Below are 111,683 nucleotides of genomic sequence, written 5' to 3' on the forward strand. Positions count from 1 at the left end.
GACAGCTATATACATATGATACAGTACACGCAGGACAGCTATATACATATGATACAGTACACACAGGACAGCTATATACATATGATACAGTACACACAGGACAGCTATATACATATGATACAGTACACACAGGACAGCTATGTACATATGATACAGTACACACAGGACAGCTATATACATATGGTACAGTACACACAGGACAGCTATATACATATGATACAGTACACACAGGACAGCTATGTACATATGATACAGTACACACAGGACAGCTATATACATATGATACAGTACACACAGGACAGCTATATACATATGATACAGTACACACAGGACAGCTATATACATATGGTACAGTACACACAGGACAGCTATATACATATGATACAGTACACACAGGACAGCTATATACATATGAAACAGTACACACAGGACAGCTATATACATATGATACAGTACACACAGGACAGCTATATACATATGATACAGTACACACAGGACAGCTATATACATATGGTACAGTACACACAGGACAGCTATATACATATGGTACAGTACACACAGGACAGCTATATACATATGGTACAGTACACACAGGACAGCTATATACATATGATACAGTACACACAGGACAGCTATATACATATTGTACAGTACACACAGGACAGCTATATACATATGATACAGTACACACAGGACAGCTATATACATATGATACAGTACACACAGGACAGCTATATACATATGGTACAATACACACAGGACAGCTATATACATATGATACAGTACACACAGGACAGCTATATACATATTGTACAGTACACACAGGACAGCTATATACATATGATACAGTACACACAGGACAGCTATATACATATGATACAGTACACACAGGACAGCTATATACATATGGTACAGTACACACAGGACAGCTATATACATATGATACAGTACACACAGGACAGCTATATACATATTGTACAGTACACACAGGACAGCTATATACATATGATACAGTACACACAGGACAGCTATATACATATGATACAGTACACACAGGACAGCTATACACACTCCTCAGTCCAATGTGCATACTTCACTGTTCTCTCACAAGTTGGGACTTTCCCTCCCCGCTCCTTCTGCTCCTCCATTGGTTCTCACAACCCTTCCTTGTCTCTGATTGGCTGTCCGGGCTGTGATTTCTCTTCTTGCACACTTCCTTGTTGTAAATTCCCAGTCTTGACAGAAAGTTTGTGGAGGCTGAAGAGGATACAAGGAGACATTATACTGTATGGGGGCCACAAGGAGACATTATACTGTGTGGGGGCCACAAGGAGACATTATACTGTATGGAGGATACAAGGAGACATTATACTGTGTGGGGGCCACAAGGAGACAATATACTGTATGGAGGATACAAGGAGACATTATACTGTGTGGGGGCCACAAGGAGACATTATACCGTATGGGGGCCACAAGGAGACATTATACTGTGTGGGGGCATTATACTGTGTGGGGGCCACAAGGAGACATTATACTGTATGGGGGCCACAAGGAGACATTATACTGTATGGAGGATACAAGGTGACATTATACTGTATGGGGGCCACAAGAGACATTATACTGTATGGGGGCCACAAGAGACATTATACTGTATGGAGGATACAAGGAGACATTATACTGTGTGGGGGCCACAAGGAGACATTATACTGTATGGAGGATACAAGGAGACATTATACTGTGTGGGGGCCACAAGGAGACATTATACCGTATGGGGGCCACAAGGAGACATTATACTGTGTGGGGGCATTATACTGTGTGGGGGCCACAAGGAGACATTATACTGTATGGGGGCCACAAGGAGACATTATACTGTATGGAGGATACAAGGTGACATTATACTGTATGGGGGCCACAAGGAGACGTTATACTGTATGGGGGCCACAAGGAGACATTATACTGTATAGGGGCCATAAGGAGACATTATACTGTATGGGGGCCACAAGGAGACATTTTACTGTATAGGGGCCACAAGGAGACATTTTACTGTATGGGGGGCACAAGGAGATATTATACTGTGTGAGGGCCACATGGAGACATTATACTGTATGGGGGCCACAAGGAGACATTATACTGTATGGAGGATACAAGGAGACATTATACTGTATGGAGGATACAAGGAGACATTGTACTGTATGGAGGATACAAGGAGACATTATACCGTATGGGGGCCACAAGGAGACATTTTACTGTATGGAGGATACAAGGAGACATTATACCGTATGGGGGCCACAAGGAGACATTTTACTGTATAGGGGCCACAAGGAGACATTATACCGTATGGGGGCCACAAGGAGACATTATACTGTATGGAGGATACAAGGAGACATTATACCGTATGGGGGCCACAAGGAGACATTTTACTGTATAGGGGCCACAAGGAGACATTATACCGTATGGGGGCCACAAGGAGACATACTGTGTGGGGGCATTATACTGTGTGGGGGCCACAAGGAGACATTATACTGTATGGGGGCCACAAGGAGACATTATACTGTATGGAGGATACAAGATGACATTATACTGTATGGGGGCCACAAAGAGACATTATACTGTATAGGGGCCACAAGGAGACATTTTACTGTGTAGGGGCCACAAGGAGACATTATACTGTGTGGGGGCAACAAGGAGACATTATACTGTGTGGGGGCCACAAGGAGACATTATACTGTATGGAGGATACAAGGAGACATTATACTGTGTGGGGGCCACAAGAAGACATTTTACTGTATAGGGGCCACAATGAGACATTTTACTGTGTGAGGGCCACAAGGAGACATTGTACTGTGTAGGGGCCACAAGGAGACATTATACTGTGTGGGGGCCACAAGGAGACATTATACTGTATGGGGGCCACAAGGAGACATTGTACTGTGTGAGGGCCACAAGGAGACATTGTACTGTGTAGGGGCCACAAGGAGACATATTGTGTGGGGGCCACAAGGAGACATTATACTGTATGGGGGCCACAAGGAGACATTGTACTGTGTGAGGGCCACAAGGAGACATTGTACTGTGTAGGGGCCACAAGGAGACATTATACTGTGTGGGGGCCACAAGGAGACATTATACTGTATGGGGGCCACAAGGAGACATTATACTGTGTGGGGGCCACAAGGAGACATTGTACTGTGTAGGGGCCACAAGGAGACATTATACTGTGTGGGGGCCACAAGGAGACATTATACTGTATGGGGGCCACAAGGAGACATTATACTGTATGGAGGATACAAGATGACATTATACTGTATGGGGGCCACAAAGAGACATTATACTGTATAGGGGCCACAAGGAGACATTTTACTGTGTAGGGGCCACAAGGAGACATTATACTGTGTGGGGGCCACAAGGAGACATTATACTGTGTGGGGGCCACAAGGAGACATTATACTGTATGGAGGATACAAGGAGACATTATACTGTGTGGGGGCCACAAGAAGACATTTTACTGTATAGGGGCCACAATGAGACATTTTACTGTGTGAGGGCCACAAGGAGACATTGTACTGTGTAGGGGCCACAAGGAGACATTATACTGTGTGGGGGCCACAAGGAGACATTATACTGTATGGGGGCCACAAGGAGACATTGTACTGTGTGAGGGCCACAAGGAGACATTGTACTGTGTAGGGGCCACAAGGAGACATATTGTGTGGGGGCCACAAGGAGACATTATACTGTATGGGGGCCACAAGGAGACATTGTACTGTGTGAGGGCCACAAGGAGACATTGTACTGTGTAGGGGCCACAAGGAGACATTATACTGTGTGGGGGCCACAAGGAGACATTATACTGTGTGGGGGCCACAAGGAGACATTGTACTGTGTAGGGGCCACAAGGAGACATTATACTGTGTGGGGGCCACAAGGAGACATTATACTGTATGGGGGCCACAAGGAGACATTATACTGTATGGAGGATACAAGATGACATTATACTGTATGGGGGCCACAAAGAGACATTATACTGTATAGGGGCCACAAGGAGACATTTTACTGTGTAGGGGCCACAAGGAGACATTATACTGTGTGGGGGCCACAAGGAGACATTATACTGTGTGGGGGCCACAAGGAGACATTATACTGTATGGAGGATACAAGGAGACATTATACTGTGTGGGGGCCACAAGGAGACATTATACTGTATGGGGGCCACAAGGAGACATTATACTGTGTGGGGGCCACAAGGAGACAATATACTGTATGGAGGATACAAGGAGACATTATACTGTGTGGGGGCCACAAGGAGACATTATACTGTATGGAGGATACAAGCAGACATTATACTGTGTGGGGGCCACAAGGAGACCTTATACTGTATGGGGGCCACAAGGAGACATTATACTGTATGGGGGCCACAAGGAGACATTATACTGTGTGGGGGCCACAAGGAGACATTGAGCTGTGTAGGGGCCACAAGGAGACATTATACTGTGTGGGGGCCACAAGGAGACATTATACTGTATGGGGGCCACAAGGAGACATTATACTGTGTGGGGGCCACAAGGAGACATTATACTGTATGGGGGCCACAAGGAGACATTGTACTGTGTGGGGGCCACAAGGAGACATTGTACTGTGTGGGGGCCACAAGGAGACATTGTACTGTGTGGGGCTTCTACTGATGGGACTCCTGACAGGTATATTCCCCATCTCCTTCTATTGGGTAGAGATGAAGAGCCCTGGGCAGGGGCTGCTGATGGGCCTCAGCGGATCTAGGCAGGAGGAGAGGAGCACTATCTTTCCCCTCCTCGGACAGCGGCAGGACCAGGAGAACTCCCCGAGATCTGCATGGCCTCCCTCACTTGCTGCTGGGTGGCCATTTCCTGACTTTGGTGGCAGGGTTAGGGTGAAATAGGAGCGAGGAGGATGCGGCGCTGCGGGGACAGAACATGTGGCCCCTGTGCTGACAGATACCTGGCTCCAGACTCCGAGGTCCCCAGTGCTCCCAGCGCTGTCCTCCCAGGCTCAGTGGGAGTTGTGTGGACTCCAGGATGCGATGCTGCAGCAGGTCCTGGGCTTGGAGTCACTTTGGGGGATGGGGTCTTGGGGAAATACTATGTAATGTATGCAGGCCATGGACGTATTAGGAGTGGTCCGCACACTGCGACCGCTCCTATGATGTCATTAAATACCGCGGTTATTAGGAAACGGTATCGCCATTTCTTATACAGCGGTATACCGCAGACACCGGTATAGCGCTCTACCCTAGTGTAACGTGAAAACTTGTGGAAAAGTTCAAGGGGTATGAATACTGGGGTATGAATACTGGGGTATGAATACTGGGGTATGAATACTTGCACTGTAGATAGATCATAGAGATATATGATAGAGAGACTGACGGATAATGTATAGAAAAATACACAGATATGAGAGAGATGATAGATAGGAGTTAGATGTCGCCTCTCTCGCAGCACAGTTGTCACCAGCATCTGACAGAATGCCTCAGCCTCTGGACAGTGACGTCATCCACCCTGTCCCTGACGTTCCTGCTTTCAGGTGACAGCTGGAGTACGGCGGCTGACAGGGGCCATACTTCCTGCATTCGCCCGTCCTGCGTGCTGATGTGCTCCCAGTAGTAGGCGCTGTGAACACGCATTAGTGCTGCTTGGTAACGTCAGCGCTGCCAGCGTGGAGACCCGGGGCAGAGCGGAGCAGGAAAGGGAAGGCGGAAGTGCTGACAGGAGGACACTGCTCTGAGGAGGAGGAATACGGCGACCTAGGCGGAGAGGAGAAGCCGACATGGAGAGACACGGAGCCTTCCCTCAGGTGTGTGTACATGTGTGTGCTGTGTGTGTGTACATGTGTGTGCTGTGTGTGTACATGTGTGTGCTGTGTGTGTGTGCGGCTGACATTGACAGACCCCGGTGGTCACTGCTGCCGAATCTGAAGCCATTTCTCAGTCGTGTGGAATATTAGTGACAGTCGTGACATGTTGTGACATCGGGATGAGTCAGGAGAATCCCCATTCCCTGTCTGAGCCGGTGTTGTCAGCTTGATACCAGTCTGCAATCACAGACTACAGGCTGCCATAAAACAGCAGCCTGGATTCTGCTCAGGAGGCTGTGGGTTCTTCCATCTGTAAAACTAACCAGCAAGGTGGGCATCTAAGGGGGCGTCTGACCACACCGGCATCTTGGGGAGCTTGACACGTAAAGTGGGTGTCCGGGTCAGAAAACCGTGGCTGCTTCTATTCTCAGAACAGCGACACCACACAACCAATTGGATTTATCAAAACTGAAGTAAAGTAGAACTGGCTTAGTTGCCCATAGCAACCAATCAGATTCCTCCTTTTATTTTCCAAAGGAGCTGTTAAAGGGCTTCTACCACCAGAAATACTGTTATGTAGCTGACTGATATAGCGATGCGCCAATGTCAGCACTACATAACAGTATGTTTCTAACGTTAGTCCCTGCAGCCGTTTTGGTAAAATAAGTACTTTTATTATATGCTAATGAGCCTCTAGGTGCTATGTGGGCGTAAAATCAGCACCTAGAGGCTCCGTCCACTCACCCATTATCCCGCCCAGGTCCCCTGTTCTGCCCGCCCAGCTCCTCTTGATTAATGCCACTGTTCCCTGCATCGTTGGCGAAATCCCGCGCCTGCGCCGTTCACTTCTGTCTTCGGCGCAGGCGCAGTGAGTGAAGGCCGCTCTCCTGATGCCGGCTTCCTCACTGTGACGTAATCAGCGCAGGCGCAGTGAGGAATCTGGCACCAGGAGCGCTTCATTCACTCACTGCGCCTTCGCCGAAGACAGAAGTGAATGGCGCAGGCGCGGGATTTTGTCAACGATGCGGTGGACCGTGCCATCAATCAAGAGGAGCGGGGCGGGCAGAACACTGGACCTGGGCGGGATAATGGGTGAGTGGACGGAGCCTCTAGGTGCTGATTTTACGCCCACATAGCACCTAGAGGCTCATTGGCATATAATAAAAGTGCTTTTTTTTACCAAAACGGGTGCAGGGACTAATGTTAGAAACATACTGTTATGTAGTGCTGACATTAGCGCATCGCTATATCAGTCAGCTACATAACGGTATTTCTGGTGGTAGAAGCCCTTTAAAAATGAAAGGTGGGATCTGATTGGTTGCTATGGGCAACTAAGCCAGTTCTACTTTAGGCTACTTTCACACTGGCTTTTTGGTTTCCGTTTGTGAGATCCATTCAAGGATCTCACAAGCGGTCCAAAACGGATCAGTTTTGCCCTTAAAGGGAACCTGTCACCGGGATTTTGTGTATAGAGCTGAGGACATGGGCTGCTAGATGGCCGCTAGCACATCCGCAATACCCAGTCCCCATAGCTCTGTGTGCTTTTATTGTGTCAAAAAACCGATTTGATACATATGCAAATTAACCTGAGATGAGTCCTGTCCCTGACTCATCTCAGGTTCATTTGCATATGTATCACATTTTTGACACAATAAAAGCACACAGAGCTATGGGGACTGGGTATTGCGGATGTGCTAGCGGCTATCTAGCAACCTATGCCCTCAGCTCTATACACAAAATCCCGGTGACAGGTTCCCTTTAATGCATTCTGAATGGATAAGGATCCGCTCAGGATGCATCAGTTTGCCTCCGTTCCGTCTCCATTCCGCTTTGGAGGCCGACACCAAAACGCTGCTTGCAGTGTTTTGGTGTCCGTCTGATGAAACTGAGCCAAACGGATCCGTCCTGACACACAATGAAAGTCAATGGGGACGGATCCGTTTTCACTGACACAATATGGCACAATAGAAAACGGATCCATCCCCCATTGACTTTCAATGGTGTACAAGACGGATCCGTCATGGCTATAGAAGACATAATACAACCGGATCGGTTCTGAACAGATGCATGCGGTCGTATTATCTGAACGGATGTGTTTGTGTAGATCCATGACGGATCCGCACCAAACGCGAGTGTTAAAGTAGCCTAACACCAGTTTTGAAAAAATCTCCCCCATAATCTTCAAATAAAAGTATTCCATGATGAAACAGAATCTGCCTCCACCCCCACACAGAACCAGGAGCACACAACTGATCAGGACAAAGCAGCAGCGTAAGAACCGGTAAACAGAACCCAAAAAGGGGGAATATGAGTCAAAGAAATGAAACGATATAGACCACAGCAGCACCGAAGAACCCCAGCGCCGTTTCCTCCATCCCCCCTGCGGTGTCGCTATTCTTGGCTTTTTTTTAGTTGCATGTATACGACGCCATGTAGTATTGAGCCTTGCGTGTATAGGTATTCCAAGAACAGCGCCACACCTGTCCAGAGGTTGTATGTGGTATTGCAGCCCAGTGCCCTTCACTTTAATGGAGCTTAGCTGCAATATTAGGCAGGACCCATGGACGGTGTGGCGCTGTTTCTGGAAGAAAGCCTCCCTGCTTTTTGGACGACTCGTTTAAAGGGGTTGTCCAGTATTTGTGTAATGAATGTCTTATCCTAAGTCATCATTGTCTGCTCGGTGGGGGTCCGAGACCTGACACCCCCTCTGATCAGCTGTTTGCAGAGGCCGTCGCTCTCCAGTTAGCACTGCAGCTGCCTCACAGGTCACCATGCACATGCCGTACATTGTACAGCGCCTGCGCTTGGTATTGCAGCTCTGCCCCATTCACTTGAATAGGACCAAGCTGCGCCTACAGCGCTCCAGACTAAAAATAATAAACAGGAGCCTTTGGCTCCTAAACTGAAAAGTTTAGGAGCCAAATTGAATATATATAATTATAATAAATAAAAAAAAGACTTGGAGAAGATGAGACGCAGGTCACAGTAATGAGCCAGCACTACATATTAGGGGTGTCACCATAACAACATTTTGATTCGGTTTCGATACCATAAAAAAAGTATTGCAATACTTGATACCATTCGATACCATTTTATGGAACGTCCGGCCCATAATAAAACAGTCCTATCCTATTTTTTGGGGGGACAAGGTGACACGGTTATTTTTTTTTCTTTTACGACATTCACCACATAGGAGATATATATTATTTTAATAGTTTAGACTTTTCGGACGTGGCGATCTGTAATATGTTTATAAATAAAATTGGGAAAGGGGGCGATTTATACTTAATATTTTGGTGTTTGTGATTCTTTAAACTTTTTATTTTTTTTACTTTACACTTTTTATTTACTAACTTAGGGGGTACAACCCTGGTCCTATTCCCTCTACTAGAGCTCTATTAGGATAAATAGGACCTCACACTCCCTGCTGCCTGTATACCGCCACGACCAACTTCACCCGCACCTACTGTGTCCTTCTCCCGTCCCATGTAGATTGTAAGCCCTCACGGGCAGGGCCCTCTCTCCTTCTGTACCAGTTTGTAACTCGTCTTGTTTATGATTAGTGCAATTGTATTATGTATGTACCCCCCTTATCATATGTACAGCGCTATGGAATGAATGGCGCTTTAATAATAATAATAGTACACACAGCAGCAGGGAGCGTACCATGGCAGTCATGTATGGCTTCAGTAGCGTCCTGGCTGCCATGGTAACCGATCGGGGCTCCGATCACAACTGCCACTGAGGAGGAGGGGAGGGGACCCTGTGGCCACTGCCACCAATGACTTTAATACTTGGGGGGGGTGTCATACTGCGCTACCTTTAATATTGGGATTTTAGGGGGGGGGAGCACTGCGCCACCAATGATGTTAACTCACCCATTAAGTCAAATAAGTGAAGCGGGTACTGGCTGCAGAATCACATAGCCGGCACCCGACATCTATGAGCGATAGCTGCGACCCGCATTGGTGGCGTAGTGGCCACAGCCCCTCCATTCCTCTTCTCCTCTGTCTTTTCATTGATGGAAGCAGCACAGGGGGAGGGAGAGACTGCTTCCTTCTCCCCTGTGCTGCTGAGCGAACGCCTGCGCTGGGGCAAGGAATTATCTGCTCCCATTCCCCGCAGCAATATTCAGCTACAGCCCGGCAGACCTGTCGCAAATGACGACAAGGCTAAAAAGTCTTGTCGCCATCTTCAAATTTAAAGGCGCATTGGGGACCATTTTGGTCGCCATCTGGAGCGCTGGCCTAGGCCATGTGATTTCTCTTGATTTAGTGTTGATAGGGTTAATGACCACTTCCCTTTTCTTAGCTGTTGCTCAGTGGTCATCACTTCTACCCTTTATAATCTCACCCCACCCTTCTGACTATGCGGTTGATAGCTTCATTTGGGTTTGGCTGAGCTGGTGTGGGATCCTCTCTGGTGTTCCTGCTCGTCCGTCACTACAGAAGTTAGGGTACTTTCACACTAGCGTTTTTCTTTTCCGGCATTGAGTTCTGTCCTAGGGGCTCTATACCGGAAAAGAACTGATCAGTTTTATCCTAATGCATTCAGAATGGAGAGCAATCCGTACAGGATGCATCAGGATGTCTTCAGTTCAGTCTTTTTGACTGATCAGGCTTTTCAGAAAACCGTAGCATGTTGTATTTTTTACCTCCGGCCAAAAATCCTGAACACTTTGACTGAACGCCGGATCCGACCTTTTTCCCATTGACTTGCATTAACGCCGGATCCGGCGCCGTGTGTTCCGTCAAACCGGATCCGGCTTTTGCATGTTCAACCCGAATAATGTGAAAAAAGTCCATAAATGGCGGATCCGTTTTTTCCAATGCATTTTTTCATTGTGATCAAAATCCTGATCCGGATTCAAATGTAATGCGTTTTCACACGTTTTTCCGGCTCCGGCGGGCAGTTCCGGTGACGGAATTGAACGCCGGATTTAAACAACGCTAGTGTGAAAGTAGCCTAATCCATTCAGGATGTCTTCAGTTCAGTCTTTTTGACTGATCAGGACAAAGATAAAACCGCAGCATGCTACGGTTTTATCTCCAGACCAAAAAACTGAACACTTGCATTTTTTCCCATAGGAATGTATAAGTGCCGGATCCGGTATTCAAAATACCGGAATGCCGGATCCATCCTTCCGGTCCGCATGACACCGGAAAGATGGATCCGGCATTTCAATGCATTTGTAAGACGGATCAGGATCCTGATCAGTCTTAAAAATGCCATCAGTTGGCATACGTTTTGCCGAATCCGGCAGGCAGTTCCATCGACAGAAATGTTCGCCGGATCACTATGCCGCAAGTGTGAATGTAGCCTTAAAGGGGTTCTGCAGTTTGTTTAAACTGATGATCTATCTTCTGGATAGATCATCAGCATCTGATCGGCGGGGTCCGACACCCGGGACCCCCGCCGATCAGCTGTTTGAGAAGGCAGCGGCGCTCCAGGAACGCTGTGGCCTTCTCACTGTTTACCACTGGCCCACTGACGTCACGACTAGTATCAACTGGTCTGGGCGCGGCTAAGCTCCATTCAAGTGAACAGAGCTTAGCTGCGCCCAGGCCAGTTGATACTAGTATTGATGTCACTGGGCCTGCAGTAAACAGTGAGAAGGCCGCGGCGCTCCTGGAGCGCCGCTGCCTTCTCAAACAGCTGACGGACCCCCGCCAATCAGATGCTGATGATCTATCCAGAGGACAGATCATCAGTTTAAACAAACTGCAGAACCCCTTTAAGTGTCATGTTTGTTTGTATTTGTTATATTCCCTGTTGTTGTATCTGGGCCTGAGACAGAGACTTCCATTCGTCCATCTGGAGAGAAATGGGTTGTCTCTGGTCCTATACCTATTCCAGGGCCTTATAGGTAAATCAGGGCCTAGGTATCCTGTTTATGAATATTCCTACCTTCGAGGTCTATTCATATTGATAGATAGTAAGGGCCTGGATTAGGCTGGGTTCACACTTGAGCGTATTTGATATGCGCGTTTAACGCGCGTTTTTGTCCATAGTCAACGCGCGTATTACGCGCGTTTGTGTGATTGACAGAAGTGTCCTATGGCCGCAAACGCGCGACAAAACGCCCCAAAGAAGCTCAAGAACTTTTTTTGAGCGTAGGGCGTTTTACAGCGCGTCTGAACGCGCTGTAAAACGCTCAAGTGTGAACCCAGCCTTAGGGTTGTCTAGGAGGTGACCTGTTTCTTCCCTAGTTTCCAGGCCCAGTTACTGATCCCCTTCCCTCCTGTGTTCAGTGTGGAGTTTCCCCCCACACTGATCGTGACATTATCTACCGCCATTTTGTTCAGGTCAGTGCAGCTATGGATCCGATGTCTGTACTGGTTGAACAGCTGCAGGGACTGTCTTTGGAGGTAGCTGACCTCCGCGCGACAATCTTACGAATTCAGAGACCACAGGCGGCAGGTTTAGATGGTGGGTACCAGGCCTGCCCTGCACCTAAGGTTGCCCTTCTGGACTGATTTTCTGGGGGTAGTGACAATTCCATTTGGTTCAGGGAATTGTGTATATTATACTTTAAGCTGCGTCCATACTCTTCTGGGGATGAGTGGGTATGATCATTTCTTTGCTTAAGGCCTCATGCACACGACCGTTGTTTTATTCCGTGTCCGTTGCGCCATTTTTTGTGATTTTCTGCGGACCCATTGATTTTCAATGGGTCCGTTGAAAACTCGGCTAATGCACCGTTTGCCGTCCGTGATCCGTGGTTCCAGTCCGTCAAAAAAATATAACCTCTCCTATTATTTTCACGGAAAACGGTTTGCGGACCCATTCAAGTCAATGGGACTGCTAAAAAACGCGGAGGCACACAAGATCCGCGTCCGCACGCCCGTTTTTTTCCTATCATTTGCATGGCAAACCTGTCTTAGACTTTTTTTTACATTCCTTTATGTCTGGTGGTCCTCCAAAAATAAAGGAAGACACACTGAAATGGAAATGGATCAAAGAACAGAACCCCGTTTTGCGGACCGATAAAAACAACTGTCGTGTGCATGAGGCCTAAGGATGATGCACAGTCTTAGGCTTTTTCTCTGCCGACCGGATCACCGTCCCTCCAGTCGGTAGATTCATTTTTTTAGAGCCTTGGGTCTTATTTATGATGACCCGGATCGGATCTCTTAGGCTGAGACCAAGTTGCGTGGTTTACAGCAGGGCGAACACTCCGCGGAAATCTATTGCTCTGAATTTAGAAGATGGGCTACGGATACAGAGTGGAATGATCCTGCTCTCCATAGCCAGTTCTGTCAGGGTCTATCTGAGAGGCTGCAGGACGCGTTGGCCTTTCATGAAAAACCTGAGTCATTGGAAGCAGCCATGTCCCTTGCTGCACGTCTGGATAGACGCTTGAGGGGGAGATCTAAGGGTCCTCACCCTCAGGACGTACTGTCCAATAAGGGTACTGCTTCCTTTGACACTTATGGTAAAGAGACATATGTGGTTACGCCTTGTGAGGAGCCTATGCAGTTGGGGGGAGCTACTCCTGGGACTGCTGGTAAGAGCTCTGGTCATATGAATGGAGTTTGTTTCTGTTGTGGAAAGAAGGGACATTTAGTGAATATTTGTCTGTACATTCGGTGTCATGGTGTAAACAAAAAAAAACAAAAAACGCTTAATCCCCAAATTACTATTGGTGGTGTGGGTGGGGAGCAAGAAAACGTACTTTTGTCATTTACTGGTAGTACCCGATTTCTCCTGTCTTCCGAGGTGGCGCTAGAGTCCAAAACTGTGGAAATCAAGGTATTTATCGACAGTGGGGCTGGTTTGTTTGCATTCATGGGTTGACTACTAGTGCACTAGAGAAAAGCATTTCTGTCTTTGCAATTGATTCTGCACCTCTTACCCAAAAATGCCTGTCGCAGGTGGTAAATGACATTCATTTAGGAGTGGGTGATTTCCATCAGGAATCTATCTCCTGTTATGTGTTGGAGGGTCTGCCTGCTCCGTTGGGTTTGGGCTTACCATGGTTAAGCAAACATAACCCTACCATCGACTGGCAAGCGAGACAGATTCTCGATTGGAGTGATTTTTGCATGGACAACTGTCTTAATGCGTCTTTCTCTGTGGTCACCACTAAAGCTGTACGATTGTTCATTTCCAAATTTTCTGATGTGTTTTCTGAGAGTGGTAACCAGGAGTTACCCCCGCATCGGGAGTATGATTGTCCCGTCAATCTTATTCCTGGAGCTAAACTGCCTAAATCTCGGTTGTATAATCTTTCGGAGCCCGAAAGAAAGTCTATGTGAGAGTATATCACCGAGAGCTTGGCGAAGGGTCATATCAGACCATCCAAATCCCCAGTGGCTGCTGGGTTGTTCTTTGAAAAAAAAAAAAAAAAAGATGGTACCCTTAGACCATGTTTGGACTTCCGTGAGCTCAACTGTATTTCCGTCCGTGATCCTTACCCCCTTCCTATTGATTCCGGATTTGTTTAGTCAGATTGTCGGTGCCAAGGTGTCCTCTAAATTGGATCTGAGGGGGGCTTATAATCTGGTAAGGATCAGGGAGGGGGATGAGTGGAAGACCGTATTTAACACCCCTGAGGGTCATTTTGAAAACCTGGTCATGCCCTTTGGGTTAAACAACGCTCCAGCGGTTTTTCAACACTTGGGGGGTTTGTTGTTGTATATCTGGATGACATACTAATTTATTCTCCAGATATGGAGACTCATAAGGATCATGTGAGACAGGTGTTACAGATCCTAAGAGAGAATAAATTGTATGCGGAGATGGAAAAATGTGTTTTTGCTGTTCAGGAAGTGCAATTTCTGGGTTGCCTGCTCTCACCCTCACGTTTTCGTATGGATCCCGAGAAAGTCAGTGCGGTGTTGGACTGGGATCGACCCGAAAATCTGAAAGCGCTTTATCCGTTTTTTGGGATTTACCAACTACTACCATAAATTCATCTTGAACTATTCAACTGTGGTTAAACCTTTAACAGACATGACTAGGAAGGGGGTCGATTTCTCTGTTTGGTCTGAGGTGGCATTACAAGCCCTTTCTGCTGTGAAGGAATGTTTTTGCTTCAGCCCCTATTCTGGTGCAACCGGACGTGTCACAACCATTCATTGTAGGGGTGGGAGCAGTTTTGTCGCAAGGTCCTTCACCTAGTAAATGGCGCCCATGTGCTTTTTTTCTCTAAAAAACTTTTGACTGCTGAAAGAAATTATGATGTGCTGTAATTGGGAATTGCTTGACATTGAGTTGGCTTTTGAAGAATGGCGCCATTGGTTGGAAAGAGCAATTCATCCTATTACGTTAATTACTGATCACAAATATATGGCTTACCTTAAGTCTGCTAAACGACTGAATCCAAGTCAGGCCCGATGGTCGCTGTTTTTCACCAGATTTAACTTCATTGTCACCTACCGCCCTGGGGTTAAGAACGCCAAGGCGGATTCTTTGGCGCGCAGCTTTCCTGGGGGGGAGGGAGGTAGTTCTAAAGATCCTAGTCCTATTTTGTCTGAAGGGGTAGTCATATCTGCCCTATATCCTGATCTTGAGGCTAAGGTGTTGGAGGCCCAAGAGGATGCACCGGACTCTTCTCCTCCAGGGAACTAGTTTGTTCCTTCAGACTTGTGTCATAAGGTATTTGAGGAACATCACTGTACTGTATTGGCTGGACACCCTGGGAGTAGATCCACTGGGGATCTCATCTCGCACAGATTTTGGTGGCCGGGGCTGCGTAAGTGTGTTGAGAACTATGTGTCAGCCTGTTGTACCTGTGCTCGTGCTAAGGTGACACATTTTCGGCCTTCTGGATCTCTTCTTCCGTTACCCATCCCGTCCAGACCTTGGACGCGTTTGTCCATGGACTTTATCACGGATTTACCGAATTCTTTGGGAAAAACCACGATCCTGATGGTAGTTGATCGGTTTAGCGAAATGTCGCATTTTATAGCGTTGCCGGCTCTACCTAATGCCAAGACTTTTGCACAGGTGTTTGTCGATAACATCATGAAACTACATGGCATTCCCTCTGATGTGGTGCCTGATAGAGGGACTCAATTTGTTTCCAGATTCTGGAAAGCGTTCTGTACTTTTCTTCGGCTTTTCATCCTCGGTCAAACAGACAGACGGAGCACACCAATCGGAATCTGGAGACTTACTTGAGATGTTTTGTTTCGGAGAACCAGGAGCAGTGGTCTTCATTCTTGTTGTTAGCTGAGTTTGCCATTAATAACCGTAGACAGGAGTCCACTGATAAGTCGCCGTTTTTTGGTGCATATGGATTCCACCCACAGTTTGGCACATTTTATGGTTCTAAAACTTACGGTATTCCTGAGGAGGAACGATTTTCCTCTTATTTGTCTTCGATTTGGCGGAAAATTCAAAATAACCTGAAAAAGATGGGCAACAGGTATAAGTGTGTGGCTGACAGGAAACGTATGAGTGGTACGGACCTTAGAGTGGGTGATTCTGTGTGGCTGTCACAAGAAACATTAAGCTTAAGGTACCTTCTTGGAAGTTGTGCCCAAGATTTATTGGTCCATATAAGATCACTGCCATTGTTAACCCTGTAGCCTTCCGTCTTGAACTTCCTTAGGCTTTCAAAATTCATAATGTATTTCATAAGTCGTTGTTGAAGAATTGTGTCGAACCTGTTGAGCCATCCTCCTTGCCTCCCGCTCCTGTCATGGTGGACCGTAATTTAGAATTTCAAATCGGCAGGATTGTGGACTACCTAGTTCTCTGTAGATCCCTCCAGTATCTTGTCCACTGGAAGGGTTACGGAGGAGACAATGTGGGTTCCAGCAGCTAATGTTAATGCAAATCATCTGGTGAAGGCCTTTCACAGAGCCCATCCTGATAAGGTCGGTCTTGGGTGCCCGGAGGTGACCTGTAGAAGGGGGGGGGTACTTTCACGGTCCCTCAGATGTCAGGAAATCAAGGAGATTGGCTGAGCGTGGAGGAATCTAACAGCCTCCTTGATTTCTCTTGATTCAGTGTCGATGGGGTTAATGACCACTTCCCTTTTCTCAGCTGTTTCTCAGTGGTCATCACTTCTACCCTTTATAGTCTCACCCCACCCTTCTGACTATGCGGTTGATAGCTTCATTTAGGTTTGGCTGAGCTGGTGTTATATCCTCTCTGGTGTTCCTGCTCATCTGTCTCTACAGAAGTTAAGTGTCATGTTTGTTTGTATTTGTTATATTCCCTGTTGTTGTATCTGGGCCTGAGACAGAGACTTCCATTCGTCCATCTGGGGAGGAATGGGTTGTCTCTGGTCCTATACCTATTCCAGGGCCTTATAGGTAAATCAGGGCCTAGGTATCCTGCTTATGAATATTCCTACCTTCAAGGTCTGTTCATATTGATAGGTATGTGTTCAGTGTGGAGTCGCCCCCCCCCCCCCCCCCCCCATTGATCGTGACAACACTGGTCTAGGAAGTGGCTGCAAACAGCTGATCGGTGGTGTTGGGTGGGGAGGGGGGGGGGGGTCAGACTGATACCGATCAGATATTGATGACCTATCATGAGGCTAACAAATTTTTTACAAGAAAAGTAAAATTAAAGGGGTTCTCTGGCCATATTACCTAAGCAGTAGTTTGCACTAACCAGGGTGTATTTGATTTAAATCAAAATTATTTAAATCACGATTTAAATCACGATTTAAATCACTAGTCAGTAAGGCTTGATTTAAATCATAGTTTTCTACATAAAGACTAATTCTTGCTGGTATAATTTATAATATGCAAGTAGATGAAGATTTAAAGAGGACCTTTCACCGATTCTTACCCTATGAACTAACTATACAGATAGGTAGAGCGGCACCCGGGGATCTCACTGCACTTACTATTATCCCCGGGCGCCGCTCCGTTCTGCCTCTATGCCCTCCGGTATCTCCGCTCACTAAGTTATAGTAGGCGGAGATACCAGTCCCTAAGTTATGGTAGGCGGAGTCTGCCCTAGCGCTGGCCAATCGCAGCGCAGAGCTCACAGCCTGGGAGGTTATTTTCTCCCAGGCTGTGAGCTCTGCAGTGCGATTGGCCAGCGCTAGGGCAGACTCCGCCTACCATAACTTAGGGAACGGAGATACCGGAGGGCATAGCAGGAGAACGGAGCGGCGCCCGGGGATAATAGTAAGTGCAGAGAGATCCCCGGGTGCCGCTCTACATGTCTGTATAGTTAGTTCATAGGGTAAGAATCGGTGAAAGGTCCTCTTTAAACAACTTTTCATATTAGTTTGATTAGGTTGATTCTGCATTTATAGGTTTGCAGAAGTTAGGATTAAGGTATTTTTCTCAACTCTGTTCATGTTATAACATTTTTGCTGTGAAGAGGCAAAAATGTCACATTTCAGTTTTGAGAACTGCAAAAGTAAACCAAGCATATGTGATAATATCTTGTAGGCAGAGAAACTGCCCAATAATCTTACAAAAACCTCTGGAAGAGCATGATATTGTGAATGGATTATTGGAATTTATTTACCAAAAAAATTACACATATAGAAACATAGAAACATAGAATGTGTCGGCAGATAAGAACCATTTGGCCCATCTAGTCTGCCCAATATACTGAATACTATGGATAGCCCCTGGCCCTATCTTATATGAAGGATGGCCTTATGCCTATCCCATGCATGCTTAATCTCCTTCACTGTATTTTTAGCTACCACTTCTGCAGGAAGGCTATTCCATGCATCCACTACTCTCTCAGTAAAGTAATACTTCCTGATATTACTGTTAAACCTTTGCCCTTCTAATTTAAAACTATGTCCTCTTGTAGCAGTTTTTCTTCTTATAAATATTCTCTCCTCTTTTACCTTGTTGATTCCCTTTATGTATTTAGCAGTTTCTATCATATCCCCTCTGCCTCGTCTTTCTTCCAAGCTATACATGTTAAGGTCCTTTAATCTTCCCTGGTAAGTTTTATCCTGCAATCCATGTACCAGTTTAGTAGCTCTTCTCTGAACTCTCTCCAAAGTATCAATATCCTTCTGGAGATATGGTCTCCAGTACTGAGCACAATACTCCAAATGAGGTCTCACTAGTGCTCTGTAGAGCGGCATGAGCACCTCCCTCTTTCTACTAGTAATGCCTCTCCCTATACACCCAAGCATTCTGCTAGCATTTCCTGCTGCTCCATGACATTGTCTGCCTACCTTGAAATAATGACCCCTAAATCCCTTTCCTCAGATACTGAGGTTAGGACTCTATCACTGGTTTTATATTCTGCTCTTGGGTTTTTACGCCCCAGGTGCATTATTTTGCACTTATCAACATTACATTTTAGTTGCCAGATTTTTGACCATTCCTCTAGTTTTCCTAAATCCTTTTCCATTTGGTGTATCCCTCCAGGAACATCAACCCTGTTACAAATCTTTGTGTCATCAGCAAAAAGACACACCTTACCATCGAGGGCTTCTGAAATATATATTAAACAATATGGGTCCCAGAACAGATCCCTGAGGTACCCCACTGGTAACAAGACCTTGGTCTGAATATACTCCATTGACTACAACCCTCTGTTGTCTGTCTCTCAGCCACTGCCTAATCCATTCAACAATATGGGAGTCTACGTACAGCCTTATTCTACATAATTAAAAAATGAATCTTTATTTCATGATGGAATAACCTTTGGATGGTAATATATTTTCCTCAAAAAGCATTTTATATAAAAAAAAATCCGATTTAAATCAAAAAAATCAGTTTCTGGGTCCGCCTGTGAGATCTGTTTCAAGGCTCTCACAAGCGGCCCAAAACGGATCAGTTCAGCCCCAATGCATTCTGAATGAATAAGAATCCGCTCAGAATGCATCAGTTTGGCTCCGTTCCGTCTCCATTCCGCTCTGGAGGAGGACACCAAAACGCTGCTTGCAGCGTTTTGGTGTCCGCCTGGCGACACCCAACGGATACGTCCTGACAATGTAAGTTAATGGGGAAGGATCTGTTTACATTGACACAATATGGTGCAATTGTAAACGGATCCGTACCCCATTGACTTTCAATGTAAGTCAGGACTGTAAGTCAGGACTTATTTTTTTTTTACAGAGTTATGCAGACGGATCCGTTCTGAACGGATACCAGCGTTAGCATTATAGGTGCGGATCCGTCTGTGCAGATACCAGACAGATCCGCACCTAAACGCAGGTGTGAAAGTAGCCTAAGACTGATTTACTATTAGTCAGGTTGATTTGGAGATATTGAAGGTGGGCTACTTTTTCGCGGGCCACCCTGTATATACTGGGTGCACTGTAAAGGGGCATTAATATATACTTAGTGCACTGTGGGGGGCATTTATATATACTGAGGTAACTGGGGGGCATATATACTGAGGGCACTGTGGGGGGCACATATATACTGGGGCACTGTGGGGGGTATATTATATATACTGGGGGCATATTTTATATACTGAGGGCACTGTGGGGAGTGTATATATATAATATACACTTGGGGCATATTATATATACTGACTGCGCTGTGGGGGTATTAATATATACTGAGGGAACTGTGGGGGGGCATTTATATATTCTGTGGGGACTGGGAACTTAAAGAGGCCCTGGAAAAGAAATGAAAGAGGCCCCATGTTGTAGGTGAGTCCAAATTGACAGAAGGTGGGCAACATAAGTAGAAAGAGACAACAGAAGTAGGTGGGACCAGCAATACTGTAGTGCGATGCCATAGTGTAGCACAAAATACTGCTCTATCATCAGGGCGGTGATACAGTTGAATTCAGGAGGGCACCTGAGGCTGCTGGCCAGATGCATAAGTACCTGATGTACCTAGCATTATTAATGCTGAGAGCATCAGGGCGTCATGTACCTAGTCAGTGGTCGTGAGGAGGGCTTTGGTGGCCCCCTGGGCATCGGCCTGTGGGGAAATTTCCCTGTAGGGTGTATGGCCAGTCTGCCCCTGGTGGGGGGCATATTATATATACTGAGGGAACTGTGGGGGGCATATTATATATATACTGAGGGAACTGTGTGGGGCATATTATATATACTGAGGGAACTGTGGGGGGCATATTATATACAGTACAGACCAAAAGTTTGGACACACCTTCTCATTCAAAGAGTTTTCCTTATTTTCAGGACTATGAAGGCATCAAAACTATGAATTAACACGTGGAATTATATACATAACAAACAAGTGTGAAACAACTGAAAATATGTCATATTCTAGGTTCTTCAAAGTAGCCACCTTTTGCTTTGATTACTGCTTTGCACACTCTTGGCATTCTCTTGATGAGCTTCAAGAGGTAGTCCCCTGAAATGGTCTTCCAACAGTCTTGAAGGAGTTCCCAGAGATGATTAGCACTTGTTGGCCCTTTTGCCTTCACTCTGCGGTCCAGCTCACCCCAAACCATCTCGATTGGGTTCAGGTCCGGTGACTGTGGAGGCCAGGTCATCTGGCGCAGCAACCCATCACTCTCCTTCATGGTCAAATAGCCCTTACTTTCAAAGTTTTCCCACTTTTTCGGCTGACTGACTGACCTTCGTTTCTTAAAGTAATGATGGCCACTCGTTTTTCTTTACTTAGCTGCTATTTTCTTGCCATAATACAAATTCTAACAGTCTATTCAGTAGGACTATCAGCTGTGTATCCACCTGACTTCTCCTCAACGCAACTGATGGTCCCAACCCCATTTATAAGGCAAGAAATCCCACTTATTAAACCTGACAGGGCACACCTGTGAAGTGAAGACCATTTCAGGGGACTACCTCTTGAAGCTCATCAGAGAATGCCAAGAGTGTGCAAAGCAGTAATCAAAGCAAAAGGTGGCTACTTTGAAGAACCTAGAATATGACATATTTTCAGTTGTTTCACACTTGTTTGTTATGTATATAATTCCACATGTGTTAATTCATAGTTTTGATGCCTTCAGGGTGAATCTACAATTTTCATAGTCATGAAAATAAAGAAAACTCTTTGAATGAGAAGGTGTGTCCAAACTTTTGGTCTGTACTGTATACTAAGGGCACTGTGGGGGTTGGCTTAAAAAATAGTGAAGGGGATGCAGCATTACACTGATTTCTGGGACCCCCAACAAATCATAAAGTGATGGCATCTCTTATGGACATGTCATCGCTATAAGGATAGGGAAACCTCTAATCCAAATGTCTGTGAACATTTACTCTGTAATTAGATCCAGGCAGGGGTGAACCAGTACGGCCGGCCTAACGTCCCTGCACCTGCTGGTCTGGAAACACCCAAGCTATTGATTGTAATGTTCAGTAATGCTGCTCACCTCCCAGCTTCCCATTGTTTGACATGGTCGCCTTCTTCTTCTCTGTTCTACGTGGAGAGCGGTGACATTTCATGTGGAGTAATATGACCTGGTGTTGAAGATGAGCAGCCACAGGAGCTGTGCTGGATCCATTTTCAAGCCAGTACTTGGAGAATCATGATGGACCCTGTTGAGTTTACTGGGATCTGTCAGGGTTCTGTTACTTGCAGTCAAAAATACCTCCGGGCCAGATAATTACCGGCTCACCTGTATGACAACCAAATGTCTATGTAGTCCAGCAAGCCACTAAGATAAGGAACAGTCTGCATGGCGGGGGATTTTTTTGGGGGGTTTGTCTGATTTCTTTATTTTTGATAATTTTTTTTGCCCGAAAAAGTAGCACTTGCCCTTTTAATCCTCCACCGATCCAGCACGCGTGTTACGGCACACATCCCTGTCTTGTAGTCAGAATTGTCAGGATCTCCATGTCCCCTCTGTATGCTGGATAATGTTGAACTGGGATGGGACATGTAAAAGGGATATTAATTATTGATTTTTGGGTAATCTCAATAATTAATCATAAATAGGCGTGAGTTGTTTATTGATGACTCCGCCTATTTATACCTTAAAGGGATTCTGTCACCTCTTTTTACCCTATAGAGATGCGGAAATGTACGGCTAGATTGCCGCTAGCATGTCCGCATCTCTGTAGGGTAAAAAGAGGTGACAGAATCCCTTTAAAAGAAACTAACTCTGTTGCACTTACACTTTTTCCCTGAACTACGTGCGTTATTTTACTACTGCGGCGGCGACTACTACAATAAATGTCTATACGCTGTACTTTGTATAAAAAAAGGAATTTATTAAAACAATTACACGTCTACAGTCTATTATTGCTATAATTATATATATTTATATCAATGGACATATAAATATATATACTTATAATCGCACACAGTAATACATTAACAAAACAATACTAACAGCACTATAATAATACGCCTAAATACTCTAGCACATAATACAATATAATACACAATTCCACCCCAAACTCTACCTAAAAATACACTTAAACTCACACACACGTTATATCAGCAGCAGCCCACCCAACCTGGCTATGTATTGACCCTACGCATAAAGGGGTATTATGGCCAATGCAGGGGTAGATGGTAGGAGGCAGGGCAACTAATGCAGGGCAGGGAGTATGGACAATGCCTTCAGTGGGCCTGCAGGGGTTAACTCCGCAATGGAGCTGTACGGTCCATCCTCCCTTTCTTCCTGCTATGGGGCCTGAGCGCTGCCTACGCTCTCCTTCAAGATCGGGCTGCACGGGGTAAATATGGTAGGGGAGGGTACAGGGAATATCGTTGGTGGTATAGGAAATAGGGTGGCAGAGCAGGGGTTAATGATACTTAGCCAGGAATGCTCATTGTCCAGGGGTTAATTCCCGCTCAAGTGCATTGTGAGCCAGGGGGAGACCACGGAGTGGGAGTAATAGCAAGCGCTTCACTCCCGCTCCGTGGTCACGTGACACAAACTAATCCTCAATGCAAAAAAAAAAATTGTGTCAAATTACTCGATTTCATTGATTACGCGTTGCAGCCCTAGTACACTGGTGTTCTACCATAAAAATATTAGTTTATATTTGCCTCTTTTTTGGGGGCATACAGGGTTTTGGCTTTGCTTATAGGACCATGTTTTATAATATATGCCCCCTCTTTTTTTTTTTTTTTTTTTTTAAGCCGTCTCCCCAGCCAGTGGTACCTGTCAAAAAATCCAAACTTGCCCTACCACTCCAGCTCCTGGACTGTCTTCACTGGACTTCCAAACAGTCCTCTTCCTGCCTGTACGGGATCGCATGCACTGCTGCAGTCAATGACTGGCCTCAGCAGTGACATGTCCCCAAGGATCAGAACATGACCCCGCAGTGACGTTCCCCGTTGAGACCAGTTATCTGCTGTCCATGCAGGAAGTTAACAGGATGGGGACAGGAAGTCCTTCGAAGGAACCCAGATATTGGACAAGGCGGCAGGGAGCGATTAATATGGATTTCTCCATGGGTCGGGGGGGGGGGGGGGGGGGTTAGGATTTAAAAAAAGAAAAGCATGGACAGGGTGCCATCGGGCGTGGAGAGGCACAACTGGTAATAAGGTGATACGATTGCCAGGCCAGCTGAACAAAGCCAATAAGAATCGTTCATAGGTCGTACAGAGTTTTCTAGTATTGTTGACGTAGCCTTAGGGGAGGTCATTAACAGAAGATCGATGGGGGTCCGATTCCCAGCATCCCCCGCATATCAGCTGCTTTCAGCACTAGGCACTGGTACTACACAGCTTCGTACACTGCAGTAACCAGTCCCGGCCACTACACAAGTTTCCAAGCTGTGACTGGTTTCTGAAAACAGCTGATCGGCGGGGGTGCCGGGAGGTGGACCCCCCCCCATACCTGATATTGATTGCCTATCCTATCGATAAGTAAGTACTACAAAACCTCTTTAAATATAATATACCCTGTGCATGCTACTTGCTGGCGTTGTACTTAAAGGGGTTCTGCAGTTCTTCCTCTGACCCCCGCCAATCAGATGATCTATCCAGAAAATACACACAAACAATTGACGTGCAGCGAATTTCAAAATAAGGTCAATTTCAACGTGGAAACTTTCCGCACCGCGTACATGACATTTTGAAAATCTCATTTTGCCGGGTACTGTAATACACTTCGGATTTTCAACACGAAAGTCAGCACGGAAAATCCGTGTATAAGGGCTCATGCACACTGCCGGTATTGCGGCCCACAAACAGCGGGTTTTCAATATACAGGCACTGGCTGTGTGCGCAATGCATCGCGGATGCAGACCCATTCCCTTGAATACGGTGCGAAGGCTGGCAGTGGAAAGCAAAAGAAGCACTACGGAGCGCTTCCGTGGCATTTCGGCCCATGCCTCCGCACTGAAACAAATAGAACATGTTCTATTATTTTTTATTTTATTTTATTTTTTAACGGTGCGGACGGATCACCGACCCATTCAAGTTGAATTGGTCTCTCCACCTGCGCCAGCAAAACGGACGACGCACATGAGCCCTAATATCCTCCTTCTAGTCCTTTCCTAATGTGCCAGTTCAGTCTGCCATGCTGACGGATCACTTGTACGGACCTTCTGACAGATGATTGATCTGCTGCATACCGGACGATACTTACCTCAGGTGTACGGCAGGAATGTGAGCCGCAGAGGTACAGCTGTGCCCGTGATGCCCGTCACTGCTGTGCAATGCTTCATGTACATATGGTAATTCTTTTCTCTAGAGCCCATGCCAACATCAGTAACATAAGTAGGGAATACACCTTGGCAGTGAGACTACATTTTCACAGTTACTTGGACAGCATCCAAGTGCCAGCCCCAGCATAGCGGGCATAGCATTCCTCACCAGCCACACTGTTAGGCCCCTTTCACACGAGCGAGTATTCCGCGCGGGGGCAATGCCTGATGCGAACGCATTGCGCCCGCACGTACGTAATCCGAGCCCATTTATTTCAATGGGTCTGTGTACATGAGCGTTGGTTTTCATGCATCACTTGTTCTATATTCTGCGATTTTCACACAACGCCGGCCCCATAGAAGTGAATGGGGCTGTGTGAAAATCGCAAGCAAGTGCGGATGCGGTGCGATTTTCACGCATGGTTTCTAAGAGATGTTGTTTGTAAACAGTTTTTTATCACGCAAGTGAAAAACGCAGCAAAACGCATTGCACCAGTGCGGAAAAAAATTAACAACTGATCGCAGACAAAACTGACTGAACTTGCTTGCAAAATCGCGCATATTTCACTGAATGCATCCGCAACACATCCAGTCCTAATCCGCTCATGCTTGTCTGCAAGAGGCCTTATAGTCAGGTATAACCTGACATTATCATTTGCACCCGACTGCGGGTGCTCTGCGTTTTTTCGGTACTTTTCCCGGCTGTAAACATTATCGGCACATTGTAGACCCGAATAGAACAGATCGACCGCTTCCTCTTCCTTCTTCAGACCGGCTGTGCTCCCTGCTCTGCGGTTCCTATAATCTGCCTTTTACCTGAATTATTCATCTTTTCCTCGTCTGTATGTAGGTCACTGTATTTTCCACTTTTTACAATACCTATGCGGCAGTTTTGTGCGGAGGTATTGTAAGGATAAGCTTGTGGGTGTAGCAGAGCTGAGTGTGTACTTGGCAACCCAGTGTGATGTGTGTCTTAGGCCTCATGACTGTATGTGTTTTACGGTCCGCAAATAGTGGATCCGCAAAATTCGGATTTTTGCGGAACAGACGGTTGCGGAAAGCACACGGATCATCCACGTGCCTTTTGCATCTGTATGTCCGTTTACCACAGACCCGTTGAAGTCAGTGGGTCTGCAAAAAATGATGGTAAGTTTAGTTGCACAGGATGGTAATAATCTGGGCACAATGTAGGCGCCTGCCCTGCCGCTCCCAAGTGGTGAGCAACTCATAAAAATCCCTGTGTAACAAACTATTGTCTCACGGGCGTTTAAAAAGTTGTGAAAAGGGATCTTGCGACTTTTTTGTGCCAAAAACTGGTGTAGTGATCTTTGTAAATGACCCCCACTGTGTACATGAGTTAAGGAAAATCTCTAACTTTGCAGGTAGTACAGGTACTATATTTTCTGCATGAGAATCTGCACGTAATCTGTACTGTGTGTACATACCCTTGACGCAGGTACATGTTTACAAACAGAATTTCCTTACGGTTTTTGTGTAGATTTCTCTGCGTTTCTGCACCCAAATCTGCTAGTGTTATTTGCGGATTTATGCATTTCATTGCAAAGGGTGAAATCCGCACAAAAAATGCGCCAATTTTGTGCATTTTTTCCACGTGGATTCCTGGGAAAACCACAGCATAGTACAATACCAGCAAAATGTATGAGATTACACTAATCTCATGTACACTTTGTGGATTTTTTCTGTGCACTACTTTTTTGCGGTGCGGAGGCACGGACAGAAAACCCACGGAAACGCTCTGTACTGCTTCCGTTAGCTTCCGATCTGTGCCTCCGTTCCGCACCACACCTCACCGTATCTTCCAGATTGCGGACCCATTATCCGCGGATCCATGTCCAGCGCTCGGCTGTTTCTTTGAAGACTCGTCTGAAGGCAGTGTGAAGATTATATGTGCAAATACTACGCCTGGCTTTATAAATAGAGTGGTAAAGTGTATGGAAAGTCTTGGAAGGGGTGTATATCTCACCCAGATTCCTCAACTGGGTGAGGTAAGTAAAATCCAGAAAAGTTAAAGTGGTTTTAGATAGGTGTAGATTGCTGAGACAGGTTTGTTTAAAATTTCAAGGGCTGGATTTTATTTGGACTGGGAAGGTAGGTTTGGTAGTGGGACCTCCCCTGTCCACCCCCATTCCAGGGCAGGTTTTCCCCTAGCCTGAGGGATCCCCAGGTGTAGCCAGCTGGGATCATTAGGGGAAAATAAAAACACATCCCAGATAGTGTTGAGCGAACTTCTGTTTTAAGTTCGGCGTCTAAAGTTCGGCTTCCGGTTAGCGGAGAATCCCGATATGGATTCCGAATTCCGTTGTGGTCCGTGGTAGCGGAATCAATAATTGGCCATTATTGATTCCGCTACCACGGACCACAACGGAATTCGGAATCCATATCGGGATTCTCCGCTAACCGGAAGCCGAACTTTAGACGCCGAACTTAAAACAGAAGTTCGCTCAACACTAATCCCAGGCTATCAGTCTGGGAGACTTATGCCTGGAAGAAGTCTAGGAAGCTGGCTGCCTAGCTGGCTAGAGACGCCGGAGTCTCTGTGTGTGACCTGCGCTCAGTAGGTGAGCTAGAAACAAATCTGTATTAGTTAGAGCCCAGGCGGGCAGTAGTTTATTTTGTTTGGCTTTTGTTTTGTGGTGCTAGAACTTCACAGTCACTAGTGAACTATAACTGGGGTTGCCTGTAAACTGCCGGAGTGTCATAAAATAAAGCATCAATTTGGACTTTAATTCTGTTGTCTGCAAACGAATCTGTCACCGCCGCCCTGCTTGAGAGAGCAACCCGTCACAGGGCTCTGACAACGCCGACAAGTGGTGCTGAGCGGCGCGTGTAAGGGTCTGATTACTGTGTCAGCACCTCCTGATGATGCTGCCTACATCTTCTACATGTTTGGGTGCTACAGAGACCTTCTTCAACGTGATCAAAAATCCGAACAGTCGCTGCATCTCTCATTATATAATCTTGGAATTCTCCCACTTTCAGTGTGGACGGATAACCCTGTAGAACTGCGGGGAAGCGTTAGTCCTATAGATTTGAAGGAAGCGTTTTCCTATACAGGTTTATGGGCGGTGGGGTGGGTTTGGACACTGAAAGAGGTCAGTGTGGGCGCATTTCTGCTTGCGTATTACAGATGGAAGTCCTATCCTGACTAGGGTTGGGCGATATACCGGTATCACCATATATATCGCTGTTTCCTGATTACCGTGGTATTTTGTGACGTCATCAAAGCGGTCGTGTGCGCTGACCGCTTCTAAATCTGCGTCTGCCCGCCCCCCCTGCACCTTGCATAGCGCTGAGAAGTACAAACACATTCCACAACTTCCACTCGCTCCTGGCTCCTTCTTGCTCCGCCTCCCTTAGTCAAGTCTCCAGACTCCACCCACCATCTGACGTCACCCACCCGTGCCGGTTCTATGTGGCGAACTCTGTGTGAGTACTGGGTGTCTCTGGAGATACTTTTCCTGCGGCTGCCTCGCTAGTGTGTTCTGATGACAAAATTACAAACGTACTACTTCCCGCAGCGGGCCGCCCCCGGCTCTCCCTGCTCCTTGCTCCAATATTCAAATCTCCGCCCACCGACATCTGATGTCAGAATCGGAGCACACAAGCGAGGCAGCCGCGGGAAAAGTATATCGTAAAGTATTATTGTATATATGGTGGCCTGTGGCCACAAGACTTTATTATAACATCTCCTTGTGGCCCCCGCCCCCTGCAGTGTAACGTCTCCTTGTGGCCCCCGCCCCCTGCAGTGTAACCTCTCCTTGTGGCCCCCCATACAGTATAACCTCTCCTTGTGGCCCCCCATACAGTATAACCTCTCCTTGTGGCCCCCCATACAGTATAACCTCTCCTTGTGGCCCCCCATACAGTATAACCTCTCCTTGTGGCCCCCCATACAGTATAACCTCTTCTTGTGGCCCCCCATACAGTGTAACGGCTCCTTGTGGCTGCCCCCATACAGTGTAACGTCTCCTTGTGGCTGCCCCCATACAGTGTAACGTCTCCTTGTGGCTGCCCCCATACAGTGTAACGGCTCCTTGTATTTTTTTTCTTTTAAACGGGTATTTATCGTGATATATATCGTTATTGCGATAAAAAATTTTATATCGTTATCGTCTAATATTTTTGATATCGCCCAACCCTAATCCTGACTGGCGGTCTGATCACCTAAACCAGGGATCAGCAACCTTCGGCACTCCGGCTGCTGTGAGACTACAACTCCTAGCATGCGCTCTTACTCATCTGTTGTACCTCCCCTAGAAGTGAAAAGGGGATTCTGAGAGTAGTAGTTTCAGTGGCGGAGTGCTGGAGGTTGCTGATCCCTCTAAACCAGGCATGCTCAACCTGCGGCCCTCCAGCTGTTGCAAAACTGCAACTCCCAGCATGCCCGAACAGCCTACAGCTATCAGCCTACAGCAGGGCATTGTGGGAGTTGTAGTTTCAATGGCGGAGTGCTGGAGGTTGCTGATCCCTCTAAACTATCTGCTCCCTCAAGACGCACAATGCTGTATTTACAGTCCTCTATGTGCTCCTTGCTCCTGATATTGATGATATGTCCTTAGGATAGGCTATTGATATCTGATCAGTGAGGGTCCGACACCCGGCACCACCACCAATCAGCTGTTCAGCGCTGGAACAAGCACTGTGAACACTGGAACAGGAAGCACAGCTCCGTTCAGAGTGTAGTGGTCATGCTGGGTTACTGCAGTCTATCTCCCATTCACTTCAATGGTAACTGATCTGCAGTAACCCAGCACGGCCACTACACTTTTAATGGAGCTGTGCTTCCTGTTCCATTCAAGAGGTAGTTTCTGCATCGGCGGTTGCAAGGAACAGTTGATTGTGGGGGTCCCGGGCGACAGACCCTCACTGATCAGATATTGAGGGCCTATAATGAGGATAAGTCAACTGTATCGGTAGCCTGGAAAACCCCTTTAATATCAGCTACTGTATGAATTTGTTTATTGGAGATCTGAGGTAATCTGAATCCACCTCCTGTCTTTTCAGAGGCTCAGGCTTTACACTGCAGCTCCTCAGGTTCACCATTCAGTGCATTGTTTTATAGCCATGAGATTGTAGAAACCTGTTCTAGCAGTGGTAGCTTTCATGTACTGGGAGCACAGAGGGCAGAGTACATCACGATTACATGAGATCTTGTCCCTTAGCTCAGTGTCAAAGGAAGGCGATTAAAGGCTTCATAATATATTGGTATAATTGTCAGCGAATTCTGTAATATTCACGTGTGCAAAGCCGTATACCTCAGGTATTGTAGAATCAGATGGTGGGTAAATGGTGACTACTTCCTAGATCCTCTGTGTACTGAGGGCGTGCGGCTCCGCTAAGAAGAGAGTATTGTTTGTTAGCCACCTCATAAGGATGTTATTTCCTTGTCCAGCTCCTTGTGAAAGACCGAGTCGTGTCAAAGGGAAGGCCTTAAAGGGAACCTGTCACCAGGATTTTGTGCATAGAGCTGGGGACATGGGCTGCTAGATGGCCACTAGCACATCCGCAATACCCAGTCCCCATAGCTCTGTGTGCTTTTATTGTGTTAAAAAACAGTTTTGATCCATATGCAAATGACCTGATATGAGTCCTGTATCCGGAGATGAGTCCAGCGGAAAGGAGCCCAGCACCGCCCCGCGTCCCCCGAATCTCCTCCTTGCTGGCTGACGTCACAGAGCTGGAGAGCCGAAATCTCGCGATGCGCGAGCTAGCGCATGCGCAGTGTCGGCATCTTGTTCATTCCCTGTACTGGCATCGGCACAGGGAACGAACTACGCATGCGCTAGCTCGCGCATCGCGAGATTATGGGGCTCTGTCGCAGATTATGTCAGACTGGACAAAAAAGCCTAAGGCTTCGTTCACATCACCGTTCTGGCTTTCCGTTCTCCTGCTCCGTCTAGGAGCAGGAGAACGGAAAGGACGGAAAAGGCACATAACTGACGCCAAACTGAGTCAAACGGAGCCCTTAGGACCCCATAGATTATAATGGGGTCCGTTATGTTTCCTCTCAGAAGATGATTTTTAAGCGGAGACAAAACTCCTGCATGCAGGACTTTTGTCTCCGCTTAAAAATCATCTTCATAGACTTTTTTTTTCAAGGAGTAAAATGGTCTGAACTGGCGTCTATGACGCTTGTACAGGCGTTATTGCGACCTCTGTTCACTTGTGCACTGGTAAACAGTCCGTGTATCAGGTGTAATGTGGATATGAAGTTTTATTCTGCCATATTCTGTTCTAAAAAGTGCCCAGGAGGCGGAGTTTCAGCGTGGCATGCACTCTGTAGTGACTGCTGTAGCATCCAACCAGAATACATCTACAGCTGTCACTGTGAGCAGAGGGGAGGGGCAGTGAAGCAGCTCAACACAGAGAGCACTTTACAGTCAAGCTCCGCCTCCTGGGCACTTGCTGGAGCAGAATTTGGCAGAATAAAAGTTCATATTCACACTTGCTTAGTGCTGTCAGCAGTTTAGCATGGTCAAAACTTCTGACAGAGTCCCTTTAACATAGTGGTTTCTGTGTAGAATGGGAGGCCCTGCCCTGCTTCCACCTATGGAAAGTGGCCAACCTGAAATTGGACACCCCTCTCTTCTGCCATATACATTAATGGAAAATGGTAGTGGGTGAAATCCAAAGCTAAATCTGTGCATGGCTCTTCATATTAATGTAGAGTCTGATCCTTGCCTTAAAGGGGTTGTACCATGAAAAATATTCTACAGTTTTTAAACCAGCACCTGGATCTGAATACTTTTTGTAATGGCATGTAATTAAAAATTTACTGTAACCACTGAGCTATTCAATAAAATCTATCTGTATAGCGCCACCTGCTGTTTGTTTTTTATTTTTATTTCTTTGTCCAGCTCGCTGAGATGGCCGCACATGCTCAGTTTCATCTTTTAACTGCCTCCTGAGCTGTGATAGGGAGAGCTGAGACACGCCCCCTGAGCTGTGATAGGGAGAGCTGAGACACGCCCCCTTAGATGCAGCAGAAAAGACACTCCCCTTGAGTTGCCAGCTTGGTATATATCTAGCAAAGCAAGGAATGGGGATATCTTTGGATCCATGTGAGGTACAGGGCTGGTTTTCATGTACTATATAATGTCTGATTTTCATTTTTTGCAGTAGTCATGGGAGAACCCCTTTAAGGCCCCTTCACACGGCCCGATGCGGAGGAACTACTAGGGAACTAAATGTTTTTGCTTGATGTGAGCGGAGAGGAGAGCTACATTCACATGCAGCAATCGCCTCCTTATGGGTGAAAGCAGACACTACTGCGATCACTTGTCCTCCTACAGAGGCTACTCCTACTCATGGGCAGTAGATCCCTATTTAGACCCCATTTACACGTCCGCAATTCCGTTTCCGCATTTTGTGGAACGGAATTGTGGACCCATTCATTTCTATGGGGCCGCACGATGTGCGGCCCCGCTTCGGAAATGCGGACCCGCACTTCCGGGTTCGCATTTCCGATCCCGAAAAAAATAGAACATATCCTATTCTTGTCCGCAATTACGGACAAGAATAGGCATATTCTATAGGTGCCGGCGATGTGCGGTCCACAAAATGCGGAAACGCACATTGCCGGTGTCCGCGTTTTCGGGTTCCGCAAAACACGTTACGGACGTGAGAATGGACCCTTACACAGAACAATCTGCTGCCCAGAAACAGTGAATTTGGATACCATATCAGCCATGCTTTCACCCCATGAACAGCCTTGCTCGTTCATCAGGCGATCAGTGGCACCTGTACACAAGGCAATTATCAGGAACGAGCTGTCCTACGGACCTTCATTCCCGTTTATCTGTCCACGTAAAGGGGCTTATGCACATGGCAGGCGAGCCTTGTGCTGACGCCTGTATATTCACGGTCATACAATGTCTCTTCGGCTCTATATGCATGGGGATATTCTTCCCTAAAAGCTTCTATGGACAAAACTACACACACAGAGTCCGATGGGACATACCGCAGTCTTTTTGTCTGTTGAATGTGTAAAGAAGCCGATCGATGAAAATTGGACATGCAGAGTTACAGTAGAGTTTCATGGACCTCCTCGGCAGCCATGTTCATGAGTAAGCCCACACACGGGGGAACCTTTCTGCCCTGGATTTGATGTAAATTTGTAGCATACCCGTATGTTATATGCAGGTTCGCTGAGGATCCTGACAATACCAAACAGTGTATCAGCCATTAGTGTAACGGGTGCAGGAACGCCTGGGGGAAGCGGAGACATTATCAGTATATTACATAAGTGATGTTATCAGTGATATATGTATACATTTATTTACTTGTTTTATTACTCCTCATGGACTATGGTCCACGTGCCGTGTGTATTATTAGGGAAAGCCCATTTAGTTTATCATGTACCATGCATCAGACTTTTCTGCTCGGGTTCTGTTCTCATAATTTCCTGACACTGGACATTGTCCCCTCTGTAAGTAGCCGAGTTAGAGCCCTTATATAATGCTGGATTCAGGAGCTGCGCGGGTGTTTGTACTATTTGTCATTGAAGAAACTCTACTGTATATGGAGACTTATTTTTCGTGCAATGCTTCATGGGAAAAAAGTATGCAAATTAGCTCATACCAACTAAACATGAGAGGCCCATCGGTGGACAGCACAGTTTTGGGGGTTTTGCGGCAGTCGCGCACGTCCGCTGTTGCTCCATTCAACTCTATGGGACTTCTGTATAGCCAAGTACTTGGCTTTCTCCGGCACTCCCATTGAGGGCCAGCACACTCCATTCATATGGGAAATGGGGCCCCCAGCTTGTCCCCTATCCTGTGGATTGGAGACAAGTATGTTTTGTGGGACAACCCCTTTATGATCCTTCAGGAATGGCAAATCCTAGAAAATTGCTATCAGCACCAAATCTTTTCTATTGAAAAAAAATAAAAAATTAAATATATATATATATATATATATATATATATATATAAGAAAATAATGGCGGCACTGGAAAAAACACTAGGAGGGTGCTATGTCCAGGGATGTAGCAGCTTACCCCGTCAATTAGAGATGAAAAAACGGACAGCACTCCAGGTAAAAGCTAGTGGTGTTTATTCACCCATGTGGATGGCAACGTTTCAGCTCATACAAGAGCCTTTTATTATTATTATTATTATTATTATAATAATAAAAAAAAAATAAAAAAATATATATATATATACAGTACAGACCAAAAGTTTGGACATACCTTCTCATTCAAAGAGTTTTCTTTATTTTCATGACTATGAAGGCATCCAAACTATGAATTAACACATGTGGTATTATATACATAACAAACAAGTGTGAAACAACTGAAAATATGTCATATTCTAGGTTCTTCAAAGTAGCCACCTTTTGCTTTGATTACTGCTTTGCACACTCTTGGCATTCTCTTGATGAGCTTCAAGAGGTAGTCCCCTGAAATGGTCTTCCAACAGTCTTGAAGGAGTTCCCAGAGATACTTAGCACTTGTTGGCCCTTTTGCCTTCACTCTGCGGTCCAGCTCACCCCAAACCATCTCGATTGGGTTCAGGTCCGGTGACAGTGGAGGCCAGGTCATCTGGCACAGCACCCCATCACTCTCCTTCATGGTCAAATAGACCTTACTTTCAAAGTTTTCCCAATTTTTCGGCTGACTGACTGACCTTCATTTCTTAAAGTAATGATGGCCACTAGTTTTTCTTTACTAAGCTGCTTTTTTCTTGCCATAATACAAATTCTAACAGTCTATTCAGTAGGACTATCAGCTGTGTAGCCACCTTACTTCTCCTCAACGCAACTGATGGTCCCAACCCCATTTATAAGGCAAGAAATCCCACTTATTAAACCTGACAGGGCACACCTGTGAAGTGAAAACCATTTCAGGGGACTACCTCTTGAAGCTCATCAAGAGAATGCCAAGAGTGTGCAAAGCAGTAATCAAAGCAAAAGGTGGCTACTTTGAAGAACCTAGAATATGACATATTTTCAGTTGTTTCACACTTGTTTGTTATGTATATAATTCCACATGTGTTAATTCATAGTTTTGATGCCTTCAGTGTGAATCTACAATTTTCATAGTCATGAAAATAAAGAAAACTCTTTGAATGAGAAGGTGTGTCCAAACTTTTGGTCTGTACTGTATATATATATATATATATATATATATATATTTATTTTATTTTTTTGTTACAAATGATCTTTTATCACTATTATCCTTTTGTAGATGGTGGACGCAACGTTGGCAGAAATGGGGAAGAATCTTAATGAAGCAATGAAGATGCTGGAAGATGGACAAAAGTGGGTATAAATATCAGTGTTTTAAGGGTGGCAGCTTATATGACCCCTGAACTTGAACTCTGGGGGCAGGGCAGTGGTGGCTGACAATACCTGATGTCTGGACTTATTAGGGGCATCATATGGAGGCTACATGACAAGTGTCCTTAAACCGCCCTGCAGGGCAGTAGAGTTCTTGTGGAGCTGTGTACTATACACAATGTACAGTAGACAGATGGAAGAGGGGTTGTGCGGTAAGCACCTCCAGGGCGCAGGTAGTCACCAGACTAGTGAAGTACTACTTTCTGAAGTACTACTGAACTAGTATATCGTACCAGACTGAGGAATCCCTCAACCTGTTCCACAGGTTTCTCTTACATGACTTGCATACCTATTTAACGAACCACATTTCTTTGAAGTTATTTAGGTCAGGTAACTATTATAACATGAATTACTTGGGAAGTGACATGTAAAGCTGGCCATATGCATTAGATGTATGTCGGCCAAACCCATCGGCTTGACTATCTAAAGTTTATGGGAGCCTCCTGAATCTCAATATTTTAGATCTTTTTGTTCTTCAAACATAAGTAAGAGGTGCCTGGCAGTGGCTCTGTTCTATTATATTAAGAACACATGGACACTGGGCCAAGCTGAGCAGAGTATGGGTGTGCGGGTCAGGAGGGAGAGCTATTAGCTGAATAAGCATTCCCTTGCATACGGCCAAGACTTTTTAGGATAAGGTGTAAGGGTCGACCACATTGTGAATACTCGCCCCCTTTCTTGCTGCTGGCCTTTAATGCATTTTATCATGTCACAAATAGGTTAACAGAAGACGAGAGAGATTCCAAGAAATACACAAGGAAAGATATACCAGGACCACTTCAAGGAAGGTGGGTAGTGACGTGCCTTACTGGCAGTGTTGTGTACAGTAGTGTCCTATTACTGTATTTGTATTGTAGATAAGACTTTTAATTGGCATGAGTTTTCTCTCATCGTCATCAAACGTTTCACGACTTCCGTGTCGCATTCTACATCTGTTTCCCCTCCTTCCCACCAGCTATGCTTACAATACCAGGTGGGCCTCTTTCAGATTTGCTTGCAATTGAAAGATTTTTTGGTAGAATGTGTCTTAAAAAATTATAAACTTTATAACCCTAAGGGTATTTGCACACCTGCCTTAAGGTATCCAGCAGGCTGTTCCGTGTACCGCCAGACCCCACAGACTAGAAATGGATCCAGCAGGGATTTGCCCGGTTTCTGGCATGAACACCAGGTTTCGGTCAGACAAAAACTGGTGCATTTGCCCTTTTTTTCAGGCCAAAACCCTGTATCTAGCCAAGCTGGATCCGGTGAACTCCGGCAGGCTGTTCCTCTGACAGATACTCTTACCGTAGGTGTGAAACTAGCCTAACCCTATATAGGGCTGGTTTCACAAAAATACTGTGGCACGCAAATATCATGCTCTATAGACATTAATATGCTGTACAGTTGCTGATCTTGGCTGACTAGTAAAAGCCAGAACCAGCGTCTGAGATAACGCACAGCGTGGCCCATCAAGCCGTAACAGAAAACCAGCATTGTGCCGACAGCTCTGACCACCTCAATAAACATCGAACATCTGTCATGCCTTATCCTTTTGACAGATGTTGAGTGACATATTGGACTGAGCTGCCAAGAAACAAAAGTAAAAAAGGGAAGTCGCATTGCTAGGATTGTTAGATGGCTGACGCTACTAAACGGTGGTGTTGCTGATGCTTGGTTTCTTTGATCACATAGCCAATGTACTTAAAGGGGTTATTACATGGGTCCAGAGAGCTCCCATATTGATTGCAAAGCTATGTTTATTTCAAGCTGGAAACTCAGGGGCGTGTGTCCTTTCTGCTGCAGCTCTCTTCCTATCACAGCACAGAAGGCATGTCCTTTCCCGAGGTGGGGGGGGTCCTTTCTGCTGCAGTTCTCTCCCAGTAAGGCTGAGTTCACACTTCAATTATTTGGTCAATTATTTCAGTCAGTTGTTGTGAGCTAAAACCAGGTGTGGGTCAAAAACACTGAATAAGTGAAAATCAAATCCTTACACCTGATCTCTGAGTAGGCTTCGCTACTGGTTTTGGCTCACAATAACTGATGATGTGAACTCGGCCTCACTATATCACAACTTCGAAAAGTAGATACGGTTGATGGCAGTTGAAGGATGGCACTGAGCGTCCACCCCTGTAGCTGAACGTGCACGTTATTATACACATTAAACATGGGGGGGGGGGGCAAAGTTATAATGAAGAGAGTATCTCAAAATTGGAGATTTTGTAACAGAAAGTAAATTACAAAAAAAGTGTTTCCTGCTGAATAATATTAAAATGACATTTAATGTTGGCACAACCCGTTGGATCTGCAGTGATCATATCTGTCCCACATGTCTATTGTGATTGCACCTGCATATCTGCACCCTTTTGTAATCGGCATGTATATTGGTTGACATGTAAGGGATGGAGCGAGCAGGGGAATCTTTTGACATGCCATCTATGTGACCTGATTGGGACTGTAGTTAAAAGTGTCCACCATGCCTCAGTTTGATTTTTGATGAAGGGACTCGATGTTATAAAGCAGCAACTACCAGGGAAAGCCAAGTAGAAGATATTTTAGTAAAGCACATGCATATTCCTTTCTTATAAATAGTATCTTTCCAGAAAGTGGAATTTCCATCAACCAAGCCAAGGCTTTACATAAATTCATATAAAATTGCACCCTACCAAAATATCTAATCATCAGCTTCTGGTAAGAGGTTGCTGCAAGCTGCTATGTAACCATAATCTCATGTGACTGTTCAGACCCAGAGGACGAGTAAAACCAGCAACGAAATGTTTACTTACAAAAAGCAGAAGAAAAAAGAAAGTAATTGGCCCGTATAAGCAGCTCCGTTTGTCACATTCAAATAAACTAGTAGATAAAATATTTCATACACTGAATGGTGTTTAACATGAAGGCTGTATTCTCTTTCTCAACCATTTTTTGCTCTTATAGACCTAAAATAAAGCAACTTTGCAAATGATCTTACATTTCCTACCAGGTCTGTATGTCACCATGGTAACAGACTACAGACCCTGTGTAGTCTATGCCTGCACTCATACTTATTAATCATATCTGTCCTATACATTTTAGCCTTATTTTATAGTTTCGGGGATTGAAGACACAACAGAAAGGAGAGAGATGGGGATTGGGGGCTTATGTTGCAAAGGGGAGGAAATACTCAAAATCTACAGGTGGTTTACAACATCAAATGGTGCTTTACATATCACATGACGGTTAGGGCTCATGCACACGAACGTGTGTGGGCCTTGCCCACATTTAGGCCGCAAACAGTGAGTCCACAGTATATATGGGGCACTGGCGCTTTGCGCTCTGCAAGATACAGAGCAGAGGCACCGAGCAGGAGTCTACGGAAGAACTACAGAGCGCTTCCGTGGGATTTCGGTCCGTGTCTCTGCACAGCGGAAAAGTAGAATATGTTCTATTTTTTTGCATTGCAGGCTGGATCTTGTGGATCATGGACCCATTCAAGTGAATGGGTCTGCAAACAGCGACACATGGTATTTGCGGTCCTCAGCCCGGGCATGGGGCGCACATGTTCGTGTACATGAGCCCTTACTCTTTAGAAGGAAACATCCGAAATGTACCTTCTTTCTGACATGTCATTACATGTTTCAGATGCTCTAACACTCATCCTTTAATATTTCTTAGATTTTTTTTATTTATTTTTTTCATGCATCAAGATCATGCATTGCCTCACCATCTAAGGCTACTTTCACACTAGCGTTCGGGTGTCCGCTCGTGCGCTCCGTTTGAAGGGGCTCACGAGCGGGCCTGAAAGCATCCGTCTGGCCCTAATGCATTCTCAGTCGAGGCGGATCCACTGAGAATGCATCCGCCTGCCAGCGCTCAGCCTCCGCTCCGCTCAGTGAGCGGACACCTGATCGCTGCTTGCAGCGTTCGGGTGTCCGCCTGGCCGTGCGGAGGCGAGCGGATCCGTCCAGACTTATAATGGAAGTCAATGGGGACGGATCCGCTTGAAGATGACACCATATGGCTCAATCTTCAAGCGGATCCGTTCCCCATTGACTTTCAATGTAAAGTCTGAACGGATCCGCTCAGGCTACTTTCTGACTTAGAAAATTTTCTAAGTAATAATGCAGACGGATCCGTTCTGAACGGATGCAAACGTCTGCATTATCGGAGCGGATCCGTCTGATGAAACATCAGACGGATCCGCTCCGAACGCTAGTGTGAAAGTAGCCTTATATGCACATCTGTTAAAGAGTTCATCATATCTATATGCATGAATGAGTCCAGTAATACACGCCGCATATATTAAAAGTAACTGGTACTTTCACTTTGTGCTGGTCATCTAATAACCCTTGTTTATAAACTAATGAGAGGTCATAAACACTTATTTAAGCCACATCCTTCCTTATCAGTAAGATAGGAACTGAGCTGTAATGCGTGTTTATAATGTCAGAGAGTAGAGATAAGGAGCCTGTCCGCTCTCCAACTGATGGAAAATACAGAAAATCCACAGGCTGCTACTACAGTATCTCAGCTATGTACACAAAGGTGTACATAGCCTTTAAATAAGTGTTTATGACCTCTTAGTAATTTAGAGATAAGGGTTATTAGATGACCGGCACAAAGTGAAAGTAGGATGCAAACAGCTAGAAAAACGGTTAACCCTTTGTGACAGAGAGGCTCAATATTTTTTTTTTTAAAGACCAATTGAAAAAAAAGATTTTTAGCTCAAAATAAGTACAATGCAATAATAATAATTAAAAAAATTGCCACCCACAGGTGTACATAGCCTTTAAGTCTGCTGTTTTCTCTTCCTGGAAGAACACATAGCATAAATGAAGGGATGTTGCAAAAATTCATGTGTTTTTTTTTTTATGCTTTTTTTTTTCTGCTGCACCAAAAAAGCAGCACAGCCACAACGTGTTGCAGCACGCTTAGGTGGTTTTCCCATTTAATTGTTAAAAATGTCTTACTATAAATAATACTTCCTAAAGAATACTAATCTGATCTCTTGGTTCAACTAGTCTACATACTTTCATGGTGTATAACGTGCATTGGTAACACAAACTCTTCTTATTCGTTAGTATCCTAACACTGGGAAGTAGGTGTTAAAAGGAATATCATATTACACATAGCACTGCTGTCACCCTATTGTGTTCTTGGCATCAGAGCCCTCCGCCAACTAAAGCCGGGTCATTTCTAATGGATCAGTGGTTTCCTATTGTTTTAAATATAATAAGTCAATATCAAAAAGTTTATTTTTTCCTCCTGTGGATCTGATCCTTGTGTAATGTCTACAGAAAATGCTGACTGGTTGTCTGATTTATCATCTATTGGGTAGATGTCCTTTATTGCATACTTTTTGATTTTATTTTGTCTCATATTTAAATTAAAACTTGAGAACTGCATTGAGAAATCCTCCCCATGTGTCCCAGGAGCTAAGCCATGTTCTCCCTCCTCCTTCTCACTGTCCTGTGTCTGTAAGACAACTGGCTGGAGCAGGAGCTTCTACCCTCTGCCTTGTCTGTACCCACTAGATTTGATCACCGGGTTATAATGAATATATAGTTCTGAGAGCAGCCCAAACAATTCAATGTACTAAACACAGCAATAATATTATTATTATTTATTATTAAAGCGCCATTCATTCCATAGCGCTGTACATGTGATAAGCGGTGCACATACATAATACAGACAATTGCACTAATCATAAACGAGACGAGTTACAAACTGGTACAGAAGGAGAGAGGGCCCTGCCCGGGAGGGCTTACAGTCTACATGGGACGGGAGAAGGACACAGTAGGTGCGGGTGAAGTTGGTCATGGCGGTATAGAGGCAGCAGGGTCACTGGTTGTAGGCTAGTCTGAAGAGGTGGGTTTTCAGGTTTCTTTTGAAGGATTCCAATGTAGGTGAGAGTCTGATTAGCTGATGCATACGGAACGGATTAGCACCAAACACATGTGCATATATAAACATGAAAGAGTCTTTATTTAACATACATTAATTTAACATGTATAAAAATATACTTTGTAAAATCAGCAGCAAGGAAGGGGGAAACCTTCAGTGAGGTCTGTAGTAAGACAAAGACATAATTAAGCCATACCCCTTAGAGTACTTTCACATTAGCGTTTTTGTTTTCCGGTATTGAGTTCCATCCTAGAGGCTCAATACCGGAAAAAAACTGATCAGTTTTATCCTAATACATTCTGCATGGAGAGCAATCCGTTCAGGATGCATCAGTTCAGTCCCTCTTACGTTTTTTGGCCGGAGAAGATACCGCAGCATGCTCCAGTTTTCTCTCCGGCCAAAAATCCTGAACACTTGCCGGAATGCCAGATCCGGCAAAACTGATCCGTTCTTTCCGTCTGCGCATGCGCAGACCATTAAATCTGTGGAAAAAAAATAAATACCGGATCCGTTTTTCCGGATGACAACCGGAAAGACGGATCCGGTATTGCAATGCATTTGTGAGACGGATCCGCATCCGGATCCGTCTCACAAATGCATCCGTTTGCGTGAGTGTGAAGGTACCCTTAACCAACTACCAGTCAAAGATGGGAAATTAACCGTAGGTTCCTTCAGGATTTCTACTAGACTGTCTCATGATTGTGCAGGTAAGGCCTCATGCACACAACGCAAACTGCAGATCCGCAAAATATGGATGCCAGCCGTGTGCCATCCGGATATTTTTGCGTACCCACCGACATCAGTGGGTCCAAAGACCGCATTTTGTGAACTAGAATAGGATATGTACTATACAGGTGAAACTTGAAAAATTAGAATATCGTGCAAAGTTCATTTATTTCAGTAATGCAACTTAAAAGGTGAAACTAACATATGAGAGACTCATTACATGCAAAGCGAGATATTTCTAGCCTTTATTTGTTATAATTTGGATGATTATGGCTTACAGCTTATGAAACCCCAAAGTCACAATTTTGAGGTCCCCTTTGCTCAGGGGATATGGATTAATTAGCTGACTAGAGTGTGACACTTTGAACCTAGAATATTGAACCTTTTCACAAAATTCTAATTTTAAGCTGCATTAATGCAATTCCTTTTTTTTTGGCATTACTGAGATAAATGGACTTTTGCACGATATTCTAATTTTTTTCGAGTTTCACCTGTATTTTGCGAAACAATACACATGGCAACGTTTCGGCTGATACACAGCCTTTGTCAAACCTATTCACATTGTGTTACATACATATATTTATAGTAAAAACAAGTGCGCCACCCCCATCCAGATTATCCAATTGCAGGCAATGGTACAGACTAGCCAATGAGAACATGGCAATTGATGTTTTGCTCTACATTTGGTGCACAGCAATTACAGACGACATGTGACGATGGGTGTGACCTATAGGACGATTGGTGGGCACTCAGGTGAGACATATAGGTAAATTAGGCTATGTAAATACGCATTCTCATTGGTCAGCCGGTACCATTGCCTGCAATTGGATAATCTGGATGGGGGTGGCGCACTTGTTTTTACTATAAATATATGTATGTAACACAATGTGAATAGGCTTGACAAAGGCTGTGTATCAGCCGAAACGTTGCCATGTGTATTGTTGCTTTGAAGTCCAAATAAAAGTCGATGTGGGATGCTGCTGATACCGTCTGCATTTATCTATATACTCCGGCCATTGGATCCAAGGCCATTGGTGAGGCTGTTGCATCTATTTGGATACATCAACAAGGACCGAGTGGTGCTGCTTCTATACTTTGTTTATTATTATCCTCAGGACAGGTCATCAACATCTGATCGGTGGGGGTCTGACTCCTGGTCACCCTGCCAATCTACTGTTTGAAGGGGCTGTGACACTCAGCTGCAATACCAAGCACAGCCACTATGCAATGTATAGCGCTGTCCTTGGTAAGCTGTGAGGAGGCCAGAGTACCACGGCCTCTTCAAACAGCAGATCAGGGGGCTGCCAAGAATCTGACCCTGAGGATAGGCCATTAGTATCAAAACCTGGGACAGTGTCTTATCCTTATAGTAATTAGAGCTCCATTCATTTGATACAGATAAGCCCCCATATGGTGAAAAATAAAAAAATTATGCAATCTTTTTCTCTGGTCCAGTCCTCCTGCCACTGCATGTTTAGAAATTGTGGCATTGATTTGCAGGCATATAGCATGTACTTCTGCAGCCAGTCACTATCCTCATGCAGCGTCAGGAAGACTGGACCAGCAGCACAGAGCATGGTGCTGGAGAAAGTGCTAAGGATAGCATAATTATTTTTATTTTACACTATTGGGGAGCTTGTCTGAGATTTTTAATCATCTTGGACAACCCTTTTAAATGAGAAATATTGCTTCCAGAATCTGCCACTAGGGGGAGCCTGCTACATATGATGTATACATTATCCTTTATCCCACAACAAGTATTTACACAACATGTAATATCAGAAGGTGGAGGGTTCTAGTTCTACCTTTGTGGACCCCCAGCGATTCCGAGAATGGTGTGGTATTATTTATGTTGGTCGCCCATTCCAATCACTCCTAAGGGACTGACAGTCGAAAGTCACCTTTACATGGCACCTCTAGTAAATAACATCTTCTTATTTTGTATCCCGTTTCAGTGGTCAGAACATGGTGAGCATTCTCCAGCTGGTGCAGACCCTTATGAATGAAGATGAAGAAGAGGAGTCGCAATCAATTCGGTAAGCATCATCATTATATCATGAATGAGAATTTTATGATCAAAAACTTTGGTTTAGCGGCCATCTTGGTTCCATGTCTATAACAGATTATTCGAGGCGTTAGTGTAATAATAACCAATAATGATGATAATTGACAGATATCACTTGGGTACTGGTCAGGACTCAATATAGGTCTGTCAAGTTTTTTTTTTTTTCTCTGCTGCAAATCTGCAATATTTTTTTAATTAATTTTTTATTATAGAAAACCTGGCTGTATTTATTTTTGCAGTAATATCTAGTTAAAGGGGTTGTCAAAGTTATTTTTATTGATGACCTATCCTCGGGATAGCTCATCAATAACAGATCAGCGGGGATCCGACACCCGCCAATCAGTTGGTTGTAGAGAAGGCGCACACCGTGCCAGCGCAGCCTTCCCTTCATTGTTCACCTGCTTGCCGTTACAAGAAGCCGGCCCATTCGCTTCAATGGAACGGCTCTTTAGCTTAGGTGTAATTACACCTGCTCACCGCTGCTGATGCGACAGCGAGCAGGTACACAATGAAGAGAAGGCATCGCTGGCACGACGAGTGCTTTCTTTTCAACCAGCTGATACTGATGACTTATCCTGTAGATAGACTATCAATGAAAATAACATGGACAACCCCTTTAAGGCCTAATGCACACAACCATATCCATTTTGCAGTCTGCAAACCGCAGATCCACAAAATACGGATACCAGATGTCTGGATGCCGCAATTTTCTCACTCCCTTCATTAGAACTGCCTATTCTTGTCTGCAAAATGTTGTAGAATTTGCCACACGGATGCAGACAGCACATGGATTTGCTGACCCATAGAGATGAATTGCTTGGCGTACAATCCGCAAAAAATGCAAATCGGACATGGTCGTGTGCACGAGACCTAAAGGGAATCTGTCGCCATGAAAATGCAGTGCAGTCTGCAAGCAGAAGGTTATAGTGTAGGAGGAGATGAGCAGACTGATATATAGTTTTATGAGAAAAGAGTCCGTAAAACTGTTTTTACGCCTAGGAGTCATGTGGGTGGTGCCATACTGATTGACGGCTAACTGGGGAAGGCTGTCAGTCACTGTGTAGGACCGCCCACATGACTCCTAAGCATTAAAAGGCATGAAACTATATATCAATCTGCCCGATTACATGCTGCCTGCATTTTAATGGTGACAGGTTTCCTTTAACGTGTTAGTATTACATGGCGGCTATTCAAATAGTTAGTTGTCCTCCTTGGATGGTGGGGGTCCTTCCAAACTTTTGTTTTAGCTCATAGAGGTGTTTTTTGCCGTAGTAAACAGTCAGACTTTGGGGAAGTGAAACGGGCAACATGATTGGTTGCCATGGGCAATTGCCCCACGTTTCATTTACACTAGTTTTGATAAATCTCCCCCAAAATGTTTGACAAATAATGACGAACGGTGTGCACAGAAATCACTTCATCTTCCCCTATAATTTAAAGGGGTATACATTTATTGTATGTCTACGGGGCACATCTTGGACCAGTGCCTATCTCCAGAATAGGGGTCTTCGCACCCCCTTCCCACCCGTTGAAGCAGCCACTACTAATGGAGAGGTCGTCATCATCATGACCAAGCTTGCTTCTGGAGATATATGCAGGTCCTGGGAATATGCCATAAATGTCTAATATGAGCATACCAATTTTGTATCCGGTTCTGTGGCTGCTCGTCTGATTCCAGCACACACACAGTGCTCTTCTTTTAGCATGTTCTGCCGCCCGAGTGTTCAGATGGCATAGAAGTGCTTTGTAATCCCATCCATTATTCGATTTATGTGTCAGATTTGCAAGGCTTATCCGCCACTCTGGTCCTCGTGGGCCTGGAATAGGTCAATGTAGTAATGATATATTTGCTGAAGCTCAGAAATGTCAGTCATCAGGGCCGAGTCAGTGACTCCTCTCCCCATCTCTTATCGCCTCTGCTATTATTGTATCAGCCAGGTTATAAAAGGAATGTCACGCTTCAAGTTGGGGCCTTTGACTCACGGGCTTTGCTAGCTTTATACGCATGATGTCGTTTATAAGCTTGTTAACTATTCAGCTTTTAATATATGTGCCTGTGATTTAATATTTTTTTTAGTAGGATTCAGAATGTTGGGGAACAGGGTCACATGGCGCTGCTGGGACATAGTCTGGCAGCCTACATCTCTGTACTGGACAAAGACAGACTCCGAAAATTGACCACAAGGATTCTTTCTGACACTACTGTCTGGCTTTGTAGACTGTTCAGGTACTGTTATTATTTAGGTCATTTATGTACATGATTAGTCCACTGACATATTAGACCATAAGGGGTGTATTTTGAGGTCCGCAAAACACTGATCCGCAAAAAAAAAAACAAAAAAACGGATGACATCCATATTGCATCCGTTTTTTTGCGGATCCATTGTAACATTGCCTGTTCTTGTTCGCAAAACGGAGAAGAATAGGACATGCGGACATACAGAAACAGAATGTACACTGAGAAATTTCCTTTTTTTTTTTTGCGGACCCATTGAAGTGAATGGTTCCGCATATGGACCTGTAAAAAAAGGAACGGAAATAGGTGTGCATGAGCATAGCGCAAGTAATGATTTGAACCTGACACACTGCTGTGCCATTAGTCATACCCCACATCTAGGCTAAGTCTCTGTTCACACGTAGTGTCATAGCTTCTGTTTCTAATGGATGGCTATTATGCATTAGTTTGAAAACATACCTGGGAATCCCAACAGACCCTTCCATTGACTTGACTTTAATGGGCTTATTTGGGGTTCCAGTACTTTTGACAGCAAGAATAGTGCTGCACACTGTGCTGTTCTTGCCCTAACACAAGTGTGCACAGACTAACGCACACGAACGTATTTTAATTCCATGTCACGTTTTTGCGGACCATATACAGAACCATTCATTTCAACGGGTCCGCAAAAAAAACTGAAGATACTGTGCATTCCATTTCCGTTCCGCTAAAAAATAGAACATGTCCTATTATTGTCCGCATTACGGACAAGGATAGTTCTGTTCTATTAGGGGCCAGCTGTTCCGTTACGCAAAATACAGAATGCACACGGATGTCATCCGTATTTTTTGCGGATCCTTTTTTTGCGGACCGCAAAATACATATGGTCATGTGCAAGAGGCCTAATATAGTTATTTGACTTGATGTTGTATAAGGCTAGAGCTCCAATTTGAATTTCATTCGCAAAATGATCATGATCAAATCCTGAGTTATTGTGACCTCAAAGGGGATGTCCAGCATTTCAAAAGTATGGCTGCTCTCTTCCCAACACAGCAACACACCTGTCCACAGGATGATTGTGGTATTACAGCTCAACCCCATTTAGTTCAATAGAGTAGAGCTACAGTACTGGGTACAACCCACGGACAGGTGTGGCACTGTTTCTCAAAGAAGGCAGCCATGGTTTCCTACTACCGGACAACTCCTAAGGAATCCAGAATGTGCATACCCGTCGAGGGATGGCATGAACACATACATACAAAAGAAGTCTGATTGCCTTTAGTTGTTGTAGATAATTCATGGATCAGGTTGGAGGTATCCGGTTATATTGTTTTACAGGTTTGAAAATGGTTCTGCTTATTATCATGAGGATGATCGGGAGGGGTTGCTGAAAGTTTGCAGACTCGTCATCCACTCCCGCTATGATGACTACACTACAGAGGGATTCAATGTTCTCTATAACAAGCAGCCTGTTATCTACACAAGTGGGGCTGCAAGACCTGGGCTCGGCCAGTACCTCTGTAACCAGGTAAGTGGATAAGGTCACAGATACTTAAAAGGGCATTTATCGGCATTTATCATGTAGAGAAAGTTAATACAAGGCACTTACTAATGTATTGTGATTGTCCATATTGCTTCCTTTGCTGGCTGGATTCATTTTTCCATCACATTATACACTGCTCGTTTCCATGGCTACAACCACCTTGTAATCCAGCAGCGGTGGCTGTGCTTGCACACTATAGGAAAAAGTGCTGGACGATGTGTACTCTCCTTGGTCCCAGCCCCCTGAGAGGCCAGAGCTATTTGCTATATTGTACAATCACGACCACCTCTACTGCATTGCAGGGTGGTTGAAACCATGGAAACGAGCAGTGTATAATGTGATGGAAAAATGAATTAAGCCAGCAAAGGAAGCAATATGGACAATCCCAATACACTAGTAAGGGCCTTGTATTAACTTTCTTTACATAATAAATGCCATTTGCTGAAGTGAGACAACCCTTTTAAGTTAGATTGCCCATCCTTATCTGCAACTGCATTCACTGGTATGTAGGATTTCAAGCTGAAATATCCCAGCATCCATTACTCGTTTAGGTTGTTTACAAAGCTTACCTGGATATTTGGGGGAAAGGATGGGGGGGGGGGGAATCTAGTCATTACAAAATAATTGTGCAATGATCTTAAAGGGGTTATGTGCAAAACTGATCAGAACCACCCATACCGACACTGCTCTCTGCTTCAGCAATAATGTCACAACACAGGGGAATGTGACTGCTGCAGCCATTCACAGGCTGCAGCAGGTCAACTTGGCAGCTAGTAATTGGCTGGAGTGGTCACATGCCCCTGTGTCAAGAAGTCCCCTCTGCACCAGAAAACAGTGGAGAATCAAACAGCGTCAGTATGGGAGGGTGGGGGATCCGTGATGGGAGTATTGCTTTTTAAAAAAAAAAAAATTAACAGCGCCCCGATCAGGTATAAACATAGGTGGTCATTTATTAAGACTGAGGTGTTTTAGACGCCGGTCTTAATAACCCCTATATCCAGCGGTGGATCCACCTGAATTATGAAGAGGTGCCGGCCTCTACATAACTCCAGCGTATCCATATCCAGTCTAAATGTAAGCCGGCTTTCTTACATTGAGACCATTTTCTAAGCCTAAAACAGGCGTAGAAAATGGTAAATGGGACGGGTCTGCCAGCCCGTCCACTTCCCTGCCCACACCACGTCCAGTTTTTTAGACCTGGCGGGTACGGGGAAAACCCATTCTGGTAGGAAATCTGCTCCCCCAGAATGCAGTGAAGTACAGGATGCTGGCGGTTGGCAACTGCCTCCTATGTGTACATTGTCCTTGATGACAGCATGATTGTAGGTTGGGCTAAACTAAACCAGGGATCAGCAACTTTTGGCACTACAGCTGCTGTGAAACTACAACTCCCAGCATGCACACTTACTCAGCTATTCTTGTAACTCCTACAGAAGTGAAAGGAGGATTCTGGGAGTTGTAGTTTTAGAACTGCTGGAGGTTGCTGATCCCTGACCTAAATACAAACAATGCCGCAGCATGTGTGAAGGGCTTCATATGACCTGTGAACACCGGCTGCTATAAATTTGGCGTGTTGTAGATGACACTATGAGTGTCACATATAAACCACTGGTTATTCAGTCACTAATGTATTTCTTGTCATTTTGCAGCTCGGCCTTCCGTTGTCCTGCTTGCGTCGTGTGCCTTGTAATACAATGTTTGGGTCCCAGCATCAAATGGTAATCTGTTCTTCTCAATATCGTTGCGCTCTCTTTTGATTGTAGTCCATGATTTGTTTGTTAATCCCTTAGGTACTTTAACCTAGAGCAAGGATCAGCAACCTCCGGCACTCCAGGTGTTCTGAAACTGCCAGAATGCTCCATCCACAACAGGAGCGCACGGCGTCATTGGTTGTTATTGATAGCAACCAATGACGCCATGCGCTTTTGCTGTCAGCGGGATGCCATGCTGGGAGACCACGGACCGCTAACGTGCGTGTTCCACGGCCATGTGCATTCAGCCTTAGAAGAACAGCCGAGCATGTTTGCGTGCTGGGAGTTGCAGTTTTAAAGCAGCTGGAGTGCAGAAGGTTGCGGATTCCTGACCTAGAGAATGGCACAAGAGCCTCCATTTAAAAACTATAGAACACCGGGGAATCGGTAAGATGGGTGAATAATGACTACTTTTTCCGAGATGCAGGAATATATACGGTTCACTCCATCTTTGGGCTATTCGGAGTGATTTTAACAGGAGCCACCATTTGAACAGTGGCAGATACTTGTATAATGTGTCAGGAAAGTGTCCTGTGACCTTACAGTGCGGGTTAAAGTCCACGATACAGGCTTGCAGCCCAAGATCCTGAACAGCTGACCAAACCAAGCATAATGGGCAAAATGGATATTGCATAACCTTTGCCATGATCAAGCTGCAGTATTCAGCTATGCTTGGCCTTATGTCGAGTCTCTACACGGCAGAGATTTTACCTCCAGAGATTTACCGTCCAACAACATAGTGGGAGATTTATCCTCTCCCTTTACACCTGAAAAGTGGTGTTAAAAAGTCACAGGTGCGACTTTTTAAAAAATTGTCACATCTCCCCTTTTATGCCGTCCTCACTCAAAGGGAGTGTGACAGGGTTGCAGTGACAAATTTATCTTCCTTTACGCCATTTTACTGGCGTAAATGAAGACCGAAATCTACGGCAACTCTGAGCTGTCGTAGATTTCTGGTTAGGCGCACGGATTGCAGGGGGATGTGCCCAATTTAGGACTAGGCGTACGTCTCATCGTAAATTAGGAGCATCGTCCTGCAGTGCAGGGGATATCAAGACCGGCTCAGAAAGCGACAGTCTATATTAATCTCTCCCATAATGTCAAAGGGGTAAATAATTGAATTGCCTATGATACTGTAGATTTAGGTATAGTTTGAAGTAAATCTGTTCATATGTAAGAGTTGGTAGCAGTTTGGATATTGCTGCAAACATATCAAGAAAGGAATGGTTGTAATGTCTTTATCGTAATGTATTATATGTATTGTTTCTTGATTTTCTTTTATGTCTCTGTTATTCCAGGATGTGGCCGCACTGGATCGTCAGTTGAAAGAGGACCAAGAATCTGGAAAGCTACCTCTCCTATTGGTGGCTAATGCCGGTGTGTTGACTTCAGTCTTCGTCCACGTTTTGTAACGATGTTGTGTTACTTGCTAATAATAATCAGTAAATAGATGCTACTACTTTAATTAGGTAGGAAAAATGGAAGCAAATCCGCAACTTATGCAAGTTAGGCAGCTTGGATCCCTGCAGTCCGTCTTTGTGGCAGTGGTAAAGCCTCGCGCGGTGACCTGGGTATCACTCAATCTTGCAGACCTTTTGTGAATGGAAGAAGTAGTCATGCAGCGAATGTGCCTATTCTGTGGAATGCAATGTGCATTAGGTTTTCTGCAGCGATGACTGGAGTGACATGACATTAGCTCATGGAGTATCTCTTAAAGGGGTTATACCGCATTAGAAGAATATGACTGCATTCTTCCTTAAACACGGACACACTCGTCTGTGGGTTGTCTGGTTGTGTACCCCGGCTGATTGAAGTGAATTTTGCTGAGCTGCAATACCACACACAGCCCATGGACTGGTGCGTTGCTGTTTATGGACAAAAGTGGCCATGTTTTCCTAAAGCTGTGCAATCTCTTTAATCTTGAAATGAGTGTATAATTTCTACAGTTTTTCATCCCTTTTACAGGAACCCCTGGCGCAGGACACACAGACAAACTGGCAAGACTAAAGGAGCTGTGCCACCAGTATAATATTTGGCTACACGTGGAAGGGTATGTCACGTCCTTATTCTTCTATTCCATTTTATCCAGTGCCACTGGCTGAAGATACTTGAAAACCGTTTTGGTGCAAATCTTATCTGCTTCTAGCAGGCATAGATTTCATTTCCTGTAGCTGTTTTTTCCGTTTTATTTTAATGTGTATGGTCAATGATTTTTAAGTCATTTTGTGATATACTTTACTAAGAAAACATGTGTACTCTTGTAAAATGTCCTCTTAGGGGTACTTTTACACTAGCGTTTTTCTTTTCCAGCACTGAGTTCCGTCATAGGGGCTCAATACCAGAAAAGAACTGATCAGTTTCATCCCCATGCATTCTGAATGGAGAGAAATCCGTTCAGGATGCATCAGGATATCATCAGTTCAGTCACTGAACTGCGTTTTGGACGGAGGAAATACAGCAGCAGTATTCTCTCCGTCCAACATTGCAGATCAGTTGCCGGAATGCCGGATCCGGCATTAATTTACATTGAAATGTATTAGTGCCGGATCCGGCATTAAAAATACGGATGACAGATCCATTCTTGCAATGCATTTGTGAGATGGATCCGTCTAAAAATGCTGTCCGTTTGCATGCAGATTGCCGGATCTGGCACTCAGTTCCGGCGACTGAACTGCTTGCTGGATCACTCTACCGCAAGTGTGAAAGTAGCCTTAAAAGACTCTAACTGAATATTGCTAAGGAGGATGTGTCTTCAGCATTTACTGTATGCTGAGGACTGAAAAACTACCAGATGCAGAGGGAGGATTCTCAGCCTGCCTCTTCTGTTCTTGTCCCAGCCGCTGCCTCTCTAAATAATAAAGAACCTATTTTACAAAGTATTTTACTACCTTTATTACTAAGAGTGCCTGCCTGTTTGATCTGTTGCCAGCACTGATCGTTGGCAACCCGCTCCTCTCTGTCTTCCCAGCACAACCTAACTAACCAGGGATGTGCTGGGAAGTCAGAGAGGAACGGTCAGTAAGTGTACTGTATTCCTGTGAGTAGCAATTTACTGCCAGCGCTGATTGCTGGCAGCCTCATTCCTCTCTATCTTTCCAGTGCCTCCTTGGTTAGTTAGCAAGGCGCTGGAAAGATAGAGAGGAGCAGGGCTGCCAGCAATTAGTGCTGACAGCAGATCAGAAAGGCCCGCACTCTTAGTAATAAAGCTAGTAAAATATGTCCGATGTATGTAGAGAGGAGAGGAGAGGCAGGCTGAGAATCCTACCTCTGCATCTTATAGTTAGTCTTCTTGAGTGTTCAGTACATGTTGAAGACAGATGCTCCTTAGCAATGTTCAGTTAAAGTGTTGCTAAGGAGACACTTTACAAGCATTTTTTTAATAAAAGTACACATTTTCTTAATAAAGTATATTGCAAAATCACAGTCATTGTTCCTACAGGTAAAAAAAACTTACTTAGACTGGGTTAAGACACTAATCGCTGCAGGACACAACCAGTCCCTAATAGCATATGATGGAGACTGCACAGATGCAAAACCTCTGGGACCCACATGTATCTCGACAATGGGGCCCCATCTTGCAGCCTCAGTGATTAGATGCCTAGTCGCCCTTTGGTTCTCTCCATTAAATTCGGAAAATAGTCGTGCATGCTTACTTAGCTAATTTCTAAACTCCCTTAGGCTACTTTCACACTATCGTTTTAGTTTTAGCCCCTATGACGGATCTCAATATCGAAAAAAAACGCTTCAGTTTTGTCCCCATTCATTGTCAATGGGGACAAAACTGAACAGAATGGAATGCTCCAAAATGCATTCCGTTCCGTTTAGTTGCGTTCCCATACCGGAGAGCAAACCGCAACATGGTATAGTTTGCTTTCCGTCCTGGGATGCGGAGCAAGACTGATCCAGCATGACCCCCAATGCAAGTCAATGGGGACGGATCCGTTTTCTCTGATACAATCTGACACAATGGAAAACGGATCCATCCTCTGTTGACTTTCAATGGAGTTAATGACTGATCCGTCTTGGCTATGTTAAAGATAATACAACCGAATCCGTTCATAACGGATGCAGACGGTTGTATTATCAGTAACGGAAGCGTTTTTGCTGAACCCCGACGTATCCAGTAAAATCGCTAGTGTGAAAGTAGCCTAAGAAGTGAATGCAGAGAGCATGCACTGCAGCTACATGATGGGACTGCAGTTCTTGAGATAGAACCTCTAGGACCTGCACCTATCAGACATGTACAGTATATCTTGTGGATATGCACTAAATGACCTGATAGGAATACCCCTTTAAGTACCTTAGGGGAATCAGGCAGCAGGCTTACCTTGCCAAAATGGAGATTACCTGACAGCACAAAACTTCCCAGAAAACAGAATCACAGATAACAATATGATTGTAATCACTGATGTCCTACATCCCTTGGTGTCTAATTGGTAATGAGATTTCCAGTGGTTTTCCTGATGCTGAAAGTGCAGAATAATAACAAGCAGACTATAGTGCAATGAATATTTTTTCCCCTCCAGTTTAATATGGAAAAGCAAAATGTTCCTTACAAGTACAGAATCACTTGCTGCAAAAACCATGAAATATTTACTGTGTAAAGATTACAGTCTGGCTGCCAGAAAGCAATAAATATTTGATTGACCTAAAGCTATTTTCTTTTCCTTTACAGAGTAAACTTGGCGACCTTGGCATTGGGCTATGTCAGTGCGTCTGTGCTGGTAAGTTCTTCCAGCTCCGCAAATTTACAGTATAACATATGTAATAAAGAAGAGCAGACTGCTCAGTATATAAGACGTAAGTCTACCGCCTGTTAGGCGCTTGTACCGCCTGTGATTTTCCCGGGTACACAAGGAACATATGGCGCAGTGTGCCACTGTGTGGTGAACTGTCAGGAGGTTACAAATCTATTATAAGCATATTCATGAAAATGACTAAGATGTACCTGTCAGCTCTAATGACGGGTCTGGTTCACTGAATACTGCAGTCCTCATGAAATAATAAAACAGGAGCGTTTTTTCTTAAAACTTAGCATTGTGGCATTTTATTCCTCCTGGAAATGTACACATAGAACTGGGTGTTGCCTGTACAGTCTGACACTGTATGGGCTGAGATTGTCCGACTGTGTATTGATACAACTTAGTGACCTGGGGAATTGTCACACCCAGTTTATTCCCTCTATTCCAGGGGGAATAACAGGAGAATGGCACAACCAGAATTTTACTAGAAGACGTTCCACGATTGTTATATCATGGGGAATGCAGGTATCGGCAATGTAAGCAGAGAAGGTTGGAAGCCTTTGTGTCCCTAGGACACAAGACGGCAGCAATCAGGTGACTGCTTCCTTGGGCTGTTCATGTCTTCTTAACCTCAGCACAGGAGCAGAACACAACTGGATTCACTCTGTATCTGCAGATACCGGTGATTCTGCTGCCTGTATCTGTGCATCCGCTGAACATGTCCGATTACCTTTCAGGAACAGCGCAAGGAATTCCCCTTCAGATGGGTGCCAGAGCTGTGTCTAATGATGATGCAGCATGTCAGCGCTTTGTGGGAGAAAGTATCCCTTCATGGGCTGTGCTTGAGATTTGCCAGCTCTTTCAGGAGGCTGGGAGGTCTCATTTTTTTCAGGGACCGTCCTGGATGTTCTGGAAGAGTTGGCAAAAATAGTTAAACTGCTGATAGCATTGGGTAGGGTCTGGGGAGAGCAGTACAAACATATCTTTCAATCCCTCTCATCTGCACTGGGTGGTCTTCTGGTTTGATGCTACAGCTGTCAATCAGAGCAGAAGGTAATGACTGTGAAGCAGCTAAACTCAGAGAGCCCTTCACACTAAAGCTCTGCCCCAGTGCACTTAAGGAGCAGAATCTGGCAGAATAAAAGTTCATATTCACACTACTCCTGATAATAAAAGTTCCACAAAAGGTACATTTTTACTACCCTTCCCAGCACCTACCCAGTGCTTTCAGCAGTTTAACTGCTGACAGACTCCAGAATGTTGGCGCATTTATCATCTTAAAGGGCATCTGTCAGCAGATTTGTACCTATGACACTGGCTGACCTGTTACATGTGCACTTGGCAGCTGAAGACATCTGTGTTGGTCCCATGTTCATATGTGTCCGCATTGCTGAGAAAAATTATGTTTTAATATATGCAAATGAGCCACTGGGGCATTGCTGTTAATCCTAGAGGCTCTGCTCTCTCTGCAACTGCAGTGTCCTCTCCACTTTGACAGGGCCAGGCAGTGTAAAGGTCATCACACCTGGCCCTGTTAATCAAAGTGAAGAGGGCGCAGCAGTTGCAGAGAGAGCTGAGCCTCTAGGTATAATGGTAACGCCCCCGTTGCTCCTACAGATTTGCATATATTAAAACGTCACTTTTCTCAGCAATGTGGACACATATGAACATGGGACCAACACAGATGCCTTTAGCTGCCAAGTGCACATGTAACAGGTCAGCCACTTTCATATGTACAAAGGGTGCAATGTTATCACTATGTAAAATTACATTATCACTTACACAAAGATTTTATTAGTTAATTCCTATTTTTTTTATTTGTGCACCAGGCTGCAACTAAGTGCGACAGTATGACATTGACCCTAGGACCATGGTTGGGCCTTCCAGCTGTCCCTGCTGTTACCCTGTACCGACATGAGGATCCTTCCCTGGTAAGATACTTATGGAATATTTAACAAGCATTCTTCACAATGTCACAATTATTGTGCACTAATTACTTACCTTCTTGGTTACTTTTGAAGATCATGCAGAGAGCAGGGTTCAATGCATTTTCTGTCTAGCTCTACTTTATACACTATGGGGCACATTTATTAAGACCAGCATTTTACACGGCAGTCTTAATAAGCCCCTGCGCTGGCGGTGGATCCGCTGAAGTAATGTAGAGGCGCCAGTGATTCTAAATGTTTCCACCGCCGATTCTATATGTAAGACAGCTTCCTTGCGGTCTTACATTTAGACCATTTTCTAAGCCTAAGCCGGGCATAGAAAATTATGAATGAGACGGGCCTCCCAGGCCACCCCCTTCCCTGCCAATGCCACGCCTACTGTTTTCGACCTGGTGTGAGCGTGGAAGAAGTTGCAGATTCTGCCGCAACATGGTGTGTGACGGAATCTGCGCCAGATATAGACCACAAAAGTGGCGTATATCTATTCGTAAATGACCCCCTATATGTATGAATATCATTAATATCTGTTTTACTTTCCATAAAGGGTCCATTCACACGTCCGCAATTTCGTTCCGCATTTTGCGGAACGGAATTGCGGACCTATACATTTCTATGGGGCAGCACGATGTGCTGCCCGGATCCGGAATTGCGGATCCGCACTTCCGAAAAAAATAGAACATGTCCTATTCTTGTCCGCAATTGCGGACAAGAAAAGGCATTTTCTATCAGAATTCCGGCGATGTGCGGTCCGCAAAATGCGGAACGCACATCGCCGATGTCCGTGTTTTGCGGATCCACAAATCCGTAAAACACACACGGATGTGTGAATGGACCCTAAAGTTAATTTTGCATATCATTTTTGACTTATACAAACGATTTGGGGTCATACATTATAGGCGGTAAACATTATGGGGGAGATTTATCAAAACTGGTATAAAGGAAAACTGGCTTAGTTTATTAGCTGATTGGTTGCTATGGAGAACTAAGCCAGTTTTCCTTTACACCAGTTTTGATAAATCTCCCCCTATAAATGCTTTCAGTAAAAGTTGCCAGTTCTATTAGGACTATAAAATATTTTTTTTAAATTTCCTCGTGGCTTCTTATTAGTCCCTCGCCGCTGGACTCACAACAAGCCAGCCTGTGGAGAAGCTTCGGGCTCTGCCACTTTGGCTGTCTCTGCAGTATCTCGGCCACAATGGGATTGTGGAGCGGATAAAGCATGCATCTCAACTGGTATGTACATAGTCACTTCTCACATGCTTCATGGGTTTATAGGAATACTTAGAAGTGTGATTTTCACGTGCAGTTTGATGCTGTTTTACAGTATACTGCTGTTTTAGGCTACTTTCACACTAGCTTTTTAGTTTTCCGGTATTGAGATCCGTCATAGGGGCTCAATACCGGAAAAAAACGCTTCCGTTTTGTCCCCATTCATCGTCAATGGGGACAAAACTGAACTGAACAGAATGGAGTGCTCCAAAATGCATTCTGCTACGTTTAGTTGCGTTCCCAGACCGGAGAGAAAACCGCAACATGTAGTTTGCTTTCCGTCCTCCATTGACTTTCAATGGTGTTCATGACTGATCCGTCTTGGGTATGTTACAGATAATACAACCGGATCTGTTCATAACGGATGCAGACGGTTGTATTATCAGTAACAGAAGCGTTTTTGCTGAACCCTGCCGGATCCAGCAAAAACGCTAGTGTGAAAGTAGCCTTAGATATGACACTGATATCTCTTATCTGTAGCTTTTTTTCTCACATTCTGTTTAATAGATAAGTTTGCACAGATGTTATACTTCCTATCTCCAGTTGCAGTTTCTTAGCCAAGCCTCCCGCTCAGTACCGAACACAGTATTCTAAAGGCTACGTTCACACACAGTGAAAAGAAACATCCATTAAATTTTATGGCCATTCTGCATCCATTTTCTGGTCACTTGTCCATTTATAATGTTAAATGGCTGTTTTGCATCCCTTTAAAAAAAAAAAAAAAAGGATGACTCTTTGTTTTTATTTTTTTGGAATGCCCCAAGCCCAGTATATACCCACAGTGCCCCCAATAAAATAAGTCACCATATTGCCCCTAGTATCTATAATGGCCCCCCTGTAGTGCCATTAGTGTCTATAATGCCCCCTATAGTGGCCCCAGTGTGTGTGTGTGTGTGTGTGTGTATATATATGTGTGTATATATATATATATATATATATATATATATATATATATATATATATATATATATATATATATATATATAAAAAATCATCCAGTATAAATATTGCCCCTAATAGTGCCCTCCATTCTGCTGGGTCCAAAAAACAACACCTCACCTCTTCCACTTCTATTGGTTCTGTAAACTGCCATGTATGTGACGGCTGTTTTTCCCGTTCGTGTGAATGTAGCAGTAGCACAGCCTAGTATCGATAAAAGGCAAATCCTGGTATTGTATCGATACCGGGACAAAAGTATTGATTGGGTATCGAAAATTCTATGCCCGAAACAACCCTAGTTACCAGCTAGGGGACAATTCAGATTGTGCAGGGACACATTCCAACTGGTAACACCTATCTGTACCTTTATCCATAAACTAGGAGGAATAATGGAAGAATGGCACAGCACACAGAATAAAGTTAAACATAAATGTTCCAGAATTGTAATTTCATATGAAATACAAATATTAATTTAAACAGAGGTGTCAGAAGTGGTGACAGGAGCTCTTTAACACAGTTGATACTTAAAGGGGTTTTCCAAGACTTTATGACCTCTAATCTGGATAGGTCATCAGTATCTGATCGGTGGGACCCCCGCTGATCAGCTGTTTAAGAAGGCACTGTGCAGCGGCCTTCTCAGGCTTTTCCTAGGCCAGTGATGACACGTTCATGTGTCACGTGGCCTAGGAGTAGGTCAGCCTAATAGAAGTAAATGGGGCAGAGCGCGCGATACCACTATTCAGTGTACTTGGTAAGCATGGATAAGGCCACAGATCTCATAGGAGCACCAGTGCCTACTCAAACAGCTGATCAGCGGGGGTCCCGGGTGTCAAATCACCACTGATCGGATACTGAGGACCTATCCTGAGGATGGGTGATCAGTTATAAAATCTTGGAAAACCATTTTAATTTCTGCTGCAGCTCTTTGAATACTAGTTGACAGTCCCATAGTTTTCAGGTACGTTCACTTCTTATCCCTGGATACGGTGATGTCACTAGAGTCTATGAAACCACAATTCTCATGTAGAGGTCACTGTCTGAACTCCCTCCTTAGTTACTCACTTGTTTGTGTATGAAGAATGGCAATGGACTATTATATTCAGCCATTATAGAGGGGAAGAGGGGGGCTTTGATTTTCCTTGACTTTGTAATATACAAAAAAGTTGTAAATGTCATTCCAACATCTCCAGCATCATAGAGAAGCAGGTCGGCAAGGACTGCACTTCATACTGGAGGTATTATGCCAGTGAATATAAATAGATGCCAGCCTCAAGGTGCCCCTCGTGGAAGCTGTTCATTGCTTTGTGAATCAGTAGCTGGCACTACACTAACTGAAAAAATAACTACCCAGGGTTTTCTTTTTACCCACTGACTGTAACGTCATTGTCCACTTTACTATAGATGGCCTATCCTCATTTACAGGCCATCAATATCTGATCAGCGGGGGTCTGACACTTTGCTGATCAGTTCTTGTCAGGGATGGACTGGGACAATAAAGTGGCCCTGGACTTCAGCCAGACCGGCCCACTTTATTTTTCCCAAACACACTAAAAAAAAAACATAAGTAAAAACATATAGCATAAGATGTTATATACGGTATGTATCATCCACAGATTCCCCATAACGGTGCCATCCACAGATCCCCCTCCATAACGGTGCCATCCACAGATCCCCTTCCATAACGGTGCCATCCACAGATCCCCCTCCATAACAGTGTCATCCACAGATCCCCCTCCATAATGGTGCCATCCACAGATCCCCTCCATAAGTGTCATCCACAGATCCCCCTCCATAACAGTGTCATCCACAGATCCCCCTCCATAATGGTGCCATCCACAGATCCCCCCCATAAGTGTCATCCACAGACCCCCCCCCCCCCATAAGTGTCATCCACATGACAGACCCCCCCCCATAACAGTGCCATCCACGGATCCCCCTCCCTATAACAGTGCCGTCATCCATAGATCCCCCTCCCCGCCACTCACAGTAGTATACATTAATAAATCGGTATCCTGCAGGCTGCAGACAGTAACTTTAATTTTAACACAGCGCTCATCTCTTTACTACCTTACATTCAGCTCCCGCCTCCAGCCTCCAGTAACAAGTGCGGGCGGCAGCGCTCACTCACTGACGTCACGCGCCTGCGCCGCCTAGTGGGAGGAGCAGGCGTGTGACGTCAGTGAGTGAGCGCCGCCCCCACACTGCCTGCTGTTACTGGAGCTGAGTCAGTGTAAGATAGTAAAGAGATGAGCGCTTATTTTAAAGTTAACACACTGACAGCAAAAAAATTAAAATGGCTCGGGACCGGCCGGGCCCCCCCGGGGTCCGGGCCCCTTACTGGGGTATCGGCTTTACCCCCCTGATGGCGGCCCTGGCCGGCCCATAATTCGATCGGCCCACCGGGATTCTCCCGGTACTCCCGATGGCCAGTCCATCGCTGGTTCTTGTAGAGTAGCTCCAGTGCCAGAACTACACAGCTCCATCCATTGTGTAGTGGACAGAGGTGGTAACTGCAGCGCTGCTTCTATTCATGTCAATGGGAACAGCACTGGAACAACACAATGGGCGGACCTGTGTATTTCCGGGGCTGCAACTGCTCTAAAACAACTGATCAGTGGGGGTGCAGGGTGTTGGACCCCGCTGATCAGATATTAATGGACTATAATAAGGATAGGGCATTAGTAGTAAAGGATCGGACAGCCCATTAAAAGTGAAAATTCCAGTCTCTCCTTAGCCAGGGGTGTTGGGAGTCCGACTCCCACCATGTCATATTGATGGCCTAAGGATTGCCAATTTTTTTTTATTTCATTTACGCTTTTAACACCCACAGAAGCGTCCAGCAAGTCCATTTCATTAGAGTAACAAAGTAATAGAATCCCGGACATATCTGAGCCTGCAAATTACAACCTTCCGAATGACTATTTGCATTTATTACTGTTCTCACAATTTCTGATGCCCTTAAAACCTGGCATCAAGAGACCTCGACATAGAGCCCTGTAGAAAGTCATTTCATCAAATCATAGCAGATGAGAATCAAGCTGATGTTTGATGGTCTTCATTGTCATTGTGTGCCGGTAGCGTGACATCGGCCAGCACGGCACATGGACATGAACGTCGGTCTTCTCTTCTCATAGTGCCTTGAAGGCCGGATCTGGATTTGCTGAGAGGTCTGAATAATCTCCTGGCTGGTACAATGTTACCTCTGCAGCTAGCAGGATGGTTGATCTCCTTGCCCTGTTAGTAAAGGTAGGCTAGATTCATAGATACTATGAGGTACATTAATACTAGGTCACTTTTTTCATTTTTTCTTTTTGAACATTAACGGAGACATCCATAGGAGGAAAACGGAGCTGATCTGGGTCTGCTAAAACCTTGCAGCTCTCTCTTATGCCCAGAGAACACCTTACGATCACATTAGATGCCGGTCAGCATTATTGCCGGTCATGGTAATTAGCCGCAGGTCTCTGCTGTTTGGAACAGCAGAGACCTGCCGGCCATGATGCCCGCTGCACATGCTAGCGGGCGCCATGTTTACACATCGCTCCAGCGCCGTACATGTACTGCGCTGGTAGCAAAAGGGTTAAGGAGTTAAACACAAAATTATAGTTTATATAGTGATATAAAAATAGGCTTTCTCTGGCTTGGTGTGTTGTTGAGCATGTGGCTGATTTCTACATCTTGTTACGACCCTCAGCCTGGAGCTAAATGGAATGAACTGCAGTCTGAGAATCGGTCAGTTATATACAGAAATCCTCACACGTTTCTTTCTTTAACAGAGTCAAAGACTGCTGGAAGACCTAAAGGATGTAACCTCCATCAAAACTTCGGTACAGTATTGTCACTGATTTCTCCATTACCTTCTGGTGCATAAGCATGCTTTCCATAACTTGCTCTGAAGAAGGCTAATAATGCTGAGGCGGCTTCACACCATAGTTGTCCACTGGGGGAAGACGGGATTGATTTTCATGTCTGCGCCCGCTTATTCCATATTTCAGATTAATTTGTGTGTTGTGTGGATGTGTGCATGTAAACCTCTTATATGTGTAGAAGGGATTCTCATGAAGACAATCCCTGTCCATACGGACATCAAACAGGAGGCCCTAAGTTTGGGACCCCACTCTGTAAGCCAGAACAGAGGGCTGCTGTGTCCAAGTGGTCCTTATTCTTTCGGACTCGAGCAGTCCCTGTATTACAGCAGCAACCGTTCACCCGAGTGGCCGCCATGTAAGGCTACTTTCACACTTGCAACAGAGTGATCTGGCAAGCAGTTCCGTCGCGGGAACTGCCTGCCGGATCGGGCCAAACGTATGCCAACTGATGGCATTTGTAAGACTGATCAGGATCCTGATCAGTCTTAAAAATGCCTGATCAGTCAGAAAAATGCATTTAAATGCCGGCATTTATTTTTTTCCCCTATCTTTCGGTCTGCATATGCGCAGACTGGAAGGGCAGATCCGGCACTAATACATTCCTATGGAAAAAAATTACGGATCCGCCATTCAGGCAAGTCTTTAGTTTTTTGGGCTGGAGATAAAACCGTAGCATGCTACGGTTTTCTCTTTTGCCTGATCAGTCAAAATGACTGAACTGAAGACATCCTGATGCATCCTGAACGGATTACTCTCCATTCAGAATGCATGGGGAAAAACTGATCAGTTCTTTTCCAGTATTGAGCCCTTTTGACGGAACTCAATGCCGGAAAAGAATAACGCTAGTGTGAAAGTACCCTAATACCTGTCTGGCCGTTCCCCCCCAGCTGTTTGCCGGGGGTGCTGAGAGTGGTATCTGCAATTTGAAAGGGATGAGACCACCCTTTTAAACGTATTCTTACTAATTCTGTATCTCCAGAACTGTCTACTCCCCTCCTGTATGTGCTTGAAGACTTCTTTTCTAGATCTGCCTTTCAGATTGGTTCCCTCCGTGTTTTACTTCTTTTCTCCACTCGTCTCCTCTGTTAGTTATGCACGTGAACTCTGAATATGTAAATCAGTATACATGATCCGTTTTATTTTAGGTTGAACCTGATGGAAACTCACCAGTAGTTGTATTCAAATTCTTTTATGATGGCTCTGGATCAGGTTTGTAACCCATGTTTCCTATTGCTAATCTTACCATAAATTGAAAAATGAGCACAGGCTTGTTGTGTTGGTTGTTGCTGGCACACTTGTACGATTTTCCAAAACTGTAAAGCTTGTGTGGCAGGTAACACTGGGAACCCCACTATTCACTAGTATGGAGGTAGGAGCGGCACTAGTAGTGGATGCACTGGTGAGGAGACCCCCCCCCCCCCCCCACACTTGTGATTATGTGGGTCTAATCTATCCTATAGAAATATACATTTTACCTAGCAACCCCAACAATTTGCACAAAATGCTTAGATACATGTGTCACACAGTTTTTGCAGATATTTGATACCACTATGCTACATGTGATATGCTGGAATCAAAAAATAATCCAGATTTTCTTATGTTCTTTTTGCCAGTTATATTTATGTGTATTATTGCTGACTGTAACCATAAAATGTTCTTGGCCTTGTAGGTTGCCCCATAAACTTGAACACCATCGAAAGGGAGAGCGATGCAATGAATCAATGGGTAAGACACACCTCTGTCTATTGTACTAATGCTAGGATCGGAGACCACTATTTATGTGCTATAGTATGTGCTATACTGTATATTTGCTCTGTGTTGTATTTCTATTTTTTTGCTATGTGACAAGATTTCCTATGGTTCTCTTTAGCTCGGTGAACAACTGGCCGCCCTTATTCCATCTTGTGCTGTGGACACAGTGGAACTGGAAGATGAAGGAGTATGTGTACGCTTCAACCCAATGATGACCTCTGCAGGTTGGTTTTTCATGGTTTTATTAGATATCACTATGGTAGTCTGCTGTATCTATGGGAAATGAATTTCCTAAAACATTTCACTGCATCGGGACATAATTGAGGAGTCTTTGGAGTTACAGACTAGGTTTTTTTTACCAACATTTTAGCGTTTTTGTATAGCTAGAATTTACAAAAAAGTTGATTCATTTTCTAAATACATTTCATTATTTGTCTTGTACTGAACTACACTGTGTATTATAGTCCAGAGCTGTATCACAGTTCTGCTGGTTGCTTTAGGAAACAGTTTACATGTTGTATGACAGACAGACACCTTGACGAGTAAGCGACGCTCTTCTAATGTGTTGTGAACAGTGATGGCCAGTTTGCCGGTTCGCCCGCGAACACATGTGGGCTGCCATCTTAACTCACCAGTCCGGCGAGGCACTGGTAAGGGCTTACCTTTGCCTCGCCGGACTTGTGAGTTAAGATAGCAGCCCACATGTGTTTGCGGGCAAACTGGCCATCACTGGTTGTGAATATGACACTGAACTATTTCCGTGTAGGCTTCAGGCAACACTGGGGGATTTCTATTATACGTTTGCATGCAGCTCTGGACTATCATACAAGCTGTAACTCTGGATACGCAATATAGTACATATCCACAAAGTTACTTTACTATATATGTGGGTAATTCTATATGGTAGCCATTAAATGGTGTCCAAAGGTGACCAAGCAATTTAAAGGGAGTTTTTTGTTTTGTTTTGAACAATCATCTTATACTTTGGGGTCGACAATATTTTCTTAATTTTTCCACTTTTGTTTTGCGGACTGAAGCCATACTTATCACAGTGCCTGACCTAGTCCATGTACGTGATGAATATGTCACACATATATATATAATATATATTGTATTGCGTATTTCCAAACCACAGTGAAGTTTGTTGATTAGTCTCTGTTCAGACTGTGCATCCACGCTGTGTATGTGATATGTGTCATACTGCATGCTTCCAAACCACCATAGTGACTGTTAAGTCCCAGTTCACACAGGGTATTGCAGTTGGATAATATCGCAAAAAATAAATAAATTCCATAATGTATTTCCTCTACAAACAGGTGGTGGTTTGGAAACATGCAGCAGGATACATATCACATACACAGAGCGGATGCATAGTCCGAACAGGGACTAAGCAACAATTATCCTTGTGACTTGGAAACGCACAGTTTAATATAGTGTGGATGCACAGTCTGAATAGAGATTAAGCAACAACCTTCATTGTGGTTTGGAAGTACGCATTACAATATATATTATATATATGGTGTGGATGCACAGTCTGAATAGAGACTAAGTAATAATCATCATTGTGATTTGGATATGTAGAAACCTATATACTATACACATAGTGTGGATGTAGTCTGAACAGAGACGAAGCAACAACTATCATTGTGGCTTGGGAGCACGTGGTACGATATTTTGTGGATGCACAGTCTGAATAGAGACTAAGTAGTGACCGCAGTTTTTTGATGTGCGAGCGTTTGCCCCACAATACGTTTTAATAATAAAAAAAATATTATTTAGCCTAGATTGGACCAGGATCATAAGATCAATGGGGGTTTATCTATTTATTTGTTCATATTTTTGTTATCTTTCAGACAGTTATCTGTTGTATATTTTTTTAATAAACAAGGGTTCGGTGGAGTGCTGATACATTTCTGTATATTTCACTTTTTTTGCTATGTTTTTCATAGTTAATAGACTCGTATAATCACTCAGAAGCTGGAAACCACTTCATTATCTACGTAGTCATCATATTAACCCAAAACTAAATGTATTACATGCTCTTCATGACTACAGTGAAAATTCCCTGCCTGCACTATCGTTGTCACATGGCTTAGTCACTGCGCTCTCGGTATTGCTCATGGACAGTGCTGAATATCAGCTTGACCTTCTCAAGATGTTGTTCAAACATTTCCACGTGAGCATGCTGGCAGATCTACAAACCTCAGGTCACTATGACTTACTGAACATGAGAGCATTCATAATACTGATGAATATACTTAGTGTGAAGTATCCAGTAATGCCTGTGCACGGGCTCAGATAGTGGCATACTGTATGGGTTACAGGTAAATCCTTAGGGTGCGATTAAACATGTGGCATGAACCACAGGTACCGCACCACGGTTACTGCTAATTGCCGGACTGCAGCCATGCTTCAAGTGGCAAGTTCAGGAGCAGCCTGGTAATGAGCGGTAACTGCAGGACAGTACCCACAGGTCATACCGAAAAATAGGTTGTGCCGCGAACAATATTTTACATTTTTCAAACCAGCACCTGGATCTGAATAGTTTTGTAATTGCATGTAATAAAAAATGTAGTATAGCCACTGAGATATTCAATAAAATGTATGTGTATAGCGCCACCTGCTGTTTGTTCTTTTCCTTATTTCTTGTCCACCTCACTAAGGTGGTCGCATCCGCTCAGTTTAAATCTTCAGCTGTCACCAGCCATATCTTCTGTTAGAAGCTGTGGCAGTTACAGGGAGATCTCTGGATCCATGTGAGGTACAGGGCTGGTTCTAGCTTTATTAGAAAGAGGTCGTCATGTACCATATGATGTCTGATTTTCATTTTTTACATCAGTCATAACGCTTTTAAATAGTTCTAGGTACAACAGTTGAAGATGTTGATCAGCTGGTGGAATGTGTAAAGGTGAAAATCCCCATCATCCACAACACCCTGCAGCTGAAAGAAGAGTTCAGACTAGAGGTGGAAAGACTAGCTGGACTGACGTACGTGGTTGACTACAGCTGGGCTGGACTTGGTGTGCTAAGGTATTGAACATTTGTTACCTGTTCTAGTGATCAGTGGGATCCCAGCAATTAGAAGTGTATCTTTTTTATTTATTTTTTAAAGCATTTTTCCAACATTTTGATATTGATGGCCTATCCTCAGGATAAGTGGGGGTCTGACTCTCGGAACCCAAGAGCACCCCACTGATTTGGGTGCTTGTCTGTATTAAATGAATAAAGCTCCAATCACTATAAAGATATAGTAAAGGGGTGTCCAATATGTCCAAAGGGGGTGTGAAATATGAGACAAAATAGAATCAAAAGAAAGTAGGAAATGAAGAGCTTCTATCCAAAATATGTTAACTCCCCCGCGGACTCCCCACAGTTTACCAAGCCCAGCGACGTACATCGGTTAGCGGCAGTGCTTGGCATCACAGCTCCGCTCCATTAACTTGAATGGGACTGGGCTGAGCTGTGACCAATATACGTGGTGTCACTGGCCTAGGGAGAGGCTGCGGTGTGGACTTTTCATGCAGCTGATTGGCAGGGGTTCCGGGAATGTAATATTATATTGCAGGTTATAGTTAGATTTCTGGAGAAGGGTCGTTGATCCAGGGAGTTATTCTGACTGCCTGATTGGAGTCGGGAAGGAATTTTTCCCCAATATGAAGAAAATTGGTGTCTACACCTCATGGGGGGTTTTTGCCTTCCTCTGGATAAAGATTGCAGGATAACAGGCTGAACTGGATGTTTTTACATCAGCCTTTCATGCTATATTGCCTATCCTATGAATAGGTGATAAATGTTATACGTGGAAACCCCCTCTGAAGACAGGAAGGGTCTATAAAACATTCCTTTGCCCTCCCTACACTGCGCCCAAGCAGAGCGCTGGCAGCACCATGCTCGCTTCCCTGCCTTTTCTTCATTCAGCAGCAATTAACCTTCTTGTTGACAGAATCCAATAGAAAATAGATGGACCAGCTGAGCATAATACCTCTGGAAAGAATGGAAGTGTAACCCTTGCACTGTTGCAGTCCTAGTAGGCGGACTAGAGCCTTTTCTCCCTTCTTTCTAGTCAGTGGATTGAAAATCGGCGTCATTTTCGTTCTTTTTCCACTCCCAAGGTATGATCATGTAAGTGAGGAACTGGATGGCAGCAGACGAGAAGCAGAACTTGAAAAGATTAATGTGTCCCTGCTGAAGAAGCTCAATGAAGTGGAGTCCGATCTCGCCTTCTCTTCCGGTATTGATTATGTGTCTTAGTGCAGAAACCAATGTGTTTGCCTTCCCAAAATAACACGCCATAAATTTTACTCATTACGTTAACCTGGCGTTTTCCAGTCACTAAAACACTGCAATAAATCATTAAAGGGTTTCCTTTCAGGAAGGGACCGTTCCTTCTGAATAACTGCCTGCTCATCAGTGCAGGTGAAGAGCTACATTTACATGGAGCCATCATCTCCACTGTTTGGGGGACGAGCAGTGGCTACTGCTATCACTTGTCCTCATACAGAGTCATTGTTTCTGGGCAGCAGATCGCTGTTCACACAGAAAAATCGACTACCCGAAAACTATGATTTAATTTGCTGTGTGACGGATCATTTCACCCGATGATTGAGCATTTTGCTTGTTCATCGGGTGATCGGTGGCACATTTACACAGGCAGATTATGGGGAACGAGAATTTGTAGTAACGTTCATACCCAATAATCTGCCCGACAATTGTGCAGTGTAAATCTGCCATTAGGTTAATAGCTGCAAGTATGCATTTTAACCCTTTGTGACCTATTCATTTCTCTGTATAGCTGAATATCTGGTCAAATGAATTCCCTTATTTTTTTATAGACATACCACTAAGAATATTTTCAGAGCTTGTATTGATTGTAGGTCTACTCAGTACCATATTGCACTTATTACTGGAAATCCTGTCTGTATAACAGGCTCGTTGCTGGATTGTAAATTCATGTCTTCCTTTGGTTGTAGGTCCAGAGTTTGGAGCTGAGAAAAACTGTGTTTATATTGGAATGGCGACAGAAGATGTGGATGTCTCTGAGCTGGTAGAGACCATTGCAGTCATGGGCCGAGAGATTGAAGAAAACTCAAAGGTATAAAAATAATATTAAAGGGTAATCTGTAGGGATGAGCGCACCCAACGTTTTCGGGTTCGACGTTCATGGCTGGGGAGGAATTCCTTTATGGATTCTGATAGACTTCTATTATGACGGAATGCAAAACGGAAACCTTTAAAGAGGCATTCCGTCATAATAGAAGTCTATGGGCCGCATAACGGATCTGTCCCATTTCCGTTATGCAGGAGAGGACTCCCCTGCATAATGGAAACGTTTTTCAGCCCATGCAGGATGAAAAACCAAGTCCTGTCCTGCATTACGGAAACTAGACGGATCCTATATGCTGCCCATAGACTTCTATTATGACGGAATGCAAAACGGAATGCTATGGGCAGCATATAGGATCCGTCTGGTTTCCGTAATACAGGACTTGGTTTTTCATCCTGCATGGGCTGAAAAACGTTTCCATTATGCAGGGGAGTCCTCTCCTGCATAACGGAAATGGGACAGATCCGTTATGCGGCCCATAGACTTCTATTATGACGGAATGCCTCTTTAAAGGTTTCCGTTTTGCATTCCGTCATAGAATTCCATCGTATTCTGTGCTAACGAAATTCATGACTGAATTCCTCCACCACCCAAACCTGAAAACGACGGGTCTGCTCATCCCTAGTTATCTGCTTTGTACATATAAAAACAGCAGCAAATGCTCTGAAATAAAAAATGCTACAGCCCCTTTTCTTCTGCACAGCGGGCTCCAGGGAACTGCAGCCAGCCTCATTCACTTGAGTGTTGCGCTAAAGTTCAGCGCTGCAGCCCCCTCATTCTCAGGATCAGTAGAGGTCCTGTGGATCTGAACCCATATCCTAGGATGGAAATATCCCTTTAAATGCTTCTCATGTTCTTACTTTCAGTAACCTGAGGTTTTCCTTACCATTTACGCCCAAAGGGATATAAAAAATTCTAGTAATACAAAATTTGGCTGGCTCACAGTAATTTGCATCAACTTTTACTAATATGTAAAATATATTTCACATTCACATAAAACATAGGATCATTCACATAAAAACCTTTTATGAGGCAAAAATCTACTCAATTGAATGTCAACTTTATATACTGTCCCTTTAAATGCGGAGCTCACACATATAAAAAATTTAAATATACAAAACAGCAGCTTCTATATAACTTGTTCGTTCTGGGCGTGTGATTAGTAGTATTACTTAGGATGTCATTCTATCGGCTTTATCGTACCCTCTCCTGTTGATATATTCGTAGTACGTTCTGTTATTTAGTTAGATTGTGTCCATATTGCGGGGTCAGTAGTTGTATTCGTTTGCGCTTAGCTTAAAATACAAGCGCCTATGTTTGTAGTGCGCTCCGTTATATGATTACATTGTGTCCATATTAAAAATTGTGCAGCTTCCTGCAAAATCTGTGCGCATTTTATTTTCAGGGTAACGAGAGCAGGGCCTTACATTTTCACTCATGTTAATTGGCATTTATTTGTGCAGCTCCTTGAGAATATGACTGAAGTAGTCAGGAAAGGCATTCTGGAAGCCGAGGTACAGCTGCAGAGGGCCAATGAGGAACGCCTTTTGGAGGAGGTAAGATTAAGGTTGTTGTGTTGTATGGCCCTTGTCTACTACAGTACATGCGTTACACTAGTGACCTCTACTGGATGCTTTGTTGTTTGCAGGGAGTCTTACGGCAGATCCCTCTAGTTGGTTCCGTTCTTAACTGGCTTTCTCCTGTTCAAGCAACACCAAAGGGCAGAACATTCAATTTAACAGCAGGTAAGACTACTTTCACACTGGCGTTTTGGATTTCCGTTTGTGGGATCCGTTTCAGGGCTCTCACACGCGGTCCAAAACGGATCAGTTTTGCCCTAGTGCATTCTGAATGGATAAGGATCCGCTCAGAATGCATCAGTTTGCCTCCGTTCTGCCTCCATTCCGCTCTGGAGGCGGACACCAAAACGCTGCTTAAGATTATGAGGCATATCTCCTGGTATTTCATTGAAACCTCCCACCAATTTTCAGGACATTGCGGCAGTGGTTCTAATCTACACATACCGTAATACCCATAATACACAAAAATCTGGGGATTGCTCATAAGCAGCAGACTACACACTGACCTTTATCACTTACAATCAGTGCTGAGAAGATAAGTGTCATTGGTTATAGTCTGTTGCAGGGAGCAAGTGACACAGGGGCATATTGATGATGGTGGCCCAATCTGGAGTCTCTGATTCCTCACTTTTCTCATAATGTGACATGTCAGAGTCTAACTAAAACTAGTAAAACTCTTCTGATCTGAGGCCCATTGGGTAAATGGGCCCACTGCTACCTTACAGCTTTCTGCTGGTTGTTAGATTGCATGTAAGGGACTGAGCCAATGAAATTCCGAGCCTGATTGTAAGAAACACATTATAGGTGTGCTCTATTACAAGCTATTAAGGAGCAAGGGGCCCTGTGTAATCTATATCCACACCCGATTCAGATTTCCCTGGGTTGACCACAGACATTTTTGGTTTAGACTATCAGCCCTCATTACAGAGGTTTTCTGGGACCCATCTACTTTCCTTTATGAATCCTAACTTGCCTGGAGACGAATGTTTCAACCATACTTTCCATCCTAAAGTTGCATTGATTGTCCGCTCTGGAACCCTCTCCACCAGGTTTCTGGTCTGATCCATGTCACTTCCACAACCCAGGATGGGAAAGGTGCTGAGGAGCCGGCCAGAAGCACCTGATCTGTGCTTCCACCAGTGAGAAAATTAGTTCTGGCCATGTCCACTGCACCCCCGTCCTCTTGGGCTGTGAAAGTGACATGCCCACCTATAGACCAGACTGCAATATATATATTTTGATTGATGGACGTGATGTTGGCAGATGTAGGGTTTCCAAAGAGACACGTCACATGACTGGTCTCCACAGGCCAATCTATGCAACTTTGAGACAGTAAGTCTGGAAACTTTCTTCTGCAGGTAAGTTATGATTAATTAAGGTAGGTTGATGGGTGCCGCTGGATCAAACAAAAACCCTTTTAACACTGTAAAAAGGCATGAATTTAAGTCCTATGTAAAATGTCTGTCTTCTTGTCTTGTTCTTTAGGATCATTAGAATCAACAGAAATAACGTATGCGTCCAAGGCACAGGACACTGGACCAAGTCCTCCCCCGACGCCAAGCCTGGGACATGCAAAGAGACATCCAGGTACCACACAGAGACGTGTTTTAACTGATGTGCTGTCCTGTTATGAAATGCCTCCGTCTTCCCAACATATTGTTACTTGAATACTCCAGCGAGGGTCCAATACAAAATAAGGCAACAAGCTTTGTGTAGTCCAGTGTGTCCACCATAGGAGCTCACAGAATTAAAGGGGTTGTCCCGTGAAACATATGGTTTATAGTTAAGTCCAGCCCAATATTATAAACTGTTTCTATCCAACAGCCTTTCTGTGTCCACCTTAGTCAATGTGCAGAAGTGGACACGCATGCTCAGTTTTGCTTCTCTTTCTCTCTTCTCCTTCGTGTATGTGAGGGATCCCAGGAGTGACTATTTCTGAAGCTGCAGTGTCTCCTCTGTTTCTCAGAGGAGATGCTGAGCAAGTGCAATTACAGCAATGTAGTTTCACTCTTTTTATCATGTGTTGTATGTGTCCACCTTAGCACATTAACAGAGACGGACACAAAAAGACTGTTTAATAGAAACCGCAGGTGGCGCTATATTAACATTATTCTTGGATAGAAGCATTGTATAGGGGATAGACGCATTTATTAAGTGCAAATACAAAAAATGCTTATACTTTTGGACTGAATTTAACACCACCCCATGTGAATGGAGAGGCAAGTGATGGCATGTCGCAGTGCGACACCATAGAATATATCACATGACGTGAATATATAGGGTACGACACACGTAGCGTAGTTGTCCCCTATATGTCGCACAACATATTTTATAATGCTAGTCTATGGAGTTGCACTGCGACACAACAGTTGCACAAAAATCCATCTTGAATTGGTTTTTTGCAACGTGTTGCAGCATGTTGCATGTCGCAGCGCAACACCATAGACTAGCATTATAAAATATGTCACACAACATTACTGCAACAAATAGTCGCGCGAGAAATGTCGTCGTGTAGCCCTAGCCTAAATCTTTTATTCTCAGCATGTTCTGTGACTTTGACAGGTCAAAAGTTGTTCAAAAGACTGTCCAGAAACTCTGATGCGATGAGTGAGACAAGTTCGATAAGTCACCTGGAAGAAGTGGAGAACCTTGAGGCCTCCCCGACGCCAGAACCACAGCCCGGCCAACCTACTGAACCCCCTGCCCCATCTGTGGAGTCTCACAGTGAGGAATCCCATGAGGCTGAAGCACTGGACACTAAGACAGTGGAGTCTGAGAGTCTAAGATAAAGGCGAGTGTTCTATGATTAACACTCGACCCGACATGAACTCTTTGTAGATGTAAGAGATTTCAAATGTGAACAGTGCCACGCAATCGTACAGTAGCGATACTGTACTAGATTATTAACTTGTCTGCACAAATAATCAAAATGAAAACAAAAGCTTTTTTTTTTCTCAGTAGGGAGAGGTCACAGTCATAAAACTACTGTTTTTACCAATGGTAACTTGAGTTTACTGCACTTCTTGTAATTTCAAGAGTTTGATTTTCTAATCCAGCCTTTTATTTTATAATGATCTTTTTAGTCTTGGCGTTTATTTTTACTGTTTGTCTTCAAAGGAAGCCCTCTGAATGTAAATGTCAGAAAAAGACATCTCACCCATAGATGTGTACATGACTAATTACATCTGAAATACCATCGACTTGTAATGACTCTGGTAGCGGCTCTGCACGTTGCCGTCTGAGGCTTGCTATTTGCACAGTCAGTGTATTTTAATGAATGATTCAGCAGTTTGAACTCCTTCCTATGAGTTTTTCAGGATAACAGATGGACCCTTCCTAAAACCTATATCCAGTCAACAGCCTGGTTTCACAAAATGAAAATTTAAAGGGGAAGTCCACTTTCAATGCTTAGGGCCCTAACGGTTAGGATTACACAGTTAGACTTTTTGTAGCAACACTAAATATTCTTCCAAGTTATTTTCATGTTCTAACAGACGTACGTCCAATTAATTAAATAGGACCGCACTGTTTAGTCGGTTTACATTGTTAATGGTTGCATGGTACTGCGGGTGCTGTGCAGTCCTAAATAGTTAGTTGGAGCTCCTGTGGCTGAGTCACAACCTAGGCAGGACTACGCCGCGTGGTCGTACCCTTAAAGAGGTTGTCTGGGCTTTTTAATATTGATGACCTATCCTCAGATTGGCGGAGGTCCAACACCCAGTACCCCTGTCGATCAGCTCCGCGCATTGCACACTTGCCCTCTTCCTGCCTGCTGCTGCTGTCCCATAGACTAACAGCAGCAGACAGGAAAACAGAAGGGAGACGGCACGTGCGCACTGAGCGCTCGGTCTCACTATACTGCAGATCGACAGGGGTCTGGATCTGATATTGATGACCTATCCTGAGGATAAGTCATCAATATTAAAAAGCCTGGACAACCCCTTTAAGGGTCCTCCATAAATAAGCTGACCACAGGGTGCGTGCAGCTCCTGGGCCCTCCAGTGTTCTGTAGAGGGACCTGGTGGTAAGTGCTCAGTTTCCTATGCAGGGAAAATGAAGCATTACATACTTTTCATTGAAACCAATTTAATTGGAACACCCTACCCCCCATTAGCACAGAATTCCCTAACAGAGCAATTGTTAATAGAAAACCTATTTCTCATAGTAAAACCTCACTTAAATACAAAAAGGCAGCACTCCTATGTACATTACAGGGAATTTGTCACCGGCACTATGCTGCCCTCACTGAGGGCAGTGTAGTGACAGACCCGCTGATTTCAGAGGTCTGTCACTTCTGTGCTGGCAGTCGGTACTTTTATAGCTGGCATGCGCTGCAAGAGAAATGCGTCAAATGAGACTTCCTGCCCTCTCCTCCTCCAGACTATGATTGATAGGTTCTACAACAGGAAAGAAACCTATCATACTCAAGGGCAGCGAGCCTCATTGGACTCATTCCTCACAGTGTTGGCACACGCTGAGGGGTCTGTCACTACACTATGCTGCCCTCAGTGAGAGCAACATAGTACAGGTGACAGGTGGACTTTATAGGATCATCCATGGTTTATCTCAAGGTGCACAGCCTTTTCCCGTTCTTGAAATCCATAGGACTTCTGCCAGCATGTTTTTTTTTGCATTGGGAATTCTTTGGCCGGAGCTACAGACCCCAAGTTTGCCCGGTGACGTAGGTAAATTATCCTTCCACTTTGCATAAAGCTTGGGCTAGGTGACTACTTGCACGGCTCCTGCACAACATTTAGAGTTGTGCTATATGCACTTTCATAGGATGCTGAGTCATCTCATCAGAATGCAGCTTTCTTTTATTAAAGATAAAATAGGCCTGGGAAAGATCTGTTGTAGGCCCTAAATCACACTTTCTACATCTTTCCATCTTTTAGTCTTCATGCACACAGCCACTCAATAGAATAAAAAGAGACTTTTTCATCCGCAATTGGACGTGCTCTATCATTTGCAGGACGCCTACACGGATCTGCAAAATCTATGGATGTGTGCCTGGCCTCATAGAAATGAATGGGTCTATGATGGCACACAGATGTGAAATACGGTAGTGTGCATGAAGCCTAATGTGTATGGCCAGCTTTAGTCTTGCCCTGAATTGTGGCTGCTCGACTAGTTTCCTGGTAAGCTGTGTCCATTGATATGTAAACTATATACACAGCATACTCCTCGGCTGCTTTCAAGGATCAAATTCCAAATATTCTATCATAAACTTTTGACACTCTAGGTGTCCGGTCCCTAAGGCCATGTGATGGCTGCATCTCCCAGACCGCGGCTTACCGGACCGAAACTCGCGCATCATAGTGATTTATGAGTACAGTAGACCTGCAGTCAGACAGGAACTCACTGCATCATCAATCACTATGGTGAGCTGCGGCCATAACATGCACAGTATGTCCTGGACCTCACACAGCTATCTGACGCCGGCCTAAGTGATAACAGAACTATTCCTCCTAACCGGACACCTCCTTACATGTTTTTCCTGTGTTATAGTTAATCGGCCAGTACTGTATGAGGAAAATGCACTATAAGGCATCATCCACATGGCAGTATCCTGATCCGTATTCTCCATAAGTATTTGTAAGCCAAAACACACACAAAGTGCTCACAAATACTGGTGCAAAATCTGAACCAGAACATTGCCTTGTGAATGAGGCCCAAAACCTAGAATTGCCCGAATATAGGTCCCCGTCCAGACATTACACGCAGCATGCCAGTATGTGTACAGGCTCATGCTTGGAGTGAGCTGTCAGCTTTATCACAATATATATCTAGAGACACATTTGTTGTAATGTAGAGAGCGGAGCACCCGGTAAGATACACACATGTGTAATGTGTATACATGTTCTCCAGGGCGTTCCGCCAGATGCACATGTCTGTCACCAAACAGTTGTCATGTATTACACACTGGCAGCACAGGCGTCTTGATTTATTTTTTCTCGTGTCTTATTTGCACTTGATACATGACTTGGTTGTAATTGTTCTTGGAAGTTAAATCCTAAACTTTATAATAGGAACCTGCGTGATCAGCAGTTTACACAGAGCAGGACAACGAAGGAGAAATGCATTCCCTTTGCCTGCCCCAGGGCACTGATCATAGTAGCCTGTATTCCTTTAATGCACCTGGTTGGCATCATTTGAGTCTTGCTGCCCATAATACAGGTTGCCATAAACAGCACTTCTATGCTGCTAGTGCCGTCTGCAAATCACATAAAGAAAGTGATTTTGGTCATTTATAATTGTATTATTAGCAGGCTCCAAGGTGGAGCTTGACCTTTAATGGGGGTTATCTGAGATCAGGAGAAAATTCAGATTTCTTTCCAGAAATGGCACCACCTTTGTCCATGTCTGGTATTGCAGCTTAGTCTGATTCATTGAAATGGGGCTAAGAGCTGATTCCTATGACCGTGGTCAGTCCGAAAAACGCGGCCTGTGTGTCACCCGCATCTCCCCTGACCCGAAGTGACTACAGAGTGGTTTATGATACAGTCAGTTTCTGTCTGATTACGGGGCTATTGTACAGTACTCATCATTATTGTACTGTACTTGTATGATGATGTGAGCACAGTACAATAGCCCTGCGATCAGATAGGAAATGACAAATCACTATGATGTAGTCACTTCGGGTCAGGGGAGATGTGGCCGACGCACAGGCCGTGTTTCCTGGGCCGAACATGGTTGTGTGAATCAGTCCTAAGCCGTATTAGGGCTCTTTCAGAAGAGAGTGTCCTGTACGGGGATCGTGCTCTGTATGATTCTGTAGCAGTAAGGTCATGCAGTGACACACAGCACTATAAATCAGTATAAAGCCTCATTCACACGTCCGTGTTTAAAACCGTGAAAAGGTGGCCAGTGATGCCTCCGTGAAGGGTCCGTGTGTCATCTGTATTTCACGGACACTGCAGCTGAAAAATAATTTTCAAAGCATCTTTTCCTAATGATCTGTGAAACACAGATGGCATCTGTAGTTTTCACGGACACACAGACTGTAACGGGCATGATGGATCCGTGAACACGGACAGGGGCGGACTGGGAACTTAAAGTGGCCCTGTTTTGTAGTCTGGTCCAAATTGATGGAAGGCCGGGCCAACAATACCATATTGTGGCACATTATACCAACCTAACAGAGCAAAATACCACAGTCCATCACAAAATACATCCCCAAAAACTTTCACTGGCCAGCCATGAGGAGGGCCCAGGCAGCCCCCTGGGAAATTTTCCTGTAAGGTCTATGGCCAATCCGCCCCTGAACACGGACAAAATAGAGCATGCTTCCGTGCTAAAAACACAGACCGTGTTAAAAAAAACTGATGTGTGAATACACATTAAAATGAATGGGTATCTGGAGAACATGTACAGCACACATACGTGAAACACTGATGGGTGAATGATACCTAATGCTGTGTGCGCTCCTGAGAAACGAGCAGCGCTTGGAGCGCGATTCCTGGACAGGACATACTGGTGTGAAAGACCCCTTATATACACATCACACTGTTCCTGGGGTGGAAAAAAATCTGCCACTTTTCATTTTATTTTTTTCTGATCTCATACAATCCTTTTGATCTTTCAAGAGAATTTGTCGCCTACTTTATACTGGCCTCTCTGAAAACAGCATGTGGTGTTCAGCGACGTGTCATTTAGGTGGAAATCTGCTGGACTTTTGGCTACATTTACATCTCATTAGATGCAGTATAGTGCAAGTGCTGTTTGCTTGGACTCCGATGTATTTTTCAGATGTTTCTTCCTTTGCAAAGGAAGAAGGCTGTCGCCTGGCAAGTGCCCGCAGCTTATGAATACGGAGGACTGAAAGTGCAGATAGGTTTAGCCAAGAGGCAGTAGATGGCGATCAGTATCGGATGTCGCCATCAGAGAAGGCGGCTTTAGGCTGCCGGCATACAATGAGGGTGATTGCACATGAGATCCGCAGACATTTTCATGCAGATTTATGTGGGTTTCTGCAACATATCCACACTAAAATCCATAATTTCTTATTATGGATTAAATGCGGTTTTGCCGCAGACCTCAGCCTTCATTCGCAAAGGGTGAACTCCGCCGCTAAAACCAGAAACATAATTGACGTGTTGCGGGTCTGGAAATCCGCAAGTAAATTTCTGCACGAAAACAAGCCGCAAGGAGTACGTGAGATTTGTGTAATCTCATACTCTTTGCTGGTACTGTACTACACTGCGGTTTTTCCGCATGGGAATCCACAACATGTGCAGGTGGCCTTAAGTAGGTAACAAATTCCTTTAGTAGCAGCTACTACCTACATTCACACTCGCATAATCCAGGGGTGTGAATGTTCTTAGTTGCTCTCACTACTATGTAGGTTCTTATATGTTAAGTCTTTGGCGATGCATTGGAAAGCTTTGCTGCCTCTAGACTTTCATGCCGTTTTTCTTAACATTAAGTGCTAATACGTCTTCCTCCTCTTGTTTATCTTATTGTCTACTGGTGCAATGAAGTCTATACTACATTTTCTTTTTTGGGAATAGGGAGGGATAAATTTCAGTCTGTAAAAAAAAAAAATACTAATTTTTACTGTTTTTATAAATATATATTATATTTGATTGTGGACTGCGGTTTACCTTTGTTGGATTACAATTGTATATGCTTTAATGTTTGAATAAAGTGAAGATTTTCATCTGTGGGGTAACACAGAGAACTATTCCATGTCATAGTCTGATTCATTTTCTATACAGTTCATATATCCTGATCAGTTCAGTGATGTGATAACTCTCGTTACAAGGGCTCATCGCTGGCTGGCATATCATGTACAGTGGGACTGAGATGCTCCCATTTTTAACATTTACTATACATAATCCCATACCGCAGCATCAGGGTAGGGGCCCCTTCACACACAAATCTGATGTGGTGTCATTTGTCCTCTTTAGTGGGTGCAATGCTGCAGTAACCACCTTTGTTCACTTCACAAAATGGATGAAGCTGTAGTTCCAACACCTGCACCGAACACCGATCAGACATTGATGGCCTCCAAAAAAAAAGTAACATGCTATACAGCCAGCCTAATTAAGGGCTTGTCCACCTTCTGGCTATTGACCAATGTGTTTGTAAGATGTCTATATGACACTAATATAGCCTTTGTTGAAACTCTGTGCCATTTTCTATATTTCATAAGGTATACCCCCTTGTTTACAAAGTCTTTTACGCTGTCCACAAAATGGCTGCTGCTGGATGGTCATGTGACCAGGCAAATCAGCTCTATGTAATGTCTCCTTTAGGCCTAGGGCAACAAGGCGACTTACAGCCAGGAGACATTAAAGGCTATGTATACCTTTTGGAGTCAAATTTTTTTTGGGCTAAAAATGATATTTTCAATTGCCCTTTATTAAAAATATTGAGCCATTCTGTCACAAAGGATTAACTGTTTTTGTAACAGTTTGACTGGTAGTTTCACTTTCACTTTGTGCCAATTACCATCATCTCTAAACTACTGAGAGCTCATAAACATTTATTTAAGACACATACTTATCAGTAAGATGAGGACTGAGCTATAATGAATGTTTATAAGGTCAGAGATAAGGAGTCTGTCTACTCCTTAGATGACGGAAAAGACAAAAAATCCACAGGGAGCTAGTAGAGCCTATCAGCTCTGTACACAAAAAAGGATACTATATTGTTAAAGACCAATTGAAAAAAAGATTTTTAGCTAAAAATGAGTATAATGCAATAATAAAGAAAAATTGCCCACAAAGGTGTACATAGCCTTTAAATTCCCATGCTAGTTGCATTTAATGACAGTGAATGTGATCACAAAGAAATCAAACAGGGCTTGATTACTGTCGATGGTCAGGTTGCAGCACCATGTGATAACCACTTTCACTATAATCTGCAATGCAGTTGTGCAAAATGATGTACAAGTAGCTGTAGCTTAACAGTTCCTAGAAGTTCTTACATAGTGTTATTTGGTCTGTGTGGTGTTATCATGATTGGGATTTTAACAGATCACATTCTCTGGGTAGAGAAGGACTTTACCATAGCAAATGTAATTTAAGCTACTTTCACATATGCGTTAAAGCAGAGGAATAGCCTATTGAAGTTCATCACATCCAGCATAGCCTGACAGGGCCAGAGCACTGCCAGACCCCATTAATAATAATGGAAACTGGCAGGGAGCCAAAAGGCTTCTGGCACGAGAGCTTGCACTAGTTTTTGTCCAGCCGAATCCCGGCTCTCATACCAAAAACCCACCGGATCCCAGTATAGTCAATGGGCTCTGGTGGTGAAAGGCAGTATCTGGCTATATGCCCGATAAGGTGAACTCTGGCAGGCTATTCCTCTGCGGATAGCTTTAATGCATATGTGAAACTAGCCTAAAGGGGCTGTCCATTTTCATGATACTGATGACCTATCCTCAGGATAGGTTATCATTAGCATACTGATTGGGGGCCTACTCCTGAAGTCCACGAGAATCAGCTGTTTGAAGGAGCTGAGGCTTTGTAGGGGCAGTGCAGGGTAATTACAGCTTTTCATCCCAATCACTTAAGGATAGGGCCTCAATATCATGAAACCACACAACCCCTAAAGCCATATGTATGGTATACTCTATAGCTGTGATGGCTAACCTCCGCCACTCCAGATGTGGTAAAACTACGACTCCCAAGATGCACACTTGCTTGGCTGTTCTCAGAACTCCATAGAAAAGGATGGAGCATAGTTGGAGTCGTAGTTTCACCCCAGCTGGAGTGCCAGAGGTTAGCCATCACTGATCTATACCATAGCAGCTATAACAAGAAAGCTTCTCTTTGTGATAAAACAAATAAATTTGTAATTTTTATATTTAAAGGTGGATTTAAACAGCCCAAAGTTCGTGCCACTTATCAGGAACAAACGTTTCTGATCATCTGCTTGTTAGGGGGTGCCGCAGAAACGATCGAGTGAAATGATCAGAGGTGGTGACACCTCAACCTGGGCAGCAGATTGTGCAGTCTAAACAGCATTCTGCTGCCCAGGAGCAATGATTTTGTATGGGGACAAGTGACAGCAGTAGCAATTGCTCATCCTCTTACTGTGGAGGAGATCGCTGCATGTAAGTGCATTACCACTTAATGAGCAGCCGATTATCGGGAAAGCATGTCAGAAAGGGAGCAAGCAATCTGCTCCTTGCCCGTGTAAATACACCTTAAAGTAATTCTCCGGGAATTAGGAAAACAAAAATACTTAAATGTTACTTTATTAGGGTACTTTCACACTAGCTGCAAGAAACTCAGTCAGGCTGTTCCGGTAGGTGACCAGCATGTCGGATCCGTGCTGCCGCTAGTGCGCGCATGCCCCCACACTACCGCTCCGGCACCATTGACTATAATGGGGGCGGGCCAGAGTTCCGGCGGCAGCACGGCAAACATGCCAAGAGGCGGCTGGAATAAAACTACGACATGTTGTACTTTTAATCCGGCCACCTCTCAGCATGTTTGCCGTGCTGCAGCCGGAACTCTGGCCCGCCCCTATTGTAGTCTGGGGGCACGCGCGCACTAGCGGCAGCACGGATCCGACAGGCTGTTCACCCGCCGGAACAGCCTAGCAGAGTTCCTTCCCGCTAGTGCGAAACTAGCCTCATAAGTATATTCTGAAATACTTTTCATTAGTTATAATGGCTTGTTTTGTTTGAGGAGCAATCATTAGGAGAAACAAAATGTCCGCTGTCCTAGTAGTACACTCAAAACCTGTCCTAGTCACACAGCAGGGCAAATTACTTCACAACACTGAGGTAAGAGCTGCCTCATCCTCCTCTCCTACTTGTTAAGGATTATGATCTTGAATACAGATTATAAAATCTTCATTCTGAATCTCGGAAGAAATGGAGTTCATGAGGAGATGTTGCTAATGAGCAGCAGCTCTTGTATGCAGTCTCCATTACCACAGTCTGCCCTGTCCGTCCTCTTTGTACTTCATGTCTCCTCATGAACTCCATTCCTACAGATTCAGCGAAGATCTTATCAGCCATATTTAGGATCATAATCCGTGACAAGTAGAGCAGAGAGGAGGATGAGGCAGTATTTTATCTCAGTGTTGTGAAGTAACTTGTCCTGCTGTGTGATTAGGACAGGTTTTGTGTGTACTAATAGGACGGCGACCATTTTGTTTCTCCTAATGATTGCTGACCAGACAAAACAAGCCATTATAACTAATGAAGGGTATTTGGGAATATATTTGTAATATTTAGACATGTTTATTTTCTTAATTCCTGGAGAACCCCTATAAAGAGGACCTTTCACCACTCCTGACATGCCTGTTTTAATAACTTCATGCATTCCCTGTGTAATAATTCTGGAACATCTATTCTTATGGCTCTATGTTGTGCCATTCCTTTATTATTTCTACTAGAAGTTATGAAGGAATTGCTAGCAGTCTGCAGTAAGGGTACAGAGGGGTGGTAACCAGTTGGGGGGGGGGTCCCTGCATAGTCTGAAAATAGCAGCACTTATTGGATAGAGTAAGTCTGTGCAGGTACACCCCCAACTGGTTGAGCGAATTTGTGTTTTTAAGTTTGGCGTACAAGGTTTGGGTTATCTAAGAATTCCGTTATGGATTCTGCTACCACGGACTATAAGTAAGACAACAGAACTGTGAATGCAGCTCTAGAGTATAATACAGGAACTATTGTAACTGAATGTATTTAAACAGTTATTCAACTTCAGATATACACTCATTGTAAAAAAAATAACACCCATCCAGAAATTTCATGGCAGGGCATTTTTCATCAGGATAATGCTCGCACACACAGCAAGGGTCTCCCAGCGATGTCTCTCGTAGATTGCAACACTTTCTTGGCCGGTCTGGTCTGCAGATTTATCGCCAGTCAAGCATTTATGGAAGCAGTTGGGACGCCAGCTTCAGTAACCTACCAGTGTGTAGGATCTACAGGCCCAGCTACAACAACTGTGGGCAAATGTTCTGCAGGATACCATACAGAACCTGTATACGTCCATGTCCAACCATATCTCATTTTGTAGTCAGACCAGAGGTGGCCAACAGGGTCCTAGAGCCTCCTTTCAATTATACAGTTTCCCAAATAAATTTATCCTTTCCCAATAATATTGTGACCACTTCCATATATCATCATTACATTCACAGATAGAAAGTTTCATTCGATTCCAACACCTTCCTGCTTTTTTTTTATTTTTATGGTCAATGAGTGTAGATTCATTCTAGAGGTAGATTTGTACCTATGACACTGGCTGACCTATTGCATGTGCAGTTGGCATCTGTGTTGGTCCCATGTTCATATGTGCCCACATTGCTGAGAAAAAATAAGTTTTAATATATGCAAATGAGCCTGTAGGAGCAATGGGGGTGTTGTCATTACACCTAGAGGCTCTGCAACTGCTGCGCCCTCTGCACTTTGCCAGGGCCAGGCAGTGTAAACGTCATCACACCTGGTTCTGTCAATCAAAGTGCAGGAGGCGCAGTAGTTGCAGAGAGAGCCGAGCCTCTAGTTGTAACTGCATCCCCCCCCCAGTTTTTCTCAGCAATGTGGATATATGAACATGGGACCAACACAGATGACTTCAACAGGTCAGCCAGTTTAATAGGAACAAATCTGCTGACAGATGCCCTTTAAAATGAATATGTTTTGGACAGTCTTAAAATTGTATACCTCCACATTAATAAACAATTTCTAGTAAGTTCTGCAAATCAAATGAAATATAAAAAGTATACAGTTATCAAGCCGTTTTGGTCATTTGTTTCTTTCGTGCACTGGAAATAATGAAATTGCATAGACATAAAATACCATGGTCCATAGGGATCAGAAAGGAGCTACTGGTACATAGGGAAGATAGGGATGGTAGAAGATTAGAAGGGTCTGCTTTTTCTTTCTTTCTGATCTGAGCTCCAACACCAAAGACAGCCCATGGAAAAGAATGGCGCAGTTTCCAGAATGAAAAAAAAAAAAAAAAAGAAGACCCTTTCTCTAATCCTGTGAAACAGTTATCAGTTTTGGATCCTTTCCCATTGGCCATCCGCTTTTTTTTTATAGGAGCGGGGTTTTCCATTAGGAAATACAGATACTTGAGGATGTGGATTGTCCTTCAGATACTGGAGTGAAGATTTCATATGCTTGACAAAATAGGGAGGTTCTGCCTTTGGAGAAGTGGAAAAGCACTGCAAAAATAAGAGAAGAGTAGTGAGGAGTGTACAGCACGTTCATGTAGAGTCTGCCTCGCTACAAGAAGTCACTGTAGTCATGGCAGGCACCGACACAGATTGGGGCCCTGACATACTAGAACGCAGTGTAACCTCTACAACAGACCACCCTCTTATCAAAACCCTCTTCTTTGAGACCCCATGCTTCAATGTAAGGTTCAGTAAAACAAAGGCGATGAAAATATTCATTCTTTTATTTTCACACTCGTCATTTCTGATGGATTTACATAAATGGATGTGTGAAAGAAGCCTTAGGGACATAAATTTCTCGCACATTCCATTGGGGGACACAGACCATGGGTATAGCCTAGGTCAGTGAGGGCTAACCTTGGCACTCCAGCTGTGGTGAAACTACGACTCCCAGCATGCTCCATTTTTTTTTTATAGAGTTCTGAGAGCAGCCAAGCAAGGGGGGCATCTTGGGAGTTGTAGTTTTACCACAGCTGGAGTGCCAAGGTTAGCCATCACTGGCCTAGGTCATTACTAGGAGGAGACACTATGCAAATAAAAAAAAAGAGAGCTCCTCCTCCCCGGGCTATACCCCCATGCTCCACCGGGAGGACCCCAGTCTTGCTTAGTGTCGGATAAGGAGATTTAGACACTCTACTCCCGTTTATTTTTTTCAGCAGAGGACGCAGGGTCGCAATTTTGCTTCCCTGGTCTCTCGGTGGAGCAAGCGCCGGGGTCGAACTGGCATCCCCGGCTACCTTCCCAAGAAGTTAAGTGGAACCGGGCTTGACCTGCAGCTCCGGCGGCCTACCAGATCTGGGGTCACCTATCCTGCCCTGCTTCTAGATCCCTGCCACTCCTTGTGCCAGCTGACTGAAGAGGTGACCTCCGCTGGTGTGGAGCAGAGGGTGAAGACTGCAGGACGCAGATAAGTACACGGCCCTCCTGCAGAGCTCCCTGTCCTCCCTCTGTCTCCCGGTGTGACACTTAGGGCCGCTTAGTGGGTGGGTTGAAGGGGGGAAGGATTCCTGTCTGGGGCAATCGCTCTTGCAGAAGTGGCAGCTTCCTCGGCTCTCCCACAGCGGTGCTCTATGGAGCGGGCTCTCCTACCCTTCCGGTGGCCGCGACCATTTTTCATACTTCCCGCGTGGGTTTCGCGCCTTCCTTGACTCGATTTGTGGGCGGAGCCCTATTTCTTCAGCTCCGGCGCTTCCGTCTCAGCGCTCTCCACCCGCGGCTGCTCCCGGCTCCACACTTGTCGCGGTAGGATAGTGTTTTCTCAGCGTGCTGCAGGAACGGTAGGAGACCCCTTTCTTTGCAGGGATTGCTACCATCATGCCGAAACCTGGGGCCCCCCCAAAAATCCAAGTCGGCTCCTCAGGCCCCACTGGGGCCATGTAAGGTCTGCTGTTTGCCACTTTCGGTCACTGGATCCTGTGACTCTTGCCTTGCCTCTGGACAGGATCATCCTTCCCCCCCCCCCTTCCCCCTCCCCCTTCCCCCTTCCCCCTTCCCCCTCCCCCCTCCCCCTTCCCCCTTCCCCCTTCCCGCTCGATCCCTTCCCCCTTCCCCCTCCCCCTTCCCCCTCCCCCTTCCCCCTCCCCCTTCCCCCTCCCCCTCCCCCTCCCCCTTCCCCTCCCCCCTCCCCCCTCCCCCCTCCCCCCTCCCCCCTCCCCCCTCCCCCCTCCCCCTCCCCCTTCCCCTTCCCCCCTCCCCCCTCCCCCTTCCCCCCTCCCCCCTCCCCCTTCCCCCCTCCCCCCTCCCCCTTCCCCCCTCCCCCCTCCCCCTTCCCCCTTCCCCTTCCCCCCTCCCCCCCTCCCCCTTCCCCCCTCCCCCCCTCCCCCTTCCCCCCTCCCCCCTCCCCCTTCCCCCCTCCCCCCTCCCCCTTCCCCCCTTCCCCCTTCCCCCTTCCCGCTCGATCCCTTCCCCCTTCCCCCTTCCCGCTCGATCCCTTCCCCCTTCCCCCTTCCCGCTCGATCCCTTCCCCCTTCCCCCTTCCCGCTCGATCCCTTCCCCCTTCCCCCCTCCCCCCTCCCCCTCCCCCCTCCCCCCCTCCCCCCTCCCCAGGCCAAGGACAGCGTCCGAATCACTGTTCAGACTCTGGAACAGTTCGGCTGGCTGATCAATGTCCAGAAGTCATCTCTTCACCCCTCTCAGAGGGTGACCTTCCTAGGGATGGTTCTGGACACCACAGCAGCTTGGATATTCCTTCCGGATTCCAAGTCCTCTCGGATTCAGGAGTCGGTATCTCGCCTACTGCGCTCCCGACGTCTCTCCATCCGGGAGTGCATGAGGGTTCGAGGCCGTCCCCTTTGCCCAGTTTCACACTCTGCCTCTGCAGCGGGCGATCCTGTCCTTTTGGGACAGGACATCGCGCATTCTGGACTCTCGGGTCCGTCTGCCTCCTCGGGTTCGTGTGGAACTCCATTGGTGGCGGTCCCCTCAAAACCTGACTTCAGGGAGGTCCTTCCTTCCGATCTCCTGGACAGTCGTCTCCACCGACGCCAGCCTCCTGGGTTGGGGTGGTGTTCTCCAGGCCCGGACGGTGCAGGGGGTTTGGTCGGCGGCGGAAGCCCGCCTTACGATCAATGTGCTGGAGCTCAGAGCAATTTTCCTCTCCCTTTCTCATTGGACTCCTCTCCTGGCAGGTCACCCGGTAAGGGTCCAGTCGGACAATGCCACAGCCCTGTCTTACGTCAACCACCAGGGCGGGACCCGCAGCCGGACGGTGATGCAGGAGGCGGAAAGGATCCTCCAGTGGGCGGAGACTCATGTTCCAGTACTGTCGGCAGTATACATCCCAGAGGTCGACAATTGGAAGGTGGACTTTCTCAGCTGCAACACAGTGGATCCAGGAGAGTGGTCTTCAAATCCGGAGGTTTTCGAGGACATCTGTCGCCGGTGGGGCCGCCCGGACGTCGACCTGATGGCATCCAGGCTCAACAACAAGGTTCCCACGTTCCTGGCCCGTGCTCGGGATCCGGAGGCGTACAGGGTGGACGCGCTGGTGTCTCCATGGCAAGGCTTCCCCCTCCTTTATGTCTTTCCACCACTGCCTCTACTACCAAAGGTCCTTCGCAAGATCACGTCGGAAGGGATTCCGACCATTCTCATCGCCCCCGATTGGCCTCGCCGCGCCTGGTTCTCGGACGTCACTCGGATGCTGGCAGATGTTCCGTGGCCTCTTCCTCTCAGGGAGGACCTACTGTCTCAAGGACCGCTCTTCCACCAGAATTTACGGTCACTTCGTTTAACGGCGTGGCTGTTGAGACCGCCATCCTGAAGAGGGGCTTCTCGGACTCTGTTGTGAAGACCATGATCAAGGCCAGAAAACCAGTTTCCTCCCGGATATACTATCGTACCTGGAAGGCATTTCTTGCCTTTTGTGAGAAGCTAGGCGTTTTTCCCCTTCGTTTCTCGGTTCCGGTGGTCCTCTCCTTTCTCCAGTCGGGACTTGAGATGGGAATGTCCCTGAGCTCCCTGAAAGCCCAGGTCTCGGCTCTAGCCATTTTCTTCCAGCGATCCCTGGCTCTGCTCGGTCCAGTGAGGACTTTCCTACAAGGGGTGGTGCATTCGGTCCATCCGTATGTTCCTCCCCTCCCCCACCGGGATCTCAATTTGGTTCTGTCTTCCCTCCAGGCGGCTCCCTTTGAGCCTCTGAGGGAGGTTTCTTTGAGTCTTCTCACCTGGAAGGTGGTCTTTTTGGTGGCCATCACCTCGATCAGGAGGGTATCAGAGTTGGCCGCTCTTTCCTCTAGGGAGCCCTTTTTGGTCTTCCACCAGGATAAGGCGGTGCTACGCCCGATCCCTTCATTTTTGCCCAAGGTGGTCTCCGCCTTCCACCTTAATGAAGATATAGTCCTGCCCTCTTTTTGTCCATCCCCGGCGAACCGCAAGGAGCGCGCTCTCCATTCCCTGGACGTTGTCCGTGCTCTGCGAGTGTACCTGTCGGTTACTGCCCCTTTCCGCCGTACGGATGCCCTTTTAGTGATTCCTGAAGGGCCTCGTAAAGGTCTGGCGGCTTCCAAGGTCTCGGTCGCTCGGTGGATTCGGTCAGCTATTGCCGCGGCCTATCGTGCCCGTGGCAGGGTTCCCCCAGCTGGGGTTACCGCGCACTCCACCAGGGGCCTCCTGGGCTAGGCGTAATCGTGCCTCGGCATCTCAAATTTGTAAGGTGGCCACCTGGTCGTCCTTACATACCTTTACAACAGTGTTTCCCAACCAGTGTGCCCCCAGCTGTTGCAAAACTACAACTCCCAGCATGTCCGGACAGCCTTTGGCTGTGCGGGCATGCTGGGAGTTGTAGTTTTGCAACAGCTGGAGGCACACTGGTTGGGAAACACTGCTTTACAAAGTTTTACCAACTGCACTCTTTGGCATCGGCTGATGCTGTCCTTGGGCACAAGGTATTGCAGGCGGTGGTTCCTGTTTGACCGCTATGCGTTTCCCCCTGGAGGTGCTGATCTTTTTCCCACCCCATGGACTGCTCTGGGAGGTCCCATGGTCTGTGTCCCCCAATGGAATGTGCGAGAAAAGGAGATTTTTTGTGAAACTCACCTGTAAAATCTTATCTTTTTCTCGTCTTTTCCATTGGGGGACACAGCTCCCTCCCATTGTTGCCTGTTGCAGGAGGGGTTGGTTTAGTTCTTCGGGACCTTAGGGTTATCGGTCCAATGGCGGTATTCCTTTGTTCTGGTCTCTGTAGTTTTTTGTCTCCTTCTCCTACTGCTTTTGCACGCGCTGGGGTCCTCCCCGTGGAGCATGGGGGTATAGCCCGGGGAGGAGGAGCTCTCTTTTTTTATTTGCATAGTGTCTCCTCCTAGTAATGACCTAGGCTATACCCATGGTCTGTGTCCCCAATGGAAAAAACGAAAAAAAAAGATTTTACAGGTGAGTTTCACAAAAAATCTCCTTTTTAGCCTTAGGGACCAGTAAAATTTTTCCCCTGTGTATTAAATAACTTATTTTATTTTTATGGGTACTTTCACACTTGCGTTGCTGGATTCCGGCACGCAGTTCAGTCGCTGGAACTGCCAGATCCGGCAATCTGTATGCCAACGGAAACCATTTGTAGACGGATCAGAATACAAATCCGTCTCACAAATGCATTGCAATACCGGATCCGTCTCTCCGGTATCACCCAATAAAACGGATCAGGTATTTTATATTTTTTTACATTTTTAAAGGTCTGCGCATCAGTCAATGCTGCAATTTTAATAAACTAATACATTCCAATGGCTTTCCGGCAAGTGTTCAGGATTTTTGGCCTGAGAGAAAAATGCAGCATGCTGTGGTTTTTTCTCCATCCAAATACCGTAAAAGGACTGAACTGATGCATCCTGAACGGATTGGTTTCCATTCAGAATGCATTAGGATAAAACTGATCAGTTTTTTTCCGGTATTGAGCCCCTAGGACGGAACTCAATGCCGGAAAATTTTGACGCAAGTGTGAAAGTACCCTTAGGGGAAAGATAAAAACAACCAATTGTATCATCATTTTCTGGGATCTTTAAATAAAATAACTTTAATTTATGTGTCGTTACAAATATGATGATGCCAAATTTGTATTATTTTTTTTTTTTTGTTCCTATACCGCATGTTGTCCCCTCCCCCACTGCTCCTTATCCTTCTCCAGACTGGCTGAGATCACACAGCCAGCTGAAGGGGGGGCTGCTTTACTCTTAATATCTTGGGCTGGGTGGGTCTTCTTTGAAACTTGACAATGTAAGCTTTAAAGACCATACCAGAGTTAGGGCTCATGCACACGACCGTTGCCTGTTTTGTGATCCGCAAAATACGGATACCAGTCGTGTGTATTTCGCATTTTGCGGAACAGAACGTCCAGCCCATAATACAACAGTCCTATCTTGTCTATAACATGGACAATAATAGGACAGAATCTATTTTTTTTTTTCAGAATGGGCGTGTGGTCTAACGGAAACTGAATCCTGACCCATTCATTTCTATGGGGATGTGCACACGAGCGGTGATTTTCACGCATCACTTGTGCGTTGCGTGAAAATCGCAGCATGCTCCTCTTTGTGCGTTTTTCACGTAACGCAGGCCCCATAGAAATGAATGGGGTTGCGTGAAAATCGCAAGCATCCGCAAGCAAGTGCGGATGCGGTGCGATTTTCACGCACGGTTGCTAGGAGACGATCGGGATGGGGACCCGATCATTATTATTTTCCCTTATAACATGGTTATAAGGGAAAATAATAGCATTCTGAATACAGAATGCATAGTAAAATAGGGCTGGAGGGGTTAAATTTTTTTTTTTAAATAATTAAACTCACCTTAATCCACTTGCTCTCGCAGCCCGGCTTCTCTTCTGTCTTCTTTTTTGCTGTGTGCAGGAAAAGGACCTGTGGTGACGTCACTCCGGTCATCACATGGTCCGTCACATGATCTTTTACCATGGTGATGGATCCTGTGACGGACCATGTGATGACCGGAGTGACGTCACCACAGGTCCTTTTCCTGTACACAGCAAAGAAGAAGACAGAAGAGAAGCCGGGCTGCGCAAGCAAGTGGATTAAGGTGAGTTTAATTTTTATTTTTTATTAACCCCTCCAGCCCTATTTTACTATGCATTCTGTATTCAGAATGCTATTATTTTCCCTTATAACCATGTAATAAGGGAAAATAATACAATCTACCCAGCACCTAACCCAAACCCGAACTTCTGTGAAGAAGTTCAGGTTTGGGTACCAAACATGCCAATTTTTCTCACACGAGTGCAAAACGCATTACAATGTTTTGCACTCGCGCGGAAAAATCGCGCATGTTCCCACAACGCACCCGCACCTTTTCCCGCAACGCCCGTGTGAAAGAGGCCTAAGGGGTTAAATCAGATTAATACATTTATACCACGTCAAAAAGATTTTCACCCTTTGCAATACATGGAGTGAAATCCATGGCAAAATATGCATGCAAGACATGCAGATTGAGATGGATTTTTTGGCAAAATACAAAAAAGATTTTTTTTTCCATCCCATTTTAACATACTCATTGAATGGAATCTGCCTTTACAGCTACCATTGAGTTAAATAGTAGTTGCATAAATTCTTGTACAGCTATTAATTTGTAGTAGCTATGTAAGAATTTTTGCAGCTATTAGTGAACTCAATGGGAACAGTTATACTTTATGCAGGGAGCTCCTTCTAATGGTAGCTACATACAAACACCATGACGGGCAGCAGTCCAGAGTCAGGCCCATATTTTATGCTGTCTGTCTCTTGGCAAGTGCATCGCACATTTTACAAAATGTGGTCGTGGATAATGAACACAACATCACAAAACTTTCATGCACTCAGGGTGGATCCTCCATTGCTGTATACTGCCCAAATCTCTAGATCCAGCTCATAACCATGGTAGTTCCTTATTAAACTTAACGGTAATTGCACGAATACTGCGTACTCACGTCCAATATCTGCTTGTCCTCCTGACTCAGCCAAAATTCAATGTTTGGGAAAGGTAGCCAGGAATATGGCCCAATGTTTAGCTGCTCCGTTTCTGCATCATAAACATTTACCATCTAAGAACAAGACACCGGCGTTACTTCTCCAGCTAAAATCTACATGTAGATAAAATATTATGTACAATTCTGCTGCTTTTTTGCAACCAGAAAGCAATGCATTGTGGGAACCAAGTTGACAGCAAAGCAGTATATCTGGAAAGTAGCACCTTCTTATGGACATTGAAATTACACTTTAGCAGAAACTCTGTATAGCGAGTTTGCTAGTCCTTTAATAATGCAAAAATCAACCAGCACCTCAAAACAATATGAAAAAAAAAGGAATTCTGGTGCATGGCTCCAATGTAAAAGCAAACAAGGACTACAAGTAGCAGCACACGCATTAGAAACATCAATGAATGTAAACTTCATCACTGCTATACTTACTATATGAAAATTAGAAGCTCTTTGTGCACATTTTTGATCAAAACTTTTATTGTGCCCATCTACCAGTGACAAAGTGGCTTCCAAAGACGGGACCTACACTAACAGACTTCCCTTTCCTGGGCTTTTGGCCTAAAAAATTTCAGGGCAATGTAGAATTCAGCTATAGAACACTCTGATTTGACTGAAATGATGTAGACCAGGCATGCTCAACCTGCGGCCCTCCAGCTGTTGCAAAACTACAACTCATCATTCCCGGACAGCCTACAGCTATCAGCCTACAGCAGGGCATGGTGGGAGTTGTAGTTTTACAACAGCTGGAGGGCCGCAGGTTGAGCATGCCTGATGTAGACTAAAAGCCCTTTATGAGTGATAGTGTAGGTCCCGTCTTTGGAAGCCACCTTGTCGCTGGTAGGTGGGCCCAACACAATTTTGATTAAAAATGTGCACAATGAGCTTCTAACTTCATATAGTAAGTATAGCAGTAATGCAGTTTACATTTATTCATGTTTCCAGTTTTTGCACATGTCTTTGCGCATGGCCGTGTGCTGCAACTTCTAGTCGTCGTTTGCTTTCCTCCTTTAATGATGTCCATTTTCAATGATATTTTACTAAAAATGCTACAACAGTAAGGAACTCAGGCTACTTTCACACTAGCATTTATACTTTCTGTTATTGAGATACGTCATAGGATCTCAATACCGAAGAAAAACGCCTCAGTTTTGTCCCCATTTACTGTCAATGGGGACAAAACGTAACTGAACAGAAAGGAATGCTCCAAAAAGCATTTTGTTCCGTTTGGTTGCGTTCCCATATCGGAGAGCAAACAGCAGCAAGCTGCGATTGTCTTTCCGTCATGGGATGCGGAGCAAGACGGATCCGTCAGGATCCACAATGCAAGTCAATGGGGACGGAGCCGTTTAACTCTGACACAACAGAAAACGGATCCGTCCCCCATTGACTTACAATAGAACCGGATCCATTCATAACAGATGCAGATGGTTGTATTATCAACTGAACGCTTAAACGCTTAACTGAAGCGTTTTGCTGAACCCTGCCGGATCAGGCAAAAACGCAAGTGTGAAAGTAGCTCTATCTGGATATATGGATTTATATTGATACCGCATCCAATATGATTCAGTCTCCAAAATCTACACAGCTCCTGTATACTAAGTTAAGCTGCCAACACATTTAATAAGTAGATCACTAAGTACACTTACATGTCCTCCAGTCATAATGTATGCAGAGCGCAAATCCTCATCGGGCTGCCGGTCCTGAAATTTTGCTTTGAAAATTTCTCCTGTCTTAACATTTACTGCTGAATAGGAAATAATCAAAATGGGTTATAGCAGACAGAGGAAGAAATCAGAAGGCTGGCATGTGTACATATATCTACTTTTACATGTGTGTCACAGTGTATATATGTGTGTCAGTGTGTGTTTTGTGTATGTGTATACAGATCCATGTGTGGTCACATTAATGACTCTGGATTGCCATCATTTTCACAAAATTCTTTATATACCGCTGTGCATACAGGCATATGTTCAGGTGAATAGAACTTACCTATTCCATAAATAACTGGAAGGTGAATACCCTTCTCTTTCTTGTCATTTATATCTGTGATAAATGGAAATATCACCTGAATACAATAAGATATCTTTTATACAGCCATATACTTTGAATATACTGTTAGGCTCCATTCAGACGTCTGCACTTTGGGTCCGGATCCGTTCCGCAATTATGCGGAACGGGTGCGGACCCATTTATTTTCAATGGGGACGGAAAAGATGCGGACAGCACACAGTATGCTGTCCGCTTCCTCATTTCCAGTCCGCGGCCCCGAACTTTCGGTCCGCGGCTCAGCTAAAAAATAAAACATGTCACAGCATTTCTATTGGGGTGCCGGCCCGGTGTTTTGCGGATCCGCAAAACACTGCGGACGTGTGAATGGACCCTTAGAGTGGTTTGCATCCCCATTTATTAGGAATTGTAACTAGAAAAATGTCTGACCTACTCCCATTGCATCATTAACGTGTACCTTGGACTAGGGCTGCAGCAATCAACTATTTTTGTAATAGAGTATTCTATCGATTAATCCAACGATTAATCGAGTACTCTAATAACAAAAAACTAATTTAAAGAACATTAAACATTCTTTTATAAAAACTCATCAGTCCCCCCAGTGCCACCAGCTTGCCCCCCACCCATTGCCACCAGTACCTCTCCTGTAGGGGCGCTGCTCCACATCTCGTCTATCTTCTTCTCTTGCACTATTCTAAATAAATGCGCCTGCATCAAGTGGCACACCAATATATGTATGCTCCAATATATGTATGCTCCAATATATGTATGCTCCAGGTTGTTTTGTGTATTGGGCCATGAGGAAAGAGGCAGGAATGAGACCAGAGCATTTATATATCTTGCTACATCCCCCAAAAGCAATCCGTTAAAATGTCAGATAGGCACCAATGTAAAGCCACGTACCTGTGACACAAAGTGTGACTAGATGTACATCCTCTGCTTGCTGATGAAACACTTCTACAAAACAGAATTTTAAGATAATTACAAAGAGGTTTTCCCACAATAGACATTTGTGTTATATTGATATGAAATGGACATAACTGAGGTCTGGCTACTAGAATAGAGGAGCCCTGTCCTCTGTTCCCAGCAGAGAGGTGGCTGTGCAGAAGATATTGGGCAGATACCGTATATCAAGACCAGTGTTAGGATAGAGTCCATTGCTGCGCCAAATTTATTAAGAGGCACAGGCATTCCTTGGGCCAGAAATTCTAATCTAGCCACCTATGGCTGGTGTTGATTTGGACTATAATTAACGCCAGTTCTTGGCTTAAATGATATTCTATCTGTTGGCCTGCGGGAGACCCCGTCCACTTTTCTTGTCACTACTGAAAAGTTGCAAGATGCCATAATTTGCGTCTTTTTTGAGCCATGATAATCCTAATAATTCAGTTTCTATATCTCCTGTTCACTGTACTGACTGCCACCCTTCCAGAAACAGAACAGTAAGGTCATGCTTCCTCTTTCAGATTGTGGGGTCTCATAGATCAGATGGGTCACACGTGTGTAGTAGTATTGGTAGTACTACTTAAAGGGAAACTAAACTCCTGACTTCTGTATGGCAAAAGTGCTGTAATGATCTCTTGTATGTAATTTTGTAGCCTTTCAAGTAAAACCTACTTTTACATAATATACACTCTACTTTCAGAAACATTTTACCAAAAATATGCAGAAAAACCAAAATATTGCATTTCTGTGCTCCTGCACTCAATACTCCAATGCTTCTGAACTTGTACCAAAAACTTCCAAATCTGAGGTCTGGTGCACGAGCTTATCCCACATGTACACAGTGGAGTCATTATTCTGTCCACTTCTTATGTGGTGATCTGGCTTGATGAGTATATACCGTGTGCGATAGGCTGTCTGCACACATATCCCTCACTGCTGTCATGGGTAAAAATGTATCTTAATTGCAAAAAGGGATGATTATTGGCGACGTGGAAACTGTGGAGCACCACGTGCCATTGATGTGAGGTGAACGTCAGCTACGAAGGTGCAAGAGTGTGGACTGAAATGCTACAGTGGAGCAGCTAACCACCAAAATGAACCAGGGGCTACCAGACGTGTCTAAAACAACAATTCAGCTAACCTTACTGCGTATGGTGCTCCGAAGCAGACGGGTGGTCACTGCTCTTCTGCTAATGAAGTTCCATCCGCAGAAAAGGCTTCAATTTTCGTGGCAGTATCAGAATTGGACCTCCGCTGATTGGCAAAGGGTTGGCTTCTCTGATGAGTCACATTTTCTGCTTCATCGAAAGGACACCCTGCAACCATTGCTGGAATAACGCAAGCTGGTGGTGGCAGCCTTATGATCTGGGGAATGTTTTTGTGGCATTCTCTGGGCCACCCATCCATGTGGAAGGCAACAGAGTTGGGTATGAATGCATCCTTGCAGATCACATACACCTATACATGCTCGATTGTCTGGGGTGGATGAGATCTTCCAGCAAGACAATGCAACATGTCACACAGCTAGAAATGTCCGACATCTGTTGGAGGAGAATGACCAAGACTTCCAAGTACTACCCTGGCCCCCTAATTCCTCAGACTGGAACCCAACTAAGCACCTGTAGAACCACCTCGACCATCTAGTTCACTCTATGGAGCCTCCCCCATGCACTGCAGTCAGCATGGCTCCAGACACCTGTGACAACCTACCAAGACCTTATTGAGTCTCTCCCAGCAGGTCTAGATTTTGTCCAAGCTGCATGCAGCACTTACTCTGGATATTAGCTGGTAGTCATAATAATGTGACTCGACTGTGTGTGAAGTGAAGCATCTTCAGAGTTTTTTGGGTTGAACATACCTAAGGATCTACCCTTGTGTTAATCTATACTGATTACTGGAGAATACAAAGACCTGGAGTTGCTCTTGAAGAAGACTGCTTTGGATTAGCTGTGCACCCAGATCCATTTTCATCTGTAATAGTGTATGTGTGTAAGTGACTGTACTGCCATTACCAGCACTGATGCACAATTATATGCACACCAATTACACTTTACACCAAGGGTAGATAGGCTTAACGCGTACATAACTTGACATGCGGTGTGGATTTAGGATCTGCAGCATATATCTACTGTCAGACATATATTACTTACAATGTGTGAACTTACTAAGAAGCTGACGGGACAGTTTCAGTGACAGTTGGCGCTGATCATTGAACCCTCCGACCATGTGCAGTTCTAGACTGTCAATTACAAAGAAAAAAAACGTAAAACATGTAGGTTCTATGGAGCATGGCAGGCAGTGTGCGCAAAGGCCCACGTCATTGAGAAGCTATTCCCAACCTGTAGTTGTACAGCCGAAGCAAAACTACAACTCCCAACATTGCTACTGAATAAATTCAACTTCGTTTCCATTTAGAAGTAATTTACAATGGAGGTGGAAATTCCTTCTTCACGTAGGCAAGAGTAATAACCCACCTTCCTTCAGTGGTCTTTGTTAGGGACTTTACAGCTTGGATAATGGCTGCCACCTCGTTTTCAGAGTCCGATCCATCGCAGTGTGCTAAACAGGTGGCCCCACTTCCTAAAAGTAAAAACAAACATGGTTAACGCATGCTCCATACAAAGAACATATGTGGTAAGGTGTGTGGTGGGCGGTAGGAAAAACCCTGAGTTTCGTGTTATTGGAAGGTACAAGTTCTCCTTGTGAAGATCAGGAAGTCTTACAGGCAACAGGTCATCAATACCTGATCAGTAGAGGTCCTACACGAGGCACCCCACAGATATACTGTTTACACAGGCTGTGGCACCCCATTGTAAGTCAGGATGGATCCGTTTGGCTCCGCACCGCCAGGCGGATACCAAAACGCTGCAAGCAGCGTTTTGGTGTCCGCCTCCAGAGCGAATGGAGACGGAACGGAGGCAAACTGATGCATTCTGAACGGATCCTTATCCATTCAGAATGCATTGGGGCTGAACTGATCCGTTTTGGGCCGCTTGTGAGAGCCCTGAAAGGGATCTCACAAGCGGACCCAGAAACGCCAGTGTGAAAGTAGCCTTAAAAAGGTTTTGCCACTATTAAAAGTTACTTTTAACAAAATTCAGCAGGAAAACTACTTTTGTAATTTAATTTTCTGTTATGAAAATGCTCCAGTTGTCAGATATTCTCTTTACTTCATCATAATAGCTCCCCCTGGTGTTTAATCTATATAGTAATGTGCAAGTCCAACTACTAAGGTGGACACACCTGCTCAGTTCTATCCAACTGCCATCAGCTGTATCTACTGCTCAAAGCTGTGAAAGTTACAGGGAGAGAGCTACATGCCGCTAGAAAAAGGACACACCCTGTGATAAAGGACAAGCCGCCTAAGCCGTCAGCTTGATATACATCTAGCAGAGCAATGGATGGGGAGATCTCTGGATCCATGTAAGGTACAGGGCTGGTCATAGCTTTGTTAGAAAGAGATTGTCATGTACTATATAATGTCTGATTTTCATTGTTTTCATCCATATTGGTATAACCAATGCATGGATAGGCATAAGGCCATCCTTAATATAAGATAGGGCCAAGGGCTATTCATAGTATTCAGTATATTGGGCAGACTAGATGGGCCGAATGGTTCTTATCTGCCGACACATTCTACGTTTCTATGTAACCCCTTTAGGTAAGACTGCAGGCCTAACTAGGGGCTGTCTACATTAGCTCTGGGCCTGCTGTAATTAGTTCTTAGGACTCTGTTCACATCTGTGTTGGAGGCTCAGTTGCAGATTCAATCATATTTGATGGGAAAAAAAATAGAATTTTAAAGAAGAGAATGTCCATCGCTGGAACAAAATCTTGAGCTTTATTGTAGGATTTATTAAAATTCCATCTCCACAGTACAAGGATAATTTATATCCAACGCGTTTCGATCAGAATGATCTTAGTCATGGCAAAAGAGAATTTTCTTTCCCATTAAAACATCACACACCTCGTTGGCATCTACTGGGCGACACATCTGGCAGAGTATTGTGGGCTTCGACTTAAATGGAATCTACAATGCAGATGTGAACAGAGCCTTACGTCCAGGACTAACTTCTGGCTGCTCGTTCTCTACCTGTGTGTCTAAGGACAATGATGTGACAAGTAGTTGCATCTTCTGACCCGAGAATGGAAATTGAACCTAAAAAGAGAAGAGTCATATTAGATTCCTGCATCATTAACACAACTCAAAACATATGAATTCATCCTTTCTGAAGTACAGGCAGACATACAGGGGTGAAATATATAAGTGTATATATAGGAGTTGAACTATAAAATTTGTTCTGCCTCAAGCCACCATTAGGGGGAGCACCTTACATATGGATTTACACAGCTAGCATTAAAGAGAATCAGTCACCTCCAAAATCAATTTCAGTAAGCCTACCGCCAGGTGGGGAAGGTGCCCTGAAACATAACCATACCTTCCTTGTGAAAATCTGGTCCTCTAATCCTGAGAAACGCTTCTTTTTATTTTTATGAAAATAAGGTTTTCAGTGCACCGTGGGCGGGGCCACTTTATTCGGTGCACCTGGTGTATTCTGCGTCATCCCTTTAGGCTCTGAAATCTCAGGGACTGTCAATTAAACAAGTGGGAGAGGCGCTGCGCGGTGTGATTGTGCCCCACCCCCAATGCACCGAAAACCTGAAAGATAATAATCTACCTCGCCTAGAAACCATCAGTAAAAACGCATTACATCCGGATGCCTTCCGTTTTTCATATAATTCCCATTCACTTCTATGGAGCCAGAGCTGCGTGAAAAACGCACAAATATAGAACATGCTGCGATTCTTCCTGAACGCAGCGATGATCAGTGAGAAACGACGCTCATGCGCACAGACCCATTGAAATGAATGGGTCAGGATTCAGTCTGGATGATAGGAGTTCGCTAAAAATGCATTGCAGAAAACTCGCTCCTTAGGATGAAATACCTACATGGAGAACTTAGGCATACAATACTCATTAGAGGAGACCCCCCTACCCCCAGAGCTGCCCTCACACCGGCATAAATCCCACTTTTGTACTGAAGATATGGCTAAAATAAACATCAAAGCAACGCTTCTCTGTGAGCTCCGCCGCTGCTTTTCATGACAAATTCCCTTTAAAATGCTAATCCACCACAACGAGGACTAATCCGACGTCTGCGTCCTACAGTCTCCTTCGCGGTTTGCTTTTATCAAAGAAGAACTTTCAAAATGAGAATTTCAGCTATTAGGTCACCTTTACTAAGTAACTTACTGAGGATAAGGTCTTTTACGATATTTTTACGCAGGTGTCGCTGCCAGAAGATGTGCCTAGGCGTGCACCTTGTCGTAAATTAGGCACATCTTTGCTAGCCCGTGCTCCTGCCAGAAGATGAACCTTCACGTGAGCCGTCAACTGATGGAATTCAGGAGGGACCGTCTGCGAAATACAGATTTTTAGGGTGCATTCACACGACCGTCTGTATTTTGTGGTGCGCAAAACGCAGACCCGCAAAAAATACGGATGACGTCTTTGTTGCAGCCGGATTTTTTTGCGGATCCATTCTAACAATGCCTATATTTGTCCGCAAAACAGACAAGAATAGGACATGTTCTATCTTTTTTGCAGGGCTACGGATCGGACATACGGAAGCAGACAGTACACGGCGTGCTGTCCCCATTTTTTGCGGACACATTTAAATGAATGGGTCTGCATCCTATCCGCAAAAAAAAGTAGACTAAGGCCGAATGCACACGGCCGTGGAACACGGCTGTGAGCGGTCCGTGGTATCCCGGCCTGGCATCCTGCTATGACGCCGTGCGCTTCATGTCGCCGCTGCACTACAGTAATACACTCATATAGATCATACGAGTGTATTACTGTAGTGCAGCAGCGGCATGAAGCGCCCGGCGTCATAGCAACCAATGACGCCGTGCGCTCCTGCTGTCAGCAGAATGCCAGGCCGGGATACCACGGACCGCTCACAGCCGTGTGCATTCAGCCTAAAAATACGGTCGTGTGAATGGGCCTTTAAACTCATGTATCACAAAAACTGCTGAAAATCTTTAACAAAGACCAATTGAAAAAATAATTTTTAGCTCAAAATGAGTAGAAAAAATAAATTATATAAAAAATAAAAAAAAAGCGGGTCCCGTAGGTGTCGATAGCCTTTAATGTCCTGCCCAGTGTAAGAGCAGCATATACGGTAACTCTTACAGGTCCATAATACTAATAAACAAAAAAAATAATTATATACTGACATTCAGCAAGTTGGACCCCTCAGTGCAGATACTGACAGGCTGCTATGTACAGTATGTGCATATACACTGCAAGGGTGTGCCCTATTCACGAGTACACGACTGGACTCAAACTGTGCCCGGTGTACTCTTTCAGAGCTCAGAGTAGCTGAATGGCACATCGTTTTTGTGCTGCCTTGGCTACTAGCTGTAAAAACCCAGGTGCACTTCGCTCCGCCTAGTGGTGGCTGCTAAGCGGCGTTAGAGTGTTTTTTTGAATTCAGGAAAAAAACTTCCAGGGGTGGGCAGAATGGCATGAAATAACAGAAGGACAAGTTAGTCACCTGATAAAACCCACACTGCTCCAGGGATGCAGCTCTGGTGCCCCCCACCAGTCTTGGATTACTGCAGTGATGACTTGCCCATCAAACCATGTGACTTCTGCAGCCGATCACTGGCCTCAGCAGTGTATGCCTCGAGACCGCTGTGGTCAGCAGCTGGCTGCAGCAGTCATTTGGGTAGATGGGCACAGCCATTTTTACGGCCATTGCTGCAGCCCCCCCTCCCATTCTGCCGGACCTGCAAAAGAAAGATGACTTACCAGCTTCCCGGCGCTGGTTCTACGTTCCTCCTCCTCTCTTACTGCGATGCTCTATTGGGCTCCCTCGATGTCAACATCCAGTTTGACATCGCTGCAGCCGGTCACTGGCCGCAGCAGTAACCAGCTCCCCTTACATTATGACTAATGGTGATGTGAAACCGGATGTTGACATCAAGGGAGCCCAGCAGAGCACTGCAGGCCGGGAGGAGAAGGCGCGCGAGCCAGCACCAGGCTAGTCTTCTTCCCTTTGACTGTTCGGACAATTCACCCACCTTCCCCATTCTTGCACAACCTCTTGTGCGGCACTGGAACAATCAGGTGAATAATGCTATTTTAGATAATTTTTTTCCCCCGAAACCCCCATGCCAAATGAGAACACCACATAAGGTTAGCTAAAAGCTACATTTTTTAAATGGTGTCACAAAGTAACCCCTATTCCAGAGAACTGCCCCCAGTATGCCCGTCACTGTACGTCAGAAGCGCCAGCTCCCAGACAATTAGCCGGTCAGCTGTGCGGCCAGGATCTGCTCCACAGATAGAATGGCAGAGGATTAAGGTTACAGCTTGTAACAGGCGGAGGACTAAAAACAAACCAGTCCCTCTATTTTCTGCATGGAGAAACGTTATAGTGTAATGTAGACAGAGATCAGAGCCAGGCGATCGCTCCCACTGTCCCGTCATGTAGTCTACGGACAACTGGCGGAAAGATTTACACAGTCAGGCGCCCATGGGAAAGGCGGAAAAAAAAAATCCAAAAAAAGCTGATCGTTCCCTACTGAAACTGTAAAGGAATCCTGCTTATGTCAGGAAATTGTGCACATTCATCCTCATCTTACAGCTTACATTATACACAAAAATGTGGTATTACTATATACAGTTGCAAGAAAAAGTATGTGAACCCTTTGGAATATGGATTTCTGCACAAATTGGTCATAAAATGTGATCTAATCTTCATCTAAGTCACAACAATAGACAATCACAGTCTGCTTAAACTAATAACACACAAATAATTAAATGTTACCATGTTTTTATTGAACACACCATGTAAACATTCACAGTGCAGGTGGAAAAAGTATGTGAACCCCTAGACTAATGACATCTCCAAGAGCTAATTGGAGTGAGGTGTCAGCCAACTGGAGTCCTATCAATGAGATGAGATTGGAGGTGTTGGTTACAGCTGCCCTGCCTTATAAAAAAAACACACACCAGTTCTGGGTTTGCTTTTCACAAGAAGCATTGCCTGATGTGAATGATGCCTCGCACAAAAGAGCTCTCAGAAGACCTACGATTAAGAATTGTTGACTTGCATAAAGCTGGAAAGGGTTATAAAAGTATCTCCAAAAGCCTTGCTGTTCATCAGTCCACGGTAAGACAAATTGTCTATAAATGGAGAAAGTTCAGCACTGCTGCTACTTTCCCTAGGAGTCGCCGTCCTGTAAAGATGACTGCAAGAGCACAGCGCAGACTGCTCAATGAGGTGAAGAAGAATCCTAGAGTGTCAGCTAAAGACTTAGAAAAGTCTCTGGCATATGCTAACATCCCTGTTAGCGAATCTACGATACGCAAAACTCTAAACAAGAATGGATTTCATGGGAGGATACCACAGAGGAAGCCACTGCTTTCCAAAAAAACATTGCTGCACGTTTACAGTTTGCACAAGAGCACCTGGATGTTCCACAGCAGTACTGGCAAAATATTCTGTGGACAGAGGAAACCAAAGTTGAGTTGTTTGGAAGAAACACACAACACTATGTGTGGAGAAAAAGAGGCACAGCACACCAACATCAAAACCTCATCCCAACTGTGAAGTATGGTGGTGGGGGCATCATGGTTTGGGGCTGCTTGCTGCGTTAGGGCCTGGACGGATTTCTATCATCGAAGGAAAAATGAATTCCCAAGTTTATCAAGACATTTTGCAGGAGAACTTATGGCCAGTTCGCATTGTTCGCCCGCGAACATATGCGGGCTGCCATCTTTTTTCACAAGTCCGGCGAGGCACAGGTAGGCCCTTACCTGTGCCTGTGCCGCGAGCCGGTCTAAAAACAAATGCGGTCACTGGGAGCAGGCAGTTCCGAGAACAGCCCGATGAAGGCCCCCGGTGGCTGTTCTCGGAACTGCCTGCTCCCACTGACCGCAATTGTTTTCGGATCGGCTCGCGCACAGGCTTACCTGTGTCTCGCCGGACTTGTGAAAAAATATGGCAGCCCGCATATGTTCGCGGGCGAACAATGCGAACTGGCCATCACTGCTTAAAGCCATCTGTCCACCAGCTGAAGCTCAACAGAAGATGGGTGTTGCAACAGGACAACGACCCAAAGCATAGACGTAAATCAACAACAGAATGGCTTAAACAGAAGAAAATACAGCTTCTGGAGTGGCCCAGTCAGAGTCCTGACCTTAACCCGATTGAGATGCTGTGGCATGACCTCAAGAAAGCGATTCACACCAGACATCCCAAGAATATTGCTGAACTGAAACAGTTCTGTAAAGAGGAATGGTCAAGAATTACTCCTGACCGTTGTGCACGTCTGATCTGCAACTACAGGAAATGTTTGGTTGAAGTTATTGCTGCCAAAGGAGGTTCAACCAGTTATTAAATCCAAGGGTTCACATACTTTTCCCACCTGCACTGTGAATGTTTACATGGTGTGTTCAATAAAAACATGGTAACATTTAATTCTTTGTGTGTTATTAGTTTAAGCAGACTCTGATTGTCTATTGTTGTGACTTAGATGAAGATCAGATCACATTTTATGACCAATTTGTGCAGAAATCCATATAATGCCAAAGGGTTCACATACTTTTTCTTGCAACTGTACATTGTATATGTCAGTATAATGCAAAGAATCCCAGTATGGAATAGCGTCGTAGACTATACAGAGGTATCCAGTATGGGTATACAATTTTTTTTATACAATGGAAACCTAAGGGTGATGGATGCCACCATATGGCAACAATCAGAGGCATACATTTAATGTACACGTCTCATGATGTTAGCAGTGCCTAAGGCTACTTTCACACTTGCGGCAGAGTGATCCGTATGCCAACTGGTGGCATTTGTAAGACTGATCAGGATCCTGATTAGTCTGAAAAATGCATTGAAATGCTGGATCCGTCTTTCCGGTGCCATCTGGCAAAACGGATCCGGCATTTATTTTTTTAACCTTTTTTTCGGTCTTTCCGGTATTCTAAATGCCACATCCGGCACTAATATATTCCTATGGATAAAAATGCCGGATCCGGTATTCAGGCAAGTCTTCAGTTTTTTGGGCCGGAGATAAAACCGTAGCATGCTGCGGTTTTATCTTTTGCCTGATCAGTCAAAAAGACTGAACTGAAGACCTCCTGATGCATCCTGAACGGATTTCTCTCCATTCAGAATGCATGGGGATATACCTGATCAGTTATTTTCGGGTATAGAGCCCCTAGGACGGAACTCTATGGCGGAAAAGAAAAACGCAAGTGTGAAAGTACCCTAAGGGCTCTTTCACACTTGCGTTGTTCTTTTCTTCCGGCATAGAGTTCCGTCGTCGGGGCTCTATGCCGGAAGAATCCTGATCAGGATTATCCCCATGCATTCTGAATGGAGAGAAATCCGTTCAGGATGCATCAGGATGTCTTCAGTTCCGGAACGGAACGTTTTTTGGCCGGAGAAAATATTGCAGCATGCTGCGCTTTTTGCTCCGGTCAAAAATCCTGAACACTTGCCGCAAGGCCGGATCCGGAATGAATGCCCATTGAAAGGCATTAATCCGGATCTGGCCTTAAGCTGAACGTCGTTTCGGCGCATTACCGGATCCGACGTTTAGCTTTTTCTGAATGGTTACCATGGCTCCCAGGACGCTTAAGTCCTGTTAGCCATGGTAAAGTGTAGCGGGGAGCGGGGGAGCAGTATACCTACCGTCCGTGCGGCTCCTGGGGCGCTCCAGAGTGACGTCAGGGCGCCCCACGCGCATGGATGACGTGATCACATGGATCACGTCATCCATGCGCATGGGGCGCTCTGACATCATTCTGGAGCGCCCCGGGAGCCGCACGGACGGTAAGTATACTGCTCCCCCGCTCCCCACTACTACTATGGCAACCAGGACCTTAATAGCGTCCTGGCTGCCATAGTAACACTGAACGCATTTTGAAGATGGATCCGTCTTCAAATGCTTTCAGTTCACTTGCGTTGTTATGGACCCGGCGGGCACCTCCGGCAAATGGAGTGCACAACGGATCCGGACAATGCAAGTGTGAAAGAGGCCTAAGACATCAGTGCCCTTGTGGCTGTGCCTGGTACTGCAGCTGAGCCCATTCGATTGTCACTGTTTCAGCACTGCAGTACGGAGGGTGCGGCTGCCCCCAGGCTCTGTTTACTGGTGGGGGTCCCAGGGGTGGCACTCTCACCAAACACACAGTGATGACCTATCTAATGAGAATTAACCCTGCGTTATAGTACATAGCAGGGCCACCGTAGGAACGAATGGGGGTCGCAGCACAACTCACATGTTTGCTGCATCGGCAACGTGCACGTTGAAAAATATCCTGCGTAACATGCAGGTCGCGCTCCTCTTTGGTCAGGCGTCGGCTGGTGCAGCCAAAATCGCTGTGTAAATTAACCCTAATGACGGATTTACATGTGATTTATCGAGCCGATTATTGGGTATGAGTGCCTATTCTGGATCATCACGCCTGGACCTGTCAATCAAAGTGCACAAGATGCAACAGCTGCAGAGAGAGCAGAGCCTCTAGGTGTAATGGTAACGCCCCCGTTGCTCCTAGAGACTCATTTGCATATATTAAAACATCATTTTTCTCAGCAATGCAGACACATATGAACATGGGACCAACACAGATGTCTTCAGCTGCCAACTGCACACCTAACAGGTCAGCCGGTGTCATAGGTACAGATCTGCTGACAGATGAGATTTAAGAACAGAAAAGCATCTAAATTGTAGTAAGATGTGCCAAACCTATCATACAGCCTGATTAATTTGGCCAATCTTATGACTGCCTGGTCTAAATTTATGCCTTCTAAATAATAGATAAGATTATTAAATGGGAGGGTGTTTAGTTTTTTTGGGGTTTTTTGACACGCCAAAGCGTTTCATGGTAAGACACACAGTAGTTCTCTGGAATCATTGACTGGTTCCCATTAAAGGGGTCCTCAAGGCCCCACATACTGATGACCCATCCTCAGGAAGGGTCATCAATATCACCCCCCGCATTCCCACCGATGCAGTTCCCTGCAGCCCCCAGCGTCAGAATTAGCACTTTGAACGCAGCCGAATGTACAGCTTCATTCAAAGTATAGTGGGCGTGCCACTGCAATTCAACTCAAGTGAATGGGAGCCGAGCTGCAGTTACCCCACGCGGCCACTATACTCTGAACGGCACTGCGCTGCCATCTCCATTCAAAGTGTTATTATAAAAGAGATGACTGGGCACACCTAAGATATTGGTTACTAATATTTATTAGAGTTCTTGTAATAGTTTAAAACACAAATTCAATGTGATGATGTACGGTACAACAGTATAGCTTTAAAACATTGCCACACAGTTTGGCAGCATTCACAGCAAAAATTCTGCGTATTTATGGTTGGGATGAAGCTGAATTGGTCACTCACAGATGATATTGTGACCTAACATCCTCATTCCAAACTCAGCATAGGCAGAATGATAAAGTGCGTGAGGTAGTACATATAGTGAAAGTGAAGCAATATATTAGCGGTTAAAATACAGTATTCGTAATAGTCATATAATGGCATAGAGTGTAAAATCAGGTGACAATGGGATAAAATAGATCGCTTGATATAACAAGGTTCTAAATGTCCAGATGTAGCAAAATAAAATCCCACAAATATTTGTTGCCAATTTAAGGTAGCACAGTGATACTGTGTATTGGATTCTCAGTAGTTTGGTGTATTAGTTTGCTCCGTCACTGACCCAGCGGCGTCCCGCTGTCGGTCAGGAGTCGATCCAGCAATAAAGCAATAGTTAATTTAAGGAACGCTCTTCCCGATGTTGGAGGGTTCTCACATGTGGGAGAAACCTCTGCCGTCTATCGGAACTTCCTCACGGTTTTTTGGTGCGGTCAGGTGAATCCCAGTTGATGGTATTGGTCACCTGTTAGCAGTTTGATTACTGCACGAGGTCCCGCTTGTTTGGATCCAGATAAGGTATCCCAGCTTTTCGGGTAGAAGTTTCAGATCGGCTACGTTTTAATAAGTCTGTTCAGAGTTGTTCCTAAGTAAAGTCGATGCGGTGCACTCGCATGAAGTTATGCTTGGGGGACCAGACGTGTTTCGGGGCTAGAGTGTCCCCTTCCTCAGTGGCACTCTAGCCCCGAAACGCGTCTGGTCTGACCCCCCCAAGCATAACTTCATGCGAGTGCACCGCATCGACTTTACTTAGGAACAACTCTGAACAGACTTATTAAAACGTAGCTGATCTGAAACTTCTACCCGAAAAGCTGGGATACCTTATCTGGATCCAAACAAGCGGGACCTCGTGCAGTAATCAAACTGCTAACAGGTGACCAATACCATCAACTGGGATTCACCTGACCGCACCAAAAAACCGTGAGGAAGTTCCGATAGACGGCAGAGGTTTCTCCCACATGTGAGAACCCTCCAACATCGGGAAGAGCGTTCCTTAAATTAACTATTGCTTTATTGCTGGATCGACTCCTGACCGACAGCGGGACGCCGCTGGGTCAGTGACGGAGCAAACTAATACACCAAACTACTGAGAATCCAATACACAGTATCACTGTGCTACCTTAAATTGGCAACAAATATTTGTGGGATTTTATTTTGCTACATCTGGACATTTAGAACCTTGTTATATCAAGCGATCTATTTTATCCCATTGTCACCTGATTTTACACTCTATGCCATTATATGACTATTACGAATACTGTATTTTAACCGCTAATATATTGCTTCACTTTCACTATATGTACTACCTCACGCACTTTATCATTCTGCCTATGCTGAGTTTGGAATGAGGATGTTAGGTCACAATATCATCTGTGAGTGACCAATTCAGCTTCATCCCAACCATAAATACGCAGAATTTTTGCTGTGAATGCTGCCAAACTGTGTGGCAATGTTTTAAAGCTATACTGTTGTACCGTACATCATCACATTGGATTTGTGTTTTAAACTATTACAAGAACTCTAATAAATATTAGTAACCAATATCTTAGGTGTGCCCAGTCATCTCTTTTATATTTCTGTTCCTTCTAGCAGCGGGGTGACGCTGCAAGACTGAGAGCACCCTATTTGGTGCATCAACCATCCTGTGCATCCAACTAACATATTACTACCAAAGTGTTATTAGTTGTGGAGCGGGAGCTGCAGGGAACGGCTGATGGCGGGACAGTTGGGCGAGATATTTAGGATAAGTCATCAATATGTGGAGCCCAGAAAACCCCTTTAAAGGGCATCTCTCAGCAGATCTGTACCTATGACACTGGCTGACCTGTTACATGTGCGCTTGGCAGCTGAAGACATCTGTGTTGGTCCCATGTTCATATGTGCCTGCATTACTGAGAAAAATGATGTTTTATTATATGCAAATGAGTCTCTCGGAGCAACGGGGGCGTTGCCGTTACACCTAGATGCCCTTTAAGCAGTTGAAAGCATCTACCAAAACAGGATGAAGCAGAGGCAACACTCATTAACTGCACACGTATCACAAGCAGACAAGATGGGTATCGAGGTCCCGTTACAACGACTGATACGTACGGTCATGTGGCGTGGTTGCTGCCAGTTCCCGTTGCTGCACATACAGAAACCCATGGGGCCCGACGATCTGGGTGGGTTGGCTTTTTAAGTTTCTTGCTCGTTCCTAAGGGTCATAAGTAGAGATGAGCGAACTTCTGTTTTAAGTTCGGCGTCTAAAGTTCGGCTTCCGGTTAGCGGAGGATCCCGACATGGATTCTGAATTCCGTTGTGGTCCGTGGTAGCGGAATCAATAATGGCCATTATTGATTCCGCTACCACGGACCACAACGGAATTCGGAATCCTCCGCTAACCGGAAGCCGAACTTTAGACGCCGAACTTAAAACAGAAGTTCGCTCATCTCTAGTCATAAGTATAAAAAAAAAAAAAAAACATTTTTACATGATTAGTGGTGCAGTACACTGTCAAAGGCTATCCTTCGGCCCGACCCCTGTAAATCGGTAGGATGAAGGGGCTGAGTCCCATCCTCCTCGAGGCTCATGCACACAACCGAATGCATTTTGTGGTCCGCAAAACGCGGATCCGCAAAAAATACATCCGTGTTGCATCCGTTTTTTTTTTTGCGGATCCATTGTAACAATGCTTATACTTGTCTGCAAAACTGACAAAAATAGGTTATGTTCTATCTTTTTTGTGGGGCTACGGAGCGGCCATACTGTGTGGTGTCCAAATTTTTTGCGGACCCATTGAAATGAATGGGTCCTCATCCTATCCACAAAAAAACGGAACGGACATGGAAACAAAACATGTTTGTGAGCATGAGCCCTCAAGAACAGTGCCATACAATGGGGAGTGGCTGTTCCTGGTACTGCAATTAACATACCTGTTGTGGTGCGTTTTCGGATACAATATGATTATCCGGACCCTTTCACTTCAATGGGGGTGTGCAGAGGAGCGGTGATTTTCAAGCATCACTTGTGCGTTTTCACGCAACACAGGCCCCATAGAAATGAATGGGGCTGCGTAAAAAAATTGCAAGGATCCGCAAGCAAGCGCGGATGTGGTGCGATTTTCACGCATTGGTTGATAAGAGATAATAGGGATGAGCAACCCTGGACCCCATTAAAGTAAATTCAATGTATTATTTTGCCTTATAACATGGTTATAAGGGAAAATAATAGCATTCTTAATACAAAATGCTTAGTAAAATGTGTATTGAGGGGTTAAAAAATTAAAAAAATGACTCACCTTATGCACTTGATCGCGCAGCCAGCAACGTCTTCTTTCTTCTTCTTTCAGGACCTGCAAAAGGACCTTTGATAACGTAATCACTCTAACCACGTGGTGAGCGCAATTATGTCATCAAAGGTCCTTTTGCAGGTCCTGAAAGAAGAAGAAAGAAGACTATGCCGGCTGTGCGATCAAGTGGATGAGGTGAGTAATTTTTTTTTTTTTTAACCCTCACTTGACATTATACTTAGCATTCTGTATTAATGCTATTATTTTCCCTTATAACAATGTTATAAGGGAAAATAATAAAATCTACAGAACACCGATCCCAAACCGAACTTTAGTGAAGTTCGGGTTCGGGTCTGGGTACCACAGTCAGTTTTTTCTCACGTGCGTGCAAAACGCATTGCACTCACGCGG

The 111,683-nt window shown here is 44.9% G+C and overlaps 2 protein-coding genes across 3 annotated transcripts in view; one reads left to right on the forward strand and one right to left on the reverse strand.

Annotated features, from left to right (window-relative positions):
• The first annotated feature begins 5,688 nt into the window (after positions 1 to 5,688).
• Positions 5,689 to 74,936, forward strand: PDXDC1 (pyridoxal dependent decarboxylase domain containing 1). The gene is made up of 23 exons (XM_040441644.1): positions 5,689 to 5,826; positions 35,472 to 35,545; positions 36,343 to 36,411; positions 44,167 to 44,247; positions 46,354 to 46,503; positions 47,830 to 48,019; positions 49,684 to 49,752; positions 51,084 to 51,162; positions 51,751 to 51,835; positions 54,461 to 54,509; positions 56,357 to 56,458; positions 57,581 to 57,706; positions 62,458 to 62,508; positions 63,696 to 63,759; positions 64,220 to 64,275; positions 64,421 to 64,526; positions 67,161 to 67,332; positions 68,415 to 68,533; positions 69,273 to 69,394; positions 70,870 to 70,962; positions 71,055 to 71,151; positions 72,472 to 72,573; positions 73,549 to 74,936. The coding sequence occupies exons 1-23, from the start codon at positions 5,800 to 5,802 to the stop codon at positions 73,773 to 73,775; spliced, it is 2,310 nt and encodes a 769-aa protein (XP_040297578.1). The 5' UTR covers positions 5,689 to 5,799; the 3' UTR covers positions 73,776 to 74,936.
• A 9,553-nt stretch (positions 74,937 to 84,489) lies between these two features.
• Positions 84,490 to 111,683, reverse strand: part of NTAN1 (N-terminal asparagine amidase) — a 28,372-nt gene continuing 1,178 nt past the window's right edge. Inside the window, exons 2-10 of one of the 2 annotated variants that reach the window (XM_040441646.1) lie at positions 110,096 to 110,198; positions 99,636 to 99,701; positions 98,017 to 98,122; positions 97,708 to 97,781; positions 95,501 to 95,554; positions 94,580 to 94,633; positions 94,237 to 94,331; positions 92,540 to 92,653; positions 84,490 to 85,125 (exon numbers count right to left, since the gene is read on the reverse strand). In XM_040441646.1, the coding sequence (XP_040297580.1) occupies positions 84,955 to 85,125; positions 92,540 to 92,653; positions 94,237 to 94,331; positions 94,580 to 94,633; positions 95,501 to 95,554; positions 97,708 to 97,781; positions 98,017 to 98,122; positions 99,636 to 99,701; positions 110,096 to 110,198 (837 nt within the window). In that variant the 3' untranslated portion in view covers positions 84,490 to 84,954. Of the gene's footprint in view, positions 85,126 to 92,539; positions 92,654 to 94,236; positions 94,335 to 94,579; positions 94,634 to 95,500; positions 95,555 to 97,707; positions 97,782 to 98,016; positions 98,123 to 99,635; positions 99,702 to 110,095; positions 110,199 to 111,683 lie in introns of both variants that reach the window. The other variant, XM_040441645.1, reaches the window with a different exon arrangement.

This window comes from Bufo bufo, chromosome 7 (genome assembly GCF_905171765.1).
Source record: "Bufo bufo chromosome 7, aBufBuf1.1, whole genome shotgun sequence".
Taxonomy (NCBI): Eukaryota; Metazoa; Chordata; class Amphibia; order Anura; family Bufonidae; genus Bufo; species Bufo bufo.

Coding starts and splice junctions, on each gene's coding strand:
- PDXDC1 (XM_040441644.1), top strand. CDS start 5,800: ATGGAGAGACACGGAGCCTTCCCTCAG. Junction 57,707..62,457: donor TAAAGCATGCATCTCAACTG/GTATGTACATAG, acceptor TTTCTTTAACAG/AGTCAAAGACTGCTGGAAGA. Junction 63,760..64,219: donor TTATGATGGCTCTGGATCAG/GTTTGTAACCCA, acceptor TTGGCCTTGTAG/GTTGCCCCATAAACTTGAAC.